Source organism: Hemiscyllium ocellatum, chromosome 7 (genome assembly GCF_020745735.1).
Source record: "Hemiscyllium ocellatum isolate sHemOce1 chromosome 7, sHemOce1.pat.X.cur, whole genome shotgun sequence".
Taxonomy (NCBI): Eukaryota; Metazoa; Chordata; class Chondrichthyes; order Orectolobiformes; family Hemiscylliidae; genus Hemiscyllium; species Hemiscyllium ocellatum.
The window spans coordinates 107196187-107340365 of NC_083407.1; the positions used below are offsets into that span (position 1 = coordinate 107196187).

Sequence of the window (144179 nt, forward strand, 5' to 3'; positions counted from 1 at the left end):
TAACATTCCCCCAGCGCAGTACTGAGGGAGTGCTGTTCTGTCACAGGGTTAGTACTGAGGGAGTGCTGGACTGTCAGAGGGTCAGTACTGAGGGAGTGCTGCACTATCAGAGGGTCAGTACTGAGGGAGTGCTGCGCTGTCAGAGAGTCAGTACTGAGGGAATGCTACACTGTCAGAGAGTCAATACTGAGGGAGTGCTGCACTGTCAGAGGGTCAGTACTGAGGGAGTGCTGCACCGTCGGACGGTCAGTACTGAGGGAGTGCTGCACTGTCAGAGGGTCAGTACTGAGGGAGTGCTACACTGTCAGAGGGTCAGTACTAGGGAGTACTACACTGTCAGAGGATCAGCACTGAGGGAGTGCTGCACTGTCAGAGGTTCAGTACTGAGGGAATGCTGCACTGTCAGAGAGTCAGTACTGAGGGAGAACTGCACTGTCGGAAGGTCAGTATTGAGGGAGTGCTGCACTGTCGGGTGGTCCATACTGAGGGAGTGCCGTACTGTCAGAGGGTCAGTACTGAGGGAATGCTGCACTGTCAAAGGGTCAGTACTGAGGGAATGCTACACTGTCAGAGAGTCAGTACTGAGGGAGTACTGCACTGTCGGAAGGTCAGTATTGAGGGAGTGCTGCACTGTCGGGTGGTCCCTACTGAGGGAGTGCCGTACTGTCAGAGGTTCAGTACTGAGGGAATGCTGCACTGTCAAAGGGTCAGTACTGAGGGAATGCTGCACTGTCAGAGGGTCAGTACTGAGGGAGTGCTATACTGTCAGAGGGTCAGTACTAGGGAGTACTGCACTGTCAGAGGTTCAGTACTGAGGGAGTGCCGCATGGTCAGAGGGTCAGTACTGAGGGAGTGCTGCACTGTCGGAGGGTCAATGTTGAGGGAGTGCTGCACTGTCAGAGGGTCAGTATTGAGGGAGTACTGTACTTCGGAGGGTCAGTACTGAGGGAGCACAGCACTGTCGGAAGGTCAGTATTGAGGGAGTGCTGCACTGTCGGGTGGTCCGTACTGAGGCAGTGCCGCACTGTCAGAGGGTCAGTACTGAGGGAATGCTGCACCGTCGGAGGGTCAGTACTGTGGGAGTGCTACACTGTCAGAGGGTCAGTACTAGGGAGTACTACACTGTCAGAGGATCAGCACTGAGGGAGTGCTGCACTGTCAGAGGGTCAGTACTAGGGAGTACTACACTGTCAGAGAGTCAGTACTGAGGGAGTACTGCACTGTCGGAAGGTCAGTATTGAGGGAGTGCTGCACTGTCGGGTGGTCCATACTGAGGGAGTGCCGTACTGTCAGAGGGTCAGTACTGAGGGAATGCTGCACTGTCAGAGGGTCAGTACTGAGGGAATGCTACACTGTCAGAGGGTCAGTACTAGAGAGTACTGCACTGTCAGAGGTTCAGTACTGAGGGAATGCTGCACTGTCAGAGGGTCAGTACTGAGGGAATGCTGCACTGTCAGAGAGTCAGTACTGAGGGAGTGCTATACTGTCAGAGGGTCAGTACTAGGGAGTACTGCACTGTCAGAGGTTCAGTACTGAGGGAGTGCCGCATGGTCAGAGGGTCAGTACTGAGGGAATGCTGCACTGTCAGAGAGTCAGTACTGAGAGAGTGCTACACTGTCAGAGGGTCAGTACTGAGGGAGTGCTGCACTGTCGGAGGGTCAGTGTTGAGGGAGTGCTGCACTGTTGGAGGGTCAGTATTGAGGGAGTGCTGTTCTTCGGAGGGTCAGTACTGAGGGAGTACTGCACTGTCGGAGTGTCAGTACTGAGGGAGTACTGCACTGTCGGGCAGTCTGTACTGAGGGAGTGCCGCACTGTCAGAGGGTCAGTACTGAGGGAGTGCTGCACTGTCAGAGGGTCAGTACTGAGGGAATGCTGCACTGTCAGAGGGTCAGTACTGAGGGAGTGCTGCACTATCAGAGGGTCAGTACTGAGGGAATGTTGCAACGTCGGAGTGTCAGTACTGAGGGAGTGCTATACTGTTGGAGGATCAGTACTGAGGGAGTGCTGCACTGTCAGACAATTCGATGCACCATTAAACTGTCACTCCCCCAACCCACAAGGTGGATAATAGAGTTCCCACTGTACCATTTTGAAGAAGGAGAGAGGAGTTCTTCCTAGCACCTCGAAATAACATATCTCCTAATTGATATCACCGAACAACAGATTAGGTGGATCCTATGAAATTGCTGTCTGTGGAAGTTTGACTGTGTGTAAAGTGACCATCGTGTTTCCAATATGACAATGTTGACTGGAAGCGAAGCGTTTTGTGGTCATGATAGGTGCTATAGAAATGCAAGTCTTGTTCATTAGTCTCAAACGCAATCACTTCAACAGCAAGAGTAACAAACATTGGAGTCAAAGCCATAAGCACTGGTGGAGATAGTTCATGTGTTGTTCTATATGGACATTGTCTGTATTGCTACAACTCCTGATTTCCTTCCTTTGTTCCAGCACTGGAGGGTGTGCATCGAGCTTCCTGAGCCCTGGACACAAAGCGTACAGCTCTCTACCTCTCCATCATACCTACTTCTTCAATTGAACTTGTCATCACTCGGATCTAATCTCTCCTGTTCCTGCTCGGTGGCAGACTCCCTTTTGCAACCTGCTGTTGCTGCTGTCAGGGGTTCACCTGCCTGATATTAGTTATTGGTTTGCGGGGCCCAGTTCCCTGGGTCGTGGCATTGCCATCTCCGTGTGCCCATATTCCTGGGACGTGTCATCTCAGCCCCTCCAACCCAATCAAACAGCCAGCATCCAGACCTTGCACACCTTTGTAAGAAAAGGGTGGGGAGGGAGGATTGGTGCTGAAGTGCAAAATGTTCTTGCTTCTCCCCCAGTATTTATCGGCGATGTTAATTTTTCATTTGCCAGCAAATCTGCAGGGCAATGCTGGAGGGTTGGCACTCCCACTGTCAGGCTGGATTTACTCCCTATTGATGTTGATGGCATACTTTCCTTTTTGAAGACAGAGCACTTGCAAGGCTAACTCTGACTCCACCTGTGAGCATGAAAATTGGGCTACAATCTCCCAAAAGAACAGAGGAGCTTGTTCCACTTGCGGTTTCCTTGGAAACAAGAACAGGCGCTGCTAATAATTGACAGAAAGTCCTTGGGAACCCTCTGCTATTTTGAGGCTTATTTAAACTGGAAGAAAATGCAATTATATGAGAAGGTCTACAGCACCCGATGTGAAGTAGCAGGAAGAAGATGCTTTTAAATAAAAAAAAGGACAACTACACACACGCAGACACACACACACACACAGACACACATATGCAGACACAAACGCACACACATGTGCACATGCAGACACAGACACACACGCGCAGACGCGCACACACAGACACACATACGCAGACACAAACGCACACACACGTGCACATGCAGACACACACACACGCAGACACACACAAACGCAGACACACACATATGCAGTCACACACACGCACACAGACACACATATGCAGACACAAATGCACACACACATGCACATGCAGACACAGACACACACACAGACACACACACGCAGACACATACACACAGAGACACAGGCACACACACGCAGACACACAGACACACATGCAGACACACACACACGCAGAGACACACATACACAGAGACACACGCAGTTATACACACACACATACACACATAAAGCCAGTTTAAAATGCAATCTTCCCCTCTGTATTTGAGAAGAATGAATGAGAGGGGGAAAAAATGCACGCGTGTAATTATTCAGCGGCTGACAGACTGATGGGCTATGATCGGAAAGCACTTAGCTTTTGTCAGTGATATTTGTGTGTGAGGTGATGTACATCTGTGTAGCCAAAGGCTCTCAGAGCTTGTGTGCATTAAATACCACATTATGGATAGCATCCTGTCCAACATAGCGACTTAACTCTTCAGTGTCAGGTTCAGCAATGGGGACCGAGGGCTCAGGCGAGGGGACGAGACAGATGTCATGTGGAATGTGACCGTCTCCTGAGCAGCCAGTCACAGGCAGCACCAAGGGCTTGGATAGAAAGACTGGCTTTTTTGCACAGTGCTGCCTGCAACGTCTTCAGGTCGGCCCAAGGCAGTCGGCTACCAGTAAGGGGCTTTTCTTTGGAAATGTAGTCACCCTTGATCTGTGTAAGAATTTACTCGCCTGTTTTAATGGGCTCCATCCAGTGCTTGAAATTACCTTTGAATTTGATCGGGCCAAATGGGCTCCCTTTCCAAGGTGTTCAAAATGGCGGCGGGGTAGCAGAGCTGAGGCTGGGGCCTTGTCCACTCTCATGTGCTTTCTTCCTATCTTCATCTTTTTCTTTAAAGCCTGGAGGGTGGTGGGTGAAGGAGGAGGTCTGCAGGGGCAAACCACCCCAGCACAGTGAGCAGCCCAGCCCAGATTTGCAGACTGAGCCAAGGCTCCTGAGCCCGGGCAGCTGAAGGAGTGGAAAGGTTCGTGATAGGGACGTTGGAAGGCCTAACACGAACAGGAGGCATGGAACCTGCGCACCCCAGGCTTGAGGCTCCAGCTTAGATGTGGCAGTTCCAATTGTGGGGGTGATAGAGGCCCATAACTGAGAACCCAGGAGCCCATTGCAGAGACCCCACAGCCCATTGCAGAGACCCCACAGCCCATTGCAGAGACCCCACAGCCCATTACAGAGATCCCACAGCCCATTGCAGACATCCCACAGCCCATTGTAGAGACCCCACAGCCCATGGCAGAGACCCCACAGCCCATTGCAGAGACCCTACAGCCCATTGCAGAGACCCCAAAGCCCATTGGAGAGAAGCAGGAGTCCATTGCAGAGACCCAGGAGCCCATTGTAGAGACCCCACAGCCCATTGCAGAAACCCCACAGCCCATGGCAGAGACCCCACAGCCCATTGCAGAGGCCCAGGAGCCCATTGCAGACACCCCACAACCCACTTCAGAGACCCCAAAGCCCATTGCAGAGACCCCACAGCCCACTGCAGAGACCCCACAGCCCATTGCAGAGACCCCACAGCCCATTACAGAGACGCCACAGCCCACTGCAGAGACCCCACAGCCCATTGCAGAGACCCCACAGCCCATTGCAGATGCCCCACAGCCCATTGCAGATGCCCCACAGCCCACTGCAGACACCCCACAGCCCATTGCAGAGACCCCACAGCCCATTGCAGAGACTCCACAGCCCATTGCAGAGACCCCACAGCCCACTGTGAAATTGACTGGTGGATATTCTGCTACACTCTGACACTAACCTACCTTCGCTGGTTAGTATACATGTCAGGACTGCCGCAGATCCACCCCGTAAAAGATTGGCCTTATCCAAATAAAGCTGGCTACTTTCATTCACCGTGCTAGCCTAGTGCTGAAATACGGGGCATCAAAGCCTGTTGGGTAAGCCTACCTTGATCCGATACTTTCCATCAATCCCATGAATGGGCTGTCACTTTAGGTCCTGAAACTTATCCAGGCCATCTTAGATTTCCCCAGAAGGGTGAGGCAGCAGACAACGGGGTGAAGCTGCTCCTATACAGTGGCAATGAGAGAGGTGTTCACCACCAACAGGGTGCCGTTGTCAAGTGAGGAAAGCTGTTCTGTCTATCACAGCAATGAGAAGCGAGGATTTGTTTCCCATAGACCTCCAGAGTTGGTTTAACATCCGACAAAAAGCACCTAGCAAAACATTCCACACAGAAATCAGTCCCAGCTCTGGCCAGATGCAACCAATCCAGCATTGTATAGGGTCCGTCTACCCCAGAGTCAGTCCCTCAGTTCCCCCAGGAATCTCAAGCCCTCCTTGGTTCACCACCCTTCTAGACATGCATTCATCTGTCCCGTCCTCCTAACTTCCTGGTTTCATTTCACTGAGAGCAATCCGGGCATTCCTACATTTGAGGCCCTGCTTGCTAATTTTCTCCCTAAATTCTGATTGATGTTTCCCTTCCGAAATAAGTTATTATGTATATCAATGTGGACCACAATCTCTGGCTGCCCACCCACTCACTGAAAGATGTCCTACAGCCATTCTGATACATTCCCGATCCTAGCACCAGAGGGCAATAAACTGTGCTGGAGTCACGTCTATGGCTCACATGCCTGTTCCCCTAATAATAATTCCCTTATCACGATTACTCTTCCTTTCTTTTCATTCTCCTCCTGTACAGTTGAGTGGTTAGTGGCCTCACCAGCTAGGGCTCTGGCTACAGTCCCTTGAGGAACCAGCTCCCAAAACAGACTGTCTGGTGGTCACCCGTTTCCTTTACGCTGTGGCGTGACTTCATCTCAGAAGATGCTACTCGTGTAGCACTGGGTCTAGTGGACGTGCCACAGTGAGTCCAGCTGCCTCTCATGCTCGGAAACCAGGAGCTCAGTGTTTCTACTGCACTCCCAGCACATGTGCTCATCTAGGCCACCAGTAGATTTCCCACCCAAAACAGGCCATACCTTCCACTCAACTGAGCTGAGCTGCCGTATATCCCTTGGGGCAGCAGGGTGGCCCAGCGGTTAGCACTGCTGCCTCACAGCGCCAGGGACCCGGGTTTGATTCCAGCCTCAGGGTGACTGTCCGTGTGGAGTTTGCATGTTCTCCCCTGTGCCTGCATGGGTTTCCTCCCATAGTCACAAAGATGTGCAGGTTAAGTGGGGAGTGACCATGGGAAGTTACCCTTGGTGTGCCGGTTGCGTGGGGCAGGGATGGGGTGAGTCTGGGTGGGATGCTCTTCGGAGGGTCAGTGTGAAACTGAATCCACACCAAAGGGATTCTTATGTTAACTCTATTTTGCGTTGAATTACGTACATTAATTTATTATATTTGCCCTGACTTTCCCTTATTCCTGGTGCTCAGTAAAATCCTTTTTAAAAAAAACACTTTTCTACTTTACAGCAATTAACTGACTGTCCCTAGTAGTGGTTAACTACTAACCAATGACATTACAGACCTTTAGGGGTCTGATTTGATTTATCACTCTTCTCTCAAACTCAGAACAGCAGAACCGCGTGTGTCTCTCAAGTTCCCAGGTAAGCAGATGGATGGTCATCACTCCTGATGAAGGGCTTTTGCCCAAAACGTTGATTTTCCTGCTCCTCAGATGCTGCCTGATCTGCTGTGCTTTTCCAGCACCCACTCTAATCTTGACTCTCTGACACACTCTGTCCATCCTTCTCTCTTTCACACCTCCCCTTCACACCATTACCTTGTCCGCAGCCATTCAGGAGGCCGGAGTCTGAGCAGGAGCTCAGGATCCTGCTAGAGCTGTGACTCCCTCCTGGCTATTTTGCGAACCCCTGCAGGGGTGGGGGGTGGGGCAATGAGAGGGAGAGAGAGAGGAGAGACAAGGAGGGCTCGAACTGGGCTGAATGTCAGAAAAGTCAGAGTTAGACCACCTCACTCATTTTCTCATGAAGCAACTGAGGCATTGATATATTTAAGCAGAAGCTGGACATGAGCATCAGGGAGGGATAAAGGAGTACCAGGTTATATTGATGGAAGTGAATGAACGAGGGTGGGGAAAGGCTCAAGCATAGAAAATAAGAGAAGGCCAATTGAGTTCTGGCTTATGATGCTAGGATAAATGGAGATAGCTCTTACTTGGCTCTTGGCGATGTAGGCCATTTAGCCCTTTGAGGCTGAAACACCATTCAATGTGGGCAGCACTGTGGCTCAGTGGCACTGCTCCCTCACAGCACCAGGGAGAGGTTCGATTCCAGCCTCGAGCGACTGTCTGTGTGGAGTTTGCACATTCTCCCCTTGTCCGCGTGGATTTCCTCCTGGTGCTCCAGTTTCCTCCCACAGTCCAAGGATGTGCGCAGGTTAGGTGGGTTGGCCGTGTTAAATTGCCCGTAATGTCCAGGGATGTGCAGGCTAGGTAGGTTAGCCATGGGAAATGCAGGGTTACAGGGATAGGGTAGGATGGGGTAGGTTTGAATGGAATGCTCTTTGGAGGGTTGGTGTGGACTCGATGGGCTGAATGGCCTGCTTTGGGATTTTATGTATACAATCATGACTGACCACCCAATCAAGTAGGCTGTTCTCATTTTCTCCCCACATCTTTTAACCCCTTTGGCTTGAAAAACTATAACTATGTCCTTCTTGAAAACATTTAATGCTTTGACCTCGAGCGCTTTCTGTGCTAGTGAATTCCACAGGCTCACCACTCTCTGGCTGAAGACATTTCTCACCATCTCAATCCCAAAATGGCCTACCCCGTATCCTTAAACTTGCGAGCCCTGTTTCTGGATTCGCTGGCCATAAACTGTATAATGGGACAGGCTTCTTTCTGTGCTGTAGACTAAATTGCTGTAAATCTTTGACGTTCCATTATGCTGGGTGCCTTCACATTGCTTGTGATTAGTGTGAACTGGGTGTGGAGAGGGTTAGGTTGACTGGGGGAAGGCCTGTCTCTGGAGGAGATCAATACGTCGCCAAGAGCCAAGTAAGAGCTATCTCCATTTATCCTAGCATCATAAGCCAGCAGAACAGAACTCAATTGGCCTCTAAAGGTCAGGGGAGCACAATATCAAATGGAACTCTTATGCTCTATCGCGCACACTCTCAGACAATGAAAGCAGTGCTAAAGGAAGCCTCATTTCACTGAGAATGCCGCATCTCTTTATTCATATAAAACACCTTCAGGTTGTGAGAATGGGTCTAAAGCTGTAATTTAATCCTCAAGGTCACACAACCTCAATAAACCACCTGAGCTTAATTCTCAAGGTCGATGATGTCATCTCGAGCCCTAGGGTAATTACAGCTCCTATTATTCATTCCTCACCTTCTATACTTCTGCAGAGAATTTATGCACCAGAGTATTGTATTCCAGTAAAACAGAATGCATCATTTTCCAATAAACCCCTTCCTTTGTGTCAGCTGATGCCATGACAACAACTCCCCCCCCCCCCCCCTCCCCCGCTTCGAGAAGGTCACTACCCTGCAATCTTTCTTTCCCGGTCGCATCTCCCTGTTACTGTTTTAGCTGTGGCTGTGAAGGAGTCTCTAATCTCTCAATGTACTTCACGTGGGTTAAACAGCACTGAGAAAGGCCATTCGGCCCAACCTTAGGCGTGCTGGCTTTAGTATTCCAATCATTTTTCTCCCATCTTCTCCTCAACTAAATCTATTATTGTGATCCTCTCCTTCATTTGTCTATTTAGCTTCCTGTTAGGTGCTTCTAGACAATCCATTTTAGCCACCCCTTGGCATGCGTTCCACAGTATCATCGCAGTAAGGGGACTGAGGGTTACGGGGAAAAGGGAGGAGAATGGGGTTGAGAAACATATCAGTCATGATGGAATGGTGAGACAGAGGAAATGGGCTGAATGCCTGATGCTGCTTCTGCTTCTATATCTTATCATCACCCTTTGATGAAGAGGTCTCCTCTGAATTCCCTCCTGAATTTCTTGGTGATTACCTGATATTGACGGTTAGTTTTATTAGATCTTGATTTTATTGCGTCACATGTATTTGACACAATAATATAAAAAAAAGTGAAAGCATTCATGTATCACCATGATACGGCGCCATTTTGAACAAGAATAAGGAGGGAAAAGGAATGATAAAGCTGGAAGAGAGCCCATCAGCCCTGAGCCAGCTCATCATCGTCAATGATGCCTACACTGCCATCCCTCTGCCACCGTTTTGTTGCCATCTACACTGGATCCAACCAACTTCAAAATCACCTCAGGCGCCATCTTTGCCGTTGGGTGAATACTCCTCCTCCGCCACCTGAACCAGACCAACCAACGCCAGAGTGGTCTCACTCTCCACTGGGCCCACCTCATCTATGTTGCCGTGATGCCCTTCCGTCATCCAGGACCCAATCAACAACGAAGTCGCTGATCCTCGGGCGCCATCTGTCGCTGCTGGGCCTACCTCGTCCACCTCGCCTCTGCCAATGCAGCAGCCACCAGTTTCAGGTCCTATGCTTGGTCCAGAAGAGTAAGTAGGGGCTCACTCGGGGTCCGCACCAGACCCACTCTCCTCCACCCTGGGCCTACTTAAGGTCTGTGGTCCACACTCTGAGCCCTTGCCCAAGACCGCTTGAGACCTGCGCACTGAGCTGTCGTGCTACTGTTCAGGACAAGGCAAGTAAGTAATAAAAAAGAGGCGAGAGGGAGAAAAAAGAAAGAAAAATAAAAGTGGTCAGAGTAGATGAGCTCCGTCAAAGAGTCCTACTCCATCACCACCTTGGATCGGAGTTATGCTCTTCTTCATGAGGGAAAACATTCACTCTGTATCCACTCCATCAAAAAACTTACCTTATTTTAGAGACCACCATTAAGTGTCCCCTCAGCCTACTTTTTTTCACTTATTTTATTGGCTTCACAGTGTCCAGATGAATCTCAGTCCAGACTCAATTGTGTGGCGTGCCTCAACTGGGGCTCCCAGAAGAAGATGAGATTCCATATTCAAGCTGTAAAATATCATTGTATTATCTGTAGGGTGCTTGGAAGTATTTATTCTGAAAGCAGTAGTGTCTGACATGACAGTTCCTACAGGAAAAGAATCCACAGAACTATTCAGATCAGGAAGAGGGAGAGAAGCAAACCTATAATCATGAATTTGAAGCAAGAGATTAATCCTGTACCACAGAGGAACATCATCCCACCCAGACAATACCAGCAGATCTTTTCTGCAAGAAAAGTATGTCTAATATGGTGTTCTGAAATCAAATGATGCCTCTCTCACAGCATATGGGGGAACTGAGTTTCAACAAGTGCGGAGGAAGTGAGGACTGCAGATGCTGGAGATCAGAGCTGAAAATGTGTTGCTGGAAAAGCGCAGCAGGTCAGGCAGCATCCAAGGAGCAGGAGAATCGACTTTTCGGGGCATGAGCCCTTCTTCAGAAAGGCTTCCTGAAGAAGGGCTCGTGCCCGAAACGTCGATTCTCCTGCTCCTTGGATGCTGCCTGACCTGCTGCGCTTTTCCAGCAACACATCTTCAGCTTTCAACAAGTAAGAACAACCCAGACCATATGAAGGCAGAGATGTGAACTTTGTTCCACGTCACTGAAATGGATGGTCTTCCTAACCTGGGTTTGACCAGCTGTGAAGAACATTTCTAGTGAACAATGATTTGAAGGAGTTGTCACTGAGGTTTCAAGATAGTACTATGAGTAAAAGCACTTAGATGTGAAGGAGACTTGCTACAAATAGACTCAGGGTTTGGTGAGATAGATGGCTGCCTTGAAGTGTTGAGTCAGTGATGAAAGTAGAGAATGAGCTCCAATACCAACACCAAATATATTTGAGCAAATTGTGGATAACATTGTAAATATTGTGTGCAGAAGCATGTTTTGGTTTTAGTTCAAATATTGCTGGTAATGTAGGGTTAGAGATATAAAACAGACTGGAAAGATTGAGATTTTATTCCACTGGAGTTTAGGAGCTGTACGGGGGTGTGTGGATGCGGGTACAGTTACTACACTTAAAAGGCATTTGGATAAATTCTTGAATTGGAAAAGTTTGGAGGGAAACTGGCCAAACGCAGGCAGATGGGGCTAGTCTGGTCGGTATTGGACTGGTTAGACCGAAGGGTCTGTTTCCGTGTTGTGTAACTCTATGACTATAACTAAAAAAAAGCTTAAAAGAGATAGGAGAAGAGATAGTGATTGCCAGAGTCAGAGAGTCTACACATTGGGTAAATTCCATTGTGATAAAGAAAATGCCAAATGGACAATCAGGAATTCCTGTGTCTCTAAAAGATCTTAATCAATAGTTACAGAGGGATGTCAAGCCCTTTGCAACACAGTGGCACAGGTGGCATGGTGAGTTAGTGGGTTAGCACTACTGCCTCACAGCACCAGGGACCCGGGTTTGATTCCGCCTTTGGGCGAATGTCTGTGTGGAGTTCTGAACTCCCCACCCCAGGAAAACAACGTTGTCTACTTAATCTGTTCATGCTCCTCATAATTTTATAAACCACTGTAAGGTCTCCCCTTATAGGGCGGCATGATGGCTCAGTGGTTAGCACTGCTGCCTCACAGCGCCAGGGCCCCGGGTTTGATTCCACCCTCGGGTGACTGACTGTGTGGAGTTTGCACATTCTTCCTGTGTCTGTGTGGGTTTCCTCCGGGTGCTCTGATTTTTCCCACAGTCCAAAGATGTGCAGCTTAGATGGATTAGCCATGGAAATGCAGTGTACCAGGGATGGGAGTGGATCTGCGAGGGATACTCCTCAGAGGGTCATTGTGGACTTGATGGGCTGAATGGCCTACTTTCACAATGCAGGACTCTATGAACATTGGAACAGATCAAAGCAGTCCTGGCCGGAAAGGCATTGCAGCAAGCTCAGTGCCAGAAATGGCCGCTAACATGTGAAGTTACACATAAAGTCTTCACCATCAATGACATTCAATACACCCGCTTTGGATGCGACAAATTCCTGCATTAAAATGAGACAGGAAGTATACAGGGATCCGAAGGAGCATGGTGGCTGACAACCAGATAGAGGGTAAAAATCATGACAACCTGTAGCCATGGAGAGAACCAGGATGAGGTTACATTTGCTGTGAAGGTGATGGAATGTAAGTTTGTTGCAATAGAACACACGCTGGATGAAATCAGATTTGAATGATGACCACATGTGGGATGGAAGAGACAAGATAGAGTTATGAAGTGTCCTTGATTGGAACGGTTTCAGAGATAGGGGACAGCACATTTAAAGTAGAAGACATGCTATTCTCCTCATGTCTACGTGAGTTTCCTCTGGGCGCTCCGGTTTCCTCCCACAGTCGAAAGATGTGCGGGTCAGGTGAATTGGCCGTGCTAAATTGCCCGTAGTGTAAGGTACATTAGTCAGAGGGAAATAGGTCTGGGTGGGTTGCTCTTCGGAGGGTCAGTGTGGACTGGTTGGGCCGAAGGGCCTGTTTCCACACTGTAGGGAATCTAATCTATACCTTGTTGCAATATCTGTACAGAGTTAGGAAATATTTATCCCGTGACTAGTTGTTTTATGTAAGTGTTTGAGTCCACCTTCAAGGCTGCACCGAAGAGTTTTAATGACATGACAGGACACTAGCCTAAAGTGGCTCTTACCCAGCAGCATGGTGGGCTCTATTGGACAGAAAGAGTGCAGACATCTTGAATTTGGATGTAGAAGATAGTCACAGCAGGTTTTTATATGTACAAGAGTCTTACTCAGATTCCTGACTTGACTCATTTACACCAGGAATTTTGTACCTGTTTTCCACATGGAAGGTTTAATAGATTTGTAAGATAATAAGATTAAATCGATTTAATGGATAACATTATAGTAGAATGGGAGCTCCATTAGCTATCCCTCAATTATTAGCTATATTATCACCCAACAAGGACAGTATCTCTGTCATCTGGATAACATGTGTAGTGTAGTGCTATATCCAAACTGTTTTGCAAGAGAATCACAAGGTAAAGATTTGGTGCTGAGCCACATAAAGACGTATTGGGATGGTGACTGAAAGGGTGGAAAGAAACTAGTTTTAAGGAGCCATGGATTCATACAGTACAGAAGAGGATCTTTAGGCCATTAAATGTGTACCACCAAAAATAGACTGTTATCTACACTAGTACCACTTTCCCACACTAGGCCCAAAGCCTTGAATGTTATGACACTTCAAGTGCCCATCCAAGTACACTTTAAAGGTTGTGAGGTTTCCCGCCTTAACTACCCTCCCAGGCAGTGCATTTCAAACTCGCACCACCCTTTGAATGAAAAAGCCTTTCCTTACATTTCCTTGAAACCTCTTGACTCTCACTTTAAGAGGGTGCCCCCTCATTATTGACTGTAGTGATTGGAACCAGGCAGATCTTGTTGACGACGAGATCCTTAATTGGGGTTGTTAACCTGGGCGAAAGAAAGCCCTGGCTGACCAATATAAACAGGAGATTTAGAATCTCCTCAGGGAAAAAATATAAACAGGGGAGGAGGGAGGGTAGGTCAGAGGACCTCCTCGTGGGTCTGCTCCTGGGCCTGGCCAAACTGACCATAAACAGGTCTGGACATTGCGCCGCAGAGGGGGTCGTTAGAGCTGACTACCTGCCCCTCTTCTGCGGTTATGTTAGAGCCCGAGTGTCTCTGGAGAAGGAGCGCGCGGTGTCCACCAACACCCTCGAGCTGTTCAGGGAGAGGTGGGCGCCGCAGGGAGTGGAGTGCATTATTTCCCCCTCCAACTCTATTTTGATTTAATCCCTACCTTCCCCTTCACTGCTTGATCACTGCCCGTTAATGTGAAGGGCACTGCTTGTCACTGGCCACTCTGGCATTTCCTTTCTTCCTGGTGGTGGGAAGTGAATAAAGATTTACCCACTAGTTTGTTCTTCACTGTGTCATACACCTGCACAGACATGACATGGGTGCTGGGGAAAAATAAGCATTACCGCTGTTAGGTGATAGTGTGGGGGGAGTAAAAAACAGAAAAACATATCTATAAACAGGGGCTTCCTTTGTGGAGAAGGGCACAGCTTGTCATTGGCCACCCAAGAGTTTCCTTTCTTCCTGGTGGTGGAATATAAATAAAGTTTTCTGCACTCGTTCTTCATTGTGCCCTACACCTGCACACACGTGACATGGTGTTAGGGAGAAATAAGCACCTACTACTGTTAGGTGGTAGTGTGGGGTTTAATAGAAGTATAAACAGGACGGAGAGGTGCTACACATTGTTGCATTATCTGTACCGAGTTAGGAACGATTTATCCAGTGAATTAGTTGTTTTGTGTAGGTACATCAGGAATAAAAGAATGACTAGAGTAAGATTAAGGCCAAGCAAGGACAATAGTGAGTTTTTTTTTACAATTAAATTAGATTACTTAGATTTACAATTAGATTACTTACAGTGTGGAAACAGGCCCTTCGGCCCAACGAGTCCACACCGACCCGCCGAAGTGCGTGGAGTCAGAGGAGAGAGGAGAAGCACAGTATTTTTTGTCAGTATTCACACTGGTAAAAGATAATGTTGTTGAGGAGTATACTGAGATACAGGCTGCTAGAATATATGGGATTGAGGTTCACAAGGAGGAGGTGCTAATAATTCTGGAAAGTGGGAAAATAGATAAATCCCCTGGGCTGGATGGGATTTATCGCAGGATTCTTTGGGAAGCCAGGGAGGAGATGGCAGAGCCTTTGGCTTTGATCTTTGTGCCATCATTGTCTACAGGACTAGTGCCAGAAGACTGGAGGATAGCAAATATTGTCCCTTTGTTCAAGAAGGGGTGTAGGGATAACCCCGGTAATTACAAACCGGTAAGCCTTACTTCGGTTATGGGTAATGTGTTAGAAAAGGTTGTAAGAGATAGGATTTATAATCATCGCAAAAAGAAATAAGTTGATTAGGGATAGTCAACACGGTTTTGTGTTATTGAACAAAATACGGAGGCATGGGATTGAGGGTGATCAGAAACTGGCTAGCTGAAAGAAAACAGAGGGTGATAGTTGATGGGAAATGTCTATCCCGGAGTTCAGTTACTAGTGGTGTTCCACAAGGATCTGTTTTGGGGCCACTACGATTTGCCATTTTTATAAATGACCTGGATGAGGGCATAGAAGGATAGGTTAGTAAATTTGCAGATGACACTAAGGTTGGTGGAGTTGTGGATAGTGCCGAAGGATGTTGCAGGTTACAGAGGGACATAGATAAGCTGCAGAGCTGAGCTGAGAGGTGGCAAATGGAGGTTAATGCAGAAAAGTGTGAAGTGATTCACTTTGGAAGGAGCAACATGAATGCAGAGCATTGGGCTAATGGTAAGATTCTTGGTCGTGTGGATGAGCAGAAAGATCTCGGTGTCCATGTACATAGATCCCTGATAGTTGCCACTCATGTTGATAGGGTTGTTAAGAAGGCATACAGTGTGTTAACTTTTATTGGGAGAGGGATTGAGTTTCGGAGCCAGGAGACCACGCTGCAGCTGTACGAAACTCTGGTATGGCCACATTTGGAGTATTGCATACAATTCTGGTCACCGCATTATAGGAAGGATGTGGAAGCTTTGGAAAGGATTCAGAGGAGATTTACTAAGATGTTGCCTGGTATGGAGGGAAGATCTTATGAGGAAAGGCTGAGGGAGTTGAGGCTGTTTTCATTAAAAAGAAGAAGGTTGAGATGTGACTTAATTGAGACATATAAGATAATCAGAGGGTTGGATAGGGTGGACAGGGAGAGCCCTCTTCCTTGGATGGTAATGGCTAGCACGAGGGGACATAGCTTTAAATTGAGGGGTGATAGATACAGGATAGATGGCAGAGGTAGTTTTTTTACTCAGAGAGTAGTAAGGGCGTGGAATGCACTGCCTGCAACAGTAGTAGACTCACCAACTTTAAGGGCATTTAAGTGGTCATTGGATAAACATATGGCTGAACATGGAATCATGTAGGTTAGATGGGCTTCAGATTGGTTTCACAGGTCAGCACAACATCGAGGGCCGAAGGGCCTGTACTGTAATGTTCTATGTTCTATGACAACCATTTTCTCCTTAGTTCAACAAAAAAATATAACCGGGAGTTAGTTGAGAAAAAAAAGAAAAAATAAAAACAGGGGATTCCTTTGATGAGAAGGGCATTGTTTGTCACTGGCCACTCGGATGCTTCCTTTCTTCCTGGTGGTGGGATATGAATAAAGCTTTCTGCACTCGTTGCTTTTTCACCTGCACACACACAAGACATGGGTGTTGGGGGCAAATAAGCATTACTGCTATTTGGTGGTAGTGTGGGGGTTTGAAAAAGAGAAAAAAAAGAAAAAAATATATATATAAACAGGGGATTTAAAATCTCCCCAGTTCAGGGGACTGACTCTGAGCTGGCTGGCCACAGGTAAATAAAGGGTGACTTGGTGACAGGATACTGGCCTCTGTGCAGTGATTTCATTCACACTTTGACTAAGGGGAGCAGCTGCTTTCTGTTCACCCTGTCTGTACCCTTCATAACCTTATACACCTCAATCAGGTCCCCCTCAACCCCCTCTGCATCAAAGGAAACAACCCAAGCTTATCCAGCCTCTCTTCATAACTGAATTGCTCCAGCCCAGGTAACATCCTGGTGAATCTCCTCCACACCCTGCCCAGTGTAAACACATCCTTCCCATAGTGCGGTGACCAGAACTGCACATTGTATTCGAGCTGTGTCTTCAGTGATGCTCTGTACAATCCTAACATCACCTCCCTGCTTTTACAATCCATGCCTACTGATAAAGCCAAGTGTCCCGTTTGCATTAACTCCCCTATATTTGTTTAGGTTAGATTACCTATGGTGTTTTAATCTACCCTGCCCCTTTCAGGGATCCGTGGGCTGGCACTCCCAAATCCCTCTATTTCTCAGAGCTTCCTTGTGCCCTGCCATTCATTGAGAAAGAAGTGAAAAGGTCTGGGTAGGGAACGTCAGAACTTCAGGCCGAAGGAACGGAAGATTAAGGAGCCAATAATATGGCAGTTAAAATCAGGGGCATGTAAAAGATCAGTGTTGGAAGCTGAGATCCCATAGAGTTGTAGGACCCGAGATTACAGAGTGAGATAGATAAGTAAAGACAGGAAATAAAGAGGAGGAAAGTTTAACATGACAAAGACAAAGTTAAAAAATCACACAATATCAGGTTATATCCAAATCCAAATCCAAATCATGACAAAATTAGATTGAGGAAGACAGTGAGATAGACAGAGCACCATGTAGAACTGCAGCTTGTACAAAGTGGGTCAAGGAAAACCAAGAGAAAATCATGAGAAGGCTCGACAATGGACACTGCGGAGAAGCTCAAAGATGGAGCTAGATAGGGCCAGTGAGTGTGAGAGAGAGAGAGAGAGTTTGTAGGATTAGCATGAGTACCGCTATTAGTTCCAGTAGTTTGAGCCAGGGGCCCTGACTGTTCTGTACTGCTTGATCCAATTATTTTGGCGCGTGCTTCTTTAATAGACAATCAAATGAAAGCTGCAACTGTGGAGGCAAATTATTGGGTTTGTCATTTCTCCAAGGCACTGTGTTCAGACATTAGTAGACCACATGGAACGGTCACATTCAGCGCAAGTCTAATTTATTTTCGACAGGAATAAAACTGCCACTTGAAAGTTTAGTGCCGAAGGAAATTGCAGCTTGGAGCGACCCAAACGGCGAAGGCTAATCAAGTGTTGATGAAATAGATCAGTTTAATGAAGGCACAGGGACAGTGACTGAATTTGGCAGGAATTGATGTAGGGGGTCGCAGCGGGGTCAGTGTCAGGGCCAGTAGAGGTGAGGAGCAGCAAGACGGAATCTGAACGTGAGGTAGATAGTCAGGAGTCTCAAGGCAATAATCCTACCCAGAACCTGAAAGTGCTGTAGATCAAGCAGTATGTCATGGGGTTTGTGAGAAGGCATTACACTGCAAGTTACAGTCCTGCAGTTTCAAATGTTACCTGGAGATGTTCAATAATCAATATTTAATCAAGACAGTTAGTTAATGCGCTCAAGAGACCCGGGTGATTAATTCAGTGGCTTCAGCCTCTCAAATGGAGCTTTGTTGAACTGTGTGTTTGAAGAGTTAACATTTGGGCCATCTCCCTTCATGCCAGGGATAACCAGTCAGGCTCTTTGCTCCAGCAATGGCATTTAACATCAGGATTTCACGATTAAGGTGTGAGTCGGAGGTGTTGTTCTGCAGCTCTCTGCCTAAAGGCAGGTCTGATCCACAGTCCCACCGCTGCTACCAAGGACGGCCGATCCCCAAAGCCGCCCCCACCGGAATTGATCCCATCCTGTGCTGTTGGCACCAATCTGACCATCCAGCCAACTAACCCCATAAAGACAGTCATAGAGAAACCCCAGTCTGGTAATCCACTCAGGTCTGCTGAGGAACAAAATGTGCGATTTTATCTTTAACGTAACTCCAGACCCACATCAATGTGGTTGATTATTGACAAGCTCAAAACTGGGTATTCATAATACGCTGTGGGCCATCAACAGCAGCAGAATTGTATTCAACCACAATCTGCATCCTCTCAGCCCGGCATATCCCCTACTCAATCATTACCATCATGCCAGGGGATCTACCCTGGCTCAATGGAGGCTGCTGGAGAGCATGCCAGGAGCAGCACCAGGCACACCTATTAAATGAGGTTTCAACCTGGTGAAGCTACCAGACAGGAGCAATTGCATCTCAAACAGCATAAGCAGCGAGAGACAGAGCTAAGTGATCGCAGAACTCTGCACTCCTGCCAAATCCTGTTGCGAATGGTGGTGGACGATTAAACAGTTCACTTCGAGGAGAAAGCATCACAAATCTCCCCATCCTCAATGATGGACGAGCCCAGCACATCAGCGCAAAAAGATAAGGCTGAGGCTTTCACCATAATCTTCAGCTATCTTGGCCTCCTCCAGTGGTCCCCAACATTACAGATACCAGTCTCCAACCAATTTGATTCACTCCGTGTGATATTAAGAAATGGTTGGAGAGACTGGATACCGCAAGGGTTATGGACCCTGACAACATTCTGGCTACAGTACTGAAGACTTTGCTCCAGATGCCTAATGGATAAGGCACTGGCTTCCTAAGGCAGGGATTGTTGGTTCAAGTCCCATCTGGGGTGGCCTGAGATCTGTCCTAAAACCCTTGGAGGGGGGCACAGTGGGGCAGCTCAGTGGTTAGAACTGCTGCCTGACAGCACCAGGGACCCAGGTTTGATTCCATCTTCAGGCGACTGTCTATTCCATCTTCAGGCTTGCTCACCCTCTCCGTGTCTGCGTGGGTTTCCTCCAGGTGCTCTGGCTTCCTCCTATAATTCAAAGATGTGCAGGTTAGGTGAATTGGCCGTGCTAAATTGCCCATAGGGTTCAGGGATGTGTAGGTCAGGTGCATTAGTCGGTGATAAATATAGTGTAGGGGAATGGGTCTGGGTGGGTTACCCTTCAGAGGGTCAGTGTAGACTGGTTGGGCTGAAGGGCCTGTTTCCACACTGGATTCTATGACAACTGACCATAGCCGTAGCCAAGCTGTTCCAGTACAGCTACAACACTGACAATATGGAAGATTGCCCAGATATATCCTATACACAACAAACAGGATAAATTTAACCTGGCCAATTCCCACCTCATCAGTCTACTCTCGATCATCAGTAATGTGATGGAAGGGGTTGACGACAGTGCATTATTCCTGAGTGCTGCACGCCTACAAACACATGCAGCTTATAAAAGCAAAATGAGATTTAATTCACAGGGTCCCATGATCACAAAATATATCGAAGAATATTACAGCTGACTGGGAGGTTTTTGGAATATAATCCCTGCTCTAACATTAGCAGTGCGGCAGCCAATTTGCACACAGCAAGTTCCCATAATGTGTTTGTGACCATAGAAATTGTTTGACTGTTATTGATTAAGTTGGCATACTCCCCCCACCCTACTGTGAAACATTGGCATGCTATCTGTTATAGGCGAGAGTGAGCACTGCAGATGCTGGTGAGCACAATCAAGATATTAGTGGTGCTGTAAAAATACAGCACCAGATGTTGCTTGACCTGCCGTGCTATTACAGCACCACTCTAATCTTGACTGCTACCTGTTATATCCAGCCTTTGGGTTTCAGTGTGAAATGTCACCTCAAAGGCATCAGCCCAGTCAGTGCAGCACTCTCTCAGCTCTAGACAGACCATCAGCCTGGATGCTTGTGTTCAGTGCCCTGGAATGAGACCCAGACTGGAACCTTTGTGAGAGTTTTCCCTGACTGTGTCGGGGATACTGCTTCCCGGTGTTGGTCATCTTGAGTTCTCTCCTTGGAAGGAGGTCCAACCCACAGTGCCATGGACCTCCACCATGGGCTGCCCATGAAGGCAGGTCCTGAGTCCACCCTAACCCCCTGCCCCATTAAACACACCCTTGTTGTGTCACCAACCTTTATCACAAGTCCAGCCCACTGTCATTCCCGAGGAGATTGAGTTGTGGTGACCACATATACTTCTACATGCGTGTTGTAGCCTGGGGCGATATAAAGTCATTTTTTTTTCGCAAATAGACTATCCTTTATTAGAATAGAATATCCTTTATTGTCACTTGCACTCCAGTATAGACATATAGTGAGAAGTTTTTACAATGGCCACATTTTACTATCGCCATTGTAGTTGACAGTAGAAGCTCCGATATCTACTGCCATGTCAGTACCTCGGAATCACTCAAATTCTTTTGGCCTGTCATTGGTGAGCTTTGGGAAGATTTACAGATTGGCACTCAACCTGTTTGGCTATTTCGCAAGCACATGTTTTGTGGCCAACAAATTTTGGAGTAGGACATGAACTCCAAAGGTCAAATTTTGAAGGGAAACACTCAATTCCCCAGCCCCACCCCCCCAAATGTCTTTGAGGTCACAAAGCCTGCTGGGAAAAGAGTAGAGTCCAAATATAGAATCCCTCCAGTGTGAAAGCAGGCCATTCGGCCCATCAAGTCTACACCGACACTCTGAATCCATGTAACCCTGCATTTCCCAAGGCAAACCTACACATCTTTGAACACCGCAAGGCAGTTTAACACAGCCAATGCACTTAACCTGCACATTTTCGGACTGCGGGATGAAACCTAAACAAATACAAGGAGAATATGCAAATTCCATACAGTCACCTAAGGGTGGAACTGAATCCCAGTCCCTAGTGTTAGCCACTGAGCCACCATGCCATTCTTAATCAGACCAATTGGTTTTATATCTTTGATCGTAAAACATCCCTTGCTCACAGTTGCTGAGTGGTAAAATTTATTTAACAATAATTGAAATGAGCACAGGGACTTGGAGGTAACGTTCAGGGAGAAATTTGAAAAAGGCTGACAATTTGTAGCTTTAACATACTGAGATGTGAAATGGTAACAGAGCAGAGGGTGATAACATCAGGAACAAGGAGAACTTTCCTTTGAATCAAACCTGCCTTTATTTTATATTCCTGGATCAATCAAAGGCAGCGGTGGGGGATGGGGAAGAGAGAGGAGAATCGATGTACTTTGGCAGGGGGAGACCACAAAGAGTACTACTGCAAAAATAATTCCATTAATTATTTCAGCGTTAGTTACTGCTTCTTCATCCATTTCTCAGTCACCCTTCCGGTTTCACCCTGTCTCCCTCCCTGTTTGACCCCACCCTTTCTATCTCTCTCCCTGTTTGACCCCACTTTGTCCATCTCTCCCTCCTTGGTGACTCTCTCAATATTTCCTTTCCAATTTTTCTCCTGTATTTCTGAATCTCTCTCTCTTGCTCTCTCTCGATATCTGTCTCTCTCTCTCTCTCTCATTGTCTCTGTCTGTCTTTCTATTTCTCTATCTCCCTCTCTATCAAGTACTCTCTTTGTGTCTATCCACATTTAATAAACATAATATCTCTTTCCTTTCGTAGATGTAAACGTACCAATCACACACAAAGATTGGGAAACAATGTGTGTTATTTATTTGAAGATAAGATTTTTTATAGATCAGGCCCACTGGGAGTTATGTTTAATGTATCTGATTTGTCCCACTGCTGCTTCCAACTGCCTTCAGTTCATTACACTAATGCATTATATCCAGTCGAGGAGGGTAATAATTGACCCCCTTAGAGGTGGATCATATCATGATACAAAATGGTGCGACGATCTGCCATTTTTCTTTCTCAGTCGAAGGGAGGATGAAAAAGAGGATTCTCGTCTTTAAAGTACTTTGCTTACATCTGAAGCAAGGGCAAGGCCTCCCATCAATTATTGACCTATGATTGTTTTGAAATCTTACTCAAACTCACCACCTCCCTCCCCCACCCCACAGCCAGGCACTACGGGAGATGGAAATGCTTCCTCTAAAGGGTTGCCGGTCTGAATCGAAATCTAAGGCTCAGTTTGTAAACTTACAACCCCTGAGCTTTACCTTTTCGAAGATTCTGAATGAATATTGCAAGGTTCCCTTCTGCAGCAAATACAACGCTTGGCTCAGCTTTAAACAGCAGGGTGTTGGGTGTTGTTGGAAGGTTGGAGTTGAGGGGTGAGGTGTGGTAGTCTGAGAGGAGGTCATACAGTCGAAGAGTGTAACAGCACAGAACAGACCCCCTGGTCCAATTCATTCATGTGACCAAACCAATCTAGTCCCATTTGCCTACATTTGGCCTATATTCCTCTAAATCTTTCCTATCCATAGACCTGCCCAAATGTCCTTTAAATGGCAGTTCATTGCACATCAGCAATACCCTCTCTGTGAAAATGTTGCCCCTCAGGTCCCTTTTGAGTCTTTCCCCTTCCACCTTAAACCTGTGCCCTCTTTTTTGGATTCCCCCACTTTAGGAAAGAGGACCTTTGCCATTCACCCTATCCAGGCCCCTCATGATGTTATACACTTCAAGAAGGTCACCCTTCAACCTTCTACGTTCCAGGAAAAATAGCCCCAGCCTTTCCAGCCTCTCCCTACAGCTCAAACCCTCCAGGCCTGGCAATATCCTTGTAAATCTTCTCTGCACCCTTCCAGTTTAATGAGATCCTCCCTATAGATTGTGGTGATGGAGTGGTAGGGTGGGGGTTTAAGGCCTGTGGGGAGAGGGTGGTAGGTTTGAGGAGGTGTGTTTAAACCTTTGGAAGGTGGAGGAAGAATGGTGGTGTGGGGACAGTGGGGGGTGTTGGGGAAGGGGCAGGGACAGAGAGATGTCTGTGGGGAGGTGGACATGGTGTAGTGAGAGGAAGGACGGCAATGCGCAATTCTGTTAATAGAGTAGCTGATTTTCCACTTCCTGTTCTGACAGGGAGGGCTGGTAACCAAAGTACACAGATTGAAAATAATTGGCACGAGCACTGGAAGAGAAGTGAGGAAAATTTTGTTACCAGTCTGTTCAGAGAGCCTGGAATCCATCGCCTAGGGGTCATGCCGAATGTTGATTGAGTAGCGACTTTGTAAAGAAAATGGTATTTTATTTTAGGGGGAGATGGTTGCAGGTCTACGAAAGGAAATAAATGCTTGTGCTTAAGTTAAGATTGCTCTCTGATAGAGGCAAGGTTGACTGAATGGCCTGATAAAAGACCGCAAGACATGTTAGCAAATGTAGGCCATTCAGCCCATCAGTTCTGCTCTATTATTCAATGAGATCCTAGCTGATCTGATAATCCTCAACTCCTCTTCCCTGTCTTTTCCTCATAAACCTAATTTCCTTATCCATTAAAAAAAATCTGTCTGTCTCAACCTTCAATCTTGCTGCATTATTAAATTCTGTGTTGGCTTTTTGGGTGGCACAGTGGCTCAATGCTGCATCACAGCCCCAGGGACCTGGGTTCGATTCCAGCCTTGGGTGACTGTCTCTCTTCTGATCCTGCTTATTTGGATTTATATCCTTACTTTAGACAATGTCCCTACATTCTTCCAACCAAAATGTACCACCTCACTCTTCTCTGGATTTAATTGCACCCACTCCCTCTATAAGCATTCACTCCCTCCACCACCAACACTCGGTAGCAGCAGTGTGTACTATCTACAAGGTGCACTGCAGAAATTCACCAAAGATCCTCAGATGCCACCTTCCAAACCCAGGACCACTTCTGTCTCGAAGGACAAGGGTGACAAGTACATGGGAAGGTGACCAACTTCAAGTTCCCATACAAACCACACACCACCTTTATTTGGAGATATGTTGCCATATTCTTTCACTGTTGCTAGGCCAAAATCCTGGAATTCCCTCTCTATAGGGCATTGTGGGTCAACCCCCAGCAGGTGGACTGCAGCGGTTCAAGAAGGCAGCTCACCCCCACCTCCTCAAGGGCACCTCGGGACAGGGTAATAAACGCTGGCCCAGCCTGTGATGCCACCATCCCACAAATGAATTTTTTAAAAAGAGTGCCTGGCTATTTCACCCACCTGACTTCACCTTGCTGCAGTTTATTACTCTTTCTCACAGTTCACAATATTGACAAATTTTAAGTCATCTGTTGAATTGTAGGTACACCCAAATCTAGGTGAGTAGGGTAGATTGTATAAAGTTGTGATCCTCCGACAGGACAGGGTGCACTGTACATCTCCTCCAGGCTGGTAAATAACCATTCAGCAGAATGCACTGCTCTCTGTTCCTCAGCCAACTTCATGCCTAGGCAGCTGCTGGGTGTTTCATCTCATGGACTTCAACCTTGCTGATAAATCTGTCAGATGTCTTTTGAAAGTCCACGTTAATCACAACGTTGGCATTACCTCTACTCTCCCTGTCACCTCATCTAAAACTCGATCCAGTTTAATTACAATGACTTGCCTTGAAACACTTCCATCTTGGTTTTCCTGGAAAAATTCACACTTATAAAGTGACTATTACTATTATCCCTGGATTGTCACTTCAAAAAGCTTTCCCACTATCAAGGTTAACCAAGGCAGACTTGAGTCTATCCCTATAATCTCTTTTGGGTAAAGGTGTAACACTTGCAGTACTTGGGGCCCTGATGGAGTCCCGTTAAAGGCTATATAAAATGTTGCAGTTCCTGGAGGTGTGATAGGGTAATGTCACACAAATCCAGTGCTTTTCATTTGGTGTTCAACACGTCAATCATCACAGCTGTTTATCTCTTCAGCCAATTGGGAAGCAGACAGGGCCTTCCTTTTTATCTAATTGGATAACCTGCCAGACAAGCAGTCATTTTTCCATTGAATAATAGAACCATGTAATAATGCAACCCAGAGACCCTTCAGCCCTTCAACTCTGTACTGGCTCTTTCAAAGGAAAGCTCCACTGCCCCAGATCCTTGTCCTTCGAAATATTGTGGAGGTGCGTGTGTTGGAGCAGCACTCTGACAGATTAGATTAGATTCCCTACTGCGTGGAAACAGGCCCTTCGATCCAACAAGTCCACACCGACCCTCTGAAGAGTAATCCACCCAGACCCATTCCCCTACCCCATACTTACTCCTGACTAATGCACCTAACACTATGAGTCAATTTAGCAATGACCAATTCACCTAACCTGTACATCTTTGGACTGTGGGAGCATCCAGAGGAAACCCACACAGACATGGGGAGTGTGTGCAAACGCCTCACAGTTGCCCTAGTCTGCACTCGAACCCAGGTCCCTGGCACTGTGAGGCAGCGGTGCTAACCACTGAGCCACTGTGCCACCCTGACAGCTGGTGGTTTCAAATAAACCTGTTGGACTATAACCTGGTATTGTGTGATTTTGTTTTGACCTTTGAATTATTGAGCTGATTTCCTTTACTAGGCTGTGCATAACAACAGCTAACCACTTTCTGGGCAGAACGTGTCTGCTCTGAATCGCTTGCCAATCATATTAAATCAGTGCCTTCTGGTTATTGACCTTTCGGGAAGTGGAAACAGGTTTTCTTTAATCCTCCATCCAATCCCTCCTGATGTTAAACACTTAATCAAGTTTCCTATTTGTCTTCTGTTCTGTTAAGTGGAAAAAAACTCCAGCTTTTCCAGTCGGACCATTTGAATTGAAGGCTCTCGTCCCTGGAATTATTTGTGAAAGCCATTCTGTGTCCTCTGCCAAAGCCTTGGCTTGCTAATGGTCCCCAGGAAGGGGCAGGGCTGGCTTTCCTGGTTTATTTTCGAGGCAGGGTGCCTGTGACATTTGCCACGGTTCCTGGAAGACACCTCCCCTCCCCCTCCATCCCCCGCCCCAGCTCCCCTCCCAGGAGAGATGCTGAGATGACCTAGGAAATATGGGCTTCTGGAACAGCATGGTGCACAGAGATGGGGGCATGCTCCAACGCACCTCTACTCCCCCCGCCTCCAACCCCAGTTGTTGCCAAGACGTGCAAACAGATGAGTCAGCAATAAAGGGCTTCGTTGTCCGAGAGCGGGTCGCCATCTCTCGTTGCGGTCACCAGCCATGGCTCCTGATTTGCGTGTGGTGGTGAAGGAGCTGATCCGGGCCTAGCTCAGCAGTAATCTCGTCCATCCTCAGTGCCAGGCACCCTGTGGACTGTGGTAGAAGTGATAGAAGAATGCAGGATAACATGCACTGTTTAATTCACAGGGAAGTTACTGCTCAGTGTCACAACCTCGGGTTCTTTTCTCAGCTCGAGAGAAAATGCGAAACTCTGAATCAATTACTTCTGCCTCTCTCCCTGAGGACAATCTTATAGATTCCTGATCAATTCCCAGAAGGTGCTTTCCCTTCCCTAGTTACCATGGCGATGGAAAGTAAGTGTAGAGGAACCTATCTTGTTGTCAAGAGCGTTAAGTCTTTTTTCCCCCCACTGTCAACTAATTGGGCCATTAAACTCATCAGCATTCTCTCCAGGGAAGCCATTACTTTTCCTTTCCTTGAGTAATTTGGAACATTTCTCTATTGTTCTGAAATACTCCACCTCTTAAAATATTAAAGTTCACCCTTGACCCCACAGGACGAAGCTCCCATTTCTTGTCTTTATGTGCTTCCTGTAACCAAACCAGCATTGCTATTCCTGGTGCCAGTTACTGTCCAGTAGGTCACATTGGGGTGAACAGTCACACACTACGCAACCTTAGCTGCTTCCCTGTCCATTATCTGAGATCTACTGCCACCTTTACTGCTTGGTTCAGAGCCCACTCTGCTGTTTCTCTCTCCAATCGTTAGTTATCCAATCACTCTCATTGTCACTCCTTCACATGACAACTGAAACCTGCACAATTTCTCACCCCTTACAGCATTTCCTTTTACAGTAATTCTTTGGAGCCTTGAGAAACAGTTCTCCGATCCTGTCTTCCATCCTAGTTTCATTAAGCTAACTGCCGTCTCCAAGGAACAGCAGCACTGGCCCTGCTCTGAGCGTGAGTGTGTGTGTTTGAGTGTGAGTGTCTGAGTGTGTATGTGTGTCTGAGTGCATGTGTGTATCTTAGCGTGAGTGACAATAAGTGTCTGAGTCTGTGACTGAGTGTGTGTGTGTGTCTGAGTGTCTGAGTATGATTGTGTAACTTAGTGTGAGCGTGTCTGAGTGTGAGTGTGTGATTGATTGTGATTGTGTAACTTAGCGTGAGTGTGAGTAAGTGAGCATGAGTGTGTGTGTGATTGAGTGTGAGTGTGTGTCTGGGTGTCAGAGTATGATTGTGTAACTTAGTGTATGTGAGTGTGAGTGTGCGATTGATTGTGATTGTGTAACTTAGCGTGAGTGTGTGTCTGAGTGTGAGTGTGTGATTGGCTGAGTTCGAGCGTGTGAGTGTCTGAGTGTGATTGTGTATCTTAGTGTGAGTGTGATTGAGTGAGCAGGAGTGAGTGTTTATCTGTGTCTGAGTGAGTGAATGATTGAATGTGAGCTATTGTCTGAGTGTGAATCTGGGTGTGAATATGAGTGCATATTGGAGCATGAGTGTGAGTATCTGTAAGGGTATGAGTATCTGAATGTGAGTGGGTTCGTGGGGTGTGAGCTAGTGTCGGAGTGTAAGAGTGTTTGCGCTGGTTAAGTGTAAGTGTGAGTGTGTGCTGGTTAAGGATAGTGAGTGTGTGCTGGTTAAGTGTTTGCGAGTGTGTGCTGGTTAAGGATAGAGAGTGGGTGCTGGTTAAGTATATGTGAGTGTGTGCTGGTTAAGGATAGTGAGTGTGTGCTGGTTAAGGATATGAGTGTGTGTGCTGGTTAAGGATAGTGAGTGGGTGCTGGTTAAGGATAGTGAGTGAGTACTGGTTAAGGATAGCGAGTGGGTGCTGGTTAAGTATATGAGTGTATGTGCTGGTTAAGGATAGTGAGTGAGTACTGGTTAAGGATAGTGAGTGTGTGCTGGGTAAGTATATTTGAATGTGTGTGAGTGAGTGTGCACCCTTTTCTCTGTCCCGTGGGCTGACAATGCACAGAAGCAGATACTGGTTTGAAGGAGGGGGTAGCTGCTTGTGTCACTCCAAGGGGATTAAAGCTCTGAGTGAAGCGATGGGAAAATGGGGGGAAAAAACACATGAATCAAACTGGAATGAAGACAAAGGGAATCAGACTCTGATGGAAAGGCAAAGCTTGGAGCCAATCTGTTCAAAGATTGACGATGGCTGCCATCTGGTGGTATCAGTAAACATTACACTGACCTGGCAAATCCTTTGTCTTCCTACTGGAAAAATACAGCCTGTTGCTCACTGCCACTACAGCTAATGGTTTTTTAAACAATGACTCACACTCTTAATGTTATATCTTGCTTCTGAACCTCTTGGTGTATACTAATCTTTAACTTCCCTTTTTCAGACCTCTGCCATTTATTTTTAAAGAATGAGAGAAAGCCAATGGCATTGAGAGTAGTAACCGTGGAAGATTACTGTTGAATGAATTCCTGGGAAGTGTCAGTATTTATTGCTCAACCCTAGTTGCCCCCTTGAGAAGGTGGTGGTGAGCTGCCTTCTTGAACCATGTTAAAAATGACACAACACCAGGTTATAGTTCAACATGTTTATTTGGAAGTACAAGTGCTTGGAGCACTGCTCAGGTAGCTAACTTTGTACACCCCGGTCCAACACTGGCACCTCCACATCATTCTTGAACCACATCAGTCCATGTGCTATAGGTATACCCAGAATGCCCTAAGGGAGGGAATTCCAGGATTTTGACCCAACGACTGTGAAGGAACGGCGATATATTTCCAAGTCAGGATGGTGAGTGACTTGGAGGGGAACTTGCAAGTGGTGGTGTTCCCATGTATTGGCTACCCTTGTCATTCCAGATGGAGGTGGTTGTGGGTTTGGATGGTGCTGTCTGAGGATCTTTGGTGAATTTCTGCAGTGCGATTTGTAGGTAGGACACTCTGCTGCTACGGAGTGTTGGCGGTGCAGGACGTTGATGTTGTGGATGTGGAGCCAATCGAGCGGGCTGTTTTGTCCTGGATGGTGTCAAGCTTCTTGTTGTTGGAGTCACACTCATCCAGACAAGTGGAGAGTACTGAACGTAACACGTGGAGCCCAACTTTGTGAGAATGATAGATCGACAGATCCCAGCAGAGATTAATTCCTGATGAAGAGTTCATGCTTGAAATATCGACTCTCCTGCTCCTCGGATGCTGCCTGACCGGCTGTGCTTTTCCAGCACCACACTCTCGACTCTGATCTCCAGCATCTGCAGTCCTCACTTTCTCCCAGCAGAGCAATATTTATTAGCTCAGCCATTCACACATTCCTTTCACGTTGCTGGCGTCAGTAACTCATGACAGTGTGACTGGCGAAGTGAGAAAGTTACTGTTTCCTTGCAAGTAAAAATAACATCTGGTCTATTACATCTTACACTAGGAGTCTTGAACGTGAAACCACTGCCATGATTAACCTTGCTTCTTGTGTCAGGAGGAAGTCCCCATGTCAGCACTTCCTAATGTCACGTGGGTGGGTTTGGCTTCAGTGTTGCCTGGATTAAAGAAAGGTGTGTGTGTGTGTGTGTCGGTGGGGGTGGGGGGAGGTCAAGGAACACTACAGATTCCCATTCCTAACTGCCATCCAATTGTCCGTCAAAAAATTGGTGCTTCTGAAAGTCAGTATTGTCGTTGAATAGTTCTTGTCATCCTCTGGCCAGTCTCATTCTTCAGCAATGGTCTCTTAACTGAGCAAGGGTGTCAAGCGTCTGTTAAAATTGTATCCAACACCCCTGTGAGACAGCCAGAGAGAGAGAGAGAGACAGAGTGAGTGAGAGAGACAAAGAGAGTGAGAGAGAGAGTGAGAGAGAAAGAGAGAGAGAGAAGATGTGGGGAGACATTGTCCAAAAGGAAATACACTTGCACTATGGATGTGGAAGGAAGGAGAAGGGGATGCTGGTAGGTTTGAGACCCTGTTGCTGAGCTGGCTTGGATACACTGCCAGGATTTCATGGGTCAGGCCCGGAAGCTCCTTTATGGGGACAGAAACTCTTCCCTACCTGCCCCGGCCCAGCCCTGCTGTCAGCGGGATCCAGCAATCCGTCACGTTATTGGCCACCAGCTCCCTCAGAGCCTTCAGATGATGTCGCATCTCTGTTCTGACATCGGTTGGCATGGCGATGTTGACCAAGCCGTCTTTATAATTGGCGATTGACATTTGGATCGATCGTGCCAGGTTAATTAGGATCACGCTAGGGCAACACAAACTTGGCTCACTAGCAGTTTTTGCAATGGTGATAAACACAGCTCACAGGAGGTCTGCACTGCCGAGTGGAGATGGCTTAGTATAAACATTAATTAAAGAGTCAATCTCATTAATTATGATTTTCTTTCTGTTAATCAGGTTGAGGGAAGTTGGTACGAGGGAATGGAGCTCTTTAGTCCAGACTGCCATGTACTTGGCCTATCCATATTAGGCCCCATGCCTTATTTATAATTAGAATTAGCTTTATTATCACGTGTAGTGAAGAGTTTACAAGTCGCTGCTTATGGCACATACTTAGGTACAAAAGGTACAGATTTTTAAGGAAAAAAATTAGAAAGATAAAGAAATAAAACATCCAGTATCACAGATTGTAGAAATAAATTAGAAAATAGGGAAATATAAGGTTCAGAATAATAGCCCTTCCAGCCCAATCCACCTAGCCTCTAGTCCACGTCGGGCCTTGACTCTAGATGGTACTGGGCTTCATCTTGAGGCTCCCAAGGCTGGGAGACAGCTCTGGAATCACCTTGGAGCTGGAGGTCCACGCTGAGAGAACGCCTTACTGGGCTGAGAGATCACCACGCTGGGCTGCATTGTAGGCTTTTCTTGGTCCCCAAAATCGACTGTGTTCAAGAAACGTGAAGATGCATTTGTGTAACAGTTTGAATAAATTTTGTAAAGATTCATTCACCAGATCTGGGCATTGCTGGCTAGGCTAGTGTTTATTACCCATCCAGAATCGTCTGGAATCACATGTAGGTCAGACCAGATAAGAATGGCAGTTTTCATTCCCAAAGATCATCAGTGAACCAGATGGATTTTTCCAACAATGGATTCATGGTCATCATTAGACTCTTAATTCCTGATTTTTATTGAACTAAAATTCTGCCATCCGCCGTGGCGTGATTTGAATTCAGGTCCCCAGAACATTACCATTTGCCATTTGTCTCTGGATTAACAGTCCAGCAATAATACTACCAGAACATCACATAAAGTGAACAGCAAGGTGCAACTCACTTACAAAAACACATTGTGTATGCAACATTGATCTCATGTCAAACATACAGGGCCTTTACCTAATTTCTAGACCCCTGCACACTGTGGGGGGATATGGGGTATGTGGGGGGGAAGGGTTAGTTGTGGGTTTTGTTCTTATTCAGTAATGGGGTCAGCTTCCCCAATGTTCAGTGTGTCCTGGACTCTGGAGGTGCCTGTCTACAAGTCACAGCAGAGTGTCTTTGGAGGATGGCGGACACTGACTATGGGGCTTGTCCCTACACAAGTACTGAGCTCAGGCAGTGAACCTCCACTCTGATTTGTGATCCATTTCGGACAGGGGTGTTCTGTCAGAGTGGGAGCGAATCCTGCCTTCCACATTATTAAATGGGCCTGAAAGCCAGTCTTAAAACACCCGGGCCAACAAGGTGCTGTCTGAGATCTTTCGGCCCCATCACACATGGATCTGGTTGTGGTGATCATGGCAAGGGCTTCCTCAGCTGATAGACTCACACAAAAAGGATGGTTAGGAGTAAAATGCTGGCACATGCTCTCATGTCAATGTTAGCTTTCTGTGTGTATCATCCTGTCTTTTCAGGACATAATAGTTGTAAAAGATTCAGATCACTTTATAACTCTGACAAGGTGTGTTAAGCTAACAATCCAGAAAGCTTAGTCATCTTCTGAAATGAACCTTTCACCTGGGTTCGGATGTTGCCTGACCTACTGTGCTTTTCCAGCACCACTCTAATCTAGACTCTGAACCTCACTGCTGTGTTTGCACCTGTCTTTTGTTCTACCATCAGGTTTGGCCTTTGGAACCAGATTTCCCACACATCACCAATGTCCCTTTGAGCCACATGCTACTTTCAAATCAATTAAAGCTGGGGCAGCTTTTGGGTGGGTGTGTTAGAATTGTTTTCGGCTTGGCCCACATTTACCAACTGTGGCTATAACATAACCTGCTTCTAAAGCATGTAGATTTTGTTGTCCTGTCGTTATTAATTTACAACTTGCATCTATCCTCAAGTAATGCGTCAATGGCATCACTCTGTCTCTTGGCCAGAAGATCCTTTCCAGGAGCTTTAATTGGTGTAGAGACAATAGCAGTCCAACAGTCACTGTTACAGCATCTGCTGACTAATTGGTTAGTAGACTCTTGAGGCAGCTGTAAAAAGTGAGGTCTGCAGATGCTGGAGGTCAGAGCTGAAAATGTGTTGCTGGTTAAAGCACAGCAGGTTAGGCAGCATCCAAGGAACAGGAAATTCGACGTTTCGGGCCAGAGCCCTTCATCAGGAATCCTGATGAAGGGCTCTGGCCCGAAACGTCGAATTTCCTGTTCCTTGGATGCTGCCTAACCTGCTGTGCTTTAACCAGCAACACATTTTCAGCTCTTGAGGCAGCTGCCTCACAGATGTGAATTAGAGTCTGGGAATCCGAATCTTGAGCTGGTCTTGGACAGCATTTTTCTAGATTTTCTTTACTATTAACAGGAAGACTGGAGGTGCTAATTCTGATAAACCCTTCTTTGCCCATGGCAAGAAAGCATTTCAAAGCTCTTGGGATTTTTTTATCACTTGATCTGGAACAGAGAACTGTTCAAACAACTGCAATTCAGTAAAGATGTCAAGAGGCAGCCATTCAAGACCATGGTTTCTGCTAACGATGACACTGCTATAAAATGCAGGAATTCTACCTTCAGGTCAATGTAAATTAAAAATAAAGCTTTGTGATGACAGAAACTGAAAGTGCTCCATTTTTTTCTTTATTGGTAATGCTATTTCCTGGTTATGTTTTGTTTAATATAAAACCCCCACACTACCGCCTAACTACGGTAGTGCTTATCTTTTCCCCAGCACCTATGGTGTGTCTGTGTGCAGGTGTGAGACACAGTGAAAGACACAAGATGCACAAATCTTTATTCATTTCCCCACCACCAGGAAGAAAGGAAACACCCGAGTGGCCAGTGACAAGCAGTGCCCTTCACATCAAAGGGCAATGCTGCGTGATCAAACAGTGAAGGGGAGGGTAGGGACTAAATCAAAATAGGGTTGGAGGGGGAAATAAAACACCCCACTTCCTGCAGTGCCCACCTCTCCCTGAACAGCTCCCTGGGTGGTAAATGTGCTCCATTTTTAGGAATCAGACTCGCCCACTGTTGCGAGATTGTTAACTTTTGTCAATGTGTTAGGACAGTTTCTTCCAGCACTAGTTAATGCCTCAACTGAAGAGTGGATTGTAAACTTTTCTTAAAAAAAATGAATCGTAGAAATTTCTTTTAGTTTGAAAAATATGCTTACATTCCAATTAAAATAGATCAGCCCTGTCTTCTTAGTGATTGCTGCCTTACGTACAGATCAATATAGATGTCTGTACTCTCAGAAACTGATGCTGAGTAGCGAGTTGGTGTTCAATGAGGTTTTTACCACCAAGCTATTACAGCCAAACATGCCTTTGCCTCCAGCAAGGCGTTTTCTCCGATGTAGCAATCCTTAAATTTTCCCATTGTAACATCATCCCATTGTAACACAACACCACATGGACATTGTGGTATTGAAAGATCCAACCCATGATTATTGTTGCTACAATTACATACAAACATTGCATTTATCTGACAACTAGGGCTCAGGGGAATATTAAGTTATAGGTGTGCTTTCAATAGCATGTCATGTTTCAACAGAACTGTGGTAAGTTGGAGTAGGAGATTTCTATACTTTTAGAGGACAAGCTATGATAGTGATCAGGTCATAAGTATCTGTCTGAAGGATATACTAATGTACTGACCATGGGATGTAACACAACAGGTTGAGTGTAAATCTTTATCTTGGAAACCCTAATTTGATCACGTACCTATTAATACAGATGGCGTGATGTTTATATGTTGGTTTTTATTTAATATTTCAAACACTCTAGGCCTGGTGAGCTTTTGTCACCAGGTGAGGAGCTCGACAGATCACTAGTAACCCATGCCCAGACTCTGAAATAAACTGAACTTGGCCCTCAGCAACCACAGGGTTCAATCAACTCCAGTTCGGTTTCTTGATGATTATCTAATGAGTCCAGCCCAAACGCTGTGAATACAGGACTCTGATTCTAGATCCGCGCCACCTTCCCCATCATTGGTAGGCTAGTATGTTGGTACTCACTGTCAAAGGGGTTCTCAGAGAAAGGTAGCTAGTTCATGGAGTGTCCAATCAATATCCATGGAAGTGTACCTCAGGAAGGAGTGAGCGTCTTCAAATCCAAAAAGAAATCCACAGAAAATTAGGAGAGATAAAGGTCCAATGATGCTTTACGGCATTTGCCTTTTTCCTCAATGAATGAGGGGTGGAATGCCTCATTCTGCTAAAGTAGAGAGCCTGGTGGTTAGAACAGGCAGAACTTAATAGGACAGTGATTGGGAAGAAATTAATTATCCAGAACAACCTTTTATCACACTGTCTTGTAATAATTCATTGCTATATTAATCAGCAGAACCTCTTCAACTGGATTAGGATTTAAATCTGACTGCAAGGCAATGAAACCATAATTAAGTCAGTGTTTATTGGATGGGAGTAAATAATTTTACACTGTCTGCGACATCTTCATCATTCGAACAGGCTACCATTTATAACTTCAGGTGAAAGCTATTTTCAAGGATCATTACAGGCTTACCTCTCAAGCCACTGGAAATAGTGAAGAAATACCCTTTTCTTTCTATATGCAGTCTCGCCCTTTCATTCTCATGTTGTCTTTATATACTGCTAGGCAGTGGTCACTGAGCAGATAAGGTTGCTTACTTATGTTTGAATTCTAATACACTGGATTAAGATATCTCTCAAATACCTCAGACTTGAAACATGCTCATGTAGTCATACAAGTTGTATAGCACAGGAGCAGACCCCTTGGTCCAACTCATCCATGCCAACCAGATATCCTAAATTAATCTATTCCATTTGCCAGTATTCGGCCCATATCCCCCCAAACCCTTCCTATTCATGTAACCTTTTAAATGCTGTAATTGTACCAGCCTCCACCACTTCCTCTGGCAGCTCATTCCACACACGTACCACCCTCTGTGTGAAAAAGTTGCCCCTTAGGTCAGTTTTAAATCTTCCCCCTCTCACCCTAAACATATGCCTTCTGGTCCTCTACCATGCGAAAAAGACCTTGACTATTCACTCTATCCATGCCCCTCACTATTTTGTAAACCTCTATAAGGTCACCCCTCAGCCTCTGACATTCCAAGGAAAACAGCCCCAGCCTATTCAAACTCTCCCTAGAGCTCAAACCCTCTAATCCTGGCAACATCCTTGCTAATCATTATTTCAAGTTTCACAACATCCTTCCTATAGCAGGCAGACCAGGACTGCTGAACACAGTATTCCAAAAGTGGCCTAACCAATGTGCTGTACAACTGCAACATGACCTCCCAACTCCTGTACTCAATGCACTAACCAATAAAGGCAAGCATACCAAACACCTTCCTACCACCCCCTCTATCTGTGACTCCACTTTCAAGAAACCACAAACCAAAACCCCCAAAGTCCACCAAATAATAGATAACGGTCATGGTCTACACCACATATTCTCCCTGATCTTCCCTAACTCACTGCCACTGAAACTTTCATCTGTGTTTTTTAAAAAATTATTCCTAGCACCCTTCCTGTTTCTTGCATGGACATACGCAAAGCATGAGATGGCTTTGTAAATAATCATTTAGTTTTTGGACTGGGATGCTGGCGGGGTTTGGATTTTAAAAATGAGACGTAATTAAATGAAGGTGAGCACTCAAAGCCATTGCACAATACAAATTTAATCACTAAACACAATTTAATCTAATCCAGGTCACAATCCACTGACAGTACAAGGTGAACAGTTTTATACATATACACACACACACAGTGCACAGACACATTGCAATGGGTGCATTTACTGGCCAGCAAAAGCCTGCTCTGTGTTAAAAACTGTGCTCGTCACATCTTTTGAAACTTTAAAAACAGTTGACTGTGTATTGACAGGGAAATCCGGCTTTGCACCCTCCCAGATATGGAGTAGTCTGACCCTGATCCAAGTGTCAGGAAGGAGTCTATTAGTCCATCACCCAGGCAAGTGCCAAATCCATTGCCCTGTGCCACACTGCCTTTCTGCCCACTGGCAGGTGGAATGTATTTCAACCAGCTAAGTGGAGGAGACGCTGTCCCACAGCCTGGCTCGAAAGGACTACACACTGACCCACTACACACTGACCCACATGATAGTCAGATCTTGTTCCCCTTTTGGCCTCACAAGGGAATCACATGATTCACGGCAACGGTCACATGATTGGAGAATAATGCCCATAACATTTAGAAGGATCACTGTTTGTCATCCTTGACTGAATGCTGGCTGAACCTTCGTTTAAAATGGACACATTTTAAGTCTGAATAAATAATCGGGGGGACTGATGGGGAGAATAGCCGTTTCTGTCCTCTGTAAATGGTCTTTTGAGGATAGCACTGCCTTAAGCCTTTTAAAAGCTTGAATCTTCTCTATATTAAAACAACCTTGGATAAACATCCATTCTTAATTCCAAGGCTCCCGAGAGAAGGGAAGGAAGTTATCAAGTTTCTCAATTCATTTTTTTTAATGGGACATTATCAACGATATGCAACAAGTGTCCATAGAGTGTTGTCAAAGGGCTGCATTTCAGGAGCTGCTCTGAACAGTTCAGACACATGGAGCATGGCCAGAGTGACGGAGGAGAGTTCAAATGTCACAGACACAACACACAGTGTTCGATTTAACGTGTCGGCACTCCGCTGCATTTAGAAATGGAGGTAGCTATCTCAGTGACATCTCGAATTTTCTGAGAGAGTGACTGGGGAGGACGCTGCTCTAACCCAGCTACTCACAGTGGCTAATAGGGCAGGCAGAAGGAACATCAGCTGGAGAGTTCACACCATGGACCTTTTCAGCACCTTTTCCCTCTCATTCTCGGATTTACCTTTATCCTGGATCACAGCTAGCAGCCTTTCCACGGAGGAACCCTATCGGCACTCCCTACTCCCCAGCCTGGCGGCAATTCGCTGGTTGAGTTAAACGGCCCATAAAGTTTCACACATCACAGACAAGTGAAACAAAAAAAACTAATCAATTCCGAAAGCAAAGCCTGGAACAGGATCGAGGGACAGTGAAGTCTCAAGCTGTGAGAGGACTGTGATTATCCTCCTATAGTTTCAGTAGCAGCAAGGAACAGTGAGGAAAGGTAACAAGGTGGGGGCAGAGGAGAGGGAGAGAAGGGATGAGAGACACACAGAGAGAAAGAAAGACAGAGAGGGCAGGAAAGGGATGGAGTGAGAAAGGCTGCGAGAGGTTGAGATACGCAGTGGAGATGATGAATGCAGCCACAAACGGCTGTAGGTCAGCACAGGGTCTTCACGAAGGATGGGTGTATCTGAGGCAATACATTTCTCACAGGCCCAAATCCAGTCTTCACTGGAATTAAATCTGACCCATGACCCGTTTGGGTTGAGGTGGTGGCCATCTTTGATGTTGATAACTCTTCCCTCTCTCTTTTTGTTCAGCTGAGTCCCTGCGATGCACCTGGGGTTACCTTCCTACATTAACAGGTGCAATAACAAATGCAAGCAGTTTTTAAACGCTACTTCACGGTAGGTTCATGCTATAACGAGGTTAAAACGTGGTGACGGGAGATGGGTGCCGGTGGCGGCTTGATTCAGAAACCGGACTCAACGCTCAGACTGCGCCTGTTGACGTGCTCAACCTTGCCCGTGATGTAATTGTCGAAACGCGTCTGGTACTTGGCTAACATCTTCAGGAGGGGCCGCACCCTCAGCCACCACTGCTCCTTCGGCATGCGGTGCCTGTCAGACACACAGAGAATTCGAGGGGTTAAACCTCCACATCAACACAATCGCAACGGACATTCTCCACTTCAAGGACTTGGGAGTAAATGGAGAGATTTACATAGAGTCATAGAGAGGTAAAGCACAGAACAGACCCTTTGGTCCAACACGTCCATGCCGACCAGATATCCTAAATTAATGTGGTCCCATTTGCCAGCACCCGACCCATATCCCTCCAAACCCTTGCTAGTCATATACCCATCAAATGCTTTTTAAATGTTGCAATTGTACCAGCCTCCACCACTTCCTCTGGCAGCTCAATTCATACATGCACCACCCTCTGGATAAAAAGTTGCCTCTTTGTTCCATTTTATAGCTTTCCCCTTTCACCCTAAACCTATGCCCTCTAGTTCTGGACTCCCTGACCCCAGGGAAAAGACATTGTCTACTTACTCAATCCATGTCCCTCATAATTTTGTAAAACTCTATTAGGTCACCCCTCAGCCTCCAATACTCCAGGGAAAACAGCCCCAGCCTACTCAGTCTCTCTCTATAATTCAAATCCTCCAACCCTGGCAACATCCTTGTAAATCTTTTCTGACCCCATTCAAGTTTCACAACATCCTTCAGATAGGAAGGAGACCAGAACTGCACACAATATTCCAACAGTGGCCTAACCAATGTCCTGTACAGCCGCAACAAGACCTCCCAACTCCTGTACTCAATACTCTGACCAATAAAGGAAAGCATACCAAACGCCTTCTTCACTATCCTATCTACCTGCGACTCCACTTTCAAGGAGCTATGAACCTGCATTCTCTTTAGCAACACTCCCCAGGACCTTACCATTAAATGTATAAGTCCTGCTAAGATTTGCTTTCCCAAAATTCAGCATCTCACATTTATCTGAATTAAACTCCATCTGCCATTCCTCAGCCCATTGGCCCATCTGGCCAAGATCCCATTGTACTCTGAGGTAACCGCTTCGCTGTCCAATACACCTCCACTGATCACCGGGAACACACAAACTCCCAGTCAATTTCTTAACCTCCATCTATCAGCCTCTTCTGTGGGATCCTTTTGGAAGGATATAAAGACTTCAGAGAGGGTGCAGAAAACATTTAAGGGCATAGTTTGACGGACCTGGATAGATGCGAGATGCTAGGGCTGCTCTCCTCAAACAGAAGATAGGGGAGATCTGAGAACTGGTGTCTAAAACCGTGAGGGATCGGGACAGTGGAGATGAGAGTGAAACTGTTCCCATTGGCAGGAGGACCGAGAGGAGGACACGGATCTCAGGCCAAACCGTGAAGCCAAGAAAAGTGTTTTTATGCAATATGTGGGCAGCATCTGGAAGACAGATGAGATCGTGGGTTTCAACAGGGATCTGGATAATTACCTGAAAAGAAGTATTTGTAGGACATGGGGGAGTAGGGCTGGGGAGTAGGATGGGCAGAGTTACTCTTACAGGGAGCTGGCCTGATCCCAACAGGACCCAGCATGCCAGAATGGATGGATGGAATTTATTTCTTCTGCTGGATAATTCTAGGGGAGCTCATAGTGACGTAAGGAAGGAATTCATGAAAGGGCAGTGGAAAAAATAGAGAACTCTCTCCTAGGAGAGTTACTGATGGTGGACAGTTTTATTTCTGTTGGGTAGGAGTACTGAAGGGGCATGGAGCCAAGGTGAGTAATAGGCCTGAGGACACAGATCTAATGGAGGTGCTGAACTATCGCCTCTGTCCCCCCTCTCGTGTTCAGCATCTTCTTCATCATCAGCATCTAATTCAGAGTTAAAGTTCAGATATGGAAGACTGGTCCAATCATGTCTGAAAGTATGGGTCACACCTCGATGTTGCTTAGATTAGATTAGATTACTTACAGCGTGAAAACAGGCCCTTTGGCCCAACAAGTCCACACCGACCCGCCGAAGCGCAACCCACCCATACCCCTACATTTACCTCTTACCTAACACTACGGGCAATTTAGCATGGCCAATTCACCTGACCCGCACATCTTTGGACTGTGGGAGGAAACTGGAGCACCCGGAGGAAACCCACGCAGACACGGGGAGAACGTGCAAACTCCACACAGTCAGTCACCTGAGGCGGGAATTGAACCCGGGTCTCAGGCGCTGTGAGGCAGCAGTGCTAACCACTGTGCCACCGTGCTGCTTGGTGGACCCACTGGTGTTTGAGGAGACAACTCTACACTATGGTGCTCTCAGTGTGGTGGGTCTGACTTGGCAAATGCTGCAAGGCCCGTTGCGGCCTACACACTCTGAGCGCGCCTTGGACAGCAGGATTATGGGTCACATCTCTGGGGTACTTCCAATGGCCGTGATGAACAAGGGAGGCCAGTGGGGTCTGCCGTGCTATCGAGGGGTTTTCAAGCATCACGGGTTAATTTTGCTCCTCGGCCAGGCCTTCAGCTCCCCTGGCCCTCAGTTCCACAATTCCCTCCTGGAAAAGCTCCTCTCCCTCCTCCTTCAAAGGCACGTCTTAAAACTTAGCCTCTTTAATTAGCCCCTAATGAAGTAAAATCTACGTTATCTGGCACACGAAGAGGATTAGTGGGGGCCAATTAGAATTACGTTACTCCAGACACAAGGCAAAGCTTTGAGGATCTGAGGAGGAGTGGCTGGCTAGTCAACAGTCCTAGATCGGTAAGGTATCAGAATAAAGTCCCTACAAAAGGCACCACAACCTCCTGCCCAGTTTTGCTAAAAAAACAGTGAACAATCTCAGTCTCGACTGGCTGTTGCCCCTCTGAGTGGAACCATCATTCAGGCACAATAACCAAAACTGATTTAACAATGTGAACCACATCTGCTGATTTACAATCTACTGCTATTATTACTACTATTGGGGTTTTCTTTTGGGAAGAATAAATTATCTGAACATCAGATATGACCGGCTGACTTGAAGAGAACGTACAAGCTGTCAGAAATTTTAGTTAGTACAGAATACCAGTTTGTATGCATAATGCCAGATAACATAAACTTGACGGATGCAGATTTGCTCGCTTATACTCCAATGAAACACCTTTGAACCCTTGTAGAAACAACACTTAATTGCCTGTGAGTAAATGTCAGCTTATGGATTAGTATGTTGGAGAGGAGATTGTTGTCCTGTTACAGTCTGCAGCTCCTGAAGTCCACTCAATCACCCCTGACATTTCCTTGTTTTAGTTGTCTTGTTCTGGAGTTGAGTGCTGCTTGACATGGCCGCTGTGTTACACCCAGTTCCCTCCACTCTCCTCCCGGCCCCTCGTACTTACTCAAAGTCCGTCTCTGCTTTCAGCTCGGTCACAGGTCGGAAGACCAAGGCCTTCCTGTTCATTCCCAGGACACAGGCCGTTTCAGGAGAGTTGGCGAAGACTTGCCCTGTCCAAGGAAAGGACGAGAAGGAAGAGGATGAGAACAGACACGCTTTTGAGAGGCCCGTCCCTCTGATCTCCAGCAATCCCATTGTCTCCCCCCCCCAATCCCCTTACTCTCCTTGGTCAAATCTTTCCTTTAATGGGTCCAGATCATTCCACAGATTGGGAAGGGAGCACTTGCCAGACGGAGCGAGGACGTCAAACTAGTTTCAAGATGATCAGGGACTTCTCACAACTCCCCTCACACTGCAGCGGGGCTGTTCGTGATGGGCCTCCTCTCTCAGCATTCAGTTAGGGGTATCCCCCCACCCTGCCCAGTTTTCCTCAGCTGGGTCGTGGCGCGTTTGGCTTCAGTTCGGTGCCAGGTCAGCTCTCCCCGGTTTCACAGAGCAGCTCCTCCCAGACCGGCTCTCCCTGGCGCCTGCTCTCAATCTCTCTCAGCACTGCCAGGGTCTAGGGGTCTCACCTTTCCTGTAGCTCTCCAGCAGTTTCTCGGTCAGCCACTGCACAGCCTTGACGCCCAGCTTCGTCCCAAAGTTCCTATCGAAGGGCGTGGGTGCACCGCCCTGTCAGTGCAGAAGAGATAAAGTCAACGGAGAGGTCCGTGTGCCAACGAGTCTGCACACGAGTGACAAACCACCTCGTGTGCCAAGGCTGTTTTAACTCTGTCCGACACCAGCCCCAGAAAATGCTGAACGGGCAGGGATAGAGTTAAAAACCTGAGAATTATGTTATCCCGCTGTCAACCTGCATCGCTCCTGGTCATGGTAACATTAACAACTAGTCCGTCAGTCTGTCAGGGCCTGGAGGTGTTTCTAAGACAGGGGCCTCCTGGAGTGTTGCAACTGGATAGCATCACTGACACAGGGAAGGATTATTGATTGCCTGGCGCCCTGCAGCGGAATCACAGCGAAGGGAGCCGCTGGTCAGGAGAGACTCCGAACGTTAGAGAATCTCACATTGAAGCGCCTAAAACCGGTCTGTCAGGTTCCTCAGCCTGGGCCTCCCATTGAGCATGTCACTTTCAGACAGCCCCTCCTGCAGCAGCTGTCCGGCACCACATTGCTGCCCCTCCACCCCCCACCTCCATAGAGCGGGTCGTGAATCTGGCTCAGACCAGGGATCAAGTGCTGTGCCACAGCAGTCTCTGAGTGTTTAGTCTATGGATGGAGAGCTTCCTCAACACTCCTGAGGTTTCTCAGTTACAGAGCCACACAGCACAGAAACAAACCCTTTGATCCAACCAGTCCACACCGACCATGTTCCCAAACTAAACTAGTCCAGCCTGCCAGCGCTCAGTCCATTTCCCTCTTTACCTATTCGTGCACTTATCCAAATGCCTTTTAAACATTGTAACTATCCATGCTTCGAACACTTCCTCTGGAAGTTCATTCCCCATAAGAACCACGCTATTAAAAAAAAGTTGCCTGCATGTCCTTCTTAAAAAAATATACCCGCTAATTTTGAACTCCTCCAGCCCTATGGGGAAGACCCTTACTTATGCCCTTCGTGATTTTGTAAAGCTCAATAAAGGATACCCCTCAACCTCTAACATCCCAGCCTATCCAGTCTCTCCCTGCAGTTCAAACCCTCCATTCCCAGCAACATCCTGGTGAACTTGGTCTGAAACCTCCCCAGTTTAATGGTATCCTGACTACAGCAGGATGACCAAAATTGCACACAGTACTCCAGAGGAGGCCTCACCAATGGCCTGGACAAACTCAACATGACGTCCCAACTCCTATATTCAAAGATCTGAGCAATGAAGACAAATGTGCTAAACACTTTCTTAACCACCCTAATCACCTGTAACACAACTTTCAGAACATTTTGCTGAGGCTTGAGTTGAAGCTTTATAATCATTGCCTGGAGGAGTCACTTACCTGTTGCATATGGCCCAGCACATTGGTGCGACAGTCAAATACACCCTTCCCTTCGGCAGAGTACAGGTTGTACAAGAACTCAGTGGTGTAATACTGGTGACACTTCTCATTCCTAGAGGGAAAAGGAGTGGAAGAAAGAGAACGAACGAACATTCACGCAAATGATTTTGGAAAGAGGGCAAGCATCGACTCCCAGATCTTTGCTCACTTTCCTACAGCAGCGTGATGGACTCCTCTTGCCCCCCACCCCCCCCCGACACCCCCATGTCTAATTTCCCTCTTTTCCCCCCACCCACAGGGCGAAGATGGATGACTCACTGAGAGGCAATTCGCAGGCCCCGAGAGGCTGAGCATGGACTGGCCAATCCCAACTTGACCCGTGTTGATGAATGGTATAGTCCACACAGCAGATAGACCCATTACCTCATCAGCACCAATTACAATGTGGCGGTGTGTGTGTGTGTGAGAGAGAGAGAGAGAGAGAGAGAGAGAGAGAGAAAAACAGAACTTCCACAGAAACAAAAGGAGGAGGCCATTCAGCCTCCCCAGCCTGTGCCACAGTTCAACTAGGTCACAGCTCAGAGTATGGTGACTCTGTTTACCTGGTCTGGCGTGATAATGGTTAAAACAGTTCGCCAACATCGACCTGTGTCTTTAATATTTCTAAGTACCCTTCAGCAGCTCCTGCCCATGGTTTGGAGCCATTTCCACCTCAGCAGAGGGGGCTGTCAGTAAAATTTGGAAAACCTTCAGGGCTAAGGGGACATCACTTTGACAGTAGGCACAGCAACTCGGTTGAGAGTGATAGTCCTGCATTCTGAGTGAGGTGGCAAGTGCTTCGAGTCCCACACTGTACTTCCACACACACAGGATTCCTGAAGCACTTATCGGCAGCAGAGGTGATTTCCCCCAGGGATAATTTTGCCTCGGTGCACCAATTGCCAGGTGGCCTGCGAGAGAGTGTGCCTCAGCCGCCCCTTACAATACGGGATGGACCTGAGCGCACCTGTATCCAATGGGCACAGGTGACCCAAGTAAAGGGGTGGCAGAGACTCTTCAGCCTGGCTTGCAGTACGCCGGGGGGTAGGTACGTGGAAATTAAAAAAGGCAATGGCAAAACATAAAATTGGTGGTCCAACAATCTGGTTCAAGAGACCAGAGTAAGGGGCTGTGCTACGGTGAAGCATTTGGACAAGATACTTGGTTCAATTCCTGGTCGAGTTACCCGATTTATGTTTTTTTAAGCGAGAGATAGAGGGTGGCAGTGCTGGAGTTAAAAAAAAATTGTCCGTTTTAGTTGAAACAGGGGGTTCCGAGGGTCACAACTGGTAGGGGGATGCGCAGCCTGGATGTTTCTCATCTCCAATAATTTAGTCAGTATTAAAAAGTCTGCCGGTGAAAATCTGCGGAAGGCTGGGTAGGTATGTCAAAGGAAACAGCTCAGCCCTCACCCCCCCACACCAACATTTGTGCCAGTGACTAGAACAGCCTTTTCTTTCTACATCTAAGCTTTAATAAAACAGAAGGGGTGCTTAACTAAACAGATTCTACAAATCTGACACTTATTGACAGTGAAGTGGGAGATGGCATGGGGCAGGGTGACACCAGGCACACAGACACACAAGATGAGCCATAAGTTGGCCACTTGACACACAAGATGGCCACCGAACCACAGTATGGAGAGAGACAGCAGAGCAAACACAGATCTACCTGGGGCCACCAGAATGCCAGCACAATGCACTCACAACCTAGTTGATTAGTTTAAGGCGGGTGGGGGAGAGAATACACGTGGATTAGCGTAGACTGCCCGCTGAAGTGTCTGGGTCCAGCCAGCACCTTCGATAGAAATGCTAACAGCTTGATACGGACTCAGTTCAAAGTGCCAATAGCCAGGGCTGCAGTAGTTGTCCTTCTCAGGAAGAGCGATTAGTGCCCATTACTACAGCAATGGACTTCCACGCAGACACTGAAACTGACAATGTCTACACCGAAACTGACAATGACAGTGCTGAAATTAACAAAGGCTGTGCTGGAACTGACAATGACTGCACCAAAATCATGAACGATTCTGCAATGTTTACAATAAACAAACTATGTTACAAAGACAATAACCTCATCACTGACCTATTGTGTTACATGTATCTTGCCATGTGCTCCAGGTCGAGAGAAGACTCGCAGCTGACCACTGGGCTGTTGCTATCTCTCTCTCTCTCTCTCTTTCCCCTGGAGCTCCAGTATTTCTTTGGACAATAAACTCGGTCATTGAACCCTGACTGACTCAAGAGGCTGGTGATTTTCCCCATAACAACTGAGAGAAACCCACACAGAATCCCCTCCTGTGAGTTACTCACAAGGTTAAACAGACACAAAGGATTCATTAACCAGAAAGAAACGCACCAGCGTCTTCTAGTGGTCAGCATGAGTATGGCACCACTGGAGTGCAACCAAGCCACTGCTGCTTCCAACTTGCATTTCATGTTAGCTCACAGGCTGGGAGCATAGTGCTCTGCTCAGAGGGACCAATGTACCTCTGGAAGTCTCACTGACACGTTCTCACTAGCCCTGTTTCATGCTTGGGAACACAGAGTTTTAAGGTAGCGTTGAAAAGCAGAAGATCCAGCTGCTTCCATAACCTCTCCAGAAAGATGGGCAGAGGGAGGACGTTTTTAAAATAAAGACTGTTTGGTCTTGTCCATGAAGCAAGACAACAGAGCTGCATCAATCACAATGTCAGCTCAGCCCTAGGCAGTCAGTGTAAGTGCGGCCATCATTATAACGCAAGAAGCACAGCCCACAATTTACATTCAGCAGCCCTTCATAAACAACTCTGTGATCATGGCTAGCTGCTCAGTGATGTGGGCCGTGGACCGTTACCTCAAAGTAGCCCAATAGGATCTTTTATATCCATCCAGAAGGGAAGATGGGGGCTCGGCTTAACAGGATCATCAAAAACAAAACAAGATACAGGAGTAGGGTCTTCTGTCTACACGGTTGATCAGATTGTGGCCAGTCTGATCAGCCCACCTCCCTCCATCCCCACCACCTCCCTCCATCCCCACCACCTCCCTCCATCCCCACCACCTCCCTCCAATTTCCCTTTCACAAAACCATGTTGACTTTGCCTCCCTGTATGAAAAGTTTCTAAATGACCTGTTACTTCCTCCTTAGTAATGGATTCAAGCATTTTCCTCAATGCAGATGTAAGACTAACCCAAATTTAATTTCCTGCTTCCTGTCATCCCTACTTACTTGAATAGGGACATTACATGCGTTAGACAGTCTGCTGGAGCCTTTCCAGCATCTAGGAAACTTTGGACAATGACAATCAATGCACTCACTAGTTCTGTAGCCACTTCCAACAAGACCCTAGGATGCAGCCATCAGCTGGATAGCAGTCCTTTGTCCCATTACATTTCCTAGCACTTTTTCTGCAGGGATTGACTGCTTACTGCTTCTGTCTCAATTTCCTAGTACTCTTGAAGAGATTTGTCTGTCTTTGACAGAGACATAAGGATCATAAATCTATCATTTCCCCCATTATTAATTTCCCACTTACACTTTAAAAGAGATCAGCACTTAACTGAACTACTTTCTTCCCTGTTATATTCCTTTTGATGCTTTTATTGTCTGAGTTTATACTTCTAACTTTATTTCCCTCATTCTCCAAACTAACCCTCTTTATGAGGTAATAATTATTATGTGCTGGCTTCTTAAAATTTTCAATCTTTTAGTGCATGGTTATTTTTAGCAGCATCAAGTACGGGGAATTGGGTTAGTGTGAATGGACATTTAAAGGGCTCAGTGGTTAGCACTGCTGCCTCACAGCGCCAGGGACCCGGGTTTGATTCCAGCCTCGGACGATTGACTGTGTGGAGTTTGCACTCTCCCCGTGTCTGCGTGGGTTTCTCCCGGGTGCTCCGGTTCCCTCCCACAGTCACAAAGATGTGCAGGCCAGGTGAATTGGCCGTGCTAAATTGCCCGTAGTGTTAGCTGCATTAGTCAGAGGGAAATGGATCTGGGTGGGTTACTCTTCGGAGGGTCGGTGTGGACTTGTTGGGCCGAAGGGCCTGTTTCCACACTGTAGGGAATCTAATCTAATCACATACAGCCTTTCTTTCAATTTGATATGAACCATAAATTTCTTAGTTAGCTGTGTAACGATACATCGTTTGTACAGTATCTATCACACGGGGAATACCTTTGTCGAGAGTGTTCTTTGCCTGCAAGTGCTTCACTACCATATTGCTTATTTTCCACTCCACATGCACCAGCTTCATCCTCCTGTAATTGCCTTGATGGATCCAAGTCACTGGTATCATACCTAAAGTTCACACCCTTAAGCTCAATGTAATGTTCTAGAGAGTTATCATTGAAAGGATTCTTTACAACAGTGTCATGAGCCAGTCCTGTCGCACGACACACTGTCAGGTCTGAAACAGTCTCCTCCCTCATTGCTTCCTAAAGTATGCTTCAGAACCAATCTCAAGCACACATTATGAACTCATCCTCCAGATTATTCTCATCAATTAATAAGAAGATCAAAATCTCCTCTTAGCCGAAGGATGGTACCTTTTGATGCAATATTTGCTCGCCCTGGATTTTGGGTGCAAGCCTCAGGAGTGGCATTCGAACCTTTGACCCTTGAACTTAGGGGACAAGAGAGCTACCCACTTAGCCATGGCTATCACCCAAGGTGGCCAGTAGAGAAGTACATGGGTGCACTGGTCTTACCACTAACCCCCTACCTTCCTGTGTTTTTTTGCCAGGAAGACCCTACCTCAGGACAAGCCCTCTCTGGATAGTTGTCTTCATCTTCCCGGTTAGATGTTCCACATTGGCCTGCGGGTACAAAGCAAAGCAGTAAGAACCATGGAAACAAACAAACAGTCTTTCCAATATATACTTCTCCCCGAAGCGGGCTTTAACAGAGCAACTCGGGAGTGACTGCTTCCACTGACAGATGGCAGAGTTTTAATATGACTGACAAGGAGGACCGGGGAAGTGGAAGAGAATTCTCTCTTTACAAGACATTGCAACTTGCTACGATCCAGAACACACTGTCTGAAATCCAGGGGCAAGAAGGAGCACGCGCAAGGGTGAGAGAGAGCCAGAGAGAGAGAGAGAGCGCGCAGAGAGAGAGAGAGAGAGAGCGCAGAGAATAGAGAGCCAGCAGAGAACAGAGAGAGCACGCGCAGAGAGAGAGAGAGCGCGCGCAGAGAGAGATCGCAGAGAGAGAGAGCGCAGAGAGAGAGAGCGAGAGTGCAGAGAGAGAGAGAGAGAGAGAGCGCAGAGAGAGAGAGAGCGCAGAGAATAGAGAGCGAGCAGAGAACAGAGAGTGAGCGCGCAAGGGAGAAAAAGGGTAAGGGGAGGGGGAAGAGGCTGGGATGGTGGAAGTGGAGAGGTACCCCCTCAACTGCTGCACCACACCAGACCACACACCCCCCACCCCACCGACAGATTTTTCATCTCATGAACTCACCGTCAAGTCATGAATGTTAATGGCATCTTCGTAGATGTAAGCAGCATCAGCCCCGACAGCAAGTGCTGTTGCTGAGGCCAGGTAGCCACAGTAACCTCCCATGGTCTCCACAATGAAAACTCGGCGCTTCGTCCCCGACGCTGACTGCTTAATGCGGTCACAGGTCTGCGAAGGGACAAACACATGTGAGTAACCCGAGAGATCAAGTAGTCCGGACCAGAGAGCCTACGGATCCCGGACTGACCTGGCTCTTCGCGATGACCTGCACCTTCCCCAGTGAGCCCTGCTCCAAACCTTGAACTAGCTCCGGCAGCCGGTCACTCCAAACACAGGGCTCGTTCCACAAAAGAAGTGCTGGAGATCCCAGCGGGTCAGGGCAGCGTTCATGAAGAGAAAGCGAGCTAATGTTTCAAGTTTAGATGACTCTTCATCTAGACTCAAAACATTAGCTGATCTTCTCTCCATGGATGCTGCCAGAGTCACTGTGATCTCCGGTATGTTTTGTTTTCAGCATCTGCAATAAGTTGCTCTTATATGGGGTTCATTTCAGCCCCGTTCTCTTAATGCTGGGCCTCAACTCCCTGTGAGCCCTTGGCCTTGATGCCTCCAGGCCCCTGCGACCTCATTAAGCCTAATCCCAGAGTGAAAGGTCCAATCTGATCTAACCAACTGAACACTGCCCGCGCACCTGCCCCCCCCCCCCAACATTCCCTGACTTACCTCCATAGCTGCATTGACCGCGGTGTCACAGCCGAGGCTGAAGTCGGTGCCTGGTACATTGTTGCTGATGGTTGCCGGGATGACACACATGGGGATGCAGAGTTCTTCGTAGCGTTCCCGCCCCTCGGTCAGCTGCAAGGCTGCCACGTAGGCCTGGAGAGGAAGGAGAAACAGGCGTCGCTCAGCTCACTCCACTTTCACTTCAGATCAACACACACTGGCCGTCTCCTGAAGAAACATCGAACTGCGACAGGTCTGGGCTCTGGGCCGGAGGAAGCCAACGCGGTGAAAATGGGAGAGAACACGGAAGTAGGCAACGTCTAATATGAATTTTTTTAATAACAGTTTTTAGGGAGATGTGTTGGTATGAAGATAACTTGAAATGAAAGCAGTCAGGAATGGGTGATGGGTCTCGAGTTCTGCAGGGTGATGTGGGAAGAGCTTTAGAACAAAATACTCGAAAGCCTCTGAGCTCGACGGTCAGGATTATACTTGGTCATAGCCTCAGGGTTCAACAAGATTTCAGACCCAGGAGGTCATTGTCAGGAAAGTTTATTCCAGTTTATGGAGTCACGGTTGGGAGATCAAGTGGTTAAAGATAGCTCCTCACTTTCTCCAGGGCAGCTAGGGATGGACAAGGAAGTCTGGGCCAGCCAGGAATGGTCACATGTCAGGAAGCACGCAAGGTACAGCCAATCAGGCCTCAGGTCTCAGAGTCATGGGGCTGAACCATCTGCTAGATGGATGGCCTGTACACTTTGGTGCCTGGAATGGGGGACTTGAACACACTGCTGCTGCAACGCTCGTTCTGTGTAAGGATCAGAGTCACTCCCCACTGGGCCTCTAGCCCCCATCAACAACCCAACAGACCTCACGCTCTGAAGGAATGTTTCCAGCTCCACGGGTTGTTTGGATTTTTGGAATTGCATCAACAGCAGCAACAGAAAGAAGACGTCATTCTGGTTGCAGTAACTGGTCATATCAACAGGTGGCGAGGCTGAGCAACGCTCACAGCAGGCTCTGCAGCGCCCCCCTGCCAGGCAGCTCAGCAAAGCCCAACTGAGCAAAGGCAGGTGGCAGGGGTTGGCCAGAGCTTCAGGGAGCAGGAACGACAGGAGGTTCACGCAGAATGTCTCACCTCAAACCCACCGATAATGAGGATAGCATGGATGCAATGCTCTCGGATCTGTTTCACCAGCTGCTCCATGCACTTCTCGGGGAGCGTGCTGCAAACAAAAGGGAAGAAATAGCGGCAGACACATTTAAACAACGCCGGCATCAACTCAAGCCCGTACAGGGACGCAGAGGCTCTGACTGAGAGAATGCTACTGGGGTGAGACGCATGATAGAACTGCTGCAAAGAGACAGGCCATTCAGCCAAACTGCTCTGTGCCAGCTCCACACTAACTGTCCCCCTCTCAATTCACATCATCCAAACCCTTTCAACATGTCCTTTCTCCCTCATGTGCACTATGTGCAAATATTTGCCTCCCTGTGCTAGTGAGTTGTACATTCCAAGCAGCTCGTAGATAAAGGTACAACCTCGACTTTATTAGTGACTGTATTACTGTTATGGCCCTTGGTTTTGGGCTTGCCCACCAATCCGCCCTTAATCTACTCTCCTGAACTTCATTATTTTACATAACTGTGTGAGAGTATTGTGTGTTTGTGTGCCCATGTACGTACACGTGTAGTACATACACACACACACACGCGCACACACACACACACACACTTGTGCATATTAAGTGAACATTTCTAGGACTGAGGTATGATGATCCCCATGATGGAATATTCTGCCATCACACAAACAAAGCTTAAAACTTAAAAGAATGGCTATTTTGATGAGGAAACACATCTAAATGATGACATCTCAGAGACTGCCACAAACTCTCACAGCAGTGCACTGGGAGAACAGGCTTGTACCCCTCATGTGGCATTTGACCCCAGGACCCTGTGACTCACAACCTGGTACCAATGGGATGACAGTTCCATAGTTCTCTTCTAAATGAGTATGGTAAAGGGGGACACTGAAGGAATTCTGGGATTCTATGTGAACTAGTGACATCAGGAAGACAATTCCAAGTGATCCCAACAATATAAACTGCTGGCTTCCAAACTGTATGCAGTTTGATGGCAGAGAGAATTCTCAGACTTTAACCTAACAGCACAGTCTGATTGGAGGGTGGGAACAGTCAGCAGGGAGCAGAGGCAATGCTCACCGTTTTGTGCCCAGCAGGGAGCCACCTTGTCCAGTCCAGCCTCCAACATCACCCCATTTCATCTCCTTAATCTGCAGGAAAAAGAAAGGCAAGGGGGGGGGGTCATGCATCAAAAATGTCTCACAGTTCTGCTAAGTAGCACAAATTTCTGGCAAGTTACATATGTATGTCCCTTCTCATTTCCCATCACACTGTATTGTGAACACCCCTATTATTATACAGCAGTGTCTTCTCCAACTCACCCTGAGCAACGCCACAGGAGATCAGCTGACATCCATCTGTAGGTGCTGCATCTCCAACCAGACGCAGTGCCCCAAGGCTTACACATTTCAGAATCTGAATCAGAATCCCTACAGTGTGGAAACAGGCCCTTCGGCCCAACACGTCCACACTGACCCTCCGAAGAGGAACCCGCCCAGGCCTGTTCCCCTATTCTATATTTACCCTTGACTAATGCACCTAACCTACACATCCCTGAACACTATGGGCAATTTAGCCAATTCATCTAACCTGTACGTCATTTATATGTAACTACATGAAAATACACAGCGCCATCACTGGGAGCAATGCCACTGAACATCGTCCACGATCCAGCTAGATGGGTCAAACCCTTGCCAAAACCGTGGGAACGAAGGCAGCAATCAGACTCAACATGAACAGGGCCGTGGAACACTTACCTGTCCTGCAGCAAAGCCTTCCAGCCCATCGGCGACAGTGTAGACAACGTGACCCGACGAGAGGCCGACTCGAACCGCAGAACGCACGGCTGCGTTCATCCCTGCTGCTGGGGCTCCAATATTCACGATGGCTAAGTTGAAATTACTCTGTGACGGGCAGAGGGCAGAGAGACATCAGTAAGGGCTCTCTAGGACACTGGCACAGTAACTGAGGGAACAGATTGATCAATGTCGTCACTGGATCGTATTCAAACAGAGGCCACTCATTACCAGACTTTTAGATCTACTGCAACAGGGCTGTTTTTTTTCAAAATGAAGTTGTTTAGGAATTAAGCTATCATAACATTGTTTACCCTTCTTTGCTCACACAGCAACAAATGGAGGCAGAACACAAATGTCAGGCCAAGCCACGAATGGCTCTCCCGTCCCACCTCACCCCTTCGTTTGCCACTTTTCACTCAGAGGGGGAAAACAAGAACCAGAAGACATTAAAGCCGTAAAAAGTGACTGGCACAAGAACCACAAAGGAAAGTGCCAGACGGAAAGATTTAAAAGTGCCAGGGAGTATAAAGGGAGTTAGATCAAACAAAAGAGAAAAATAAACAGAACTATGGGCAAGGATCGAGATTAGTTAAATTACTTTTGCAGAGAGCCACTCAATGGTGGGATGATAGAATGATTTTATGCAACCTCTCCAGCAATGGCAGTGCACAGCCTGCTGCTAATTACAGTGATTTTGAGGGTGTAAGGTGGTGTATTCACGGAGTTGGACCACAGTAAGGTAGATGCTGCATCTGCAGCTCCTTGAATCACAGCTATGGGGGACCAGTAAGGACATCTCCCACACTTCTTCACAGCCCACGTGCTGGTGGTTGTCTGTGAAGGGTCGGACATCAGCCCCAAGCATTGTGTAAGGAAGGGAAAGGGAATTTCACAGCCGCCTTGAACAGCACAGAAGTCAAGTCTCCATCATCGAATCAAGCAGCTCAGATTGGCTGCCCGTCAGTGATGCAGTAAATGCATGGGGACACCCTAATAGGCCTCATCCCAGAGTCAGGCAAGAACACTGAATACAGGCTTACCGTCCTATGTCTGAACTTGGTGATTTGCATGGACTATGGATGGACACTCCCTCAACTTTGGTTAACTGAGAAACATGGGAACAGGAGACCACTCAACCCCTCAAGCATACTCTACCCTGAATCTTAACTCCATTTACTGACCTTGGTTCTCTCAGTACAGTCATTTCTGATACAACATGATAGCTCCATTCTTGTGTTCGAAGAAAATCATGCAATAGCAACACCATTTAAACTAATGGGGCCTGAATTACATTATAGTCAATACAGGTAAGGAAAGTTAGCATTGTACAAATAATGGTCTAAATTCTTCAATCGAATTATAGCTAATTTGCGTTGAAGAAACGTACATTGTAGCAGAACCTTTGCCTACCATAAACCCATCAATTTAACTTCCAAGAAATGTTACTAATGCCCTCAATTACTTTTGTGGGAAAAGATGTTTCAAATTTTAATTTCCCATTGAAGAAATATGAAGATGTGCTTCCTGATGTTTCCACTTATCCTGATGGACTTCCCCACCACCCTCGATGTCCTGTAAACTCCTCGGACTCTCTTAAACACCTCAATTTGATCCTTATTACACCTCCTTACACAAACCTACACAAACTTAGCCCATGCAACCCATTGTCATAGTTTCCCTCATACAATTCTGATACACCCTCCCAGTGGTGCAGTGCTCAGAGCCTGTGGCAGGTTCTCTCCAGAGCTCAATGCAACTTTAAAATAACGTGCACTTTTTTAAAGAATGCATAGTAACTTATGACAGCCCACACAGAATAACAGTCACTCAGTAAGGGGTACTGTGGCGATGCCTTATCCAGCCCCCGCTGTACAGGACTCTCTCAGTTAACTGCCCGATGGAGAAGCCTAGTGTGGCAGGAGTCTCAATGCTATCAGCCTGAGGGCTTACCTTGGTCTGAGCAGGTTTCTGGTGAGCCAGCAGCTTGTAGATATTCCAGTTATTCTCGAAGCTCCTGTAGCAAAAGGGAAGAGGAGAGTCCTTCATTAGGAATGATGGGCCAATGGGAAGGTGTTTGCTGTGATTCATTAACTCACTGGAGAATGGGGAGCACATTAGCCCGTTCAGTGCATGTCTAAATGACCACATCTAGAGATCAGCTCATTTTAGTCTTCCTGATGGGTCATTACCAATTGACAGCATGGATTTTTCATGCCATTATCATGTGAGTATCTGGCCGACAGTGTGGCTGGCTATCATCCTGTACATTACTGCATCAGGTACAGCAGAGACTTGCAGCAGATATCACAACCATTGTGTATACAAGCTCCTGGAAATATCTGGGTGATCATTGGGTGCGGGGTAAATATTAGCCAGTACAGTGGAACAGTAGATTTCTGCTCCTTCTCAAAAGGAACCCCAAGGATATCTTACACCCACTTGAGAGACTGCCAGTGCAGATTTCTCCAAATCCGAAGGATGGAACCTCTGACAATAATGCACCCTTCATTACTGTACGGTGTGTTAGCCCAGATTTTTTTGTCCTGGAACAGGACTTGAACCCACAACCTTCTGAATGGGAGGCTGGAGTGCTATGTACTGAGCCATGGAGAGGCAAGGAATGGAGCTCCTTTCCTAGTGACTAAAAGAACACAGTCTTTTCCATTCATTGGTCCCTGAAGTGTTCAAAAAGGAATCTCAATCCCCATTATACAATCTGCTCTGTCAGCCTCACCTCCCTGGTGAAGATTCGGAGAAGAAATGACTGAGTTGGGTTGACTGTGGGCAGTATCTGTGTTACCTCAGCTTCCTCACGCCACCCTCAGAATTTGACTTGCACCTTGTGGATGGGCGGAGAGGCTTCGAGGAATCAGGTGGTGAGTTACTTAACCACGGAATTCCCAATCTCCAGCCGATGACGAGTCTCACTTCACCTCTAGAATTCAACCCTTTCCTCAAAAGGTGAAATGAACCTCTGCCAACAAAAGTGAAGGCACGCATGCTGAAGAAAGACAGTTAACACTGATATACGAGAAGGAGGTGGTTCTCTCCACAAATATGAGCACAAAAATCCACCTTCCATCATGCAGTACTGGGTTGGTGGGGAGCTACACTGTCAGACATCCAGTGCATCAGATCAGATATTAACTTTTTGCCTGCTCTCTTCAGTCCATGTAAAAACACAATTCCAATGCTTCCTTGAAAAAATTTTGGGTAAAACGACCAACATAAATCTTTCAACCTGCAGCGTTAAAATGGCTTATTGGTCCGTGATCACATTACTGTGCCATGTTTCCCCCAGTACAACAGTGACTAGATTTCTAAAGCACTGCACGTCACTGGTTTTGGGAGATCCGAGGTCTAATCGCTAGAGAAAAGCAAGGATGCTTTACTCTGTTAGAAGGTATCCAGACTATGGATAAGGGAAGTCAGAACTGAAACCCTTACCTGCCACGAAGAACAATGGCTTCATCAAACCTCTTCTCGTCCATTGCTTTCTGAACATCCTTGGTCTTCAAAATGAAACAAAAAGGAATACTTGAGAAATCATTTTTTTTATATCCATAGAGAGTTACTGCACCGAAGCAGACCCTTCAGTCTAACCCTTTTATGCGGATCAGAAATTCTACATTCATCTAGGTCGCATTTACCAGCACTTAGCCCTTATCCCTCTAAAATCTTCCTACTCATATACCCATCCAGATGCCTTTTAGATGCTGCAATTGTACCAGCCTCCACCACTTCCTCTGGCAGCTCATTCCATACACGTACCACCCTATGCATGAAAAGGCTGCCCCCTTCGGTCCCTTTTAAAACTTTCTCCTCTCACCTTAAACCTCAGCCTTCAAAGTTTGGACTCCCCTATCCTGGAAAAAAGACCGTGGCTATTCACTCTATCCGTGCTTTTATAAACTTCTATAAAGTCACCCTCCAGTCTCCAACTCCAGGAAAAATATCTGCAGTTTACACAGTCTCTCAAATCCTCCAACCCTGGAAACATTGTACATCTTTACAGCATCCTTTCAAGTTTAATAAGATCTTTCCTCTAGCAGGAAGACCAGAATTGCATACAGTATTTCAAAAGTGGCCTAACCAATGTCCTGTTCAGCCACAGGACTTCCCAATTCCTAGACTCAATGCACTGACCAATAAAGAAACGCATAACTAATGCCTTCTTGACTACCCTGTCTACCTGTGACTCCATCTTGAAGGAATTATGAACCTGCACCCAAAGGTCTCTTTGTTCACCAACACTCCCCAGGAACCGACCATTTGCCTTTCCAAAATGCAGCATCTCACACTTGTCTAAATTAAACTCCGTCTACCAACCCTTGACCCATCTGATCAAGGTCCTGTTGTACTCCAAGATAATCTTCCTTACTGTCCTAGACACCACCTATTTTGGTGTCATCTATAAACCTACTATCTTTTCCTCCCATCGTCTCATCTAAATCATTTAGATAAAATAACAAAAAGCAGTAGTTGAAAATTAAATATGCTGCTGCATTGTACCTCAAATGTTCCCCCTCGCCATACTGAAAATGTTGACTCTTGTTAGGAAAGAGTTTCAAAATAAAAATCAGCAGCTAATTCAGAAATATTGGACAAAAGAACACAATGGAGGGTGCTGGAGCATGGTCTCACTCTCAAATAGAAAAGGAAGGGAACAATTCCTTGGTGAACTAAATTAAACCACATTTGCAGCAAAAATTTTAAACCAAATTTATTATACGCTGTGGAGAAAGTGAGGACTGCAGATGCTGGAGATCAGAGCTGAAAAATGTGTTGCTGGAAAAGCGCAGCAGGTCAGGCAGCATCCAAGGAGCAGGAGAATCGATGTTTCGGGCATGAGCCCTTCTTCAGGAATCCTGATTCCTGAAGAAGGGCGTACGCCCGAAACGTCGATTCTCCTGCTCCTTGGATGCTTCCTGACTTATTATATGCTGTGCCCACTTGTTATTTTCAACCCTGCAGAAATCCGCAGAACACACATTCTGAGACATTCGATCACAAGCAGGACTGCATCCCCCCCCCCCCAACCTACTGATTTTCCCCATGCTAGCTCAGGAGAGTCAAGGTCACCAGAAACTCAACACAGAGCAGGAGTCCACCCTCGGATCTTGAACTGTAGTCTATACCACACCACAAAGAGTTCAATCACTTCGAGATGAGCATTTTAAAATAGAAAATTCAGAAACCCGCCCTCTCCATCCATTCTCGGTGACCTCCTACTGCCCTCCATGCCTCCACATTAATCACTTTCTGGCCTTTACCATATTTTTGAACATTTCACTGCACTATCGACAGTCTTCAGCTCCTTAAGGATCAGAATTGCTTATCTAAAACCCTGTCGGCCTTTAAAACACTCCTTAAAACCTATCTGCTTGACCTGGCTTTTTGACCACTTGCCCTAACATCTCCTTGTAGTTCAGCATCCAGATTTTGTCTAGCAACACTCCTCTGAAGTGCCTTGGGATGTTTCACTATGCTAAAAAGGTGCTACATAAATGCAATTGTTAATTAACAGGATATCACGGGAGCTCTGCTTTGTTTGCTTATCAATAAAAGTAACAAAAAGAAGAACTCTTAAACCATAACTCTTAATCACATGACCCACCATCGACAAAGATGACACATTGTGAGCAGGAGCCCATTTCAGCCCCTCGAACCCAATCTGGCATTCCATTTGACTGTGGGTCAACTTTAATTATGCAACTTGTTCCACTTATTATTAAACATCATTAAACAAAGTAATGCTTTTAATTTATATTGTTAAAAAGAGAGGCACGTTACCAAAGCTGCTCAAAATCAAAACAACCATAAGAACATATCTCTGTGGGACAATGCTTGAAATGTGGCATTTTTGCTCTAGTCCGGATGAAAACATCTTTCTCCTTTCAATAATATTCTAAAATCTGCACGATTAAGCACTGCTACCATGCTTGAAGTTTCCAATACATCCATAATTTTGATAGCTTTTAAATGAAGAGTTACTGCTTCTTGCTAGCCTATACATGAAGAAATGTTCCCTGATATCATCGCTGCACTACCCTAGGTTTAAGTTGAAGGTCACGCACCCTCGCTTTGGATTTGCCTCACCAAACATAATAGCTTCGCTAACTTATCAAAGTCTTTACAACATCTTAAGCAGCTCAATTGGATCCAGTTGTAATTTTCTGTCTTCAAGCTTCGACTGCTCCTCATGGCCGGTCATTCCGGAGAATGTCCGATGCATCCCCTCCAAATCCAAAACATGCTTCCTCTGAGGTAATAACCAGAACTGAACACCATACTCCAGATGAAATCTAGCCAGAGCTCTGTACGGCTGTAACACAACTTGTGCCCCTTCATATTCCAGCGAAAGACCACCATCCCTTGATGCCTACACAGAGGAAAAATACTGTGGACACTGGAAGGAGATCTAAAACGCTGCAAATACTTAGCAAGCTTAATGTTTCACGTTGATAACTTTTCATCAGAACAGTTCTGATGAAAGCTCAGCGAGCTGAAACATTAACTCTTTCTCTCCACTGACACTGCCTGACCTGCTGAGCGTTTCCAGCATCATCTCGTTCTTATTCGGTTACACCAGTTCACTGGCTTGAAGGGAAGGAACCCCTCCTTCTCCCTGCTCCTTGACAGGGTAATCTCCGTTCCAACCTAGCACCAAGCTGAGACCTTGGTGGGGGGGGGGGGGGGGGAGCAGTTGGAGGAGTCAGGTCAAAACACGATTTACAATGGCAGACAGGGATTTTGCGTGTCGGCTGCTAGCGAGAAGCCTCGACAGGGAAAAAGATCGAGTACCCACCAGCTGCACACACTCCATCAGTGGCAGTCGCAAGGCCTGGTTACCAGAAAGGCTGACAACACAGGATGAGGTCTCTGGCGAGGCATCCAGCAGGGTGAGGACCGCTTCCATGCCCATCTTGCTGCTCTGGGAACAGAGAACAAAAAAGGACAAGGTTATCAGACAGTGAAGAGAAATAAGCAAAGGAAGCGAGGTACAGAAGGACATGTTGACGGGGACAGACAAACCAGAGCAATGTTTGCATAGAGCCGGACAGGCAGAGGGCTAAATGGCCTGTCCCTGGGCTGCAAGTTTTATATTAAGATGCAGAAATGCATCCCAGTTCAGAAGGCAGGTAGACTATGAAACAAAGTGAAGGATATTTGAAGAACCTCAACAATGACAGCAATGCTATTTAGAGATAAAAAGCCACACCGCGCACAGTGGTTGTGACGTACTGCACATTATTCAGTGTTACATTTCAGTTTTGTTTTAATTGTTCAGTCAGATTTCAAAAATATTTATATCTAGTGGCTGGGTGTGGGGGAAGAGAACTCTCCGATCTCATTCCATAACTTTGGCAGAAAGCCCTGGGGAAGGAAACCAAGTAGTTTGTTCTGTTAAACAAACCTCCCTCCCAGGGAATTTTACACCCAAGGCATTCCTAAATGCTGTAACGGTTCACAGAACAGCACTGGTTGATTCAGGTAGGAGAAAGTGAGGACTGCAGATGCTGGAGATCAGAGCTGAAAATGTGTTGCTGGAAAAGTGCAGCAGGTCAGGCAGCATCCAAGGAGCAGGAGAACTGACGTTTCGGGCATGAGCCCTTCTTCAGCCCATTCCTGAAGAAGGGCTCATGCCCGAAACGTCGATTCTCCTGCTCCTTGGATGGTGGTTGATTCAGGTAACCTGGACAACACTGCAGCTTATGTTAGACTCATTTTATACTGCACACCATCTCAAGGGCAACTAGAAATGGGCATTCAAGGCTGGTCCAGGAGCCACGCCCAAAATAACGCTGCCTCACAAAAGCCAAACTTTCCTCCTTTGATTTCTTCAGGATTTGACGCTGGTGATAAAAACAGAGAAAAGTCTGCAAAAAAAAGGACACCAATAAAATGTCCTTGAGGATTAGCCTTACTCAACGACAATGTACCAAGGCTCCTTAGACATCACCTTCCAAACTTGCGACCTCTCCCATCCAGAAGGACAGGAGTAGCAGATACATGGGGATACCAACATCTGCAGTTTCCCCTCCCAGCTGTACCCCATTCTAACCTGGAACCACACAGCTGTTACTGGGTCAAAATCTAGGAACATCCTCCCGAATAGCATTCACTCCTTACCACACGGATGGCAGCTGTTTATGAGGTCAGCTCACTACCACCTTCTCAAGGACGGTTACGGACGGGCAATAAATGCAGATCTTAACGGCAATGCTCAAGTAAAATTAATACTTAACGGACTTGCCTTGCGCTGGTGTCTCTTTTTGCCTGTTTCCACACTGTAGGTAGTCTAATCTAAAAAAAAGTGTGTGTGTTTGGGGATTAAACATTAGTCCAAGGGGAATGGGTCTGGGTGGGTTACTCTTCGGAAGGTCAGTGTGGACTGGATGGGCCGAAGGGCCTGTTTCCACACATTAGGAAATCTAATCTAATCCTGGTGTGCCACCCATGACCCAAAAGGTAGTTCACTTGTCCTGAAGTCAGACGTTTGTGGCCACAAATCTTACTCCGGGCCACAATTTTGAAGAAAACTGTTGCATTAAACCTAATACAGAGGAACCTCAATTATCCGAAGGGCACGGGCAGGGAGTATTTCAGTCGGTTAATCAAATTCCAGACAATCAAATGCCGGATAACATTGTTTAGTCAAGCATCGGGACCTTGTGAAACGTGCCGGATAATCCGAAATTCAGATAATCAAATTCCGGATAATTGAGGTTCCCCTGTATTCACCCTCAATCAATATCATCAGAACAAAGTATGTTTAAAATGATGTTTAAAAGGAGCTTTCTGTGCATAAATTAGCTGCTGTGCTTCCTGTATTACAACAGGAAATGCATTCACAAGTACCTAATTGGTTGTAAAGCAAATGGGAACATACCACAATTGTGCAATTTGCAGTATAATTTCAAGTCGTTTGTTTTCCTATTACATCACTCCTGTGATCAAAGAAACAAAAATCTGATTTGCATATATCGTACCTACCACACTCCAGATGCCCTGGTGGCTATTATAATCACTGGAATTTGAGTCACTGTTGGTTGGAAAACCTGGCAACTAGTTTATACCCAGGAGGATCTCACAAGCGGCAAGAGAATGAATGATATGTTTGCGCCAAGGGATGAATTTTCGCCAGGATGTTGAAAGGGACCTCCCCTGCTCTTCAGGCTGAGCATTAGTTCAATAGTTTATCTTGGGAAAACAGCATGTCTAACAGTGCAGCACCCTCTAAAACACGCACTGCAGTTCAGCTGAGAGTACATGCTGGACTGGCTTTGATCCACAACAGGAGAAGGTTACTTACAGAGTTCGACTGACAATGCAGTTAAACAGACTGCGGTTTCGGGCTCCAGATGTGGCACACAGCTCTGACCATGGCACAAATTATGCCATGATGGCCTAGTGGTATTATCATTGCACTGTTAATCCAGAGACCCAGCTAATGACCTTTGATCGAACCCTGCCATGGCAGATGGTGGAATTTGAAGTTAGTTTAATTAAAATCTGGAATGAGAATCTAATGATGAAGAAGAATCTATTGTCGAGTGCTGGGAAAACCCACCTGGTTCACTAATGTCTTTTCGAGAGGAAAATTGGCACCCCTTACCAGGTGTGGCCGACAAGTGACTTTGCACCACAGTTATGTGGTCGATTCTCAACAGCCTGCTGGGTAATTAGGGACAGGCCTAGCCAGTGACACCCTCAACCCACAAATACAAAAATGCGGCAATGCCACAAACAAGGCCAACACCCACGTCACACCTTTTCCCTCCTTTCGTCACCTTCCCTTAAGGTTTTGAGGTGTTCAGAAACGGTTTCACGGACATCTCCCATAGGCATCCAGTTCCAAATGCAAGTCTCAATGGCACCCATCAACACCATTAGGTTCAGCACAGCCCAACCCAATCCCAGCCTCAGCTACTGCTGCAGTTTGCACTTGAGAAACTGAAGACCCTGGACTCTTTGTTTCCCTGTTTGTGAGAAGATTTGTAGCTCGGGTGCTCGTTGTTGTGGTTCTGTTCGCCGAGCTGGGAGTTTTTGTTGCAAACGTTTCGTCCCCTTTCTAGGTGATATCCTGAGTGCTTGGGAGCTTCCTGTGAAGCGCTTCTGTGCTGATTCCTCTGGCATTTATAGTGGTGTGTCTCTGCTGCTTCCAGTTGTCAGGTGCTGTATGCTGCAGTGGCCGGTATATTAGGTCTAGGTCGATGTGTTTGTTGATAGAATTTGTGGATGAGTGCCATGCCTCTAGGAATTCTCTGGCTGTTCTCGGTTTGGCCTGCCCTATAATAGTGGTGTTGTCCCAATCAAATTCATGTTGTTTGTCATCTGAGTGTGTGGCTACCAAGGATAGCTGGTCGTGTCGTTTCGTGGCTAGTTGGTGTTCATGGATGTGGGTTGTTAGCTGTCTTCCTGTTTGTCCTATGTAGTGTTTTGTGCAGTCCTTGCATGGGATTTTGTACACTACGTTGTTTGTTTCCCTTTCTAACCTATGGCTCCCAAGGCAACTTGCTGTTACACGGTTATTATTGCTGCCTGACTGGGATGATACAACATAGCACAGGTTAGAAGCAGAGTTGGAAACCTTTTCTTCTGGCTATTCAGTCAGCTGTACGGGAAGGATCGTGGAGGACGTTCCCTTCACAGAGTAAAACTTACCAGAATCCGATCAAACGCAGAGGGCGTGCCACCTCGCTGCACGTGTCCCAAGACTGTGACCCGTGTATCAAATCCGAGATGTTTAGAAACAAGCTGGGAGAGAAATAAAATAAAAGCAGAAAGAACAGTGAGGGGGGGGGGGGGGGGAAATACAATGCACAACAATTGAGGCAACAGTTAAGGGCATTTAGTTAACCCTGCATCACAGGTTAACTGAAATACAGGGGACAAAAGAAATAGTCACATAATTCATGGGGGAAAAGCTTACACACAGAAAAGAGTTCTGATTAAATGGTAAGAAAGTTCACCACCCTTAATTCTCAAAAGAAGGATTTAAAAGGCACATTTCGGTACGGGTCAGGGAGGGTGTGAAGTTTTGGTGAGGTAGTCAGTGCAAATCTCAGACTACGTATTAAAAATGATGGGCCTCAAACCTGCACCCTTTCAGTCAGTCAGTTTAGGATTAGGAATTAGAGTCATAGAGGTGTACAGCACAGAAACCTTTTCGGTCAAACTCCTCCATGCCAACCAGATATCCTAAATTAATCTAGTCCCATTTGCTAGCACCCGGCCCACATCCCTCTAAACCCTTCCTATTCATATACCCATCCAGATGTCTTTTAAATGTTGTAATTGTACCATCATCTACAACTTCCTCCGGCAGCTCATTCCATACACGCACCACCCTCTGCGTGAAAAGGTTGCCCCGTAGGTCTCTTTCCCCTCTCACCATAAACCTTTGACCTCTAGTTCTGGACTCCCTCACCCCAGGGAAAAGACCTTGTTTACTTAACATGTCCATGCCCTTCATGATTTTATAAACCAGGGACCTGGGCTTGATTCCGGCCTCAGGTTAGTGTGTATGATGGTTGCACATTCTCCCTGTGTCTGTGTGGGTTTCCTCCGGGTGCTCCGGCTTCCTCCCACATTCCAAAGGTTGTGCAGGTCGGGTGAATTGGCCACGCTAAATTGCCCAAAGTATTTGGTGCATTAGTCAGGAGTAAATGTGGGGAAAGGAGTCTGGATGGGTTACTCTTTGGAGTGTTGGTGTGGACTTGTTGGGTCAAAGGGCTTGTTTCCACACTGCAGGGAACCTAATCTAATCTAATCAACCTCTGACATTCCAGGGAAAAACAGCCCCAGCGTATTCAGCCCCCCCGATCACTCAAACCTTCCAAGCCTTTTAAATCTTATCTGAACCCTTTTAAATTTCACAACATCCTTCCTACAGAAGGGAGACCAAAATGACACACAATATTCCAGAAGTGGCCTAACCAATGCCCAATGTTTATGTAAATTCCAGCACTCGGGCACGTCAGAGAGCCAGGTCTTTATTACTCCCCTCGCTGGCCTTAACCTATCGTAGAGATCACTGGATTGATCCTGCTCCACCTGCAGTGTCCACAGAGCTAAGATTCCAGCTTTGCATTTGTAATATATGCTGTGCACCCGACATCGCATTTTGTTTCATTATACTTCAAGAAACGGAACGAGTATCAAGTGAGCTTCATTCAGTTAAGTGATCCAACGTGTTGATAATCGAGATATACAGAGGGGAACAAAGCTGCCTTGATGGGTCTGTCATTTAAAACATAATGCATCTGTGTGCATTTACATACATTCTGATAATTCAAATTAATCTGCCAACGTTACACAGAAAACACATGTAAATTTATATGTAGAACAGCCAGAGAGTGGTGTCTACACTGTTCTTCACAGCATCAATAATTCAGTTAGCACCTACACCCAGGCTGCTTCATTTTGTCAATGAGAAATGACTTGCCTCATGCTTTAACCAGTTTGATCTGACCTCTGTTCCGAGATCTAGCATTTAAAATGACAAGTGCATACAGGAAAACATGTCGGGAGCAGTCACACCTCATGCAGGTCATTGCTGCTTTCACTGTCCCACATACATGCCAATCCTCTCATTCTTACCTCTTTCACATAGTTGGAGCTGATAGAGTTTCCTTGCCGGTCAATTGCCCCCTCTGCGAGGATGATGATGTTCAGCCTAGACCCTCTGCTGCGACTCTGGAGCAAGGACACACGAGGTTAGTTGGGGAGCTTTTTGATATCAGTATCAGCCCAGTGGACAGCACACTCTCTTGTGAGTCGCAGAGGGCGAGGCTTCATAGTGCCATTCCACAGACTTGAGTTTGACTCAGTGCTACTGAAGGAGGTGTAGGTTACACTGTCAGAGTGAAGACCTTTTAACCCTGCCTGCTCCCGCAAAGGGATAGAAAAGATTCTGCTGAACTCTCATTTCCTGGCCCAATATTTTGCTTATTTTTGTTGACAGGACATTGTTCTGTGCAAAGTGGTTCCTGCCTTTCCATGTTCCAACAGTGATTGCACTTCAAAGAGAAATAAGAGCACTAAAACGCCTTCCAGACTCTGGAAGTCATGAAGAATGCAACATAAATGCAAGTCTTTCGTTATTTGCTGCACTGGACCTAACTGTAGGACAATTATATCCTTTACAAAAGTGCCACTCCAAGATGCAAGAAGCTGTATTCAACGGATTGTCCATGTCTCTAAATGTTGACTAACGTCACAGGATAACATTATCCAGATCTACAAACATCGCTGCAAGAGGGCAGGAGTCCATCAAAACAAAATCTCCAAGTGAAGCTATTTCTCAAAGACAGAAGGATTTAGACGCCCCCTCCCAACCCCGCCACAAGTCAAGCTGATGGGTGCCCCATAGGCTTCATTAATATAAACATCAGAAGCAGCTTCAATAGTAACTTTCAAATGGGAACTGGATGTCTAGTTGAAAAGGAAAGACTTGCAGGGGAGCAAGACTGATTGGGTAGTTTTTTCAAAGAGCTACATCAGGTACAATGGGACAAATGGCCATGCTTTGTGCTGTATGAAACTATGAAAAGGACAGCAGGGAATTTCAGTTCAATAACAGAAGCAAGAGATTATCATGGCATCGATGGGCAGAACCTATAATCTTGTGACCACCAGTTGGACTTGTTGCTGAAGTATTGCTTTCCCTCCACTAGCTTTACACTGTGTGTCTGACAGCACAAGAGCAATATCAATGGCTCACCTCTTCTTTACTCACTGTTCGGCATTTGGGAACTAAATTGGTTCTGGAGATTTTCAGCTCATGGGTAGAGGCTACAAAAGCAGGAATGGGAAACCTCTGTGTCCTCCTCCAGTCCCACATCGGAGGGAACATTCTCCCCCCTCCTGACTCTGGCGTGTTGTGAATCTCCCAACCTTGGTGTCTAACAGTGGCTGAGCCTTCACCCGGCACTGCCGCTCCTCCCAGTGCACGTCTATATAACACCTTTAGTGTGGCTGACTACCCCCCTAAGCTCATTGGTAGACAAAACCTGGCACCAAGCCATAGTTTGAGAAATTAAGCCAGCTGATCAAAATCACCGACAGAGGCAAAGTCTTCAGGGATATCTTAGAAAGAATGGGGTGGAGAGGCTGACGACTCATGAGATAGGAACAGAAGTGGCTTTAATGGTCAATTCATTCAACATGGCTGATTTTGGGCTTTAACTCCAGTTTGCTGCCCTCTGCCCATATCCCTCAATTTCTCAAGACACCAATATCCACCAACCTAGCCTTAAACATAATCAACGATAGAAATAGCACAACCCTCCGGGGCAGAAAAGTCTGAAGATTCATGAACATCTTCAGTGAAACCGTTTCTCATTTAAGTCCTATATCATTAGCCCCTTACACTGAGTTTGTGCCTCTATGTTTTAGATTCACTGATCAGAGGCTCCGGGAGGGAATTTTGCAAATTACAGCTTGCGTGGCAAGATACAGTGACAGTGGCAAAGGAAAACTGCAAATGCTGGAATCCAAAGTAGACAAGCAGGAAGCTGGGAAGAGGACAGTAAGCCAGGCAGCATCAGGAAGTGGAGATGTCTGAAGTATCGGGTATAACTAAAGGATGCTGTCTGGCTTGCTGTACTCTTCCAGGTACAGTGTCAACATCAGAGAATGTAACCAAATAAAGGTCTACTACTCTCTCTCTCTCGGACAGTCAGGAAAAAAAATACATCGGGATAATTGGTACAATGAGGAGCAACCCCTCCTCCCCAGTGTTTGGATAATCTTTTAGAATCCTCTAAACCCATCTGAAATGACATTGAGAGTCTTGACTAGATTTATTCCCATTTGAAAGTCAGCACCTCCATGACAGCAGCACTTACTCAGAACTGCTCTGGAGTATCAGCCTAGACTCTGCACGAGTGCAAAAGACTTTATCCTAGTTACAGGCACCTGAAACTAGATCCTATGGATGATCCAGTAACCAAACAAAATGGAGCAACGTAAAACCGAAGGTTGAGGGAATGGGAACAAAGGTTTGAACCCAAAAGCAAATAAGTTATGGAATGGAGGTGGATATGGTGCAGGATTTATAAAGTCAGAGTCATACAGCACAGAGACAGAACCTTCAGTTCAACTCGTCCATGCTGACCAGATATCCCAACCCAATCTAGTCCTATTTACCATATTGCGCTATTCAAATACCCACCCAAATGCCTCTTAAATGTTGTAATTGTACCAGCCTCCACCACTTCCTCTGGCAGCTCATTCCATGCATGTACCACCCTCTGCATGGACAAGTTACCCCTCAGGTCCCTTTTATATCTATTCCCTCACCATATGCCTATGCCCTCTAGTTTTGGATTCCCCCCCAACTGAGGAAAAAGACCTTGGTTCTCCTATCCATGCCCCTCATGCTTCTGGAAACCTCTACAAGGTCACCCCTCAGTCTGTTCTTCAATCACTACATCACTTATTTTGGTGTTATCTGCAAACTTACTAACAATACCTCCTATATTCTAAACCATTTATATTAATGATGAAAAGCAGTGGACCCAGCGCCGATCATTGTGGTATACCACTAGTCACAGGCCTCCAGTCTGAAAAGCAATCCTTCAATACCACCCTCTGTCTCCTACCTTCAAGCTAATTTTGTATCCAATTGGCTAGCTCCCCCTGGATCCCATGTGATCTAGCCTTACTAACCTGCCTACCATGCAAGACCTTGTGAAATACTTTGCTGAAGTCCGTAAAGACAACATCCACCATTCTGCCTCTATCTATCTTCTTTGTAACCTCTTCAAAAAATGCAATCAAGTTAGTGAGATACGATTTCCCATGCACAAAGCCATGCTGACTCTCCCTGATCAGTCCGTGCCTTTCCAAATGCTCTCCTTCAGAATCCACTCTAACGATTTATCCACCACTGACATAAGGCACATCGATCTATAATTCCCTGGCTTTTCCTTGCAGCCTTTCTTGAACTAGGGCATCGTATTACCCATCCATCAGTCTTCTAGCGCCTCACCTGTGGCTATCAATGAGACAAACATTTCAGCACATGACCCAACAATCACTTCCCTAGCTCCTCACAAAGTTCTGATCAGGTCCTGGGGATTTTTCTACCTCTATGCCTTTTAGTACCTCCGGTACTGCCTCTTCTAAAAATGAACTCTTTTTAAAACATCACTATATATTTCCCAAGTTCCCTAGTTTCCATGTCTTTCTCCACAGTGAACACTGACATGAAATAACCATCTCCTGTGGTTTCACATATAGTTGGTTATTTTGATCTTTAAGGGGCTCTATTCTCTCCCTAGTTACTCTTTTGCCCTTAATGTACTTACATAATCTCTTTGGATTCTCTTTATTTGCCAAAGCTATCTCATGTCTCCTTTTTGCCCACTTTATTTCCTTCTTGAGCATACTCCTACTGACCTATACTCCTCTCTCGGGATTCACTCGATCCCAGCTGCCCATACCCATTATATGGCTTTCTTCTTTTTCTTGACCAGAGCTTCAATATCTCTAGTTACCCAGCATTCCCTACACCAGCAGCCTTGCCCTTCACACCAACAGGAACATACTGTCTCCAAACACTCGTTATCTCATTTTAAAGGCCATCCACTTCCCTTTCCCTGCAAATAGCCTCTCCCAATCGACATTTGAAAGTCCCTATCTAATACCATCAAAATTAGCCCAACTCCGCAGTAGAACTTTAACTGTTTCCTGATGAAGGGCTTATGCTCGAAACGTCGGTTCTCCTGATCCTCGGATGCTGCCTGACCTGCTGTGCTTTTCCAGCAATACACTCTGATCTCCAGCATCTGCCGTCCTCACCTTCTCCTGTAGAACTTTAACTGATTGATCAGTTGTAGCTTTTTCCACAACTACTCTGAAACAAACAGAATTACGACCTCTTGTCCCACAGTGCCCCTCCACTCCCATTTCCATAACTTGCCCCTGCCTTTTTCCCTAACAGAACATTAAAGTATTACTCCTTCTCTTGCAGATACATCCACATATTGAAGAAGGTTTTCTTGTGCACACTCAAATTTCCCCCCATTTAAGCCCTTAACACTATGACAGTCCCAGTCTATGTTTGGGAAAGTTAAAACTCCTAACATTATAACTGTATTAATCCTACAGATATCAGAGATCTCCTTACAGGTTTGATTCTCAATTTCCCGCTGACTATGGCAGGGTGGGGGGGGGGGGGGGCAAGGTGTCAATCCCTTTCTTATTCTCAGTTCCATCCATATAATTTCCCTGGATGATCTCCCAGGAACATCCTCCCTCTTCATGAAGCAGAGGCATGGGGAAGTAATATGGAAAACAAAAAGTATAAATCCCAGTACGACAACCTGAGAATCTGGATTAGAATATCTGGAATGACGTTGTTGAACACCAACTGGTTTCCTTTAGAGAAGGAAAACTGTTGGCCTTATCCAGTCCAGCCTACATCTACTTTCAGTCCCTCTAAGTGGCCGGTTTTTAATCTCTATCTGAACTGACCGAATGAGAATAAAGTTAAATAACAAACCAGCGTGTCCAGTGATAGCAATAACAGAAACCAATATATGAAGTGCCTAGAATTATTTTGTTTAGACTGTTTGGGATCTTTTTTAGCCCTCTTGCTTGGTTATTGAAAGGTTAGGGATTGCAGAAATTGCCAGTCACGTTCAGAGACTCCACAAGGTCAAAAAATGGTTCCATATTCCTTACCTCTCCTAATCTCTTGCACATGAAGTCTTCCCAGCCATCCTCTGGAGGTGCCTCTGGGATGAACAGCCAGTCTGCACCAGACGCCAGTGCAGACACCAGTGCCAAGTACCTGCATAAACAAGACCACAGGTTGTTTGCACGGCCAACTAGTCACTGGAAACCACGGCTTATGACAGAACATTAAGTGGTTACGTTGCATTTCAGCAACGTTAGAGGTGATTCAACTCAATGGTCTATGCCATTTTTTAAACGCACCACACAAGTCTCCCTGTAAATGCATTAATGTTACTCACCTCAACTACTCTACACAGTAATAAACTCCACAGTGTAACCATGCCTTGTGTAAACTAGTGTTATCTGGAGTTTCTTAATGAATTTATTAGTGACGGTCCAATTCCAACCTCTTACCTGTGAAAATATCATGTTTTAAAGGTACTCTTATCAATCGCTTCATAATTTTAAAGACTTCTATCAGGTCGTCCCTTGCTTTGCTACTGTTTTAGCCCCACACTGTTCAGTCTTTCCTGATAATTGCAACCTTGTGACTCATGTGTTAACTATGTAAATCTGCTTTAAACTCTCCCGAAACATTTAGAAATCATTTTTTAAAATATGAAACACACAGGACTTTTAAGAGTGCACTAACCCAGGGTCTGTCCAATTTCAGCATCATTGTCTCTTTGGAAATGAATGCCAATTCTTGCAATGCAAAAAAACACAAGGTGAAAACAGATAACACAGATTCTACATGTTCTGTGCAAGTGCTCTTTCCTCTTCCTTTCTTAGTTTGAAGGATCATTCGAATTGGTATCAACTTTATTGGCACATTACTGTGCCGTCATTCTGAAGCTCAAGAACTGCTGCAGTGGCATAGCGCCAATACAAATTCCTAACATATGACATCATATGTATGCTAAAATGTGGGGGTTGGTTTACTGAGTGTACTCCCTTGCAAGTCATGGAATCATAAAATCCCTACACTGTGAAAACAGGCCATTTGGCTTATCAAGTCTACACCTACCCTTCGAAGAGCATCCCACCCAGACCCCTCCCTTCAGCCTGTAACCCGGAATTTCTTTTCAAAGATGCACCATTAATAATAAAAAAACCATTGAACAGTTAAAGAGTTCGAATGTTAAAAGAATCTGCCACTTACCCACAGTGCCTGCCCATGACTTCAAGCACAAATGTTCTCTGGTGACTGCAGAGTGAAAAGCAAGCAGATGAATGGTTATTTTGTTTTAAGCAGCTCAAAACTCAAGTTGAGTTGAATTGGTACATGAATGTGACAAGTAGGCCTTCCCTAAAAAAAAAGGAGTACCATGAAACTTTTGCCAGTTCTCCAGCAAGCAGACAAGACCTGTCACCTCCATTTTTCCTAAATTCACTCCCGGGACATGGTCACCACGAGCCAACCGGCATTTTTTCCCCCGCCCCTAACTGCCCTTTAACTGAGTGGCTTGCTAGGCCATTTCAGAGGGCAGTTGAAAGTCAACCATTGTGGGTCTGGAGTCCAAATGTAGGCTAGACCAGATGAGGACGACTGATTTCCTTTCCTGAAGGACATTAGTGAGCCAGCTGGATTTTTCTGACAACTGGCGATTTGTAATTCCAGATTTCTTTTCTTTATTAATTGAATTCAAATTCCATCATCTGCCACAGCAGGATTGAAATCTGGGCCCCCCGAACATGAGCCGAGTTTCTCGATTCAGAGTCTAGCGAGAATACCACTAGGCCATTGCCAGCCCGAGGGACTGTCCTCTGGCTCACTCCAAATTCTCTGTAGTGTCTCTTGATTGAGTAACCATTAGTGAAAGAGGAGGGAAAAAAAAATCATTCGATAGTTCAGCTTGAAGTGGAAAGGCAAACACTTTTCTCCCCTCACAACAGAAACCTCAACAGTTTAGATAACTGGTTAACTTTTGTTGAGATGTTCATTCAAGTATCTTTTTAAGATTTGTAATTTTATAGGTGAAGAATTATTCAGGCTACATTGTGCTACAGGCCGCAAAATTGCACAGGCCAACAAAAACAAAATCAATCCAAAAGATTTCAAATAGGCACTGGATTGCAGCTCCTTACACCATTATTGACAATCGAGATTGCAAGCAGAGATAAATTCTTTTGCTGTGTGTGGTTAACAAACCATACCTCTCCTTGAGTCAGAAGATTATGGGATCCAGGACCCACTCCAGCACTTTCTACACAAGCCCTTCACTGACACTTCAGTGTCCTAGGGGACTGTTTGAGATATTACCTGACCCAAAAGTTGGTATAAAATGATACTAAGAGAAAGTGAGGACTGCAGATGCTGGAGATCAGAGCTGAAAATGTGTTGCTGGAAAAGCGCAGCAGGTCAGGCAGCATCCAAGGAGCAGGAGAATCGACGTTTCGGGCATGAGCCCTTCCTGAAGAAGGGCTCATGCCCGAAACGTCGACTCTCCTGCTCCTTGGATGCTGCCTGACTGCTGCGTTTTTCCAGCATAAATGATACTAAGACAGGAAAGAGCACAGGGGAGTGGTCTCTAGCGTCCTGGTCAATATTTTTCCCTCAAAACAACATCAATGCATCAGTTTAAACTAGTGATTTACCACATTAACCTATGTGGGACCCTGCTTATTGCAAACATTTGGAGGAGGTTTGTGTTTACACTATCACCATGACTACACTTCAAAAGGTTCTTCATTAGCTGCAAAGCACTTCCTGATATGCTGAGGATGGGAGAAGTACAAAATGCAAGGTTTTCTTCACTGAATTAGCCACTATATTTAAAAAGAAGAATGGAATACTAATGTCAGAAAAACAGGAAGTAACAAATAATCACCATAGGTGAATAGCAGTACCCCGATGTACAGGGAGATCAGCCAATGTTGCTGTGGACTAACTACATATATACAGTTCAAACAACAAAGTTTTACAACTTGGGTGTAAAGGCTGGACAAATATCAAGGGCGATAATGTCCTTTAAACCTATAGTGACTGCTGAAACTGTATCTCTGGGTCACAGTAGACAGCAGTTCATCAGAATGCATTTCAAATCAGGATATTCTTTCCGACATCAGCCTGAAGAGTGTGCTTTCCGAAAAAAAAAATCAGAACTTAATTCGTATCTCTGATAATGGCTGGTGATTTGCTTAACTCATTCTGTGAAATACAAATGGTAACAAAGTGAGAGATAAAGCAGGCGTATTGGAGTACTGCAGACAGGCTGTTTGATCAGGTTTATCTGAAATGTCATAATACAGCAGTCACTATGGGTTTAGTGTGAAGTGCCCAATAAATTGGATTAGTCTTTGATGAAGTGAGCATTTCCATAGTGCAAACATGACGCACTACCCTGAAAGTGCTTGGCCTGTATCAGATTCAAGATTTCATATGTACAATATAAAACAAACTTGAAATGGTGAGTGGTTGGGAAGAGTTATCAAACCTTGGTGAGTGTGCCCCTGCAAGGATCATGTTCGCACATGAACTGTTAGCACAGTTCCCAGGACTGGTAACAACTTGCTTTTACACATAAAGAGATATTAGGCCAGGTGATGGAAAACTTAGTCAAACAGGCAGGCTTTAAGGAGGGTCCTGAGGGGAGGGGGAAGGGAGACAGACAGTGAGACACACACACACACACACACAAAGACATAAACACACACACACACACACACACACACAACACACACGGAGAGAAAAAAAACCCTGAATCTTAGCAAGGGTTAAGACAGCTGAAAGCAGACATCAATAGTGCAGTGATGAAAACCAGGGATACTCAAAAACAGTGCAGAAATCTCAGAGGATTGTAGGAATGAAGGATGTTCTAGAGATACCATTTGAATCCCTCACCCCTCCCTATGACAGGGATTGTAATTTGGAGGCACTGCGTGAGGACAGAGAATTTGCCCTTTGGGAGGTGCTTGCAGGAAAGAATGCACTGTGGGCAATCTATCTGAAGGGAAAGAGCCTGTAGCAAAAATACCAAAAGCATAGTGAAGTCAGTAGATTTCACTTCGAAACAGAATTGTTGAGAAGTCTGTGGGCCAGGTACTGATCTTTACTCCAGCTTAGTTTGTGCGATACATGACTCAACTTCCCCTTTGATGCATTTCTTTATTGGAGCCGGCTGTCTGAGGCAAATATAGCACGGGATGTTGCGCTTTATAGAGCCTATTTGGAGACACCATTCACCCTGTTCTGTGGCAGGCATTTTGATGTCATTACTAGTTCAATGCCACCTGACTCATTAAAATTAGGCCCGGATCCAATGAATGCAAAGACTGCTGAACTCTCTTGAGCTGGTACAAGAATTTCCTGAAAAGGGTTCACCTGGTTATACGAGCAGATGGCTCTCCTTAAAAAGAGTCAGGATTTTACCCATCACTTGAAATAAAAATGGCAACCTGTTAGGAACATTTAAACTGTAACCCAACAACTTCACGTCCAAGAGCATTGTACAGCCTTGTACTAAGTTATACTCATCAGATCTACTGCAGTTTGACTCTTGTTCTGTGCGGAGATGGAGGGAGTGGTAGTTGTGAGGACAGACTGCACACGAAAGGCTTTGCACTAAGGAATGTGTACACTGTATGTGTTTGGCCTGGGTGGACTCTTCAGCGCAGCCTTACCAAATGAGATGCAAAATCTTGTTTTGATGCAAGTTTACGATCATACACTATTATGTGAAGAGAAGCTGAGAGTTTTAGTTTCATTCATTTGCTAGTTATGTTTGCGTCAAGCAATCTGTTGCACCAGTACTATCCAAAGGTCTCTTCCTATTGACTAATCAAGATTACGCACGGTTCGACATACCTCTGTGCGGTAGTGGTTATGGCATCAATCACTTCCATAATCCGGTGTAGGGCAGAGTCTGTACCAATAGTCATGTCTGTCCCACAGAAGTCATTGTCAATTGATCCCACCATCCCAACAATGTTCAGGTGAGAATACTGCTGGGAAACCTCCTCCGTGATTTTTCCTGAATGACAAACCAAAAAAAAATGTGTTTTTTGGACACATGCCCATTTGCAGTTTCTGATTATTCAGGAGGCAAGGATCACTCACAGTGCAACTCTCCAGTCGCTGATTATTCAACAGTACAATTATTCAATATTTTTACACAACGGAGGGGATAAATCTCGGCAGTTCTTAGCTAGGGTCAACACAACACATTGCTGTGAATGTCACTTCCCTCCTGCAAGCTCTTCTGAAACACACGGTAGTGAAGTCAATGCTGGTTTGGGATCCGCTGGGAGCCCGCAGTGCTTGAATTGTCTGTCAAAACTCATTTAATCGCTTGATGGGGATACCCATGGGATGACTATAGCCAGCAAGAAATCAATGCCTTCAGAGAGAAGGCAGGGAATTGATGGAAAAGCAAAGCAACTGTTAAATAAATAGGAACTTGATGTAACTACACTGCAAGTGATCTTTAACCCACTGAATAGTGGCCTAAGCACTGGCAGATAAGAACAGGACTTCAAAAGCACAATTCCCTCTCGACTAAAACATTTCGTTTAATGTCATGAAAAGAACTGCCCTTCAGTACTTTTGCTTCCATTCCTTTCAGCATGCTTACCATCATGCAACAGTTCTCAGACAGCTGACCTGTGACCTTGTCCTGTCAAAGTTGGTTGCTCTGGGTTACAGGGACTTTCTTCACTGCTGCTAGGAGCAGACAGCATTCAATGTCTTTCAGCTCACACTAACAATACAGAATATGCAGTGAGGGAGCCAAGTGGATGTGAAAAACAAAGTGTTGATATTCAATTTGAGAGTCTAAACAGGGAAAGCCAACAAAATATCGACTGAAACAACCACGGGTCCGAATCCACTCCTGCCCTCGTCGAGTGAGTGATACGCTCTGTGACAAACTCAGGTTGAAACAAAAGTCTTTGAATTGTTAGAAAATAAATTGAAAATACTTGCATGAGAAAGAAGGATATCAAAAGAGGTATGAGGAGCAAACAGCAGTTAGCACTGCTTCCTCACAGCATTAGAGACCCAGGTTCAATTCCTGCCTCAGACACCTATCTGTGTGGAGTTTGCACACTCTCCCTGTGTCTGTGTGGGTTTCCTCTGGGTGCTCTGGTTTCCTCCCACAGTCCAAAAATGTGCAGGTTGGGCGAATTGGCCGTGCTAAATTGCCTGTAGTGTTATGTGAAAGGGTAAATGTAAGGGAATGGGTCTGGGTGGTTGCTCATCAGAGGGTCGGTCTGGACTTGTTGGGCCGAAGGGCCTGTTTCCACACTAAGTAATCTAATCTAAAAAAAATGGGAATTATATTAAATTGTGCATACAATAGACACCTCCAGTACCAAGCTGATAAGGAAAATGTTCCGCCTCTGTGCAGAATCAATGGATGATAATTAGGAGCAGGAATTCTAACTTCAAAGGCCCTGAGATTGGTGTATCTCAACTGTTGCCTCGACTCAGATTGGCAAACTCAACGCAGACCCTGTGATGTTGAGCACTATGAAGTTCAATCCGATAATTTCTCCCAACTCGGAGAGCCAAGAGGATTACGTGGACCCAACTTATCGGGGGTACTCTCATGGTTACGTTTTCATATTCCTTTACTCAGAGTGGTGACCTTTAACCTGACGGAGGATTGCGGTACGTTGCACGGGTTGAGGGTGAACAGCATTTTAGCGGAAGTTTGATGGTATGCAAAGAGAAAGAAATAGATTAGGATGATGTGGTGTAAGGGGAGGCTTATGCGAAGTGTAGACACCAGACTGAATGGTCTGCTTGGAAAATAATCGATTTCTTCATCGGTTGTAAGTTCCCCTGCTATCGTGTACAACACTGGATGTGACATCATAAACTAGACACTGGGGCAAATAATGTGAATTCCTAAAACATGCCAAGAATATGCGATGAAATTTTAATGGCATGTCCACCTTTATCACATGTGCATCATTCCAGTATATATTATACGGGCCTTTCCCACCATCTTAAAGGCACCTACCCTCTTCAACAAGACTAGCAAGCAGCTCGCTCCACTCTGTCCGGAAGATATTGGCCCCGGTGAGACTGCCATCTCCTCCGATCACACACAGGTTGTTGATGCCATGCTGCACCAGGTTGTAGGCTGCTGCCTGGCGACCTTCCCGGGTGCGGAAACTCTTGCAGCGGGCACTGCCAATAATGGTTCCACCCTGCCCGTCAGATGGGGGGAAAAAAAAAGTCTGGATGAAAGCAGTGCATTACGTCTGACTGTAATAGAGTCTCAAACCTGGCCTATCATTTACAGAAGATGCAAACAGAAGCCGTTCAGACTCATGCAACAAAATAAAACTGCACCATGCGGCTATTGGTATGGCTAATAACAACAAGATATAAAAAACAGAGAAACAGGTGCCTGACTCCAAACTGCATGACTCCAACACTGTCCCATTACTTACCTAAGCTTCAAAATTCACCCTTCCTTTTCAACAACTTTCACATTAGCACCATGCCTCAACGCTCTTAAACTATGGTACGTCTTCAATTCAGCTTCTGAGTTAACAGGCTGACAATTTTTGTCGAAAAGTAGCAGAATTTCTTTCTGCCACTTTCAGAACGCTGTGTTTCAAAGGCGTGCTCTGTGGCTGGTTCAAACTGGACAATTCATGCTGTGCTGGCCAGCTGGCCCCCTTTAAAATGGATGCCAACATCAACTTCGAAGCTTCTCAGAAGCGGCAGCGTGGGCCAGCATTCTCAGAGCGACAGAGGGGACTATCCACATTCCAATTCACGGGCACACAGTCAATCTGGTCCTTGAGATGTCACAAATAGATCTTTCAAATATTCAGCCAAACTCTTTCAAACACTCTACAACAAAAGCAAACTGTTCACAGCTGGATACTGAATTACAGCAAATGCCAATGACTCATCTGTGAGATGCAGCTCACCAGTGCCGATGGAAACGAATAAATTATTTTAGCTTCTCACTTGTGCTGCTTTGGTTAAATGAACATTAGACACTGTTCTATAGTGAGTAGGGTTACTAAGTTAGGAATTATAAAGCCATTTTCACTCAGTCAATTGAAGCATGCAAACGAAAAACAAAATGGTCCCAGCTACCAGTTCTATCAAAAGAAAGTGAGGCTGGATTGCAGCCACCTTAGACAAGCAGCACAAGTTCCACCCCAACCAACCCTGCAGTGGCGGAAAGCAACCATTGCTAGAAAATAGAACCATCTTACCCCACACAGATGAGAATCCCCCGCTTACAAGGGAGAATGACTCAATTTCATAATGAAGGCAACCTGAGGCAGAGATAGGTCATAAGATGTACCAAGAGAGTAAGAGATACAGAAGAGGGGAAAAAAAAACACTCACAAATAAGAGTACTCAAAAGGGAGACTGAGGAACTCAAAAAGCAGGCTATCTAACTCATGAGGAGGATCAGAATCATTTCACAACCAGTTGAATTCTTCAACTCCATTCACCATTTAGACATCAATATGAGTTGACTACTCAAACAGACCATATTAATCACGAATATTACACATCCACTTGTGGTCGTGCCACCCAGTGTCCACTGAGCTCTGTGTGGAAGATAATGACCGATTATGTAAATGGAAGGATTAGATTACTAGAGAAAGGTGATCAGACGGCTTAAAACACCAAAAGCTACCAGGATACAGGCTGCCATGGCCTGCAGAAACTTTGGGTTGTGTTTCTTCTCCCATTTACCTTCCACTGGGCATGCTGTCATTTCAAGTGTCAAATTGGGCTGGGTAGCTCAGTTGACTAGTCAGCTAGTTTGTGATGTAGAATGACATCAACAGTATGGGTTCAATTTCTGTACTGGCTGAAAAGGGGTGGTACGATGGCACAGCGATTAGCACTGCAGCCTCACAGCACCAGGGTCCCTGGTTCGATCTCTGTCTCTGGAGACTGTGTGGAGTTTGCACATTCTCCCAGTGTATGCGTGGGTTTCCTCCGGGTGCTCCAGTTTCCTCCCACAATCACAAAGGTGTGCAGATCAGGTGGATTGGCCATGTTAAATTTCCCCTAGTGTTAGGTGCATTAGTCAGAGGGCAATGGGTTACTCTTTGGAGTGTCGGTGTGCACTGGTTGGGCTGAAGGACCTGTTTCCATCTAAACAAAATACTGACTGCAGTGATTAGAACTCTCAATCCTGCTCTGAGCTGGCTGGCTGGTGAAAGAAAGGGTTACTACGTGAAGGCAATTAATTTGCCAGGGAGATTGCAGGCAGATTGGGAGGACAGAACCCAGCAGGAAGTCAGTGCATATATCTCCTAACGCCTGGTGTGAACATGACAGTGGTACATCTGAAGTCTCAGTTTTCACCGCTGACATTGAACAAGGGTCCTCAGTAGGAGCACTAATTAAGATAACTTGATTCCTTTGGGGCAAAATGCCCTTTTGATTGTGAATCTGCATTCCAAGTACTGCAGAGTACTTCAAGCGTTGCTATCTATTCCAAAAACACTTCCCTTTGCAGAGCTCAAAGTGATACGAATAAACATCACAACTTAAAAGGAAATCCATTGCCGACAGCAACTATACAAGACTCCTTTTTCTAAATCAGGCCCAAATTACATAAACCCTGAACTGGAATAGAACAAAGGGCTTACCAGTTGGATGATATTTGAAACACTGTCCCAGTCTGCCAACTTCAAGTACTCTGCACCACCAACTAGTCCCTCGTAACCCTGCAAAAAAAAAAGCAAAGATGTGTCTGTTACAGCATTAAGCAGTCAATTCTGGTTCAGCCTCAACTGTAGGACTGTGTCTAATTCTAGGCACCACTCTTTGGGAAGAATGTGAAGGCTTTGGAGAAGATGCAGAAAAGATTTAGAAGAATGGTTCCAGTGGTGAGCAACTTCAGTGACATGGATAAATTGTAGTAGCTGGGGTTTCTCCCCTTGAACGAGGAAGTCGAGAGGAGGTTTGACTGAACTGTGGGGTCTGGACAGAATAGAGGGAGAGAAACTGTTCTCAATGGCATAAGGATGCAGAACGAGAGGGGTCAGATTTACAGTGACTGGCAATGAACCAAAAGGTAACGTGAGGAAATGCTTGTTACGCAGCGAGTTGTTAGGATCTGGAAGGAATAGGCTGAAAGTCTCGAAGATGTGCAGATCAGGTGAACTGGCCATGCTACATTGCCTGTAGCGTTAGGTGCTTTAGTCAGATGGAAATGGGTCTAGGTGGGTTACTCTTTAGAAGGTCGGTGTGGACTGGTTGGGCCGAAGGGCCTGTTTCCACACTGTAGGGAATCTAATCTAATCTAATCATCATCATGATTTAACTTCAAGAGGGAACTGGATGAATAGAGGGAAAAAAAATACCAGGGTTATGGGGGAAAAGTGGTGCAGCAGGAGTAGGTGAGCTGGTTTTGAGGAGAAACAGTACAAACACTGCAGGCTGCAAGGCTGCTTTCCGCGCTTTAACCATTTCTAGGATTAATTTTGCGCCTCCATTGGTGCATGCGATTTTAACCATTTAGGCCTCAAATTCTGGAATTCTGTCCGTATGGCATTAAAGAAATGCCTTAAAATCTACCTTTCTAAATGACCCAGAATCACCTTAAGTGACTCAATGACGTCAGCAATCACAGTGGTAATAGGCAACTGGAGCAGGTTAATACATTGGCAGCAGAATCTTTTGATGAGCACCATTTTGTGCAGTTAGATGTTGGGCGGCTGACTAGGGGAACACTGAAACAGTCACATCTGGAAGTTAAAATGCCACGGGTGAGGATTTCAGCAATGAGCAAGCTGCAGGATGGAATAGTATTAAGCAATGCTATGTAGGCACACGGCTGAGAGACTCAGTGAATGATTTCGACCTCTGTGACAATAAATTCCACAAGCCCCTCATGCTTACTGTCAGAGGTGAGGATAGAGGATGCAGGGGGTTGTGGTTTGAGAAGATGCTTTGTAGCAGAAAGGAGGGGTTTCTCTTTGCATTCCTCATGAGACTTTGAGTCGTGAGTGGTTTTACTAATGGAGAGCATTGACTGATATGCACTACATGGTCCAGTTGAATGGTGAAGCAAGTTGTATGACAAAAGACATCTAAATTTCTGTCACTCATGGTTAAGGGAGCAGATAGGGGACACCAGAATTGAAAGTGAGAGAAAGTAATAGTTTTTTTTGTGGGGTCAGAAGCATTAAGAGTGTGGGTGTGATTCAGTACATCAATAGCTGCCAAAGTGTCAAGATGAATTGAAGACTAAAGCCAAGATAGTTGGGGATTTGAGAGTGTTGAAAAGTGTGGCACTGGAAAAGCACAGCAGTTCAGGCAGCATCGGGGGGGGGGGGGGGGGGGGGGGGGGGGGGGGGGGGGGGGGGGGGGTTAGGGGAAGTGGTGCTGAGAGATAAATAGGATGGTGGGGTGAGATAGCTGGGAAGGCGATAGGTAGGTGCAGATGGGATGGATCTGGAATGAGGCGTGGGAGGATGAGAGATGAGGAAACTGGTAAAGTTGATGTTGATGCCGTGTGGTTGCCAGGTCTCAAGGCGGAAGTTGAGGTGTTCTTCCTTCTGTCGCTGGGTGGCTTGGATTTCACAGTGGAACAGGCCCAGGACTTGCGTATCCTTGGCGGAGAGGGAGTTGAAGTGGTCGGCCACAGGGCGGTGGGGTTGTTTGCCCCAGGGATGTTCCCTGAAATGTTCTGAGAGTTGGTGTCCTGTCTCCCCAATGTAGGGAAGACCGCATCGAGAGCAACAAACACAGTAGATGAGGTGTTTGGATGTGCAGAAAAATTCCTGCCGGATGAGGGAGGATCCTTTGGGAGTGTAGCAGGTAATCACTTGAGGATGAATACAGAACTAACTTTTTCCCCTAAATAAGAGTTTAACTCAGTTGATATTTAGGGCGTTATTTCCAAAGTAATAAAAACAAAGTCCAAATAAGGAGCAAGGGATGGTATCAAATTTAGAAGGACTTTGAATCCTTGAATAAACCAGACTAATTGAGTTAGATAATGAGCCAAATCTTGTTGGAACAGAACTGTAAGCTGATAATAGGGTGCAGCATGGACTACAGGAATACCTGGACACTTAGTGAATCATGGGTTCAACAGAGTCACTCCTGCACAGTGTCGTCTAGTGGTTTAAGGATAAGAAAGAAACAGGAAGAATGATGAAACAAGAAAGAAAGAAAGAGTTAAAAAAGGCAAGACTGAATTACAACTAAACCCTGACCTTTTAAAACATTTCAAACAAATTAAATTAGCTTGGCTAGGATTAACAACTTAAGTATATTTAACAACATAATAAGTTCCACTGAAATTATTAGGATTTTTACAAAAGAAATTCCTTGGTTCTAAGATGCAGGGGTCCATGACAGGGTGGCGTGGTGCAGCCACTATGCTATTAGGGGCTCCACGACTTTGGCACAGCAAGTGTTCTGTGATTTCAAGGAGAATCTGCATATGCTGGTGTTGCAAAGTGTATACTACCCTTGCCCTTCCAAAAGGGAAAGGTTGCAGGTTTGGAACGTCCCAAAGGAGTTGTAGGAAGTTGCTGCAGTGCCTGTGGTAGATAATACACACTACTGCCACTGTGTAGTTGGATGCGGGGTTGGATACTTAAGATGACGGATCGGTTGCCACTCAAGCGGGTTCCTTTGCTCGGGATGGTGCCGAGCTTCCTGAGGGTTGTTGGAGTTGCACCCATCCAGGGTAGCAGGGAGCATTCCATCACTTTCCTTACTAGTGCTCAGTGAGCAGTGGACAGGCACTGGGGAGAAGACAGTCAGTTACTTGCCACGGGATGCTCAATGTTTGACCCGCTCTTGCAGCCACAGCATTCACACATCTGATCTAGTTAAGTTTCTGATCAATAATAACTCTCACAAGGTCAGTGGTAAGCAATTCAGTGGTGCTTATACGGTTGAGTGCCAAAATGAAATGGCTGGCACGATGACGTTAGTTACCAGGCAAAGTCCACTCTTGTGCAAAACAACAGTGACATTAATCAACCAAAACAATTCTGGAATTTCACAACTCTCTGGGGAATCTCTTAATCACTTCAGCCTGCTGGTCAATTTGGACATTATTAACAATGTACACTGTTAGATTCACCTGTAAGATTCCAGCAAGACCTGACCCAGGATAATTTGAGAAAGGATTATGGAATCAAAAGTAGGAGAAATGCTGAGTAAACATGTACACACACAGGAAGAGAGGTGGGAACTAGAATGGAAAGCCTTTTAGAAGGGTGACACACAGCATGACCAGGGGGATTGTGTACAAATTTATATCTTGTTGAATAAAGGTCAAACACACATGGAGAGGTCACTGACAACACCATGAGGAAGGGTGAAAGTGATCCAAAAGAGATCATAGTCAATACAACAGATTTGTTCCAGATATCAGGAACTTCTAAGAAACTTCTAAGCCCTTCATAAGGAATGTGTGTGTGTTTTTGGGGTGAGGTGGGGTGGGGGTAGGGTGGGGTGGGGAGTTGGGAAGGTAACTGGGAAGGCATTAGGTAGATGTAGATGGGATGATGGTGATAGGTCAATAGAGGAGGGCGACTGTGTGTATGGAGTTTGCACATTCTCCCTGTGTCTCTACGTGGGTTTCCTCTGGTTTCCTCCTACAGTCCAAAGATGTGCGGGTCAGGTGAACTGGCCATGCTAAATTGCCCATAGTGCAAGGTGCATTAGTCAGAGGGAAATGGGTCTGGGTGGGCTACCTTTCAGAGGGTCAGTGTGGACTGATTGGGCCAAATAGCCTGTTTCCACACTATAGGGAATCTAATCTAAAAAGTGACCAAACTGAAATTTTCCAGTCTACGCAGGTATTATGAATATTGTTCAGTTCAAGTTCAAAGGTGAGGAAATACAGAGTAAGAGGAAACCAGTCAATTAGGACCAAGCGGTCTGATAGCACCCTTCATGCCCTCAACACCTCAAAACTCTTCATTGACACTGCACTATTACCCACTAGATAAATGCTGGATTCTAAACCTGATCACTTTCTCAGAAGAGCAAACCATCAGGCTTGGCTATTATGACCTGCTTTTCTGATTCATAATAAAAGGTCATTTAAATAGGAAACTGGAGAGTGACTGGAGGAGGATAGCAAAAGAGAAAGAGAGCAAATAAACATAAATCAGCATCAGAACATCTGTTACAACTAAACTGTATGCTGTGTATTTGAGCTTTGGCCCAAACAATTCTTGAAGAGCTTCTGCTCTCAGTTTTGCATTTCCCTATAATCGCCCTTGGTGGACAAAGGGCATCGTCAGACTGGAAAGGAGATAAAGAGGGCAAAGCTCATCGCAAACAGATAATCAGGCAGCAATTGAATCTTCAATATTAGACAAACAGGACAAAAAGGGTACTTACCTCATAGACAAAATAAACATCAGCTCCCACATAGATCCCCATCCGTACTACTGCACGCACTGCAGCATTCATACCTGTGGATTACAGTTACTATTAGTTAGAGTAAAATGCATTAGGAGAAGTAAAAATTGTGAGGGATATCAACACAGTAAGGTAGCTGGAGAACGCTGTTTTAGGGCAATTGCTAAAAGGTGTTGGGGGTGGGGGGACCTTTAGTACTATATCTGGGAAGTACTGCCTGAAAGATAGTTGAAACAGATTCAATCATAACTTTCAAAAATATATTAGTTAAAAAAAAATGACAAGGAAGATTTGTTTGCTTCTGAAGAAGGAATAGGGGAATCTTTCAAAAAGGGCCACCAGAGGCACAAGGGGTCAAATTACTCCCTTTGTCCGCTAAACAAATACATATACAGTAACTATTATGTGCAATGTTGTTATTAAACTGTATTAACACCATTGCAGAAAAATCCCACATGAACCAAAAATGCTTTAAAGTACTTCGTATACCATGCTTTTAATGCATGATTGCAAATTGTACCCAGTCATTAGATCTGGCCTTACTAGTACTTCACTTTATGCTCAACATAAAAGATTTTGAAGTGGGGAGAAAGGTCGACATTCATAACATAAGAAAGTAAAGTGAACCGGGAGCAGACACTTATAGGAAAATCCACATTGAAACAGTGGGAGTCATTCAAAAAGGAAGCAGTAAAAGTGCCAGGCCAGTATTGTTCTTGTAAAGGTGAAGATCGGGCCCAAAAATTCCAGAAAACTCTGGATATCGAGGAATGGACAGAACTGGATAAAGGGAGAAAGCTAGATACCGAGAAGCTGTGAAGCCCCAGAGGCAAGAAGAAAGTACCAGGTGTTACTTTGAGAAAGTGAGGAAGAGTCGGAAAGTAGGAAAACAAAGAGGGGGCATGAGAAAACCTTCAGGGATAAAACTCAAAGGCATTTTATAAATATATTAGTGGCAAAAGGTTACCCAGGACAAAAGTCGGGTCCACTAGGGAACTACGTGGTAAACTGTGGGCAGAGCTGGAGCTTTACACACTGACTCACAGTACAGAAGAATAACATGAGCATAGAAACCAGGGAAGAGGGCTGTGAACAAATTAGAATTGAAAGGGAGGATGTATTAACAGTTGTTGTGGTTCTGTTCGCCGAGCTGGGAATTTGTGTTGCAGACGTTTCATCCCCTGTCTAGGTGACACCCTCAGTGCTTGGGAGCCTCCTGTGAAGCGCTTCTGTGATGTTTCCTCCGGCATTTATAGTGATTTGTACCTGCCACTTCCAGTTGTCAGTTCCAGCTGTCTGCTGCAGTGGCCGGTATATTGGGTCCAGGTCAATGTGCTTATTGATTGAAGCTGTGGATGAGTGCCATGCCTCTAGGAATTCCCTGGCTGTTCTCTGTTTGGCTTGTCCTATAATAGTAGTGTTGTCCCAGTCAAACTCGTGTTGCTTGTCATCTGAGTATGCGGCTACGAAGGATAGCTGGTCATGTCATTTCATGGCTAATTGGTGTTCATGGATGCGGATCATTAGCTGTCTTCCTGTTTGTCCTATGTAGTGTTTTGTGCAGTCCTCGCATGGGATTTTGTACACTACATTGGTTTTGCTCATGCTGGGTATCGGGTCCTTCGTCCTGCTGAGTTGTTGTCTGAGAGTGTTAACTGTATCAACAATTTTAGTTGGCTTAAAATTGGATAAGTTCCTATACTGCTGTGGAAAGCAATGGAGCAGATTGTAGGGACCTTGACAGTAATTTTCAAATCATCTCGGGAAACAAGAGAACATAAAACACAGAACAGTACAGGTCCTTCAGCCCTCAATGTTGTGCCAACTTGTTGTCCTACTCTAAGATCAAACTAACCTACATAGCCTTCATTCTACTATGTGCCTATCCAAGAGTCGCTTAAATGTCCCTAATGTATCTGACTCTACTATCACCCATGGCAGTGCATTCCATGCACCCAGCACTCTCTGTGTAAAGAACATACCTCTGACATCTCTCCCACCTTCCTCCAATCAACGAAAATTATGCCCCCTTGTGATAGCCATTTCTGCCCTGGGAAAAAGTCTCTGTCTATCCACTTCTATCTATGCCTCTCATCATCTTGTACACCTCTCTCAAGTCACCTCTCATCCTTCTTCACTCCAATGAGAAAGCTCCCTCAACCTTTCTTCATAATACATGCCCTCCAGGCCAGGCGGCATTACTGGTAAATCTACTCCACACCCTCTCTAAAGCTTCCACATCCTTCCTGTAATGAGGCGACCAAAACAGGGCACAATATTCGAAGTGTGGTTGAACCAGAGCTCTATACGGCTACAGCATAACCTTGCAACTCTTTAACTCAATACCCCTGCTAATGATGAGAAAGTGTGTCACCTTACATGTGACACATTTGCTACAGGATGTGAGAAAACGCTTGTTCAGATGAATCAGAGACATCTGTTCTTACTGTCAATGGATCGGTGCGAGTAAGGTGATAACATTTGTTCACTTGTGTAATGTGTACTTCCCTCTCGTGCTGGAGGCTAGAGGTGTGCATATTTCACAGTAGAGTGCTGGGTAACAAAATTTCTGTTTATAGCGAAGACTCTTAACAAAAGTCATACTCGATATGCTAGAAATAGAACAATCCTGATACATTTTCATGTGTACCAGACTCAGTAGATTTGGATTTATGCAGCTCATGTCTGTCATGTTGACTGCTGTACAGGTGGAGAGAGAGAGAGATCTTTTTCCTGCTTATCTGATTAAGGAGATGCAGCGTTTTTATAATTTTAATACCAAAGACAGCTTGTTTGCAGCAACAAAGGAGTAGCCTGAAAGATCTCTTAAGGGTAACAGCTGGTGCCACTGCTCTGCTAAAGGTTTTAGAACTTCAGATACCAACAAGCCAGGCTTGAGCTATGTTATAGAGTAACACTGGTGCCATTGGTGAATAAAGGTAATAATTTAAACTAAAGTGAGTGTAAGATTTTATATCCCAGACTACCACAGTTTATGATCTCCTGGACCGAGCAAAGGGATTCCCTGAACTGTCTCAAATAAGTATTCTGACAATGAAAGCCATCACACCATACGCTTGAACAAACCTATATACTTGGGTGGCATCTTTGAGGGATCTATGAATGCGGACTCCAAGATCCCTCTGTTCCTCCACACTGCCAAGAATCCTGCCCTTAATCCTGCAATCTGCATTCAAATTTGACCTTCCAAAGTAAATGACTTTTCCAGGTTGAACTCCATCGCCACTTCTCAGCCCAGCTCTGCATCCTGTCAATGTCTGTTGCAACCTACAACAGCCCTCTAAACCATTCAGAACTCCACCAACCTTCCTGTCCTCGGCAAACTTACTAACCCACCCTTCCACTTCCTCATCCAAGTCAGAGGACTGGAGAACAGCTAACATGGTCTCATTATTCAAGAAGGGTGGAAGGGATAAACAAAGGAACTATAGGCCTGAGTCTATTAAAGGGGAACTATTGGATAAAATTCTGAGTGGTGAGGCCTCTTCTGGAGTACTGCATTCAGTTCTGGTCACCCAATCAATAGGAAGCTTATTATTAAGCTAGAGCTGGGTCAGAAGAGATTTACCAGGATGTTGCTGGGTATGGAAGGTTAGAGTTTAAAACAAAATGCTGGGACCTTTTATGCTGAAGTGCAGGAGGTTGAGAGTGACCTTGTGGAGGTTTATACAGTCATGAGGGGCATGGATAAAGTTGAATGGCAGATGTCTTTTCCCTAGGAGGGGGACTTTCAAAACGAGTGGACACATTCTTTAAAGTGAGAGGTCAGAAATTTAAAAAAAGACGAGGGACACTTCTTGTTAAGGGTGGTTTGCATGTGGGATGAACTTCATGAGAAAGTGGTGGATGTGGACACAGTTATAGCATTTGAAATACATTTGGATAAGTACATGAACAGGAAAGATTTGAAAGGATCTGGGCCAGAATGGCAAGTGAGACTAGTTTAGTTTGGGATCACGGTCAGTGAGGAAGTGAGGACTGCAGATGCTGGAGATCAGAGCTGAAAAATGTGTTGTTGAAAAGGCGCAGAAGGTCAGGCAGCATCCAATGAGCAGGAGAATCGACGTTCCGGGCATGAGCCCGAAGAAGGGCTTTCCTGAAGAAAGGCTCATGCCCGAAACGTCAATTCTCCTGCTTATTGGATGCTGCCTGACCTGCTGCGCCTTTCCAGCAACACATTTTTCAGCTCATCATGGTCAGTGAGGACTGGTTGGACAGAAGGGTCTGTTTCCTTGCTGCACGACTCTATGACAGAATTAGCCTTGACTTGGAGAAGCAAGGATCAATCAAGAATAGTCAGCATGGCTTCATCAGGTTACGATCATGTCTGTTAAGTTAGATTGAGTTTTCCAAGGAAGTGACTGGATGTGTGGATGAGGGTATTCAAATAGACGTCATCTACATCAACTTTGGTAATGCTTTTCACAAGGTCATACATAGGGGACTGGTCAAGAATCTAAGAGCCCATTATATCCACAGCAATTTGGCAAATTGGATGAAAAAAAAAATCAGCTTACTGGCAAGAGGCAGAAGGTTATTGTTGAAGATTGTTTTTGTGATGGGAAGACTGAGCTCTGTGGCATACCACAGGCTTTGGTAATATGTCCTTTGCTGGTTGCAGTGCACATTAATGATCTAGATATGAATGTTGGAGATTTGTTGAGTAGGTTTGCTGATGACATGAAAAATAGCGGGATGGAAAGCCTTAGAATCAAAAGTGATATGTGTCGTGTTGTGTTACTATAGTCTTACCAGTCCATGGGAACTGCTCTCTGAGGGAAGCGACTGTGATGATTTAACCTGAGGCCCACCAGACCTCAGGTGAGGGAAGAGGTTGAGAAGGACAGTCCTTCGTAGTAACTTCAAACTGGTGATGGGAATTGAACCCTCACTTTACTCTCACCTAAACCAACAATCCAGCCAACTGAACTAAACCGATTCCCAAAAGGTGAGATAGATTGGCAGGTTAAATGGGCAGAATAATGGCAAATGGAAATTAATCCTGAAAAGTATGAGGTGACATATTTTAGGAGTTCTAGCATGGCAAGGGGAGTACACATGAATGGTTGTACCCTAGGAAGTACAGAGGATCAGAGGGATTTTGGTATGATGTCTCCAGATGCATGAAAGTAACAGAACAAGTGGATAAGGTAGTTAAGAAGTCAAAAGGGACACTTGATGAGGCACTGAGTACAAGAGTGAGGAGGTTATAATGGAGCCATATGATACATTATTTTGGCCACAGGTGGAATACTGTGTTCAGCTTACTTGTTACCCCACAGCAAGAAGGATTGGATTGCGCTGGAGAGGGGTGCAGTGAAGATTTACCGGTAAATCGATTTACCTGCAGCATTTCAGCTTCACAGAGAGACTAGGTAGGCTGAGCTTGTTTTCTTCAGAGCAGAGAAGGTGAAGCATGGACCTGATTGAGGTGTACCAAATTAAGGGAGAATGGAAGGGGTAGGTAGGAAGCAACTTTTCCCCATAGCACAGGAGTCAATAACCAGATGGCTTAAATTTAAAGGGCAGGAGGTTTAGAGGGATTTAAGGAAAAATCTTTTTTATCCAAAAGCCGGTGCTTATCTGGAACTCGCTATTTAAAAGGGTGGTAGAGGCAGGAATAATCACAACATTCGATAAGTATTTAGTTCATTGTTTGAAGTGCCATGGAACACAAGTCTATGAACCATATGCTGAACACAGGATGAAAGAGGAAGAAAGGCTTGGATACGATAGGCCAAAGGGCCTCTTTCAGTCATATAAAACTCTGTACACACACACAACCAAATCAAAACTGGGATGGTACAACTGTAATTTTAACAACCATTAAACCATAATGCATTGAGGTACGAAAGGAAGAATTGCTTTATACAGTATTTTAAACCAGTTCTTCCCTTCATATCACCCTCAGGCAACTGTCTGTGTGGAGTTTGCACATTCTCCCGGTGTCTGCATGGGTTTCCTCCAGATGCTCCGGTTTCCTCACATAGCCCAAAAGATATGCAAGTGAGGTATACTGGCTATACTAAACTGCCCACGGTGGTCAGGGATGTGCGGGTTAAGTGTGTTAGCCATGAGAAATGCAGCATTACAGGGATAGGCTAGGGGAATGGGTCTGAGTGAGACGCTGTTCAGAGGGTGGGTGTGGGCTCATTGGGTCAAAGGGCGTGTTTCCACACTATTGGGATTCTGTGTATTTATACAAAAAGAATACATAGAATTAAAATTCAAGTAAAATGACAATTACATGGTAAATAGCTGGAATTTTTGATCTCAGCACAATCCCATTAACCTTATTCAAATGCCAGTTCATTTGTTTTGATCCAACAGGCTGAGAGAAGAGCGTCAGTCAAGATATGAAATAAGTAGCCACTTGGCCCAGTAAGTCCACGCCAGCTCCCTGTACAACTATTTAGTCAATGCCATTTTTGCATTAACAGCGGTTTTGCCTTTCAATATAATTGTAAATTGGAGGGGGAGGGTTGGGGAACAAAGAGGACTAGGGCATAAAAAGAAGAAATAAGTCTGCCATTTGACTATTTGGGCCATGTGACAAAGGATGATGTTTAATTTTAAGTCTGATTTCATACGACTGGATACCTCACATTATACATAGCTTGCTAAACGAACACCATCACACTCTGGTCCTTGAATATTCAATTATGATCTGAACCCATTGATGCACTCCCGATAACACACTGCTACATGCAAAAATTTTTTAAAAGCATCATTACTGCACAAACAGAGTACTTTTTTTTATTAAGTCATTCAGAGAAGGTCCAATGCTTATTTCAGCACAGAGCAACATTCCTCAGATCTCGTGGTCTGCCTGCAGTGAACTAACGAGCATATACGGAGGTGAAATTACTGGACTGTTACTGATGGTGCTGGTATTGACGAGATCATCATGAGCTGTTGAAATAAGAAGGGAAATGGCACAATCTTGAAATGCATGGATGATATTTGCTATATTCTAACTTGTTACATTGCCATCTAAAAAAAGGCCAATTGAATGTGAACAGGCTTGAGATTTCCAAATGCCTGTTGATCGACAAGGAAGATTTTTTTAAAAAACCTTCATTCTGCAAAACTGTCTCCCAAACACTTCATGCTAACCTCGTATTCAGGTCAACTCTAATTGCTAAGCCATTCATCTTATGTAAATCATGATTCAACATGTTCCCATGCCAACTACAAAGTTTGCTTTTCAGAGATTTAGCGCTGTTGTGACTTTATAGCAAGTGCTAATTTCAGGGTGCTTCCCTATCATTAACCTCAGTACAAGACATTAATATCTATAACTCACTCGAACACTGCGTTTCAATTTATTTTTCAATATCGGGTTTGTGTGACCTCACAGCGTTGGGATAGTTGTGAAAACAAAAGAGCTGAATGGAGGCTATAAGCTATAGCAGTGTGAACACTGGGTACTCCACATACAATTTATGCTGGACCATCATTGCATTGTAACCAGGCTGGCCTCAAACCTAGCTTTCCTGTTGGGAAATGAAAATACAAGCCTGCTTGCCGAGGCCTGTAATTGACATTTAATGTTACCAGACCACATAAAAATTCACCCAAAAGATTGAGAAGATTCTAACTAAAGTTGTAAAATTATCAAATGAAAGAAGAAAAATCCAGGATTGAAACCTGAATGCACAGGGGGCAACGGAAGCCATTGTAGCAGCATCTATGGCTCAGCATTTTATACTGACCCTTCAGATTCAAAATCTTGTGTGTTCCAGGCCCACTCTACAGTTGGTGATGGATGGTTTTGGGGAGGGAGGGGGGCTAGAGGAGGTTTCAAAGCAAGAGGAAAGGCGAGAAAAGGCTCTAAGTCAGTGCCCACCTTCCTGGTTCCAGGACATTTGATCAGTTCCTGAGTGCCTTTGAATGAAGCACTGCTTCCCTCTGCTACAAAACTACAGACTCCACAGGGTGTGTTTGTCAGTCTTCCAGCATGACAAGTTCTGCTGGCTACAAAGACTGACAGTACTTGGGTGGGAAGACCATCATGAGTTGGGGAAGAGTATACCACAGTTTAAAAAAAAGGAGGGTGAAAAACAGTAGGTTAAGACAAGAGGGGATGTATGCAATCAAGGATTTCACTAATAATGGATGGGAAGTGTGGAAGAAGGAGGTGATATAAAGATTAGGGCAAGTTAGGTCACATTTGTGCTGACCATTAAGCTTTTTTGAGCAGGCCACTGATTAGGGGGATAAGGAGTATCTATCAACATTATCTGGAAGAACTGTTGAGAATTGACAGTGAGCATCTGGATAGTCAGTCTCCCAAAAAGCTACAGATGTTGAGACCACTGAAATTTGAGACTGAATGAAACAGGACACTAATCAAGTCTCTCTTTAAAATTCTCAAATAGTTAGTAGGTAGCATCACCTGACAAAGCTCTCTGATAGGAACATCAGTAAATTTGATAAATTGTGTCGACAGCTGTTTGGTAAAAGTTACAATTACTGTATGTCAAACAATTACATTGTATCACTGACATTTTCTCTTCAAAGTGAGTATACTGACACCAAATGATACCCACCAATGGGAAAGACAACAATATAAATAACATTCCAACTAGAGAACCAACACCAGAGCTGCTATCAATTCCAAAGGTCAAAAGTAAATAGGAAAAAATGGCTCAGTAGTTGGCATGCTCATTGGCACGCTCATTGGCACAACATTCCAGGTTCAAATCCCACTTTGCGGCTTGAATGCAAAAGGTAGCCATAGTGTTAAGGGTTTGGATGGAGAGGAATTTGTTAAGTGTGTACAAGAAAATTTTATGATTCAGTATGTGGATGTACCTATAGAGAAGGTGCAAAACTTGAACTACTCTTGGGAAATAAGGCAGGACAAGTGACTGTGTCAGTGGGGGAGCACTTTGGGGCCAGCGACCATACTTCTATTAGATTTAAAATAGTGATGGAAAAGGATAGACCAGATCTAAAAGCTGAAGTTCTAAATTGGAGAAAGGCCAATTTTGACAGTATTAGGCAAGAACTTTTAAAAGCTGATTGGAGGCAGATGTTCACAGGTAAAGGGAAGGCTGGAAATGGGAAGTCTTCAGAAATGAAATAATGAAAAACCAGAGAAAGTATATTCCTGTTAGGGTGAAAGGAAAGGCTGGTAGATATAGGGAATGCTGGATGACCAAAGAAAGTGAGGATTTGTTTCAGAAAAAGAAGGAAGCATATGTCAGGTAGAGAGTGAATCCTTAGAAGAGTATTAAGGCAGTCGGAGTTTACTTAAGAGGGAAATCAAGAGGGCAAAAAAGGGACATGAGATAGCTATGGCAAATAGAATTAAGGAGAATCCAAATATGTTAAGGACAAAAGGGTAACTAGGAAGTGAATAGGGTCCCTCAAAGATCAGCAAGCCTTTGTGTGGAGCCGCAGAAAATGGGGAGATACTAAATGAGTATTTTGCATCAGTGTTTACTGTGGAAATGGATATGAAAGATATAGAATGTAGGGAATTAGATGGTGACATCTCGAAAAATGTCCTTATTACAGGGGAGAAAGTGCTGGATGTCTTGAAATGCATAAAGATGGATAAATCCCCAGGACCTGATCAGGTGTCTCCTAGAACTCTGCAGGAAGCTAAAGAAGTGATTGCTGGGCCTCTTGCTGAGTTTTTTGTATCATCAATTGTCACAGGTGAGGTGCCAGAAGACTGGCACGGTGGTGTCACTGTTTCAGAAGGGTAGTAAGGACAAACCAGGGAACAATAGACCAGTGTGCCTGACATCGGTGGTGGGCAAGTTGTTAGAGGGAATCCTGATTCCAGAACTAAAGGGCATAGGTTTAGGTTGAGATAGGGAAAGATATAAAAGAGACCTAAGGGGCAACTTTTTCACACAGAGGGTGGTATGTGTATGGAATGAGCTGCCAGAGGAAGTTGTGGAGGCTGGTACAATTGCAATATTTAAAAGGCATTTGGATTGATATATGAATGGGAAGGGTTTGGAGGGACGTGGGCTGGATGCTGGCAGGTGGGACTAGATTGGGTTGGGATATCTGGTTGGCATGGACGGGTTGGACCGAAGGGTCTGTTTCCATGCTGTACATCTCTATGACTCTATAGACAGAGATTCCAATGCAGGGTATTTTGAAATTATTCATTTATGGTAGTAAATGGGTGTACTGCTCGTCCTTAATTGCCCAGAGGGTAGTTAAGCATCAATCACGTTGCTGTGGGTCTGGAGTCACATGTAGGCCAAACCGGGAAAGAAAATTATTTCCTTCCCTGAAGGCCATTAGTGAAGCAGATGAATTTTTTCGACCATCGGCAATGTTTTCATGATCATCATTATACTCTTCATTGGAGATTTTTATTAAATTCAAATTCCACTATCTGCCATGTGGTCCCCAGAACATTATCCTGGTCTCTAGGTCAATTGTTTAGCAATAATATGACTATGCCATCACTTCCCCGTTAGTAGTGAGGGAACACAGAACTAAATCCAAACTGAGGCACCATGTGCCCTCTCAACTAGATAAAAGATCACATAGCATTTCACATTTGAAAGTGGGCAGGGGAGTTCTCTGTGATATCATGGCAAATAATAATTTTTCAAGCAACATGATTTCAACTGATTACCTGATCAGAGCCAGATTTCTGTTTCTGGGAGTTTACTACTTTTTTTTGTAGTGTTGCCATGGTAGTGATTTGGTTGTAATGCACAATGTTCTATAAATGATATATAAAGACGTGCAGAAAGTGCTTTAAAAATGCAAGGATGATGCAGTCCCCCATGGCAAACACATCAACAACTGTTCTCAGGCAAAAGTGAGCACCGCAGATGCTGGAGATTAGAGTCAATATTAGAGTGGTGCTGGAAAAGCACAGCAAGTCAGACAGCATCAGATGAGCAGGAAAATCGATGTTTCAGGCAGGAGCCCTTCATCAGGAATATGTTCTCAAAATGTCCTTTGTATTTTATAATTTTCTGGAAGCTTGAAAAAAAAGCAGATAGGTCAGCTAAAGGTTAAATTTAGAATTGATGCCACAGTAATCTCATACCTGCTAAAGTTAGCTCACTTAACAGCAGTGAGATTCTCTTGGGGAAAAGAATAAATGATAGGTTGTGGGCGGCACGGTGGCACAGTGGTTAGCACTGCTGCCTCACAGCACCAGAGACCTGGGTTCAATTCCCGCCTCAGGTGACTGACTGTTGGAGTTTGCACGTTCTCCCCGTGTCTGCGTGGGTTTCCTCCCACAGTCCAAAGATGTGCGGGTCAGGTGAATTGGCCATGCTAAATTGCCTGTAGTGTTAGGTAAGGCGTATATGTAGGGGTATGGGTGGGTTGCGGGTCGGTGTGGACTTGTTGGGCCAAAGGGCCTGTTTCCGCACTGTAAGTAATCTAATCTAATCTAATCTAAAAAAATGCAACATCCTGAATGGAGGTCAGCAGGCATGAGGAATGAACACTTGTATTGTGGCTATATCCAGACTGTGAACTAGAGCAGGGATGAGTTGAAGTTATAGATCCAAGACCCAAACAGAGCAGTCAACTTCAAAAGAAACTTTATAAACAAGGCGGACCTTGTCCAAAATTAGCTTTGGCCAAGCACATGGAATTTGTCAAAATGAGGTTGCATGCTGAGAAAAGGAATACACTTTTCACATTGGTTATCCTGTTTCAGAAGTGCCACAACTAGCTAAATGCTTCTTTTAATATGATTTGTATACTTTCAAGTTTAGACTGAGAGGAGATCTAACTGAGGTGTATAAGATGCTAAAGGGGATCGACAAGGTGGGCGCAGAGAGAATTAAATTAGATTCCCTACAGTGCGGAAACAGGACCTTCAGCCCAACAAGTCTACACCAACCCTCTGAAGAGTAACCCACCCAGACCTTTATAAGACATTAGTTACACTGCAACAGATGAAATATCATGTGCAGTTCTGATCACCACATTATCGGAGTGACGTGACTGCACTGGCGAGGGTGCAGGGGAGGTTTATCAGAATGTTGCCAGGGATGAAAAGTCTCAGTTACGAGGAGAGACTGAATAGGTTGGGTTTGGAGTAGAAGGAGGCTGCTGGGAAATCGTTCTGAGGTACACAAAACAGTGAAAGGTATAGACAGAGCTGATAGTGAAAATTTCCTCCCCACTGCACACATGTCCAAGGTTGGGAGGCATAAGATTACGGTGAAAAGCAAGTGGTTTAGCAGAGATCAGAAGGGAAACCCAGAGGGTGGTAGAGGTATAGAAAGTGCTGGCAGAGAGGGTGGTGGGAGTCAGGTATTCTTGGAACATTTAAGAAGCATCTGGATGAGCACATGGCTATGGATCAAGCACATGGTAAATAGGATGCTGTAGTACAGTTTTGTGTTTGTTGGTCTTCATAGACATTATGGGCCAAATGGCCTACCACAACTTTATGAAATTGGGAACACAACCGCGCGTGCGCACAGTGAGCACCTTCCCAATCCCTTAGACTCATCCTCAGGGACAACCTGACCGGCAGCACGTCCGCCACTCCGTGACTCAGCCGCCATCATTGAGACTGGCAATGAAAACAAGACGACTTTTTAAAAAGAAAAACTACCCCAAAAAACAACCCCAATCCGTTGGCCACTATACAAACAAGGAATTAAAAAGAAATCGTAAACGAGGGAAGAACAAGTCGCGAAAATTAAAACGCAGTCGCCGTTCGAACCGGCGTGTGCCCATATCAATGATGGCGGCGAGTCCCGGGGGGGTAGAATTTAACGGATGGATTTGGCCGTTGGGCTCGAGCTCTGTCCGTTAGAGCTCGAGGAAGGCAGCGGGCCGGTCACATATTATCATTCACTTAGCGACCGGGAGGTTTAACAACCAAGGAGCTAACCCGACATGCAAACTGAAACGAAACGCCCCGTCAGGTGGAGGGGAGGGGAGGGGATTATATGAAGGTATTACACATTGTTTTAAAAAAAAACGCCACCAATTCTCAATGATCTCCAATACATAATCCGAACTGAAACCAGCCTGCGGATAAACCATTCCCCAAAATTGAATTATGAAGGGAGGGGGAGAAAAGCCTTGCCAACCGTGAAAAGGAAACATGAATCGCCTCGCTGGCGACCATCCTACTCTCTCCCCCCCCCCCCCCCCCATCATCCTCTGGATGACAGAGGAACTCTGAAGAAAAACCTGGTCTTCAGTCCCTCGTTTAGTCATAAATGAAAGCACCAGGATTATTATGTCTGAAAATCAATTATCTCCGATTTCTCCCTGATATTTTACTGAGGGGGGGTATTGGATGAAATAGCCGGTCACGCCCACAGGATGCGGCGACCTTGGTGGCTGATTTTGGGGTGGAGGATTTGTATTATAAAAATCAAATCTGTTCGCAGGAGACCGTTAAAAAGAAAGTCACCTTGTGCATCTCCTCCGCTGGTCAACACCGCGATGGCTTTGCCAGCGCCCCTGCTCCTCAGTTGTTCCATGTCCATTTGTGCCATGTCGTTTTCCCCCCCCACCTCCTCCTTCCTGGGTTGCAGCAGATTTCTTTTCCTCTCTTCGCCGACCTTCCCTCGCTTCTGGGAAGGTTTTCCCTTCTTGCCTCCTGTCCACCCCCCCTCACCGTCTCCGATTGCAGCAGTAAAGCCCCCTTCCAGCAACTCTGTGAATGCAAATGACCTCAAGTCAATTAAGGCTTGCCCACATGTAATCTGTGTTTCCCAAACTCCTCCCTCATGTCCCTTCAGCCTTTTCTCTTTCTATAAAAATTACGACTCTGCATAGCCTGAACTCTTGTCACAGTTAGCACGTGTGTTCTTTCTATGGACGGATATTTCACTACTGATTTGAATATTTTAATGTTATACTAAAAAAAAAGCAGTTTTACTATAACATTTTTAAAAGTACTTTGCCTTTTTTTAAAAAAATCAATTCATCTATAATCCATAACTGCATGTTAAAAATCAAGGCTTTCAATCTGTGCATAGAAATATACAACTTTTTTAAGGGGGTAAAAAGGGTTCAACAGCCTTCAGCATGTGTATCATGATGTAGAAAGGCTCTTTAACAAGTGGTTTGCACATCCAAAAAAAAATTACTCAGGTGTTGAGACATTTTTAAAATATATATTGTGATTCAAACTGTAACCACCAAAAACAAAGCACTTGTGGCTGCGTTCCCTGGGTGAATGTGAGGGTTCGTTTTGGGGCTGATTTTTTCTTCTTTTTGGAGTTGCATTTCCACTCTCCTCAACTAAACCAGTGCCAAGTCTGATGACAGATTTGAAGTGTGGGAACTTGAAAAGCTGCATTACTTAACCTTTCCTTTTGTTTAGGACAGGCATGACTGACTCAGGCATTTGTCCTTCACAGATTGGGTCTTTAAAACTGTGATTTTATTTTCAGCAGTAAGGATTTAGGATCTCTCTTAACATTCAAGTAAGGTAACAAATTCATTACTTAATGCTTATTAGCAAGAAAGAACTTGCTACCATGCAGTGCCACAATAAACCTCAAACATTGTAGCTTAATTACATTGAAGAACATTCATTCCTGTTATATAGGTAAACATTACACTTGTTTGGTCCAAAGCATGATCCCACAAGCAGCATTGAGTTGAACAACAAGCAAATTTCTATTGGTATTGATTAAACTGAAGAAAGTTGGTTATGTCAAACTTAAGTGGTCTAGTATGCTGGAAATCAAGGCTGGCTATTTCCTGGAGTCACCACAAAAATATGAGATTTTATAAAAGTATTTATCTGTCTTTTAGACTCAGGTTGACAGAAAGCACAGGCAAGGTTTCTGTTTGTAACAAGAATTAATATTTATGACAACTAGATTCCAGCTACAAGTAGACAACAATGAACTGTTGACATATAACTCTATGAGTTAAAGCTCTATGAAACCTCTCCCATAAAGACATTTACAAAACATGCATCAGTGGAATTGGGCAGAGGGCAAGACTAAGAAGGTAGTTCAATGTCCTGTACACAAGGTTCACAGATTATCCTTTTGGCTTGTCAGGATCTACTGCGACTCAATCTTTCTTCTCCAGGTACTTTTATTTGCTTATAGGACTCACAAGACAGCTGGTTCATACTTAGAAAGTCTCTGATTTCTTGGTTAGGAGCCACAGCCTATAGGAACTGATGGCTGGTTTAATCAGGCTTGAGGTAATTTTTACTGCTGACAAAAGGACAACTTCTTTCTTTTTGGAGATCTGATCAAACATTAACTCACAAGGTGTACAACTACCTCAGAACTAATTGCATGCTTGTTGGAAGGCAGAATTCTGTAGAGTTATCAGCAATTTGTTGCCAGCCAAATCTCCCTTCGTACACACTCTGGCCTCCAGTTCACGTGTCGTAATGTCCCCCACTACTTGAACAAACATCATTTACTTGCTTTTAAAAAGTGCAGTAATACTTTCCATGATCTTTGTTTTTTTAAAGCTGTCCCTTTCTGCAAAAAAAAAATTGAAAAATAGAAGGATACTGTCAATTAAGGGAATAATGGAAAAGCAAATGGTATAGATTCTGAAGGAAAACTCTGTGTAAGAAAGGAGTGAGTAGTGGATTGAGGGAGCTGTTAGGAGAGGGGAAAATAAGAAAGGAAAGCATGAATTGAAATAGAGAAGGAGGACAGGGGGAAGTAAGGGGATGAATTTATACACATGGAGTAAGTGGCCATCTGAGCATTTCAAGTATGAAACTATTGTAAAATATTAGCTGTCATTTCCACTTTTCATGAGGAGGTCTTTGGACATTCGTTCTTCTGCTTGTTGCCAGCAAATTATGTAGGGCAAAGGGTTCAAAGTTTGTATATATATATATGCATTACTTCCCAGAATTCATCCGGGTCTTTTGATTGGAGAGGGCAGGAAGATTATGGTAGTCTGTCATATCATTGGAGGAGTCCCATTATTGTTAATGAATCGCAGAATCATTACAGTGCTGAAGGAGGCCATTCAGCTCACTGACTCTCCAAATCGTGTGATTTATCACAAATGTGACTTATTTGCAGGTTTGTTCACAGGCACAATATCATGAGATTTTTCAGATCATTCTCTAAGTATATGGGTAAAAAAATACTAGTATTGTTGTATATGTATTGCTTTTATCCAACTGACACTTGTTGAGGAAAACTTTTATCACAATAAATTATAAATTCACTTTCTTTCACCGCTGTTGGATAAAGGTGCAGCACCTTTGAACATTAGCTCAGGAATTTGGAGTCGGCTGCAAAGCAAGGATGTTTCCTGCTGTCCTCAAAATAAGCTATCAATGAATGTAATGTGGTATCCATGATCAGATTTGCTGTTTGGGGGTTTGTGACAGTTAACTCTGTTGAATGCTGGCCTCAAGTCAAGTGCATATCTCAGTGTGAAGTGATAATAATGTCAGCCAGTAGATATGCAGTCAATTGCAGTAAAAAATTCAAATACAGAAAATCAGGATGTCAAAACCATTGATCATTCACTTTTTATTTACCATTTTAAGAGAGTAAAATAAATGATTGGATTGAAATAGAATCTAAAATGAAGTGAAAGAAACGTCCAAGAAAAGGGGCAAGAGTGAGGTGCTGACAAAGCACATCAAAGGGCTCAGTGGTTAACTGCTGCCTCACAGCACCAGGGTCCCAGATTCGATTCCAGCCTCGGGCGACTGTCTGTGTGGAGTTTGCACATTCTCCCCGTGTCTACGTGGGTTTCCTCCGAGTGCTCCGGTTTCCTCCCACAGTCCAAAGATGTGCGGGTCAGGCGAATTGGCCATGCTAAATTGCCCATAGTGTTAGGTGCATTAGTCAGAGGGAAATGGATCTGGGTGGGTTACTCTTCGGAGGGTCGGTGTGGACTGGTTGGGCCGAAGGGCCTGTTTCCACACTGTAGGGAATCTAATCTAAATCTAATCAAATCAGCCAGCATCCGAGGAACAGGAGAATCGGCGTTTTGGGCATAAGCCCTGATGAAAGGCTTATGCCCGAAACATCGATTCTTCTGCTCCTTGGATACTGCCTGACCTGCTGTGCTTTTCCAGCACCCCACTCTCGACTCTGATCTCCAGCCTCTGCAGTCCTCACTTTCTCCCTTCCAAGAAAAGGATCAATATAATTTGTTTCACTAATTATATTTTTTTACCATAATTGACAAATGTAGATATTAGCTCATCAAGACCAAGAGGGATGCTGAGCAGTAATTAGGTATCAGCAATAAGACCATAAGACATAGGAGCAGAATTAGGCCATTCGGCCGATCGAGTCTGTTCTGATATTCATTCATGACTGATATATTTCTCAATTTCATTCTCCTTTCTTCTCACCATAATTCTTGATCCCCTAACTAATTAACAATCTATCTATCTCTGTTTTGAATATACTCAGTAACTTGGCCTCCATTGCCCTCTTTGACAATGAGTTCCATAGATCAACCACCTTCTGAAGAAATTCCTCCTCATCTCAGTCTGAAGAAGTTGTTCCTTCAGTCTGAGGCTGTGCCCTCAGGTCCTAGTATCTCCTATTAGTGGAAATATCTTCTCCACATTCACTCTATCGAGGCCTCTCAGTATTCTGTAAGTTTCAATCAGATCCTCTACCATCCTTCTAAACTGGAATTACAGAACCAGAATCTCCAAAGTTCCTCATAAAAAATGCCCTTCATCTCTGGGTAATTCTAGTAAACCTCTGGAGCCCTCCAAGGCCAGCACATCCTTCCTGAGATATGGGGTCCAAAACTTGTCACGATATTCCAAATGTGGTCTGACCATAGCTGCAACAGTATATCTCTGCCCTTGTATCCTTTTTGAAATGAATGCTAACATTGCATTTGTGTCCTAAACTGCCAACTGAACCTACATGTTAACCTTAAGAGAATACTGAACTAGGACTCCCAAGTCCATTTGTGCTTCAGACTTCTGAAGCCTTTCCCCCTTTAGAAAATAGTCTACGCTTCTACTTTTTTGACCAAAGTGCAGTTTCCTGCATTGTATTCCATCTGCCATTTCTTTGCCGATATTCCCCCAGCCTGTCCAAGTGCTTCTGCAGTCTTTCCGCTTCTTCAACACTACCTGTCCCTCCACAATCTTTGTGCTATCTGCAAATTTAGTAACAATACCCTCAGTTCCATATTGTTAATGTCTAACGTGACTAGTTGTGGTCCCAACATGGACCCCTGCAAACCTCCACTCGTCACAAACTGCCATCCTGAAAAAGACTCCTCAATTCGTATTCTCTGCCTTATGTCAGTCAGCTAATTCTCTATCCATGCCAGTGCCTTGTCCTAACATCATGGGCTCTTACCTTATTTAACAGCTTCTTGTGGACACCTTTTCAAAGACCTTCTGGAAATCCAAATAGATCATGTCTGCTGGCTGTCCTTTGTCTAAGTTGTTTGTTACCTCCTTAAAGAATTGTAGCAGATTTGTCAAGCATGACCTCCCCTTGACGATTTAGTGCTAACTCAACCCTATTTTACCATGCAATTTCAAGTATTCCATAATCTCATCCATAATAATGGACTCTAAAATCTTACTAATGACTGAGGTCAGGCTAACCGGCCTGTTGTTTCCTGTCTTCTGCCTCCCTTCCTCCTTAAACCAGGATGTTACAATAGCCATTTCCCAGTCCTCTGAGACCTTCCCTAACTGCTGAAAAATCATCAACAGTACCTCTACAGTCTCCTCAGCTATATTATTCAGAACTCAAGGGTGTAGTCTATCGGTCTGGATGATTTATCCACCTTCAGACTTTTCAACTTCCCCAGTACTTTCTCCTTAGAGTTGGACATAATACTCACCTCTCCCCCATGACAGTCTTGAGTTTCTGGTGTGCTGGTGTCTTCCACTGTGAAAACTGATACAAAATACCTATTCTGTTACTTGGCCACTTCTTCATTCCCCATTACTACTTCTCCAGCCTCATTTTCCAGCAGTCCAGTGTCCACTCTTGCCTCTCACTTACCTTTTAGATATCTAAAAATACTCTTGCAATCTTCTTTTGTATTACTTGTTAGTCTGATGGTACTGGGTCTTTGAGAGAAATGTGTTCTGCGTTGTTTCTCTTGCAGAGAGGTTTTGTCACAGTTGTGCAAAATGTCTGCTTCAGACAGGCAGTTGGTAAACAGCTTGGAGTAATTCCTGGGCTTTAAAAAAAAATTAGACAAAAGAAGCAGGAGTGAGCAGGGTTAGGGATCACACAGAGCCAGGAAGGCTATTAGTTAAGCTTTCAGTTAGTTAATGAGAAGATGCCTGATGACCGCTAAGCTAAAGCTTAAATTCTTTGCTGGAGTGAAGCCTTAGACACTGAGGCTTCCTCTTAAAAATCAAAAGGTACAGATTGTTTCTTCCTTCTGTACTGGAGAGAGACAGTATATGAGAATCATAGCTGTTTTGCTGAATTGCGCTTTTGCCAAAGAGTATGTTTATGGGATGCTGACTATATTAGAACAGTTAGTGATTAGTAGTTTAATAGTACATTACCTTCTTAAGTATTTCAATAAAGTTAAGGTTTTGCCAGTTTTTAACAAAAATTTAACTGTTATAAGAATAAAGCATGTTTTCCTTAAAGCCTAGTGGTGCACCAATCGAATCTCATCTGGAACACATTACCTTACGCTTCCCTTTAAATAAATATAATAGTTAGGGTCTAGGCTATTTGCTTATGATATTTTGATGGTGATGGGGTTGGGATGTGGGGGTGGGGGAGGTATTTGTCTAGTCCATAACACTTGTTAACTTTCATATTTCATCTTCTCCCTCCTTATTGCTTTTTAAAATTATCCTCTGTTGGTTTTTAAAGGCTTCCCACTAGTCTTCATCATATTGTACACTTGTTCTTTTGCTTTTATTGCTGTCCCCGACTTCTCTTTTCAGCAGGGTTGCCTCGTCCTCCCATTAGTATATTTCTTCTTCCTCGGATGAATTTCTGTTATGGGTCCCAAATTAACCCCAGAAACTCCTGCTATTGCTATTCCACTGTCTTCCCTAGAAGGCTCGCCTTCCATTCAACTTTGGCCACCTTGTTCCCTATGTCTTTGTAGTTACCTTTCCTCAATTGTAATACCTTTAAATCTGATTCCCGCTTCTCCCCCTGAAACTGCAGGATGCATGCTATCATATTACCAACACCACCCCCTAGGAGTATCTTCATTTTCAACACCCCAATCAAATCTCATTACACATCACCTAATGCCTGTCCCCTAGACAGCTCTATCACAAGCTGGCCCAAAATAACCATCTCATTGACATCCCACAGATCCTTTTTCTTGAGATCTGGTGCTAATCTGATTTTCTCAGTCCACCTGCATATCGAAATTCCCATGATTATTGTAACAATGCCTTTCTTATATGCCTTTTCAATCTCCTAATGTATTTTCTTCCCTGAATTTTGACTGTTGCTAGGAGGCCTGTACACAACGCCAATCAGGGTCTTTGTCCCTTTGTGGTTCCTTAATAATACGCACACAAATTCTCTGCCTTCTGACTCTGAATCATTACTTGCTATAGATTTAATTTCATTTCTTACTAACAAAGCAACCCCAGCCCCAATGCTCCTCTGCCTGTCCTTTCGATAGGATGTGTATCCTTGGATATTTAGGTCCCAGCCCTGATCCACTTGCAGCCTTCTTTCTGTGACACTCACACATTAACACAAACTGAAATTGGCGTGTACAGACTCATTTACTTTTTTTGCATACTGCTCAAAATGTAGGCTTTGGCAGCAAAAGGCTGCTCTGGGAAAGAATAATATTCTGAAGTTAATATGCTACAAAAACCCAGTTCAACAACAGCATATGCAGTTACGGATACTTTACAGCAGAAAGAACAATGTTGAAACATGGAAAATAGGTGCAGAAGAAGGCCTTTCAGTCCTTGGAGCCTGCTTTGAAATTCAGTATAATCATGGCTGATCATCCAACTCAGTACCCTGTTCCTGCTTCGTCTCCATATCCTTTGATTCCTTTAGCCCTAAGAACTATATCTAAATCCTCTTGAAAACATTCAATGTTTTGGCTTTGTGGTTATTGTAATGAGGTCAGCCAGCTGGACCTCATTGAATATGAATTCCCTGATTGGAGCTGCTAATTTGGTCCAGATAAACAGGACTGACAGATAAAAAGAGTGACACTCTGGTACTGACTCTGCATGAGGTAGTACTGTAATCAAGGACTGTTTATGTGGTAAGTAAAGGGTGACTTGGTGACAGGATATCAACCACTATGAAGTTATTTCAGGTAAAGAATTCCATACGGTCATCACTTTCTGGGTGAAGAACTTTCTCCTAATCTCAGTACTAAATGGGCTACCTCACATCTTTTTTTTTGTAGATATTTTTATTGAAATTTAACATTTTTGCAAATTTACAAAACTAAACAAAACTCTCAAATACAAACATTGATGTACAATTAAATTATATATACAATAGTCATAATTTACCAAAGAAAAGAGAAAGAAAGAAAACAAAAAGAGAAAAAAAAACGAAAAAAAAACTCAACTTTCTACTAATCTAACCTATAACTAACCAGAGTGTATACCTAAGTCTCTTACATGCTCGGAATATATAAACATCAAATATAACAAAACCCGTATTCACGCAGGATTCCTCTCCCAAGGTGCCCCGGAGCAGCCTGGTCTGAAATCTTCACTAAATAAAAGCCCTTGTTAGGATAGCCGAAATATCTGCATTTATATAATTCAAAAAGGGCTGCCATATTTTATAAAATAATTCAGTCTTTCGGTGCACCATATTTGTGAGGAAGTCAAGGGGGATATATTCCATAATTAATCTGTGCCAATTTGAAAGTCCAGGGGGGCCCTCAGCCACCCAGTTCACCAAAATATTTTTCCTTGCACAGAAAGAGAGAATAGAAAATAGTCTCTTCCCATGCATATCCAGAGATGAGAGGTTCGAAAAGCCCAAAAGGAGAGATACAGGGTCCACCCTAATTTCCGTTCCTAAAATTTCTGTCAGGGTATTTGCCACTTTAGTCCAGTATCTGCGGATTTTCTGACAAGTCCACAGACAATGTGCAAGAGTACCCACCTCTATTTTGCATTTGGGACACATTGGAGATGCTCCTGCCTTAAATTTTGCCAGTCGAGCCGGAGCTATATGGGCCCTATGAAGTATCTTTAGTTGGATAGCCTGAGTTCTGTTACAGATAGCAATTCTTCTAGCATTTTCCCAAATGTCATTCCACATATCCTCAGAGATTTCTAGCCCCAAGTCCTGCTCCCATGTTTTAAGCAGGTCATCCATGTCTCCTGAGACTCCATCATGTAGCAAATGGTATATAGTACTAACGGAGGATGCCCCCGCTGGTCGTAAGACATTACGTTCTCTGTCTGATTTATAAAGACTATCTATTAATGTAGTCTTCCTCTGTATATAATCTCGAACTTGGAAGTATCGAAAGAGATCCCCATTAGGTATTCCGAATTTCAGACGCAGCTGCTCAAAGGACATCAGGATCCCATCTTTAAATAGGTCCCCTAAGCATGAGATGCCCCTGGATCTCCAGAGTTTAAAGGTGGCATCTGTAATCCCCGGTTGGAATCCCCATGCGCCTACTATTGGTGCATGGGGGGATGTTTTATGTGAGTTACCCTCATTTTGCCGCATTATATTCCAGGCCTTAATTGTGTGTAATATTATGGGATTTTTACAGTGGTCTGTAATGATTTTCCTCTTATCTGAAAATAAAAGGTTAATAAGTGGGTATTTTACTTGGGAGGCTTCGATATCCAGCCAAATTGATTGTGGATCAGATGAAACCCAATCAGCTATGTAACTTAGTAGGGAGCTTAACTGATATTTCCTAAAGTCTGGGAAGTCCAGTCCTCCCCTTGCCTGTGGAAGCTGTAGCTTCTTCAGCTTAATAAGGGGCCGTCTATGGTTCCAAATAAAGGAGCCCAACCAGCCATATAATTTACGTAGGGCTAGCCTTGGCAGCATCAGCGGGAGCATTCTAATAGGATATAAGAGACGGGGCAGAACATTCATTTTAATTAATGCTATTCTCCCTAGCCAGGAAGTCAGAAGGTCTCTCCATCGCTGGAGGTCCTGCCTTATCCTTTCCATTAATTGTACAAAATTAGCCCTATACAGCTGATCAAATACTGGCGTGATAAAAATACCTAAATATAAGAAGCCCTCCAGGGACCAACGGAAGGGAAAAGGGGATCCGTCCATTAAGTGGGGTATCATAGCCAGACCACCCATTGGCATGGCTTCCGATTTTGAAAAATTAATTTTATAGCCTGAGAATGCACTAAATGTATTAATAACTTGAATTAGACGAGGCACTGACATTAAAGGATTACTGAGGAATAAGAGAACGTCATCTGCATAGAGGGTAATTTTGTGTTTACCTGTACCAATCCTCGGGGCCGTTATATTAGGATCAGTCCGGATGGCTTCTGCTAATGGTTCGATTATCTGTGTAAACAACAATGGTGAGAGAGGACATCCTTGACGGCAGCCCCTACCCACACTGAAGCCATCCGATCTTAACCCATTAGTAATAACAGCTGCTTTGGGGTCATTATACAATGTTGAAACCCATTTGGTAAACACCTGTCCAACGCCAAACCTTTCCAATGTGTAAAATAAATATGACCATTCAACCCTATCAAATGCCTTTTCCGCATCCAATGAAATTACTACTCCTGGTATCTTTCCCTGATGACAGGCTTGGATCATATTCAAGACCCTTCTGATATTATTGGATGATCTGCGGCCCTTAATAAATCCCGTCTGGTCCTCCTTTATAATATATGGCAGTACCCTTTCTAGTCTTAGTGCTAACATTTTTGAGAGAATTTTAAAGTCTACATTTAGTAAGGATATTGGTCTGTAAGATGCACAATCTTCTGGGTCTTTTCCTTTTTTGAGGATAAGAGAAATATTTGCTTCTTTCAGCGTGGGCGGGAGACAGACCTGACTATGCGCAAAATTATACATATCCATAAGTGGGTCAACCAATATTCCTGTAAATTCTTTATAGAATTCAGCTTGAAAACCATCCGGGCCCGGTGCTTTTCCGCTCTGAAGTTGCCTAATTGCCTCAAGTATTTCTTGGACTGTTAAAGGGGTATTTAGGGCCGACACCTGTTCCGGAGTCAGGCCCGGGAAGGTCAAATTTTTAAAAAATGACTGCATCCTCCTAATCCTATCTTCACAATCCTGCGATCTATATAGTTCAGAATAAAATTCTTTAAAGGTCGCATTGATCTTTTTATGATCATGAGTCAGGGTACCTGTACTTTCCTTGATGGTCGGAATAGTTTGAGGGGCTTTCTTTTTCTTTGCAAGAAATGCTAAGTATCTACCCGGTTTGTCGCCATATTCATATAATCTTTGTTTCGCAAATAATATTTCCCTTTTAGCCGTTTGAGTAAGCGCGGTGTTTAAAGCTGTCCTAAGAGCTGTAATCCTCTGCAATTTTGTGATAGAAGGTCTATCAGCGTATGCTGTTTCGGCTGCTTTTAGGCGAGCTTCGAGCAGACGCTGTTGCTCTCCCTTCATTTTCCTCTGGGTCGCTGCATAGGAGATGATCAAACCTCGTGCATAAGCTTTGATGGTCTCCCACATCATTGACGGATTGCTAGCCGTACCAGTATTAATTTCTAAAAAAGTTTTAAGTTCTTGGGAGAAGTACTTTAAAAATTTGCTATCTTTTATCAGGAAGGGGTCCATACGCCAATGCCGAGCGGATGTCCCATTGTTCTTTTTTTTTTAAAGATATTTTTATTAGAAATTTAATATTTTGACAGATTTACAAAAATAAACAGAACTTTCAAGCACAAACATTAATATAAAAATAGATCTTAAATATATAATCATCAAAATTCAAAGGAATGATACTAAAGAAGAAAGAAAAACAATGAAACTCAGTTAACTACTAATCTAATCCACAATTATCCAGAGTGTATAGTTGAGTCACTTACACCCTTCAAACAAGAGAAAATGTTCTCTAATACACTCATAACAGTATAATAAAAAGGAAACTATTTCCAAACAATAAGAGCAAAAAAAATAAAACATGTTTGAATGGAGATCCTCCCCCTGTTCTCAGGGGGCCTTACTTCCTTTCTAAAGGTCCACCATATCCTCTCCCAAACAGTGTCCCACCTTGACCCGGGCGCTCCTTAATAGGATTTAGATATAATACCGAGCTAGAGTTGACAGTGAGTGCCCCACCCCCACCCCTCCCCACCCATACCTGAGTATATCTGATACATCAATGCCACGTACAAACACACATAACTATAAAATTACAACTCCAACAAATTACAATTAAGTATAATAACATAAAATAGCAAGAGAAGACAACCCTGCTCCCAGAAGCAAAAGTAAAGTAGAGTAAAGTATCCACTTCTCCCCACGGAGTGTGGAAGAGGCAAGCCAACATAAATTGTCTCTTACGATTTATTTAAACGAGTCTAAAAGTTCCTTAGCCTCTTCTGGTGATCTAAAATTATACTCGGATCCTTCGTGGGTAAAGCATAACGTCGCTGGGTAGCGTAAGGTGTATTGAATATTTAAGTTCCGTAGACATTTCTTCACCTCATCAAACGCCTTCCTCCTTCGTGCCAAAGCCGGGGAGAAGTCCTGAAATAACATAATCTTGGATCCTTCATGAATCATGGCTTTAGGATCCTTTCCAAGATTTCTGGAGGCATCCAGGAGTATCTGCCTCTCCCTATAACTCTGCAGCCGGAACAGGACCGGGCGTGGGCGCTGGTTTGGGCCAGATCCGCGTACTGCGACCCGGTAGGCCCACTCCACCCTTACCCGGTCAGTTTCAGCCCCCAGGTTTAAAAGCTGGGGCAACCATCGCTCCAGAAATACTACTAACTGTCCCTTCTCTTCTTGTTCAGGGAGGCCCAGAAGACGGATATTCTTTCTCTGATTTCTATTATCCAGGTCATCCATGTAGATTTCAAAGGCCCGGACTCTCTGCTCCAGAGCTCGCACCTGTTCTGCAGCTGTTTGTGCTGCAGCCTCGGAGGTCGTGGCCTTTAGCTCCGCCCCCTCCACTCGGCCCTGTAATTCCTCGAGAGCCTGGCTGTGTTTCTGCAGCTTTTCTTCGAATGAGTTCCATCTCTGTCTGGATTCTGCGATGAAATTGACGAGTGTCGTTTCCAGCCTGGCAATCATCTCTTCAAGGCCTGTTTTTACATCAGCTGCAGCCGGAGGAGGAGAGGAGGGTGGGGGAGGGGTCTTTGTTTTCTGAGAGCTGCGGGATCCCTTTGGTTTACTCATTATCCACTTAATATTAAACTGCTTAAATATAATAGTAAACAGCTAATTAAGGTTAGAAATTTTTTTGGGTGGTTTGGTAAGTGTGGTGGGGGTGAGTAACTCACTTTACCCAGGTTTTGGGAAGAGCTCTGTAAACTCAGACTTGCTGAGTCGCCGCCATCTTGGATCTCCCCTCCCATTGTTCTTTACCTTAGTTTCCATGTATACAGCGGCATGGTCAGAGATTGCTATAGTACCTATTTTACAGGTTGCTATAGAGTTTAGAAAAATCGATGGGGCAAAAAACATATCAATTCTTGTGTGACATTTATGTGGATTAGAGTAGAAAGAAAAATCTCTACCCTGTGGATGGAGACATCTCCATACATCTACCAATCCTAATTCGTTATTCAGGTCCGCCAGTTGTCTAGATCTGGGAGATACTCCAGCGGCACTCTTGGGAATCCTGTCTATTTCCGGATCCATAATACAATTAAAGTCTCCCCCTATAATTGTATGACGGGCACCAAAGGCCATCAGTTTTGAAAAAGCTTCCGTTATGAATTTAAAGGGGTGTGCCGGGGGGCAGTATACATTTAAGATCCCATATTCCTCTCCATTTATGAGGGCTTTAATCAAAATATATCGTCCAGATTCGTCTTTTATCTGATTTAGAATTTTCAAAGGGAAGTTCTTCCGGACAAGGATAACGACTCCCCTGCTTTTTGAATTAAAAGAGGAAAAAAAGGCCTGATCAAATCCGCCCTGTCGTAATTTTAAGTGTTCTTTATCCGACAGGTGTGTCTCCTGTAGGAGAGCTATATCAACTCTCTCCTTCTTAAGATTTGATAATATTTTCTTCCTTTTAACTGGCGAATTACTCCCCCTGACATTCCAGGTGCACCACTTAACCGACTGTTCAGCCATAATCATCTGGACAGATCCGAGACCCCTCGGGAGGGGAAACCCTATCTAGAACATCCCGAGCATGGAGCATACAAGATTTACAAAAGTAAAGACTCTCTGATACACTCAAAACAATATAACAAAAAACTCTTTCTAAATATAAAAGATATAAAACATTCCGAATTGGAGATTTTCTCCCTTGTTCCCAGGGAGCGTCACTTCCTCTCCCACAGTCCATCTTACCCTCTTCCAACCAGTGCCCCACCCTTGACCCAGGTGTTCCTCAATAAAATGAGGAGAATTCAAATATAATATAAAGCTAGAGTTAACAGTGAACACCCCACCCCCACCCACACCCACATCTAAATATATTTGGGAATATTAATACCATATATAACTATAAGATTACAATCTCAACATGTAATACTTAAATATAATGCCACAAAATAACAGGGGAAAGAAAAACAACCCCGCTCCTAAAAACAGAAGTAAAATAGAATAAGGTAACCACCTCTCCCCATCAACATTAACCAAACGCCCCAACATATATATATACATACACACATAGGGGGAAAGATAAGAAAAGATGAAGGGATGTAAACCAAAATAATGGGAAAGGCAGACCAGCGTCCACAATCTCTTACAGTTTATTTAAGAGAGTCCAAGAATTCCTTAGCCTTCTCCGGTGATCCGAAGTTATATATGGATCCTTCGTGGCTAAGGCGTAGCGTCGCTGGATATCGTAAGGAGTACTGAATATTTAAGTCCCTTAAACGCTTCTTTGCCTCATCGAATGCCTTCCTCTTTCGGACCAAAGCTGGGGAGAAGTCCTGGAACAGCATGATCCTGGATCCTTTGTGGGTCATAGCTTGGGGATCTTTTCCCAGATTTCTTGAGGCTTCCAGGAGCATCTGCCTCTCCCTATAGCTCTGCAGCTGGAACAGGACCGGGCGTGGGCGCTGGGTTGAGCCGGGCCCACGTACTGTGACCCGGTAGGCCCATTCTACCCTTACCTGGCCTGATCCAGCCTGCAGATTTAAAAGTTGTGGCAGCCAATGCTGTAAGAATGCTGTCAGCTGACCTCCCTCTTCCTGCTCGGGCAGGCCCAACAACCGAATATTTTTTCTACGACATTGATTTTCGAGGTCATCAATGTGGTTTTCTAGGTTCTGGACTCGATTCTCGAGAAAACGGATGTGGTCGGCTGCCGATTTTATCGCAGTCTCTGAGGCTGCGGCCTTCGACTCCACCTCTCTGACTCGGCACTCCAATTCCTGAATGTCTCTGCCCTGCTTCTGCAGCTCGGCTGATAGTGCTTCTCTGCTCTGCCGAGACTCATCGATAAAAGCATCAATCTTCGCCTCCCACCTGGCAAACATCTCCACAAAGCTCATCTTCATTGGTAAATCTCCTGAAGTAGCTGAAGACACCTTTGTTGCAGCTGAAGAGGGAGAGGGTGGGGGAGGGGTCCCTGCTTTCTTAGAGCCGCCTGTTCCCTTCCCTTTACTCATTTTCCAGCTAGTATTAGACTATTTAAATGTACTAATAGGTAACTATTTAAGGTTAACAACTATTATAAATGGTTTAGTGAGTGTGGTGGGGGTGGATAGCCCACTTTCCCCAAGTTTTGGGTAGAGCACTGTGGACTCAGTCTTGCTGGGTCGCCGCCATCTTGGATCCCCTACCTCACATCTTTAAAGTGTGATAAATCTCAATGAATCATGGCTATGATGGAGCTTGCAGTCTGTGGAAACTTGTACATTGCAACCTATAGAGGAACATAGACTCACTGACAGCAATTTCTGAATGTCTGAATTACTCAGAGCAAGTGCAGACTCTCAAAAATACTGCCAGTGTTATTGAAGCAATGAAGATAAACATTGATTCTTTTGCTTTTATTACTATACCAAAATCTGAGCAATTGACATGGTGATACCCACTGATATTAAGATGACAAGATGTAAGAGCAGAAATAGGCCATTCAGCCAATTGAGGGTAAAAAATGAGGTCTGCAGATGCTGGAGATCACAGTTGAAAATGTGTTGCTGGTTAAAGCACAGCAGGTCAGGCAGCATCCAAGGAATAGGAAATTCGACGTTTCGGGCATAAGCCCTTCATCAGGAATGAAGCCAATTCAGCCAATTGAGTCTGCTCCACCATTCAATGACATTGTGACTGATGTGATTATCCTCAACATTACTTTCCTTCCTTTTCCCATGATGTTTAATTTCTTTACTGATTAAAAACTCTTTTCTTTTAAGGTTAGATTACTTACAGTGTGGAAATAGGCCCTTCGGTCCAACAAGTCCACACCGACCCTCCGAAGAGCAACCCACCCAGATCCATTCCCTTAACACTACGGACAATTTAGCATGGCCAATTCACCTAATCTGCACATTTTTGGACTGTGGGAGGAAACACTCGGTGACACGGGGAGAATGTGCAAACTCCACACAGACAGTTGCCTGAGGTGGGAATTGAACTTGGGTCTCTGGCACAGTGAGGCAGCAGTGCTAACCACTGTGCCACCATGTTAGCCTTAAGTATTCTTAATGACCCAGCCTCAACAGATCTATTGAGTAAAGCATTCCACAGATTCACAGCCCTCTGAGAGAAGAAACTCTTCTTCATTTACGTCATAATTGTACAACCTATTACTCTGAATACAAATAATCTCGCCTGATCCTGATGCTTCCTTGTGTCATGTGACTGGTGACTATTTTGGAATGTGACAATCAAATAAGGTGTTTTATGTTTTCCAATTTTCTAATTTTACAGCACTTTTTTTTCCTATTTATTTATTCATAACATGTTTTCTTCTATTTCTTCAGTGCATTCTTCAGTGAAATGATCTATTATATCACCCAGAAATCTTTTTATTCCATAATGATATATTTTCAGTACTTAAGAAGAGAATGCATTAGAAATGTCAACTCTGTCTATTCAACCTGCAGATGTTTACTGACTTGCCATATGTTCCAGCTTCTTGTACTTTATTCCTCAGGACAAATTTTTATTAACAAAATCTTGAACTTGCAAGGAAATCATGACTGGAATAGCTTGTCAGAACAAATTTTGCCTGCTTTGCTTTATTCATTCTCTTAAAAGCACTACATCTTGTTGGGCTCCTACAAAAACATAAGGTACTGGAGAAGTGCAACAAGCATGGTGGCATCTCAGAATACAAAAACAGAATTAACATTAAGGGTTCAGCATGAACATTTTGGGACTGAAGAAGTGTCTAATGGTACACTCTGGTTTTCTCTCCAAAGATGCCGCCAGACTTGCGGAGTTCCTCCAGCATCTCTGTTTTATCTTAGATTTCTGGCAGCCACAGAATTTTGCTTTTCTTTGAGTCTTCTGGGATTCATGTTCATGATGTCAACTGTGATCCAGTGATTTTCTTTGTGTAATCCTGGGCAGTGAGTGCAGCTCAGTGGGGGAGGAGTAGGTGGTCAGTAGGTGGTACAATGCTCAAAGCGGAGCTAAACATTAGGAAAGAAAAGATACTGTATTAAGTTTATAGACAAACTAGGCAAAGTTAGATTGTTGCCACAAATAACATTTTTTGTGAGAAACGATGAAGCCAAAAGCAGGAAAAAAAAAGCCATAGAGGGACAGTTTTAATCTGTGAAACAGATAGGTTACATATTGTTTTCTTTAGAATGTATCAGTGAAACCATGCAAGATGTGAGAAAGTAAGTAACAAAAGATAAGTCAAACAACAGACCTATAAACTGTTCGGATAAGCAAAGATTCAATAAGGATTGAGCAATTATTCATGTAGTGTATTAGATTTCAACTGAGGTACTGCAATTGAAGCCTAAGTTGTTAATTGAGTGATGGAGTAGATTCAATAGACAATAGGAGTAGGCCATTCTGCCCTTCAAGCCAGCACCACCATTCATTATGATCATGGCTTGTCATCCTCAATCAGTATCCTGTTCCTGCCTTATCACCATAACTATCCACTAACCTTAAGAGCTCTATTCAACTCTTTCTTAAAAGTATCCAGAGACTTGGCCTCCACAGCCTTCTGGGGCAGAACATTCCACACACCCACCACTCTCAATTCTGTTCTAAATGGCCTATCCCTTATTTTTAAACTGTGTCCTCTGGTTCGGGACTCACCCATCAGCGGAAACATGCTTCCTGCCTCCAGAGTATCCAATCCTTTAATAATCTTATACATCTCAATCAAATCCCCTCTCAGCCTTCTAAACTCAAGGGTATACAAGCCCAGTCGCTCCAATCTTTCAATGTAAGATAGTCCCACCATTCCAGGAATTGACCTTGTGAACCTACGCTGCACTCTCTCAATAGCCAAAATGTCTTTCCTCAAATTTGGAGACCAAAACTGCACACAATATTCCAGGTGCAGCTTCACCAGGGCCCTGTACAGCTGCAGAAGAACCTCTTTGCTTTTATACTCAATTCCTGTTATTATGAAGTATGCTATTAGCTTTCTTCACTGCCTGCTGTACCTGCATGCTTGTACCTGCATTCAGTGGGCTGAATAGCCTACTTCTGCTCCTAAATCTTATGGTCTTATGGGTCCAATAGCCTAAGAGAAGAGTGGATAATGGTTGTTAAAAAGCAGTAACGTTTGTTCAGGGAAAGAAGATTTAGCATTGGTGCTAATGGGAAATCAGAGCAGTGCAGTACAGTACACACAATGAAGCTCACTTGGATGGTTCCTCATAAAGATCCTCACATGAGTGATTGCTCTTCTCTGGCCAATTCCTGTATTTTGTCATCATATGGGGTCAGGAGCCTAATGTTTGCCCCCTTTCTGCTGGTCTTGAGACATGGTCTGGTTGTGAGATTTCTTTTCTTATAGTGAGACAAAGGGAAGAAGTTAGTATTATAGATGTGGATGGGAAAGGAGTTAGTGGTGATTCAGAGGCAAAAGAGGTGGTAAGGTGTTCCCAGTGCGTGTGTAGGAAGCATAGAGGCAGGAGGGGTTAGTGATTTGGGAGGATGAGGTGGTAAAAGTTGTTGAGTAGACAGGCTGTATCCACAAGTGAGACTTGCAGAACACGAGCTTTGTTTAGAGTTCTGTACAGTGGCAGAGTCAGTGAGTGACAATGACTCTGAATATGAGGTGGCACAGGAAAAATATGGCACTTACCCTTACAGAATGCAGAAGGTCATTAACCTCCTTTTGGCATTGCTGCATGTTGTGCTCGACTCTGGAAAGTACACTGATTCAGACCACTATCTGCCTGTGGGCTGGCAGGGATGGGTATTGTGACCTTTTTCATGTGGATGAAACTGCCCTTCTCTCAATGAAGAGCACATCGAGATTTCTGTCTGCTAAATTAGGTGTCAGTTTTCTTTTCTAGGCTATATTGTCAGTGATGAGTTGAAAATGTGTTGCTGGTTAAAGCACAGCAGGTCAGGCAGCATCCAAGGAATAGGAAATTCGACGTTTCGGGCATAAGCCCTTCATCAGGAATGAGGAGAGAGTGCCAGGCAGGCTAAGATAAAAGGTAGGGAGGAGGGACTTGGGGGAGGGGCGATGGAGGTGGGATAAGTGGAAGGAGGTCAAGGTGAGGGTGATAGGCCGGAGTGGGGTGGGGGCGGAGAGGTTAGGAAGAAGATTGCAGGTTGGGAGGGCGGTGCTGAGTTGAGGGAACCGACTGAGACAAGGTGGGGGGAGGGGAAATGAGGAAACTGGAGAAATCCGAGTTCATCCCTTGTGGTTGGAGGGTTCCCAGGCGGTCAGTGAATAGAGTTGAACATTTCACAATGAGGAAAGCTCCTGGTTTGCAGTGGTTGAAGTGCAGTGAATTTGGAATTCAAATATGTCTGGATAACGGTGAGCAATTCTATCACTCTTGCTGCACGATTGCATCAGCTGGTCACCATAGATACTGTATAATTAAGGGGCTGAATAATATAAGAATTGGGCTGGGGTGGGTGGTGGTGTTGGTTGGTAGTGGTGGATGGGTTAAACCATCAGTCATGAATCTCACCAGCAAAAACACTTTGCTAAAAAGTGGGAAAGTTGAGTCCACTGGTTCCACAAAATAGTTACAACATTTCAACAGTTTTGAAACAACCAAATGATGGAATATTTGAAACTCAAAAAGTACTTGCTGTAAAGAAAATAACCTACACATGTCAGTGTTGATTCTCAAGTATCGAAAAACCAAAGTCAATCAAGGATAGAGTACATAGATGTGTTAAAGGCTTGGTATTAAATAAACACAGCCGATTGTTTTGAAGAGGTGAGTTCAGATGACTTATTGCATATTGATGTTCAGAACATAGTAACTGTAAGGTTAGGGTTAGTAACCTGTTATTTACCGAGGTCATGCCTGATCTTCATCTTAATTCCGTACTCCCACCCTGGTTCCATTTCACCCACATTCTTGACTTGCAGAAGTCTTTCCACCTTTAATGTATTAATTAACTGTATTAATTATCTGTATTGTTTTGTGGAATAGAGTTCCATACTTCTACTGGCTTTTGTGTGAAGAAATTTTTCCTAATTTGAACTTTGAATGGCTAGATTCTGATTGTAAGGCTATATCCTCTTGTTCTAAAATCCTCTACCAGAGAAAATATTTCTTCTTTCAGCTCTAGTCATAGAGTCACAGACATGTACAGCACGGAAACAAACCCTTCAATCCAACTCATCCATGCCGACCAGATATCCTAAATCAATCTATTCCTATTTGGCAGTACTTGGCCCATTTCTCTCCAAATCCTCCCTATTCATATACTCGTCCAGGTGCCTTTTAAATATTGTAATTGTACCAGCCTTCACAACTTTCTCTGGCAGTTCATTCCATACACGCATCACCTTCTGTGTGAAAAAGTTGCCCCTTAAGTCCCTTTTAAATGTTTCCCCTCTAATCCTAAACCTATGCCCTCTAGTTCTGGACTCCTCCACCCCAGGGAAAATACCTTGTTGATTTACCCTATCCATGCCTCTCATCATTTCATAAACCTCTTTAAGTTCACCCCTCAGGCTCCAATGTTTCAGGGAAAACAGCCTCCACTTAGTTCTAATTTAACACACCCATTAATTTTAACACAAAAACTAGTGGGTTGGATTCAAATCATTCTGAAAGTTGACTTTTAACACATCCACTTCTTGGCTTTGTGGAGACGAGACATGGACCAAAAAGCCAACCTATCTCAGCCAACAGGTAGGCAGTTCCAATTTTCTAATGTGGCAGATAACCCCCAATGTAATCAATTTTGTAGTTTTTACTGCGAGTGGGTATGTTTTCTAGCCCTGATGAAATCCAACAGCTGATGTGAATTGAGGAAAGTTTCAGGGAGAAGCTTACAGCATCTGTTGGGGGTCACATATGGATGAACTACTTGCCCTCCATGCCTCTAAACTTTCACAATCAGACTCTCTTCCCCCTCCTCTATCTGTGTCTTCTGAGCTCTAAGCAACACCCTTCTCCCTGCCTGCAGACTTTGCTGTACTTTTCCCAACCTGGCAAGGAGCCAAGTCTGTAGATCAGGTTGGCTTTCAGATAAGAAACGCGTATGTATATTTGAAATTGGGTCTCCACATGTACATTTGGAATTGGATCTTGGGGAAGCAATCATGAAACTTGTCACCAAGGAAAAATATGAAGGCTGACAAACATGTGGAAACTTTAAAAAATCTTCAGGAAGACATCAGTCATTTACTGGATCTCAGTTTTACTAGCTCTGTGGGGATAGGGTGGAAGGTTGAAAAGTTGATACAGTAGGCAAAAGTGAGTACTGCAGATGCTGGAAATCAGGGTCTAGATTAGAGTGGGGCTGGAAAAGCACAGCAGGTCTGGCAGTATCTGAGGAGCAGGAAAATCGATGTTTCAGGCAAACATGATGAAGGGCTTTTGCCCGAAACGTCGATTTTCCTGCTCCTTGGATGCTGTCTGAACTGCTGTGCTTTTCAAGCACCACTCTAATCTAGGTTGATACGATATTTTGGGAAGATCTGGTTGCATGTTTGACAGTTTCCTGCTATCACGCCAGGTTAACAGTGGCAGGAAAGCTGCCAAGTGGCTTATCTACCTTGAGATCACCCTTCCCATTAAATGCCAACACCCCATTTACCTGATTTTGAGAGTGCACAGCTATCAGTTCCAGCTCCAGTTCCAGCAATGTCCACTGCTAATTGTGCCAATGCTAAGGATGTAAGCTAATGGATATTTGTTGTTTATGCAGCAAACCCTGTTCTTAATAGGACAACAACCTCACTTGCAGCCATTTGATTGACTGCTGTAGATAAAATGCAGCTGAGTGCCACAGAAGCAGAGTCATCCCAATTCAGTTGTCTCTAGTGGTGAGACTTCTACTTCCTCTGCTGAGCTCCAGCCTTAGAGTGGGCAGTGGGGCAGCAGACAGCTTAAGTGGATAGATACGCCGTGACAATGGATCATAACCCCAGATTACTTAGGAACACTTGAACTTCAAAATACAACATGTGCTTTATAAAAGAGACATAATACCAAAGATGTCTGAGCATGTTTCTGTCTTACAAAGCCATGTGAACCCACAGAACATGTTAACTGTATAGTGTCAGCAAAACTTCAGAGAAATTTAAATGGAAGAGATAACCATATACTTTATATTATGATCCAGACTGCAGCATTTTTGTGTTTTACTCTTCCAGAAATATACAAAAAAGGATTAAAAACCAACTGCAGCCTATAGGCTGTATGCTACTCGACAGATGTACTTGTGCAGACTAAGTGCTGTGAAAGGCACAATTTATGGACAGCTATTAGACGCATCTTGCAGCAAGTAAAGTCAAGTCATCCAATGGAGACACCATTGAAAAGGAAACAGGACAAAAGCATGTCAACTAACTTGCAGTACCAAGAATCCCAAAATCAACTGCCTCACAACAAATGTTGATGTTGCCAGTGTCATCCAACTAAAGTACCACAACATGCCACCATCTACTCTTAACAGAAACCAGAGAATGGTTTGTACATCTTTTTAACTGTTATCATTTTACTCAATTCACATTTCTATTCTGTATTCATGTGTGTGGCATCTTTTCTTGCAGTTAGTGATTAATAAATTCACCCTTTAATTCAAGAAAACCTGTGTAACGTAGCTCCTTTTTAAGCACAAGTACATTTAGATTGGATAAAGAAAGTCTTTTTAAATTAACCTTATTGCAACTAACCTAGAAAGAGGTCTAGTTAAAAAGTGAAGTCAATTCATTACTCCTCTCCCAGGGCCATAAACAAAATCTCATCCAGAATCACAATGAATTTAGAACCCTCACCTAAGGATCAATAGTAATAGGTGATAGGATGTTAAAAGAGAGCCTCATTTACTTTTCCAGGTGGATGTGTCAGATTTCAGGGAGATGTAGTGATTGTGTCATGAATTAGTGTTCTGGAAGCCTCAGTTAATGTTTTGAAGATATTAATTCAAATCCCACTGTGGCAGCTGGTGGAATTTAAACTCAATGAATAAATATGGAATATAAAGCTGATCTCAGTAACAGTGACCATCAAACAATTGACAATTATTATAAAAGCTAGTTCGGGAAATAAACCTGTTCTCCTTAACATGGTTTCGTCAATGTTTGATTTTAGATCCACAGCATTGACTCTTAGCTGTCCTCTGCAATGGTTTATCAAGCCACTCAGTTCAAAGGCAATTTAGAATGGGAAACAAAAGCAATCTTTGCTAATGAGCTCATATCCCATGATAGAATAAAAAGACAAATCTATTTTGAAGAAAAGCGGGACTGTTCTCCCAGAATCCTGGCTGACTTTTATTTATTATCACAGCTTTAGTACATATCACTAAGACAGGTTATCCGGTCAGTAGCACACTATTTTGGGGCCCTTCCTCCTTGAAAATGAGCTGCCACATTTTCTACATTATAACAATGGTAATCCTTCATAAATGCTTTATTGGCTGTAAAGTTCTTTGGAATGTTCTGAGATGGTGTAACTATAATTCATTAGTTTCTTTACACAATACAGTTTGGGAGAAATAAAGCAAGGTATATAAAGAAAATAGAACAGAAAAGAGAAGGGTGTGGATCATCACAGGAGCTTTGAAGTTCAAGGATTCAATTCCTCTGAAGTACAGAGACAATAAATCCAACAATTGTTCAACATTATATGGCACACAGTGAAACAGCATACAGAAGTGATGATCCATTTGTACAATCCATAATGTTTGTTAGGGAAAAATGCAATCACAGCATGCAGTTTTGAGTGTCCTGTTTAGTATACGTGAAAAGATATTTGAGTTCCAGATGATGTGGAGGAAAGAGAAACATGGTTTGATCAGCTTGCAGCTGAGGCTTATTCATCATGTTTCTGAAATTTCTACTTTGAAATCAAGGCCTGGAAAGAAACATGACACTACCATGTTCAAGTCTATAGTTGATTAGTCATAGAATTGTATAGCATGGAAACAGACCATTGGTCTAACTTGTCCATACCGACCAGATATCCCAACCCAATCTACTCCTAAATTAACCTGGTCCCATTTATGCAGTCATAGTATTAGAGGTGTACAACACAGAAACAGACCCTTTGGTCGAACTCGTCCATGCCAACTAGATATCCCAACCCAATCTACTCCCACCTGCCCAGCCCATACCCCTCCAAGCCCTTCCTATTCAAATACCCATCCAAAGCCTTTTAAATGTTGCAATTGTACCAGCCTCCACCACTTCCTCTGGCAGCTCATTCCATACACGTACCACTCTCTGCGTGAAAACATTGCCCCTTAGGTTTCTTTTATATCTTTCTTCTCTCACCCTAAACCTATGCCTTCTAGTTCTGGACCCCCCCCCCCCCCCACCCCAGGGAAAAGACCTTTTCCATTTATCCTATCCATGCCCCTCATGATTTTGTAAATCTCTATAAAGTCACCCCTCAGCCTCAGACGCTCCAGGGAAAATAGCCCTAGCCTATTCAGCCTCTCCCCGTAGCTCAGATCCTCCAACCCTGGCAACATCCTTGTAAATCTTTTCTGAACCCTTTCAAGTTCCATAACATCTTTCCGATAGGAAGGAGACCAAAATGGTGCACAATATTCCAAAAGTAGTCTAACCAATGTCCTGTACAGCCGCAACATGACCTCCCAACTCCTGTACTCAATACTCTGACCAATAAAGGAGAGCATATCCTATCTACCTGCGACTCCACTTTCAAGGAGCTATGAACCTGAACTCCAAGGTCTCCTTGTTCAGCAAAACTCCCTAGGACCTTACCATTAAATGTATAATTCCTGCTAAGACTTGCTTTCCCAAAATGCAGCACCTCGCATTTATCTGAATTAAACTCCATCTGCCACTTCTCAACCCATTGGCCCATCTGATCAAGATCCTGCTGTAATTTGCGGTAACCTTCTTCGCTGTCCACTACATCTCCAATTTTGGTGTCATCTGTAAACTTACTAACTATATCTTTTATGCTCGCATCCAAATCATTTATGTAAATGATGAAAAGTAGTGGACCCAGCACCGATCCTTATGGCAATGCACTGGTGACAAACTTCTAGTCTGAAGAGCAACTGCCCACCACCACCCTCTGTCTTCTGGCTTTAAACCCTTCCTATTCATGTACCCATGCAGATGCCTTTTAAATGTTTTAATTGCACCAGCCTTCAGCACCTCCTCTGGCAGCTCATTCCATACATATACCACCCTCTGTATGAAAAAGTTGCCCCTTGGTTCCCTTTTAAATCTCATTTTAAACCTATGATGTCTTATTTTGGACTCCCTACCCCAATGAAAAGACCTTGACTATTCACCCTATCCATGCCTCTCGTGATTTTATAAACTTCTTTAAGGTCACATCTCAGCCTCTGATGCTCCAGAGAAAACTGTCCCAGCCAATTCAGGCTCTCCCTATAGCTCAAACCCTCCAACACTTGCAATATCCTTGTAAATCTTTCCTGAACCTTTTCAAGTTTCACAACGTTCTTCCTACAGCAGGGAAACCAATATTCCTAAAGTAGTCTCACCAATGTCATGTACAGCTGCAACATGACCACAAAACTCCTATACTTAGTGCACTGACCAATAAAGGCATGCATACCAAACACCTTCTTCATTATTCTGTCTACCTGTGACTCCATCATGTTGCCCATGTTGCCTCTTTCCTTTTTAGAATCTCCTCCTCAATCTTCCTAAGTCATTGTATTATTATGAATGAATAATTATTAACAATTCAGTAATATTTAAATTCTTTTTATCAAAAGTTTCTAAAACAAAATACATCAAAATGAAAAATTCTCTGAGGGACAAGCTATTTTGCTAGGTCCCCAATTCTTTTGCTACCACATCTAATCAGACTGATTCGTGGTAGGAAAGAATTGGGAACCTAACAAAATAGCTTGTTCCTCAGAGAGGTTTTTGGTTTCTATGTTTTTTATTTTAGAAATTTGTGATTAAAAGAGTTCAAATATTACTGAATTGTTAATAATTATTTGTTCATAATAATATGACATAAGACGATTGAGGAGGTGGGCGGGACGGTGGCACAGGGCCCGGAGACGTGGGTTCATTTCCCGCCTCAGGCAACTGTGTGGAGTTTGCACATTCTCCCCGTGTCTGCGTGGGTTTCCTCCCACAGTCCAAAAATGTGCAGGTTAGGTGAATTGACCTTGCTAAATTGCCTGTAGTGTTAGGTGAAGGGTTAAATGTAGGGGAATGGGTCTGGGTGGTTTGCTCTTTGGAGGGTCGGTGTGGACTTGTTGGGCCGAAGGGCCTGTTTCCACACTGTAAGTAATCTGATTTAATCTAAAAAAAATGATTCTAATATTTTTCATATTATTCTGTAGCATCTAATCAATTTCCCACTGATGTGATTGAGATCGATCTCCACTCCCAACACTCCCATGTCTCTGTCAAGGAAGACTTATTGTTGACAAAATGAGGGGCTCCTTTACAGTGGAGGATACAGCAAGTGGAGAAGGTTGCGATTATTAATGTGACCATGTATACATAGACACACTGCTTTGCAGTGACACTTCACTGGAACAGCAGCTGACAGAAACAAAGATGCAACTGCTCGCATAATCACCCTGCAGTAATGTAAAACAAGGGACTGCGGATGCTGGAGGTCTGAAACAAAAACAGAAGTTACTGGAGAAACTCAACAGGTCTGGCAGTATTTTGAGTCCAGTGACTTTTCATCAGAATACCGGAGGATGGATTCAAACTCCTGAGTGTCAGCTCACTGAAATCAACTATATGGAATGTCTTTATACAAGGAATTGCTTGATATCTCTTTGGGATGGTTAAAAAAAAGTGTTTATTCTGATCAATGGGCACAGTTTGGGGTGCAAGGGGTCAGCTTTAGTTGAGGGCCACCTGAACCCAGAACTAGCACTCCCCTAATATTTAAGGATATTGGATAAGTGCGGGAAATTGGGATTAGCAAACTTGAAAAGGTAGCAGTGCAGGCTCGATGGGCCGTAGGGACTTTTCTGCACTATATGAATCTATGAATTAAGTAAGAAGGTAGAGGGACTCCGAATGGTAGAAAGGGCTGTTTACTGTCCCCCAGCAAGGTACACCTGGGAAGATGTATGTCCTTGTTCAAGTCATTTGCTCATTACAGTAGAAGTGGGAGTACAGTATGTATGTTCAAAGAAATCCAAAGAAGGGGATTGTAGCAATGTCTGGTTCCAAATATAGATTTGATTGAGAAATAATATATCTAAATAGATAGGATACGCACAGATATTAAAATCATTTACAGATAAGGATTAATATAGTGTAAGGAGATAACCATTAAATACTCCTTTGCAGCTGGCAGGAAAAGTAGTAAGGTTCACTTTGAAATTAAGAAGGCTTGGAAATAAACATGGTGCCACCATGCCTAGGAGTGAAATAAGGCGTTAACTGTAGGACACATACTGGAACCACCATGCCTAGGAGTGAAATAAGATGTTAATTATAGGAGAGATACTGGATCCATAAAACCTGAAAGCATACAATTGATAGGAGATAGCATGAGAGATTTTTTAATCACATTAATACCATTAGGCACCAGGCTGAAATAACACTTTTAAAGACGAGAATGAAATATTTTTTCCCCTGATAAACCTTTATCAAGCCTAGATAACAGATCACGACTTCATAAAGGAATTTGAATAATTAAGGAATAATGCAACATCACTTGAAAGTGGGAGGAACTTATGCATTTGTTTAACACTCACATTTGCAAAGCGGTGGAATCAGAACAATATAAAAATAACATTCTTTCATTATGTTGTTAGAAGTGTTAGAGACTCTCATACTTCTCAAAAGACATTTTTTCCCCTTACTTACTCACTTGGGCTTTAAGATAAAACTTCAACTGATGATGGAAATTCTATAAGTTATTCTTGAATAGATTACAAATAATATCAAACTTGCTTCTGTTAGATTTGGTATTATATCTTTTGATCCTTTTTGTATAACACTTTATTTATCTCATTAAAATGTGTTGTTTGTTATATGTGTTGTTGTTTTATAAATAAAATTGTAAAATTATTAAATTATCTCATTTGAGTGTTTTCTGTTACCCTACTCTTTTATGCACTCTTTAAATGGGGGAGTATATATTCTGAAGAGAGAAACCCCAGATTCTTAAAATACCACAGACATGTACAGTACAGTGAAGGCTTAATAAAATTAAGCAGGTCGTTTGGAGGAAGGTAACAATCTTGGATCGTTTCTTTTCTTGTGGAATAATTTTATTAATCCTACAGACTCAAAAATATGTGGAATTAACTGGTTTGAATTCAGCAAGTTATAAGTGAAATACTTCTGATATAAATTATTTATAAATAAGAATTGAAAGCTTGTACTTTGTACCTAAGATGGCACTATATGATTAGATTACCTACAGTGTGGAAACAGGCCCTTCGGCCCAACAAGTCCACACCGACCCTCCGAAGAGCAATCCACCTAGACCCATTCCCCTACGTTTACCCCTTCAGCTAACACTATGGGCAATTTAGAGTCATAGAATCAGAGAGATGTACAGCATGGAAACAGACCCTTCGGTCCAACCCATCCATACCGACCAGATATCCCAACTCAATCTAGTCCCACCTGCCAGCACCCGGCCCATACCCCTCCAAACCCTTCCTATTCATATACCCATCCAAATGCTTCTTAAATGTTGCAATTGTACCAGCCTCCACCACATCCTCTGGCAGCTCATTCCATACACGTACCACCCTCTGCGTGAAAAAGTTGCCCCTTAGGTCTCTTTTATATCTTTCCCGTCTCAGCCTAAACCTATGCTCTCTAGTTCTGGAATCCCCGACCCCAGGGAAAAGACTTTGTCTATTTATCCTATCCATGCCCCTCATGATTTTGTAAACCTCTATAATGTCACCCCTCAGCCTCCGACGCTCCAGGGAAAACAGTCCCAGCTTGTACAGCCTCTCCCTATAGCTCAGACCCTCCAACCCTGGCAACATCCTTGTAAATCTTTTCTGAACCCTTTCAAATTTCACAACATCTTTCTGATAGGAAGGAGACCAGAATTGCATGCAATATTCCAACAGCGGCCTAACCAGTGTCCTGTACAGCCGCAACATGACCTCCCAACTCCTGTACTCAATACTCTGACCAATAAAGGAAAGCATACCAAACGACTTCTTCATTATCCCATCTACCTGCGACTCCACTTTCAAGGAGCTATGAACCTGCACTCCAAGGTCTCTTTATTCAGCAACACTCCCTAGGACCTTACCATTAAGTGTATAAGTCCTGCTAAGATTTGCTTTCCCAAAATGCAGCACCTCGCATTTATCTGAATTAAACTCCATCTGCCACCTCTCAGCCCATTGGCCCATCTGATCAAGATCCTGTTGTAATCTGAGGTAACCCTCTTCGCTGACCACTACACCTCCAATTTTGGTGTCATCTACAAACTTCCTAACTGTACCTCTTATGCTTGCATCCAAATCATTTATGTAAATAACAAAAAGTAGGGGGCCCAGCACTGATCCTTGTGGCACTCCACTGGTCACAGGCCTCCAGTCTGAAAAACAACCCTCCACCACTACCCTCTGTCTTCTACCTTTGCGCCAGTTCTGTATCGAAATGGCTAGTTCTCCCTGTATTCCATGAGAGCTAACCAGTCTCCCATGGGGAACCTTGTCGAATGCCTTACTGAAGTCCATATAGATCACATCTACTGCTCTGCCCTCATCAATCTTCTTCAAAAAACTCAATCAAGTTTGTGAGACATGATTTCCCACGCACAAAGCCACAGCATAGACAATTCACGTAACCTGCACATTTTTGGACTGTGGAAGGAAACCCGAGCACCTGGAGAAAACCCACATAGACAATGTGCAAACTCCACACAGATAGTTGCCTGAGGCAGGAGCTGAACCTAAGTCTCTGGTGCTGTGAGGCAGCAGTGCTAGCCATGTGCTGCCCACATTGTATGTGGCAACATTGTACACATTTTACTGTACTCCTACGCTTAATACTTGAGTACGCTGGCGATAAATCTAATTTTAATTCTAAAGATACATTTATTTTTTAGTTTTCTCTTAATCAGTTTTAAAGCACCAACAACCCTCATCAAGTTCTTTTGTGATTGTGTGATGTCACTGCAACCATCTGCCCAGATGGTGGCCATCTATGGCCAACACACTCTGGGAGGAGACTGTGATTGAGGTAACATTCCTGTTTGCTGTTACTCTGACTTATGAATTGCCCTTTTTGCCCAATGCTTAGTGAGTAAATGTTACTACAGGTATGAGAAGCATTTCATTTGCAATCCCTCCTCTTCTCTTGCAGATCAAAATTCTGCTTTTCCCTCTCTTGTCACCTGGTTAGTAAGGTGTAGAGCCTTATCCTGTTGGTGGCCATTCCTTCTCTTTATTCTGTAAAACCTATCTCTTACAGCAGTCTTTGAATTAGCTTTTTTTTAATGTATTTCAAAGTCAAATTTTGTTAAGCCATTTCCAGTGAAGTACCTGAAGACATTTTGCTACATTGTAAATGCTGAATAAATGCATGTTATAGGTGTGTTGTCCAAAAAGCTAATTAATTTATGTCTCAAACAACAATTTAATTTTCAAGCTATCACTCCTGTCCTTGTTTTAACTGATTGGATCAGAGCATTACTGAACATTTATTTCATATCCATTGTTGCCTGTGAAAACATTGTTTCTCCTTTTAGTTTGATACATCTGATTGGCTAGTCAAGTCACTTTAAGGGACACTTTTTCCAAATATACTTTATTCATAAAATGTTTAAAAGTGGATTATGTCTGTTAAAACTTGACATGACATAAAATACAAACCAAATCATTTTCTTCAAACACTGCATGTTAGTTCATTTTACTTATCTCTTGGTGAAGGGCTCAGTTGCAGTGATGGCATTGGCAGTGGATAGTGGGCAGGGATGCCAGCAGCGCAGACTCAAATGGGCCAATAGTGCAGACTTGTGTTGGTGGCATCGGAGGCAAGTTTGGGTTCTTGTGGCTTCTGCATCATCAAGGCAGTCCTAGCGCTAAGTCATGGCTGCTGCTGTGGGTAAGTTTGGGTTCCCAGCAGTGTCAGCTCCCAATGCAGGTACATGGAGGTGGCAGTGGAGGTGAATTTGGGCCCAGTAGGAGAGTTGGTGGTATCAACAGCATTTGCATCGGCGTGTTGGGCCCAGAGGACCCAAGTGGATTCATTGGTGGTGTTTGAATTGAGTGAGGTCCAGTGAGGATTCATAGTGGTGAAGGTGTCAATGAAGACAAGATGGTATTAAAAGTGATGACTTTTGTTCCAGTGGTGATGGCGCAGCAAAGGAGACCCGTGCCTGGCCAGCAGGCAAATGCCCTAATATGGAACACTTATTACAAAAGACTGATATGTTGGGACACTTTATTTTTTTCATTTTTCTGCCTCTATATTTTATATTTTAGTTTTTCTTTGTGTTTTAAAATGGCATTAAATTGGCAACACTATATAATACTTTTCGCTATATTTTGTAACAAAATGCATGTGACAATACATAATTCAATGTTAGCTGAAAATGTGTTGCTGGTTAAAGCACAGCAGGTTAGGCAGCATCTCAGGAATAGGGAATTCGACGTTTCGAGCATAAGCCCTTCATCAGGAATAATTCAATGTTAGTACTTTTACAATTGCAGTTAATATTTACAAAATTCTTTACATGCCAGTCACCAGGCCTCCATTGTACTATGGCATAAAGGCCTTAGATGGTAACCTTTCTCCCATTATACCTTTGCAACTGCCCCAGGACTTAGTGTGTCCCTCAGCATGTAGTCCTGAACCTTGGAATGTGCCAGTCTATAATGCTCAGTCATGGAGACCCCTTTGCACTGGAAGTCCAGTGAGTTTGAGACAGACTAAAGAGCATCTTTCATCAAGCTGATGGTCTAGCTGCAACTAATGTTTATTTCAGTGTTTGATCTTGGGAGCAGCTCACAAAGCACAAAGTCCTGTGTCACAGTGATATTTGCATTGGACCGGGACAAAAATTACTCTGATTCTTTCCAGAACTTCTTTGTAAAATTACATTTCAGCAGGAAGCCGGTGTTGGTTTCTTGTCCACAGCAACCACTTTGAACATAGTATGTGGTGCTATTGAAATCTCAGGTGTGCATGAAGGATCTGATGGGGAGGACCCTTCTCACCCTGATGCTTTTTTGAATGTTCTGCCAATGAGACATTCTACCTAATGATTTTAAGTTATTTATTGTATCAAATTAAGTCAGCAGATTACTTTCCCTAAAAAAACAAGTGATTAGATTTTTGTCAGTGCAAAATCAATGACACAAAAGGTCTTTTCTCTATTGTATGTTTCTAGGATTCTGTGATCCAATTGGGTTTTACGAAAGACTGACCGTTTCTCTGTCACGTTTACTGGCATTGCTTTTATATCGAGAGTTATTTTTAAATACGTTTGAATTTATTTGAACTCAATCTCTGGATCCGGTCTCTGCATTACTTGTCGATTACCACTAACTCCACCAAAGACATTGCAGAAGCTACCTCATCTTAATTCTCATTTTGAACAATTGCAGCTTATTGAAGGTCTTCTGTAGAATACAAGATGACTCAATTCCCACTGGTGTCCATAAACACGTTCAAGAATACACTGATCCTGAATTGCTGAATGTCTCTGCAAAATATCTAGCCATTAATTGTAAGCGATACAGTATGGCACATTTTTCTTAGGAAAGCAAAAGAATCTTTAAGAATTTCCTTTCTGAAATAGTGCATGAGATTAGTGCATGAGATTATTGTCTGGATGTTGTTTCAAAATCTTTGTATATCTTATTTTTCCATGCCATGTGCCTTATTTCAGCCTCATTTCCAGAATCTGTCACTTTCTGCTTGAGTCTAAAAGTATTATTTGAAAATGCCTATATTGGAGCACATTGGGTGAGCAATTGGATTTGTTAGCATGCACAGACTTCTGGGTGAATCATATTTCCTGTTATATTGGTGCAAACATTGGCAAGCATACACTTTGGATGCTGCCTGAACTGCTGTGCTCTTCCAGACCACTGATCCAGAATACAGTAAGGATTGACTAACAGTCTGCAGAACAGACAGATCATGGTGTCAACCTGTGTGCAAGTTGACAACAACAGTGCCATTTTGACATTGAACTTTCCAACATATTCAGCCGTAGGAAAGAATCCCAACCAGTGCATGTTAAAGGGATCATCAATTACTTGTGGGATATTTGCTTGTTGATTTCTATTGGCTGTACCTTCTATTTTACAAGATTTAGTACTTTTGATTGTTGCAATTTATATGACAGTTACTGAAGCACTTTTTGCTCACTTCAAAACTTCTGTACAAATCAGGGGGCTCATTGATAGTGGACAAACATAGAGTTGTTCTCAAACTATGTTCCAGAGACCTATACAATCTGTGGTAATCCCCCCCGATTATCTGAGGGCTGATCCAAAAAGCAGGTCACTGATGCAGAATGTCATGGCTGAGGATATTTGATATTCAGGTTAGAACCTACATCCTCACCACTGATGGTGTAACATAATCAGTGTAACTTCTGACATTGAAAGTATGAATAACCATGAATAATTTTATATTTATATCACTGTTATAACATACAACTGCAAAATTGGATTTTCAATGCCCTTACGGCTGAAAACAAAGAAGAACTGGCTGACTACCCAGCCTAACATGAGAGTGAGGTTGTTCAGCTTGGAACCGGACACACCTCTTTGGTCTTCCATCAAAAGCAGTGACATTTTTAATCTAAATTTTGAAGAGCTTTTTGGCAGTGGCAAAGGAAAACAGGGGGAGTAAGACCGCAAGGTAGTCCATGAGATTTTATTTCCATGCCTACGTGGACTGCAATTTAAAACATTTGAGAATTACTGCACAATTAGGCATTTCTCTTGCAATACAATGTGACTTGAAGAATGAACAAAAGTCATGTAATAGGAAAAGTTGTTAGAAGAGGGAGGAGAGATTGGTCCAAAAGAATCCTTAATAGGAGGATCAGCACAGAGAGTTTAAGGAATAATTCTCTACTGAATCTTGAAGTCTGTGAGTCAGTAAAGATGTCCCCACTGAAATCTGGTGTCTGTTGCAACAACAACTGCTGGACAATTGCTATTAACTTTGAAGGTGATCATTGTAATGAACATTTATATATCTAGCTCCTTTCGGCCTGGAACTTGCGACGTTTACAAAATCTTGCATTTTGCCATTTATGTTTCCATAGGGGAGATTACTTTGACTCGCTATTGAATAAGAGCGAACTAAATTTCATTCTCATTTACCAGAAAGAGGCAGGTGGAGAAAGCACATAACACAAGAATGGATTTCTGAAGGTTGGGAACAAAGATCGAGAGCATTTCCAAGTCTCAAACTGACCCCTGGGGGAGAAACAGTTGCTATTTGCAATTGTACAGGTAAACACCCTTATATAACTCCCTATTCAATTAGAGAGGCTTGCTGGACTTTAGAAACTGGACAATCAACTAGCTAGGAAGGAGCAGCTGGCTGAAATAAGGGGTATGTAACAGAGGAGAGCACTTCAAAAAGATGGTGGCCTCTATCTAACTTATTAAAATCTTAAATTTAAAAAACGAATCTTGCAGCCAGACTACTACTGATGAAGAGGAAGGGGAAGTTCGGGAGCCTGACCAGATGGTGACCTCAATGGAAAGGAGGGTCTTTACACTTACCTGAGATGCTGGCCCCTGGCCTGGCAATCAGACACTCAGACACTCTGCTTCAAGGCATCTGAACTGGTCTGGCCACCTCCCGGAACCCTTTAACTGGCCTCAGAGACTCTAATGAGCTGTGTTGCCTACCTTCCACCTTCAAAAAAATGGCAAGATGGATAGGAAAATTGACCCATCAGTAGGCAAGACTATTTTATCTCTGGCCCACCTCTGATCGAAGCTACTGCAGGCATGCTAAATTCTGCAAGTGCCTTCATTTGGATTGCGGCTTCTCTGAAGTGTTGAGTGTTGATAAATGGATAAAAACTTTGCCACACTAGGACTGAAAGTAATTCCAGCTGCTTAATATCTGGCTGTTTTGTGAACATCAGCACAAATTATGCAGATATCTTTAAAGCTGACAAGATGCCTTCATGGTTTGTCTGCAGAAACTTTTCATTTCTGTTCTTATATTTTTGGCTAACTTGCTCCCATATTCTAATTTTTCCCTCCTTATTCATTTGATAAGGAAAATGCTGATTTATATGCATTATATGCATTTTCCTAAATGCTATCAGTTTTGAGGAAGGGTGATTCGGCCCTTAATGTTAATTGTGTACAGCTGTTGCCAGATCTGCTGAGCTTTTCCAGCAATTTCGGGTTTACAGTACCTGCAATTCTTTTGGCTTTTACAAAAACGTATTCATTATTATATACAATATTAATTTAGTTACAAAAATTAGATTCTATTGCAAGGCATCTCAGTGGGTTAGTTAGTCAATGTACTCTGTTATGAAAAGCCTAGAAAAGATGGAAAATTTTAAGTTTGAATCTCAGTTTATATTGAATTAGCTGACCTCAACCAAGAATGCAAGGAAACTACGAAATACATACAGTAATGCCTCTGGAGTAAAAAGGAGAACTTTCAAACAGAATTCTCAGCATAGATTTTCTGATGAAAAACAGGCGTGTGAGAATATTACTGTTTCTCAGTTGTGATGTTGACATATCTGATCACTTGTCAGTATTCCGCATGGAAAATAACACTATGTGATGGATTAGATGATAAGTATAGCACTATATCTCCGGGCTGCTGGAATGCACACATTCTACCTGAACTGGATTCACCCACATCTACTACATGTTCCCAGAATGTTAGGTACTTTGGTCCCTGTAAAATGAAATATGTTTTCATGGCAATGCTTAAAGTTGAACAGTTAGGAACGCTAGTGTGGATCTTATCTGATTAAGTACCCTCCAGCACTACTTGCTCTAAATTCAGTCCATAGTCCCTGATTCTAGCCCCTCTCCTATCATTAATCACATAACACCACAAGGTGATGTGTTTCGCTGTTTGGAAATGTTTGTAACTGTAAACCATCCCATAGCACCTTCCAGCAAATTATACACCTTGAAGTGTTGTCACCTTTGTAATGTAGAAAACACAGCAGCTAATTTGCACTTAACAAGCTCCAAAGAAAAGCAATACAAGAATAGCAAGAAGATCTCTTTTAGAGATGTTAATTGTGGGATAGATTTTGGTCCGACCATTGGTAATAACTCTTTGATGTGTTAGGTGGAATTCAATAGTGGTTTGAGCAACATTTGCTATGGGGAAATTTATGGTGGAATTGGACAGGAAAACTGGCGAAATTTGGGATTTGGTCGTGATCACCTTGCTGCATCTTTTATTCTTTTCCTGAGTGGTGAGGCATGTTTCTTGCTCTGCAGTGGAGTGTTGTCAATAAATGGGGAATTAAAGCTTGTTGAATGCCATATTAATACCCTTTCACTTGACCAGAGAGCAGAGCTTTGAAAGCTTGTGATTTCAAATAAACCTGTTGGAATGTAATCTGCTGTCATGTGACTTCTGACTTTGTCCTTCTGAGACCAACACCGGCATCATGAATACTTCAACCCTGCAGATTAATATTCAGCTTCCTATTTTGTCAAACACTCTAAGTAAGCCTGATGTCAAAAAATCTCAACATTAAAATTAGGGCAGGGACATTTTATGTATTCTTCACTCATGGGATGTGGTGTCACTGGCAGTCCTGCATTTATTGCCCATGCCTTTGAGGTGGTGAACTGTTATCTTCAACCACTGCAGTCCATATGCTGAATGTTGACCCCCATCCCCAACAATGCCCTTGGGGAGAAAATTCCAAAGATTTTGAACCAGTGACTTTAGCTCACTGCTGGCTACAAAGAGCATCTATGTTGCTCAGTGATTCATGGCACCGTCCTTGACCAGGAGCACTTTGGGTCCAAGAGGGAGGACAGTGTATAAAAATCCATGGAGAATTTTAGCAGGACTGACAGGAAGTCTGAAGAAGCGTCACTGGACTCAAAACATTAACTCTATTGCTCTCTCCTGATGCTGCTAGACCTGCTGCATTTCTCCAGCATTTTCTGATCCAGTTTTGAATCACTAGCATCCGCAGTTCTTTGTGTTATTTTAGTGTATGACCATACCCACCTCATATGCCAGGCACTAGGGAAGAGGTTTGGGGGAAAGTGGGCAGGTTTAGGCTCATGTAGACAGGTTTGTTGGGGACTTGGAGTGGGGTGCAAAGCAATGGGGTTCATGGGAAGGGCAAGTGGACGTTTGCTAACATGGACAATAGAAACAGGAAGCGACTGGCAATAGAGCACTCACTGTCACCTTCCATTGTGCTGGAAATCAAAACCCGCATCGAGAAAGAAAATGGCTGCCACCATACTCAGAACAGCAGGGTAAATATCTTAGCCTGGGAGGGAGGGGGCTGCAGAACCCACCAATGTAAAGCCCTTCAACGGGAAATAACTTTACATGAATGCCCTTGACAGGACACAGGGCTGTGGGGTCCATAATCCCTGTTATCTTATAACATTAGCCACTATTTGTTGTCAACTTCCCTGTCCTAGACCTCATTGATCACCTCGTTCACAACACAACCTTTGGATGCAGAGACCAATATTGATATTGATTCTGTAGGAAGAGAGTTAATGATATCAGTAGGACACATTGCCCTGTGCGTGCCTTGTTCATCTTGTATCCAGACCATACAGCAGGCTGTCAACCACAGTAATTGATCCATGGTCAATCTTGTGACCATGATACACATGCTGGTACAGTTACATTAAGGGCTACACAGAAAGATAAGCAACTGGATGCAATGTCAAAACTGTGCATTTTATAGAAACATTCCAAACAATATACATTGTTACCACTGCCACCAAAGTACCCACAACAGGTCTTCTTCCTCTCTCTTCCGCTACATGTTCGTGAACTGTCTAGTTCTGTGATTGGCCTGGAGGGTGTCTGCTTCACAGTAGAGCACATTTACTCTAGAGCTTGGTCAGGTAGCCCTGGGGGCCTTTGTGGTGAACAGACCAGATATGCTAAAGGTCTTCTTCCCAGAGGCAAGTGGGCCTTCCTTGGCTTGAACTTGCAAGTGTCAGCAGAGATAGGTGGGGTGGAGATGGAGGGTCTAACCACCTCTGGAGTGTCCTGAGAGGAGACTTCTGAGGGGCCTGCATGTGTGGTGTTTCCTCTGGCAAGCATTGGCCCCTAGCATTGCCCAGTCTCCTTGTGAGGATGGGACACCTAACATATGCCAGGTACCCCAACGCCTGGCAACCAGTCCTTTGGTCCTGAGTATCAATGCTGGATGATGGAGTGCTGGTATGTGGGTCTCTCCAACAGACCCTGAGGATGTTGGACCTGGCTGTCCATGGCAACTGAAAACGTGTCTGGATGGTCAAGGCTGACCATACCCCATAAAAGAATAAATAAATGTTGGATCCATCGAATCTATCCAGGGCAGATAGGGCTTGAGTTTCAACTCATTTGAAAGACCACACCTCCATCACTGCAGTATTCGCCCCTGTAACAATTCAAGATTCTCTCCGGACTGTTCTGCTTTGAGTTTGTGCTAAAATCTTTGGAGTGTGGCCAGAATCTACATCTTAGACAACAGTGCTACCCACTGAGTTATGCTGACACCATTAAAAGATCTAGATTACTTGTCACGGGATTTTGTTTCACCCAGATTCATTGCCAACTGAATCATTGTGAGCTTCAAAATGAGATAAAATCATCTGTATGTTTCTGACAGTTATTTAGATAAAGCACAGCTTTTGGCTGTGAAGTGGTAAAGGTCACTAGTCACCTCCAGAGTGAATTTTCCACTATTAGTTTTCACTATTCATTTTGCCCTCATCATAGATTACCATATCCACAGGCAAAACAAACAATGACTGCACTCAATAATGTTAGCCATTCTCAAAAGCAACAAAGGATAAATGTTGACTAGAAAAAAAATGCAATTTTAAGTATTGATCATGGGTACTTTAATTAACTGGTAAATCCATTGTCTGACATTTATGTCTGGCTTAATGTGTTTCATGCTGACTTTCTGCAAAAGGTCATTGCAGAATCTGCACTGTTTAGAAATGGAATTTGAGATTGCTGCGTCAAACTGCAATGTGTTACTCAGATATATATTTATAGGTAATAGAGATGCAGGGAGAGACATTGGAAAGGTTGCAATCCAGGTACAAATCTGATGCAACATGTAATAGGAGCCTAATTTTAAAAACTATATAACATTACAATGAACCAAGAATGGTGTTAAATTTCTTGCAACTTACTGGAGAAAATAATTCTTGGCTTTATTTGTTCAGTGGAAATGAGTTATTATCCAGCAAACTGAGCATTTATTACCCATCTTTAACTGCCCTTGAACCGAATAGCTTGCCAGAATGTGACATCCAAATTATTGTGGTCTGGAGTCTCATGTAGGCCAGACCAGGTAAGAAGAGCAGATCTTCTTCCTGAAAGGATGTGAATGAGCCAGATGGTTTTTTTTTGTAGCAATCAATGATTGTTTTGTGGTCACAATGACTGAGATTATTTCTCAGTTCCAGATTTTACTGAATGCAAATTCTACTATCGGCTATTATGGGATTATAAAGCATTAGCCTGAGTATTTGGATTGCTAGTCCAGTGACATTACCATTTCAATATTGCCCCTTTACCTTCCTGTCCCCTCACACCCCAAAGGGCTTTGAAAACAATTCAAAAAACTTTTCTTCTCCACTATTTAGTACTTATCACATTTTAATGATAGGAAATTAACTATATTATTGATAACCAATCCAACATTTCATAGAACTATAGAATCCCTACAGTGTGGAAGCAGGCCATTGACCCACCAAGAAGGACCTGGGTGTTCATGCCCATTGTACCCTGAAGGTGGCAATGCAGATTGATAGAGTTGTCAAGAAGGCATATGGCATGCTTTCCTTCAATGGATGGGGTATTGAGTACAAGAGTTGGCAGGTCATGTTACACTTGTATAGGGCTTTGGTTTGGCTACATTTGGAATACTGTGTACAGTTCAGGTCACCACATTACCAGAGGATGTGGATACTTTGGAGAGGGTGTAGAGGAGGCTCACCAGGATGTTGCCTGGTATGGAGGGTGCTAGCTATGAAGCAAAGTTGTGTAGATTAGGATTATTTTAAATAGAAAGATAGAGATTGAGGAGGGACTTGATTGAAGTCAACAGAATCATGAGAGGTGTGGAAAGGATGGATAGCAAGAAGCTTGTCCTAGATTGGGAAGGACTCAATTACTAGGGGTCATGTGTACAAGGTGAGGGGAAATGTTTAAGGGAGATATGTGTGGAAAGTTCTTTATGCAGAGAGTGGTGGGTACCTGGAATGCGTTGCCAGCGGAGATGATGGAGGTGGGCACAATAGCGTCATTTAAGATGTATCTAGACAGATACATGAATGGGCAGGGAGCAGAGGGTTACAGAAAATAGGTGACAGGTTTAGACAGAGGATCTGGATTGGCGCAGTCTTGGAGGGTCAAAGGCCTGTTCCTGTGCTGTAATTTTCTTTGTTCTTTGATGCAGAAACTGATGACATAATCTCCCTGGATACCTTCAACCAGAGTTAGCAATCCTATTTAGCACAGTGCCTGAATTAACAAAGACAGCAATATCCAAGCTTGTGCTGAAAGTGGCTTTATGCCACATAGTGCCAGGCAATGACCATCTCCAAAAGAGAGAGAATCTAAGCATCGTCCTTTGATGTTCAATAGCTTTATGCTGACTGACTCCCACACGATGAACTACCTGGATTATACCATTGATCAGGAGCTAAACTGAACCAACAATATAAATAAGTGGCTACAAGAACAGATCAGAAGGAGTACTGCAGTAAGTAACTCACTGCCTGACTTTCCAAGATACAAGTCAGGAGTGTGATGGAATACTCTCCATTTGCCTGGATGAGTGCAACTCTGACAACACTTTAGAAGCTTGACATCATCCAGTCAAAAGCAGTTCACTTGACTGGAAGCCCAACCACAACCTTCAGCGACACCTTCCAAACTCTCAACCTTTTCAACCTAAAAAGACAAGGACAGTAGATGCAGGGGAACTCCAACATCTTCTGATCACCCTCAAGGTAAACCACCATCCTGACTTGGAACTATATAACCATTTCTCACAGCACTATGGGTGTCACTATGCCCCCAGGCAACGCAGCAGTTCAAGAAAGTAGCCCACCATCATCTTCTCTAGGGCAGTTAAGGATGGCCAATAATTATCTAGCCAGTGACAGTCACCCCTTATAAATGATTAAAAAGAAGTACTGCACATGCTGAAAACATCTATGTGGGTCAGGTAAGTGTTGTATCCTCTGGTTACCAACTGTTGGTGTCTGATGGTCAGGGTCATTTACTGCAACAGATTTACTTTCCTACTCTTTAAATAAAACTGTTGAACAGAGTAAAAAGATTAGAACTGTTACAAAAATCAAATTGTGAGAGAACTTATCAAATTAGTTAAAATTCAAGCAGCCAGAACTGCCAGGTTTCTCCAACACTTTCAGTTTTTAATGCATTCAGGTCAAAGCAGACCCAGCAATATTCTATTGATATTACAAAGAGAAACTAGCAAGCATCTGTGTGAAGAACATTGAACATTTCTCTGTGGAGTTTCTGGAGAAACCGAATTATATATGATAAATAAAAGAAAATAAAATGAATTCAAGACTGGAAGTCAAACAATGGAATCCTTTAAGTATAAAAGGTAAAGTCGCCATAATCTTACCAGACTATAGGGCTGCTGTCTTATTAAAGCACTCTAATTTATTTGGTTTAATTGTCAAGCCTAAATATATTGGCTTGGATATAAAACCGGATAAATTAAGAGTGACTTTGGATGAACAAAGTGTTACTTATCCTGAAAAATTGGGCAAGATCCTAAAAGAAAGACAATTTTGGATTCTGTGAACAAATTGTCCAATTTAAAAGTCTGATTAAAAGTTAAATTTGCTATGCATTCAGACTCGATCTGATGCTGGTTATGATGTTTTGGAATTAAGTATGTGATGAAACATGCTACTATTGAGGTGGTAACTAAAATATTAAAGAATTGAATTAGGTTTATTGTCATGTACTCACATGAGTACAGTGAAAAGTTTCCAAGTCACCACTTACAGCACTATCTTAGGTACAGAGGTATTGAACCTTGGTACAAGGCAGAAAAATAAAGAAAACAAAGTTAAACATTGCAGTCCTTCTTCCTAAAAAGTAGAAAAAAACCCAAAGAAACACAGTTAACAGTTCAACACCACAGTCCATCAGCACCTAGCCATGCTGGGCTCACCATCCTCACATGAAATTAAATTCAGAAGAATGCACAATGAAGTTTCCAGTCTCAGGAGACCCAGATGATATGAAGCTAGTCCTTTTTTGATCATGCTGCACATATCAGTCTTCAAGATGGATATTCTAATACAGCAGGGTTGATTATTGCCTCGGAGCGAAAGAATACTAAAAGATATCCACTGATTTGAAAGCAACAAAAATAAAAAGTATACTAAAAAGCACTCTAGCTGCTGAAACACTGGCAAAGTGGAAGCAATAGATATTGGGGTATACTTGTCTAATATTATTAAGTAAATCTTAAGTGGGACACTCTGTGAAAAATTTGTTCATAGAATTTTACATAGATAACTGTTCTCTTTGGGACAATATACATTCGACAAAGGGTTTTCCTAAGAGGTTGAAGATTGACTTTGATAGCATAAGGGAAATGCGAGAAAAAAAAAGACATTTCCAAAATAAAGTGGTTACTATAAGTAACTGGCTGCTAAACTGTTTCAGAAAAGGGAGGTGCTTGTCAAGAAATTATTGGTGAGCCTTGAAGAGGGACACCTGGTGGTATGAATAGTTATGACCATTTCTTTTATGTTCTTATAATTTTGTGGATTAAACAGGTTACAATTGTTTTTGTTTTTAAAGAAATAAAAGGCAATAAGGAAGGCTGCATTTTTAGGATAACATATAGAATATGAAATATATACTCAAATACTGAAGCAGTCCATGTCCAAATGCAACAAGACCTGGACAATAATCTAGATTTGGGCTAACAAGTGACAGTAGCTTGGAAAGGAACTTTCAGGTCACGTTGCTCCTGTTAGCCTTCCTTGCCCTTTGAGCTGGCAGAGATCATGGGTTTGAGAGGTGCCGTCTCAGGGTCTTTGGTGAATTTCTGCAGTGCTTCTTGTTGATAGAATGAACTCCTGCTACTGAGTGCCAGTGGTGGATGGAGCGGATGTTTGTGGATGTGGTGCTAATCAAGCATACAATGACCATTCCCCAGAAGAGACAGTCACCCATCACCCCACGACATGTAATGGCATTGCCATCACTGAATCCCCCAGTATCAGCGACCTGCAGGTCACCATTGACCAGATACTCAACTGGACTCGCCATATCAATCCAGTGGTTACAAGAGCAGATCAGAGACTAAGAATACTTCAGCAAGTAACTCATTTCCTGATTTCCCAAAGCCTGCCCACGATCTACAAGGCACAACTCAGGAGTGTGATGGAATACTCCCCACTTGCTTGGATGGATGCAGTCCAACAACACTCAAGAAGTTTGACACCATCCAGAAGAAAAGAGCCTGCTTGATTGGCACCACATCTCCAACATCTAAGGGGGAGCATCCCCCTCCAACCCTATTTTGATTTAGTCCCTGCCCTCCCCTTCACTGTTTGATCACGCAGCATTGCCCTTTGATGTGAAGGGCACTGCTTGTCACTGACCATTCAGATGTTTTCTTTCTTCCTGATGGTGGAAATTGAATACAGATTTGTACACCTGTTGTCTTTCACCGTGTCTCACACCTGCAGACACACAACATGGGTGCTGGGGAAAATATAAGCACCCAGTTAGGTGGTAGTGTGGGGGTAAAGTATATAAAAATGTATAAACAGGAGATTCAGAGACTAAAGAAAGAAAAAAAAAGAAAAAAAGATAAAGGGGGAATAGGACAGTCCTACATGTGGACTAGGGTGCCTGGTTTCTAAAATCACCTGCTCCCGATGTTTGTAATAATATAATATTGATTACTGAGAGCCTTTGTGGCACTGTGGTAGTGTTCCTACTTCTGGACCAGGAGGCCTGGGTTCAAGTCTGACATGCTCCAGTATCATTCATGGGATGTGAGTTTTGTTGGCTAGGCTAGTATTTATTGCCCCTGAGAAGTTGGTGGTGGCAATCTGCCTTCTTATAGTGCTGCAGTCCACTGGATGTAGGTAGACCCACAATACAATCAGGAAAGACGTTCCAAGATTTTGATCCAGTGATACTGAAGGAACAGTGATATATTTCCAAGTCAGGGATGGTGATATCTTGGAGGGGAACTTGCAGGGGGTGGTGTTTCCATTTGCCTTTGCTCTTGTCCTTCTAGATGATTGTGGTTTAGAAAATGCTAGGAGTTATGTGATCTACTGCAGTGCATCTTGTAGATGGTTTACCCTACTGCTACTGAATATCAGTCGTGGAGGGTGTGGATGTTTGTGGCACCATTCAAGTAAACTACACTGTCCCAGATAGTTTTAAGTTTCTAGAGCCTTTGGAGCTACACTTGTCCAGACAAAAGGAAAGTATTGTATTATGTTCCTGACTTTGCCTTATAGATGGTGGACAGGCTAGTCACTGCAGGGTTCCTAACCTCTGCTTTGCTGTTTTAACCACTGTGTTTATGTGGTTGATTCAGTTCAGATTTTGTCAATGGTCACTCTTAGGAAGCTGATATTGGGGGATAGGGCGATGGCTCAGATGCTTTTTAACTGGCTTAGATCTAAATTGACACCCTTCCATCTGTAACAGCAAAACTTCAATCAAGACAATACCGATTGGAGATTTGTATTCCGTATGGCGATATTAGACTGGGGCTTGCCTTAATTGAATCTGAATGGGACTTCTGCCCTTCAGGGCTAACTTGGTGAGCTTCCAGCCAGCCAGTCAGATTGGCCAGATCTGTTGTCTCAAGAAACTTAACACCATCCAGCAGAGTTCTAAAGAAGGATCACTGAACTCAAAATGTTAACTCTTGCTTCCTGTCCACAGATGCTTTGACTTTCCAACAATTTCTGTTTTTGTTTCAAATTTCCAGCATTTGTAGTTTTTTTTTGGTTTTTGATAGTGATGACACCACTGTGGGACTTGAACATGACTATCCAGTTCATTACTGAGGGAGTGCCAGAAGTGCTGCCTATCAGATAACAATTTGAACTGATGGAGCTCGTAGGTCCCATAAGATACGTTGAAGACAAGCATGGGAGCTATCCCTGGTTTCGTGACCAATAGTTATCTCTCAGATTGTCAATGTCATATCATTGTTGGTGGAAATTTGCTATGAGGAAGTGAGGACTGCAGATGCTGGAGATCAGAGCTGAAAATGTGTTGCTGGAAAAGCGCAGCAGGTCAGGCA

General features: G+C 44.1%; 1 protein-coding gene across 1 annotated transcript; it reads right to left on the reverse strand.

Moving 5' to 3' along the window:
* Window positions 1-36653: 36653 nt before the first annotated feature.
* On the reverse strand, window positions 36654-98802 carry LOC132817264 (ATP-dependent 6-phosphofructokinase, liver type-like). Its single transcript, XM_060827639.1, has 22 exons — window positions 98538-98802; window positions 85115-85188; window positions 80386-80463; window positions 77766-77955; window positions 75608-75773; window positions 71963-72007; window positions 70807-70915; window positions 65716-65811; window positions 63778-63870; window positions 59918-60043; window positions 56557-56621; window positions 55060-55123; window positions 53068-53214; window positions 52391-52461; window positions 51307-51394; window positions 50169-50321; window positions 49449-49613; window positions 48747-48808; window positions 43970-44081; window positions 42553-42652; window positions 41985-42090; window positions 36654-38723 (listed from the first exon to the last, which is right to left on the reverse strand). The coding sequence occupies exons 1-22, from the start codon at window positions 98620-98622 to the stop codon at window positions 38576-38578; spliced, it is 2343 nt and encodes a 780-aa protein (XP_060683622.1). The 5' UTR covers window positions 98623-98802; the 3' UTR covers window positions 36654-38575.
* Window positions 98803-144179: the final 45377 nt, after the last annotated feature.

What these genes read in the sequence shown, in the direction of transcription:
- LOC132817264 (XM_060827639.1), bottom strand. Translation starts at nt 98,622, where the DNA reads ATGGCACAAATGGACATGGAACAACTGAGGAGCAGGGGCGCTGGCAAA. An exon ending in TCATTATCGGTGGGTTTGAG is followed by an intron (nt 50,322 to 51,306) that starts GTGAGACATTCT and finishes CTTCCTCTCCAG; the next exon opens with GCCTACGTGGCAGCCTTGCA. An exon ending in CGGTCAATGCAGCTATGGAG is followed by an intron (nt 49,614 to 50,168) that starts GTAAGTCAGGGA and finishes GTCCCTTCGCAG; the next exon opens with ACCTGTGACCGCATTAAGCA.